Source organism: Mytilus californianus, unplaced genomic scaffold (genome assembly GCF_021869535.1).
Source record: "Mytilus californianus isolate M0D057914Y unplaced genomic scaffold, xbMytCali1.0.p SCAF_15, whole genome shotgun sequence".
In the NCBI taxonomy this organism is placed as follows: domain Eukaryota; kingdom Metazoa; phylum Mollusca; class Bivalvia; order Mytilida; family Mytilidae; genus Mytilus; species Mytilus californianus.
The window spans coordinates 6,824,181-6,949,895 of record NW_026262637.1 but is presented as its reverse complement, the minus strand read 5'-3'; the positions used below and the strand labels follow the sequence as shown (position 1 = coordinate 6,949,895).

The following is a 125,715-nucleotide window of genomic DNA, read 5'->3' as shown; positions in this document are numbered from 1 at the left end:
AAAAACTTACGATGCGACGTTGACAAAGTCTGCTGATATCTAGATTTTTCTTGAAACTGGCCCCAATATAATCGACACTTTAAACCGATTAGGGTTGGGGTACACAAATAATTTTACCCTGCTGTATGTTCACAAACTTGTCTCAAGTCAGTTCCTAATGATTTTTAATATTTTGAAAATCAATAGTGTTTGCGGTCGTTTTTTTAAAGCTTCTGTTCAATTTATTCGCAACTGAAAGGCCAAATGCTTGTTAGTAATTGTAGTAACTTGGTGTCCGTCGTCAATTGGTTTCCCCTTTTTATATGATCTTAGCCACTCCGCCATTTTATCCACACTTATCAGGATTGTTGTATGGAAAGTCCTCTCAAATTGATCTTCACTGGGTTACTATTGGACGAAAACATTTCCGCCAGTTGCTTTAAAACTTTAAATTTGCATTGTCCTCATCTTTCTTGACACTATGGGGATAGTTTCAAACAAGTTTGGCAGGGGTGATGTATGCCAAACTGAACATATTAATTGCGCTAATTTAATACTAGAATTGATGGTAGAAATTGATATTTATTATATTTATTGATTCAAATCTTGTTTCAACACGCAAGGATGAGAAAAATCACCCCTCACCTTAGCGAAAACAAAAAAAACGACCAAAAGACAAGCAAATGTTACAAAACACTATTCAAAAAACTAAAGACTTACCAACTAAAGCACAATCAAAATCTGGGTTTATGGCATGTTCTTTGAAGGGTATGCAGATCCTATTCTCCATGTGTTACCCAGTGTGTTTCAACACATTTTGAACAGTTTAACAGTCTTAAATCTGTCTAAAAAGTCTGGATACGTCTATGTTGAACTGTCTCAATGTATTATGTAGTAAATAATAGTATGATTTTCATTTCCGCTGACGATGAAGATTCCCCCATTTTAATATGAAATATGTCAAGACATTTTAGCGAAACCCAGTTGGTATGATTACTACCAAATATAGAATATATTTATGACTATTGTTTTTCATTATTGTTCTTTCTTTTCTGCTGGCTGTTAACCTATCTTGGACATTCGAATTATCCGTATATGTATGCAGCTAGATGTTAAGAAAAAAGAATTTTAATATTCATAAAAGATTAACCCTTTTGAAAGTAATATTCTAGACATATTTAAAACTAAAATAACAAAAAAACCGAACTCCAAGGAAAATTCAAATAGGAAAGTACCTTATCAAATGGCAAAATCAAAAGCTCAAACACATCAAACGAATGGAAAACAACTGTCATATTCCTGACTAGGTACAGGCATTTCCTTATGTAGAAAATGGTGGATTAAACCGGGTTTATAGCTAGCTAAACCTCTCACTTGTATGACAGTCGCATAAAATTCCATTATATTGACAACAGTGAGTGAACAAAACAAACAAACATAACAGGTAAAAATGTCAAAAATAGGGGTACAGCAGTCAGCATTGTGTCATAATCTTAATCATTATAAAAACAAACAAATATGTCAACAAAGAAAACCAAAATTGCATATAGTCAAAGCACATAAACAAAAATGAAAGATAAGAATACAAAAAATGACTACAGCGCAACAACACATTGGCGGGATGCATAAGTACCGAACCACGTTAAAAGGATATTTGCAAAAATGGACTAAACAGTTAAGGTTAATAATTTACAAAGACAAATAAAAGAACACTATAACACGTAATAAGATGATAAACAACGTCAGTACCTAGAATCTATACTTCAAGACCAGCATGTATTATTTGTGAAGTTGATACGGAATATTTATCAACACGGTATTGGTATCTTCCGATGAACTTTTTTGGAAAAAGGACGAGACGTTCTTTGACATACCCCTGGTTCATTAACTTTCTGCTCAGACACTGGTGACGTTTTATAAAGTCTGAGTAGCAGCTGCAAGCTCTTGAATACCGAATGTGTTGGGAAATGTATATCCCATATGTTGAAGTTGGTATATTGCTAAGGTGGGGGAAATTGATAATTTCAAAATTAAAATCGTCTCGTTTGTCATAGATTCTGGTACTGAGATGACCGCTTATGTCAAATACGAGGTATAAATCTAAAAACAAGGCGGAGGAAGCCGTGTCTGTTGTTTCTTTAATTTCTAGTTCTGGAGAATAGATTAATGGAACCCAATCAGAAAAGTTTGGATTGTTAATGGAAAGAACATCATCAATATATCTGAATGTGAAATTAAATGATCTGGCTTCTTTGATCTTCTTGTGTTTAGATGTGTCTGAAGAAACGCCGACTCATATGAAAATGAAAAGATGTAGGCAAGGAGAGGAACACAGTTCGTTCCCATAGGAATGGCGACATTTTGTTGAAAAAGTCTACCTCCAAATTCAACAAAAGAGGGACGAAAGATACCAGAGAGACAGTCAAACTCACAGATCGAAAACAAACTGACAACGCCATGACCAAAAATAAAAAGACAAACAGACAAATAATAGTGCAGATGACACAACATAGAAAACTAAAGACTAAGCAACACGAACCCCACCAAAAACTGGGGGTGATCTCAGGTGCTCTGGAAGGGTAAGCAGATCCTGCTCCACATGTGGCACCCGTCGTGTTGCTTATGTTATTACAAATCCGGTAATTAGTCTAATTCGGTAGGTAACATTCGTGAAAAGGGAAGGGTATTGTAGTTACGACATAAGGAACATATCCGATATCATCTGTGAAACGGTTATTCCATAACGGTCAACCAACTGGTGATGGCGTCCGTAACATTTACGAAGGGATGACTTCAACTTCGCCTATTGGAACTCTTGGTTTAATAGCTTCCATATGAGCAGCAATCCTCATTCAAGGAAATCATGATAGGAAATACAAGCCCGGGAATATCGTATCAATTGGGAGATATATACTCCGTATGCAGGCGCTGCTGGAATGTTGCTACATAGAAATGGAAAGTTCACAATTACGAAGCTGAAATCATCTCTTTTTTCGTAAAGTTTTGTTTTCAACCGACCCTCATTGTCAATTTCTAGATGTAAGTCAAGATATGAGGCAGACTTAACTGTATCTGTAGTATCCTTTATCTCTAGTTCGATGGGATAGATTCGTTCAACATAGTCACCAAATTTTGTATTATTTAGTGAGAGAACATCATCTATATAGCGGAAAGTAAAGTTAAAGGATATTGCTAACTTCTTATCGTTCTTCCTAAGAAGTTCCTGTATGAAGTCAGCCTCATAATAATAAAGAAACAAGTCGGCAAGAAGAGGGGCACAATTGGTTCCCATTGGAATTTCGACAGTCTGTTGTAAAACACGTCCTCCAAACGTAACATATATGCTGTCAATCAAGAAATCAAGCATCTTGATAATGTTAGTTTCAGAGAAAGTTTTGTTTGAATCAGAGTGATTCTTTACAAAGTAGGATTTATCCCTCCCCAAGACAAGATACTTCTATCTACGTTCGCCATTTTTTTTAATGAAACAAAGTAATACCAACTCTTTCAATTTGTCTTTTAGTTTGGAATGGGGAATACTTGTGTAAAGTGTAGAAAAGTCAAATGTTTTAATACTATTGCAAGATGAGAGAGTCTTAGATTGTATGCACTCTAAAAGATCTTTGGAATTTTTTAGTATCTACATCTGATTTACGCCACCTTCAGAATAGGCAGTTTCACAATAACTTTGGAGCCAGGCTTTGATTGCTGATAAAATAGACGTTAATAATTTAGAAAAAGTAAAATCACAAAAATACTAAACTCCGAGGAAAATTCAAAACGGAAAGTCCCTAATCAAATGGCAAAATCAAATGATAAAACACATCAAACGAATGGACAACAACTGTCATATTTCTGACTTGGTACAGGCATTTTTAAATGTAGGAAATGGTGTATTGAACCTGGTTTTATAGCGCTAAAGCTCTCACTTGTATGACAGTCGCGTCAAATTCCGTTATATTTACAACGATGCGTGAACAAAACAGACAAAAGAGGTTTCGTGGAGCACTTGGAAGACCCAGCAATATACCGTTGTTTGTAAAGACAATTATGTAGTTTAGGTAACCAATACAGTGATGGAAGATCCAGTTCTTCATCTTTGGTTTAAATTCCAAAGGAAAATAGAACAGACCTATGATTATCCAGGATTTCCTCTTTGGTAAGTGTCGTGAGGGTATATGTTGAGTTTCAAAATGAATTGTCAATACCTAATTCATTTATCAAGCAGTTTATGTAATCAACAAATGGTACCAATTTCTATGTTAACAATGAAAACGAATACATGGAGAAGAGCGCACATACATGTACAAAAATCGAGTCGTCTCATTATCTAAATTTTAAAAAGAAGTAGTAAAATCTTTTTACGGATCACATACCTTGTAAAAATATTGATCTTTAATTTTTTTAAACCTGTACTTACACAACTTTTAGACCTTATATTCACGAAAAGACAATATTGTCTATTGACTGTTCACTTGACAATGAGTAGATTATTCCAAAATCTAGATGTGCAAATAGGTATAATTTTGGGAAATTTTAAACTTGCTAAGGACTATATAGAACACTCCAAAAATGGGTGATTTTCAAGATCTTTAGATTTTGTATGTGCGTGATATTTTCCCTTTTTTTTTCAATATGCAGCAAAGATTAACATTTTTTAATTTGTAGTTCAACCAGCTTCTAATGAAATAATCTCGATAAATAATGAACATAAAACATCATGTATTTGCATGTATATATCTAATAACACTGTTTAATATTTTCTTTTTAAAATGTACGATTCTTGTTTAGAAATTACTTTCAATCAGTATTTCTACCGGCAATTTTTTATTTATGTTGACGATTTTTTTCGTAAGCAGAGTTACTTTTCTATTAGTTTCGCGTTATCGGGTTTCCCTCTGCATTTCTTTAATTTATAATAGAAAAAGGCAAAGCCCTTATTCTCTGCCGATTTATCGTTGAGGAGATTTTATACGTTCCCCGACCGGTTGATTCTTTAATTTATAATTAATGTGTGGTTTGTTTGATATCAGTTTGTCTTGGTCTTGATTCAATTATCATGTCAAATTTTCTTACTTTCATCTGAATTCGCTATTGAGACGACACGAAAAAAAGGGTCATCATGCCTGATGACGTCACATAAAAAGAACACATCGGCTCATTATAAAAGAGAGATATACTGTATAACAGCCTAGCGTTTGAAATTTGAAAATTTAACGTCCCGAGTGCAGAAATATCGAAAAACTCTCGACGAAGTGGTAAAATTATTATTTATCTGAAAAATATTTATATCCTTTGTCAAGAGTTGAAACCTTTTTTATCTAATTATCCAAAACAGATATTTGAAAATTTCATATATTTTTCTAAAACCAAACTATATCAAACATAACAAACTATCTACTTTTATTACTTTTCAATAGCAATCCAACATCAAATTCCTATTCATCAATGTAATGCCCAATATTTTATGATACACCTAATGTCTAGTTCTAAGGAATAGCTGTGTTGATCTTCCAGGCACATTCTGTGAAGGTTTTACCATATTGAAGCTCATATTGCTTCCCATATCTTTTTTCTGGTATTTCGACCTGTAATATTGAATCATAAATATGAATGAAAGTATAAAAACAAAATAAATCAATGTATTTTTTTCTCATATTGGAAGTTAAGATATCTGAAATATCTAAATGTGTGCTACTAATACCCAGTACCTATTTCTTAGATTTGAATATTTCCTGTAGTATTAAACACATTTTAAATATAAAAATAAGAAGATGTGGTATGATTGTCAATGACACAATTCTGCACAAGAGACCAAATGATAAAGAAATTAACAACTATAGGTCACCGAACGGCCTTCAACAATGAACAAAACCCATACGTAATCTGCTTTTAAGAAATAAATCCGACTTAGTATTTATTTCAATCTCAAAAATAATTTACTAAGCATAACATATTTTTCAAAATCGTACCGATCAAATTCGCATTACTTTTGTTACTCAACATCATAAATTTGTCTCATAAACAAAATGCTTGTTTACAAGACAATGCGTGCATTATTTTGTAAAGACAATTTATGATTTTAAGAGATATGCTGGGGAAACCGTTACCATATGCAGACATATCGATTATTGTTTTGTCATTGATCTGGCTGTTAGTGTCTTGTTTGAATTGTTTCACATTCTGTCATATCGGGCATTTTATATGTGGAGCAGGATCTGCTTACCCTTCCGGAGCACCTGAGATCACCACCAGTTTTTGGTGGTGTTAGTGTTGCTTAGTCTTTAGTTTTCTATGTTGTGTCATCTGTACTATTGTTTGTCTATTTGTCTTTTTATATTTGGCCATGGCATTGTCAGTTTGTTTTCGATCGATGAGTTTGACTGTCCCTCTGGTATCTTTCGTCCCTCTTTTATATCTGACAATGATTAAGGTGTGGGTTTTGCTCATTGTTGAAGGTCGATAAGTCGAACAGAAACGGACAGCACCATTGCAGAAAACGACTGGATGGTTGTTTCGACAATTTGAACATATCAATAGCATATGTGACACAATATTCAATATCGGTCAACCAATTCATGATGCACTCACTTATCACTTCCTTGAAATCACTATAACGAAATAAGGAATGAAAACGCAAGCTTCTATTTAACATCGTATCAAATGAGAGAGATATACACCATATACAGGCGACGCTGTACTATTAATGACAATGTCATAAGGAATTTTATGAGAAGAAGAGTGGTCGATATTTGTAAGTCGATATCTGTAAGTCGATATGGAGCCATTGTGATGCAGTTTTCTGGTCATCGTTAAATAACGTATTTTAACCTCTCGGTATTCTTCTTTGGTTTCTCATATTATCTATCTGATGATTATAATATTATAAATATCAAATACGTCTTATTCATGTATTCACCTTAATTTCTGTCGTAGGAGTAATGCTCCAATTATTCCTATTATTACCACAATCGATACAACAACAGAACTTGTTATAATTATCAGCTTTGAGGATTCAGAAGCTTCTGAAAATAGAATTTTAAACTACTGTTTCTTGGGAAAATATAAATGATCACGAATGTCCTTTTATTAACAACCATTGATTATTGATATTGGTGGTTATCGTGAACCAAGTAAATAGCCGATGAAATTAATGATAAAGAATGGTATTGCGGCGCTAAATTTGAGATCTTGACACCAATAGAGTGTTTTAAGAAAAGGTTTTTTTCTCTTTTCTGGTCTTTTCCTGGCTGGTAATTTATTTTTTCTTTCTTTTCTGACATGTTTGGAAGATTAAGTCTTCTTGCATAAGAACTAACCCATACATGTTGATTACTTTTTGGGGGCGTTAATACATTTGTGTGACGCACAGTTTATAATTCTATTGTGGTGTCCTGGTGTACTGTCGTAAATTCATGGAAGGTGTCCGTTGTTATTCTGTGGTTTACATGTTGTAATGTACTATTATATTATTTATTTATGTATTTCTCTGATCTGAGTGTTCTTGCGTTTATTTGTTGTATTCCTGTCACGTAATGTTGTCATTTTAGCGGTATTTTTAACATTGCCGTATAAGCAGGAGGTTTGACTAGCCATAAAACCAGGTTCAATCAACCAATTTTTTCTTAAAATGTCCTGTACCAAATCAGGAATATGGCAGTTATTATCAAGTAGTCCGTTTCTATGTATGTTGGCGTTTGTTTGTGTAGCAGTTCAGTGTTTCTGTTCCGTTTGTTTTCTCTTATAGTTGATGTGTTTCCGTCGGTTTTGGTTTGTGACCCGATATTGTTTTTGCTTAGTCGATTTATGACTATTGAACGGCGGTATACTACTGTTGCCTTTCTTTATCCATACCTGTTGAATCTTCCCTGGTATCAACTGGTGTAACAACTTAAAATATAAAATATGTAAGGTATATAATACAGATAAAATTCTCAGTGCATGCTTTAAATGAAAATCTGAATGGTTCTTTCTGAAAGGGAAAACAATTAGTAAGCAAATATGATTTAACACAATGAAATATTTACAAAATGTATATTTTGTCTTTATCATTTAACATAAAACATAGATTTACCTTTTACAGAAGATGTGAACCCTTGGAGAAAATATTGAAATCGGTGTTTGGTTCATATAATGTGATCATAGATGGTAAACAAAACTACGAATTTTCAACATTTTCACCGCGTAGTTATCAATTATTTACGCCAGATATACATTCAAGTAAACCAGCTAAGTGCATAGGACTAAAACCAACAATTTCACATTTACACAGTTTTATGATACAGTAGTATCATATTGAATGATAATGATAGAATCAGCAACTCCATGACTTAACATCGGTAAACTACTGTCGCCTTAATTTAATACAACCAGTCGTGCAATCGTAAAAAGCATCTCTCTATGAATGGTATTTCTTGTCTTTTTTTAAGTTCTCAATGCTCTACAGTTTAGTATTTGATTTGGCCTTCCAAATGTTTTGATTGATGATTCTTCAGTAGATGTACGAGCGACTGGCGTACCAAATTATATAACCTGGTATCTTTGATAAGTTTTTAACAAGCACAACATGGATGAGTAATAAAAAAGACAAGTGTTTAAAAATGTTCAAAAATTTCGGACTGATCATAGTGCACGAACTTCACGTAAACTATCTTTGACATTTTTGGGGAAGTTCATTTGGGTATATCATATTTCAAGGAAATGTGAAACCAGCCTATTGCCATCAGAGTATGTAAGAGCTCATAAAATTCGATCAAGGCAACCTTTAGAATCTTACACAATTCGAACAGGTACATGGACATATATGCTGTTATACCAAGTCGATATTGGTTGGCGTACACAAAAATCAAAGATTCGTGTATATCAAGCTATATTTCCTGGATGTATGCGATACAAAATTAACAAAGCCTGTTACAAAAAATGTCAATAAAATTTATGGTGACATTCTGTCAAAATGGAAATAAAAAAAATGTATTGTAAATATGAAGTTTTTTTCCGTCATTTCGGTTCGATATCTAAAAACAGTTATAAAATCCGACGTTATTTCTTACTAATATATGTAAGTTTATCAATACCTGTACAAAGGTCATCCTGTTGGGCGCCTATTATACGACAATAAATTTTAAGACAGTTTACAAATCGTTTCTTCGGAGGGCACTTGATATTTCTGGTAGTAACGACATATATACGAAAAATCATTCTACAAATTCTTTTCCAGTCAATTTATTCTGACGACTTGCTTCTGAAACTATCAAACTTACTTTTAGTATATTAATTTAAAATGCGGAAGTTCTTAAATTTTCAGACCATTCTATGTTTGGTCATGCATTGTAAATGTCATAAGTGTTACTTAAATCTTAAGATCATGCATGTTTTCTTATTCCAATGAAATCAAATGAAGATAATACACTGGTTACTTCTACCTTATGGTGCAATATATATGAACAGTTCTTCTTTTGCTCCTGTTCTTACATTTGCTCATTTGCTTTTTACGTATTTGTATGCTTCGTCAGTTTATTTTGTTACCGTATTTTCGCGGTCTTAGATCTTTAGATCACCAGTATAGTCGTCTGGTCTGTGATATAACCAATAGTGTCATATTTCCCGATTGTAACATTTGACTGAGTAGGAATTCGCATTGTGCATGCATACCCAGGAGACGCTTACCCTGTCAACGAACTCGTTCTTGATTCTTTTGGAGTTCATACGATTACCCCAGTGTTTGTTTGTTGCCTTGTTTTGTGTCTTTTAAATTGATCTACAAGACTTGAACATCGGTAAACTACTAACAAGTAATGTTGTAATGTATCGGAATATCTATTTATTTGGTATTTTTATATTTCTATTTGATTAGAAAAATCGCTGATAAAAGTTACTGCAAAATGCTTCAATTCTTATTCTGCCTGGTAAACAAACAACTTCGCTTGAAGTTTGAACTTTCACTTTATCAAACTGTACTTTTACACCAGAAAGTTCAAAAACCTTGCCAGTCTTGTTGATTTCCTGAGCAGATTTTTCCGGTTCCGCTATGGCCTTAACTAGATTTAGGAGGGCTGGACTAACTGTCAAAAATACATTTCCCCATGTTATATATCAAGGAAGTTTTAAAATATATACTTAGACGTACATTTTTAAAATTAGATAATATGATCGAATGTTATATTTTTTTACCAATAATGCATTGGTTTCATTATCATAACACTATGTATTTTTTAAGTAAAATCGCTGTTAGTGGACAATCTAAAGAAGAATACATTAAAAGATTTGCTTTATCTTTTCTTTGCATTCTGACTCATATATTGACCTTGTAAAGTCATTCCATTGTTATTGTATATTTCGTAAGCGAAAGAGGGATGAAATGTCTAAAATATTTGAAGTCAACATGATGACCTACGTGCAAATTTGAAGATATAAGATATAAAATACTAACGTTTCTTTGTAGAGGTATAGCTTTCCAAATTTAAGTTGTCTCCATGATCTAATGGTATTGTAAGAGTAATAACTGCATCAACTCTTGTACTGCGTTTTCGTTTTGAGTTGCACCCTTCAAAATATTCAATCATTGTTTGACATTATGCTCGTTTTATTTTGTAATTAATGCTGACTGGAAAAAAATGTTTTTTGGTTTTCTCGAGAAATATTTACCAAAAAGTAATGACTGTTTTTTCTAATAACTTTTTAAACACTTTTGATATTGGGGTAATTTGTTCACTTGTATATCCCCTCTGCTCTTGTTTCACGTTTCCATGTATGGCCGTTTCATTAATTTTTCCCAGTCAGAAGAACCATAGAAATTTGACGATATGACAGAATAGTGATTAATAAATGAAAAAGCGAAAAACCGGATTACATTTTTTTTAAATATTAAACTATTTTGTGTTGTCTGGCAAATTGGCACATATGATCATGAGACATTTTCTATATTTAATATTTCAATTTATGATTGACACAAAAGTATACGTTTCATGTTTTATATGATAAAGGTGGTGTTAATATCTTTTCAGCTGTATTCATGTTTAATATTTGTTTAACATTTCACAGTGGTATCATGCTTTAACTTTGTTTACACCTGTTAATTACTTTTGACCTTAATTATTTATCCCTTATAATTTTTATTAACTATGTATTTGCATTCAGGTATCTTAGATCAAATTTATTCGTTCATTGTGTGTTAATTTGCGTTTTTTGATTGAGTTAAGCCTTCCAATTGATATTTTATAGTATGTCTTTCTATGTTGTGATGTTATACTATTGTTTCAGAAAAGGGAGAAGGTTTGGTACCATTAAAACGTGTAATCCCGCTGCAAATGTTTGCACCTGTCCTAAGTCAGGAATCTGATGTACAGTAGTTGTCGTCTGTTTATGTAGTTCATACGTGTTTCTCGTTTCTCGTTTTTATATAGATTAGACCGCTGGTTTTCCCGTTTGAATGGTTTTACCTTGACCTATAATGGTTTACTTTTATAAATTGTTACTTGGATGGAGAGTTGTCTCATTGGCACTCATACCACATCTTCCTATATCTATTAAGTTTTAGGTGTGCTTTTTTCTATTGTCCCCTGTACTGTACTGATTGTAAAAATATTGAATAAATCATAGAAAAGCTATTACTTGAGCAAGATGGAGGATGTCCATTCCAAGTATAATTAGTTGTTTGACCACATTTGTATTGTTTCAGTGTTGTTTGGCCAGGGAAAAATGCAAGTCCTGGTCGACAAACAGCTGAACATGTAGTCGTATCACCAGTGGTATTACAATACATACGAACACCATAGGCGGAAGGTTTATCTGGACAGGCTGTAAAAAAATACATTATATTGATTTTGATAATGCAGTTCGAACATTGCTGAACATCAGAATAACAATTCTTTGAGACTTAATGCACAACACCACAAACGCAAATTGAAACAGCGATATTTAGAGTTTGATAATAACAACAGATAAAACGCTTTGTTTTGAAAGATATACAATATTTCCGGATACAAATAAAGGCAGAGTAATAAAGTCAAATGCAAGATTAACTAAACAATATATTAGTACAGATATCTTACATGGACAAGACATTGTATTGCAAACTTTCTTTTCTATGGATGTTCCAACACATATATGACCACCTGGCCCTGGAACTGGATTCGAACAGTACCTATATCTGTTCTGGTCTCCACCTCCACAAGACGTGGAACAGGGAAACCATTCACTCCAATCTGTCCAACTTCCATCAACTGTAATTACAAAAATCTTTTGCATGAATGATTTCGTTCTTTCAAACCCAAATTCCAATACACAACTTGTGTATTCTTCCAAATGTAACAAAAATAATTGTTTTAAATCTAAAGGACCTGATTTTAGCGTTTAAGCTGTTCTGGTCAGAACTTTTGTATTTTAAATGTGATGTGTAAATACAAATTTTGCGGTGTAAAGTAAGCCAACAAAAAAAATAAGATGAAAAATTTAAAGGTTTTACTTTACCTTATACAGGTATATTCAACAGGTATTGTTTTGTTCCTAGAGATCCTCTTACAATACGTTCGAAAACAGATTTATACTATATGTACGTATCTTTACCATATCCGTCAAAAAAACAAATCAGTAAGAGGAGGAGCACATATGAATGCCGGTTGTTTTTGTACAAAATATGTTGTCAATCAAAAAGCTAGAATCTTAATGATATCAGTTTCTGAGCATTTTTGGTATGAATCAGTTTTTTTTTACAGAGTATGATTTGTCACTTCCAAAAGTAAGTAAATGCGTTGGCCATTCTTTTTTATGAAACAAAGTGCGATTCTTTCTGTTTTAAACTTTTTTTCGTACTTCAGTATGCAAAATTTATAAAGCTGCTGTTGTATAACACGTTTTAGTCGTAGTGATTCAGTCAAAATAGTGTATTCATTCATTATCAATTTATGTTTCAGTTAATGAATGAAAATTCTGATATAATTTTCAAATAAATGGACAATGTGTTCATGGGACAAAGATGATGCCTCCGCTTGCATATACCGTTATAATGGGCATAACTCAACAACGGTAAAAGTTACTGACGCCACCTAAATTTGAACTTGATCTGTATTTTGTGTTAATAAGCATTGTGTATAAGTTTCATAACATTTGGTTGAGGAAAACTAAAGTTTAGTTCTAATTTTGGGACGTTCGTACGGGCGTACGGAATTCGTACGGACCGACAACGGTAACACTTAATGCCCCCTCCAGTGACGGCGGGGGCATAAAAATGTTTGAAACTGTAAAATTTATCAAAACAGCTTTTACAGTTAGTAAATGTCTTACTAACTAATCCAAAATGTTTGATCTTATATATATACAGACCTGGAGAAATCTCACAAAACGTTCCAATTATTCGTGCCGGAAAAACACAAGTGTAGTTTGAAGCACCATTCCTACATGTTGCACCATTTTCACATTCGTGTCCTCTACAGAAATCTGGTGGAGTTTGACATGTTCGTCCAGTACAACCACCAGAACATATACACTTATATCCGTTTATGTTGTTTTGGCATATATGACCATGACAAGGCTTGGCTGCACATTCATCAACAGCTAGAAATAAAATATATATATATAGTGTTTCATTAGGATGGTTATTACTAAGAATATTGAATATTTTTACCTTAAATAATAGCAAGTACGATATTTGTTCACCTATATTTACAAAATAACGGATACCACATCGCCGCATGCGGTACGCAAGGTTTCAGCTATGATATCAATCTAGGTCAAACTAAGGAGATTAAAAAGTGTAGTTTGCTCTTTGCTACTAACCATTTTTTAATTTCTAAATATAGACATGAAAGATACATTAAACTTTGAAATTCACGTTAAAATATTAACGTCATATATTGCACTTATTACATTTGTCTTTTTTCTTTTTTATTAATAATTTATCGTTTTTTTTTTCTTTTGGTATCTCCCGCGTATTTTAACATTGATTAATTGAATGGTATATGGTTCCTTAATATCCGGCGACACATATTACATGCATATTCAGGACGACTACTTGTGGAAATCTAAGTTGTGATAAATTGTGTCAAATCCTATTAAACTAAAATGTTAATGAAATATGAAAACATCCTGATTTATAAATTCTTCTACACAGATACACTAGGTAGAATTATAGCATTATTGCAGTTTTGTAATTTATTATCAGAGAAATATTTTTAAAACCTACCGTCGCAAATACGTGGAATAATCATCTGGAATGCCTTTGAATCTTTTTTCCATAAATCATTACTTGTTAGAAGACTATTTGACTCATTGGTGGAACAAGATTGTGATAACTGCTTTACTTCATTGAACGTTAAAACCTTTTCGATGACAGCTAAACTTGATACCAATATATCTACAAACAACAAAAATGGTGTATTGAGGGAATTTATACTCCCTCTCTGTCAATCTTATTAAGGTCGTGGGGGGAAAACGGTGTATTACGTAATTGCTAACAAATACTGTATGCCAAGACTTTATAAATTTCATGCGTTCTAAGCGATCACCTATACTGGTACGATATATACCATGTTTTTCAATGTTCATTACAAGACTACAGACACAGTGTAGATATGTTGGCTCTAGTGTAAATGCGGTACCCAGTGTATTGACCAGTCAGAACAGACGTTTGACTTGCACTGAAGATCAAATTAAAACATGTTATTTGGCACAAGTCTGACAAAAGTATAACTGGCTGTAAAGTAAACTGTACATTTTACTACGACACATTAACAAGCACGAAGAGTATGATGGTTCAACCAATAAAATGTGTGTTTAATAATATGTGTTTAATAATGATTTAAGGTTTTTGTGACATATACAATATTCCAGATTAACATTATCAAAAAAAGGTAAACTAGCGTCTCGAAGACCAGTTTATAAAAATGGGTTTTTGAAATAACTCTTCAAGGGGAGGGAGGGTTTAAATTCTAAAACATAATTCTGCTTGGAAATATACCTTTTGAAATTTTGGCGTGATCATTTTTGAACATATCTATTAAGTATGGCGTGTAACATAAAGTTACCGTCTCAACAAGTTTGTTCTATTTGTGTAACTTGTTTTCTGGATGCTTATCACTATTTGTGTAAAAAACTAATCACTCTATTTGTAAATGTAAAAATGGTCTTGGAGAAGATTTAGGGGAGAAGTTTGTATTTCCCTATCATATCAAGTATTCAACGTAAAACAGATGTCCTGTGTGTTCAAAGCGTTCTAGATTATCAATGTGTGTCCAAAAGGTAGAAATGATGCTTATCTAACATGTTTCAGTTAAAAAAAACTGTTACATTTCATGCAATAGTATGGATCTATGATAATGTTGTTGTACCTGTTACGCAGCTCTACTGTTACTAATTTTCCCTAATAAACTATGAAATTTTGCGCCATCGTAGTGTTTTTTTTTTTTAACGTTGACTGTGAGCAATCCCTTTCTCTTGGTCACTATTATGACAGTTGTACTACATTTATTAAAACTTTAAAGTTCCATTTATTTTAATTTATGTCAAACAACTAATACTAGTATACTACACACCTGCCCTGCTTTTGATATGAACTGATCGTTTAGTTATTTGTATTGATGATACATGTATGGTAAGTTTGTTACTTCCACCTTTATACAGAAGTATATTCCCAGCAGAGTCAATTACTACAGCAACGTGCACCCATTTCTCTTTTTCTATGCTAATACCAGTTGACACGGTTTGTCTAAAAATATTAAATATCTATAATGACCAATTAATGATTCCAGAGAAAAAGACATGAGTTTTCACCATGGGAGCAGTCAATTAAAACTGTTACCGAAATTAATAACAATCGAATTAAAGAATTTTCAACGTTTATCAGGCAAAACATACTAGGATTAAAACATTTGACGAGGTTCGCTGGTTGATCTCTATTAAACAGGGTAAACCTATACTTGGAAACTTTTTGTTGCTGCAATACATCAAATAATTTAACTGCCCTCTAATGGTAGTGATGTGGTTTATATCAAATTAATACATAATAAACTACCCACTAAACACATAACGTTCAATGAACGTTGTGGATTGGTTCCTGTAAGGTTATTTCGGCCCTTAACGTTACACGAACGTTGTGAGTACGTTAAATTGAAACGTTACAATTCAACGTAATAGGAACGTTTTATTAACGTTGTGTGGAAGTTTCATTTTGGTTATGTTACAAATAATACGTTGAAGAAACGTTGAATATTAGTTTTTTTTAACGTTACTTGACTAACAGTCTTAAAACGTTCGAACAATGTTCCTCATTATTTAGAAAATTTAATCTTCCCAGAAAAAAAAAATAAAGTAATAGTTAAAAATGGAATTTAGTAAGATTTTTGCCATCATTCATATTAATCAAACCTTTATTTGTTTAAAATATATAATGGAATATTAATTATGTAATAAAAATAAATAACTTTTATTCCTTAAACATAGCTAGATTGCCTGATTAAAAGTTTAAATTATTATAATCATTATTTACGATAACTTTTTTCATTCACCTTTAATTTGTGAAACATAATTAGCAATTATATACAGAATGATATTTGATACAGCCATTCTGTTAATCAAGCATATTCTGATAAGGTTGACCAGATGTTAGACAAATTTCAAAGATAGTTACTATGGTAATTAAGGTTATAGGAAATCTAAATGTAATGGGATGGTCACTTTTGAGGCTATTTCCTGTCGTGTATTTGTATGAAAGCAGTGATAACAAAGAAAACAAACGGAGGAAATCACATCATCGTTTAATATAATATAATATATAAATCCAAGTTGTAGTTATGATAATTTTTCGATAGAGTCGAAGTTAAAAAATTATAGTCTATTTCGAAGTTTAATAAGTTTCGTAAATTAAATAGTACAGTTCTCAAAATAAGTTTTGCAACAAGGATAAATTTAAATTTAAGTTGTAGTTATATTTCATTAAGGTCAAAGTTGAACGTCTATAGTCTATTTCAAATTTGTAATGTATATAGTCTATTTCACAAAGTAAGGATAGATTCATAATCCAAATTGTGTTTTAAAAGTAAGGCATAGGAAGATTTTTTATCAATTTCAACAATGATAAAAAGTCATCTAAGTTGAATAATTCTAAAAAAAAAAAAAAAAAAAAAAAGAAAAAAAAAAAAAAAAAAAAAAAAATAACAACATTAGCAAGGATAAAATTTAATCCAAGTTGATTAGTAAATTGAAACTCTTGATTCCATTTAGCAGTCAAAAGTAAGATGTATAATTTGAGAAATAGACAACCTAGTATGTCTACGGGATCAATGTCTTTAGGAAGGGGAAGAGGAAGGGGATCTAGAATAAACCCACCAAGTAGTTTAGCCATTCCCAACCATGCCATATCATCTGGGAATAAGGAGGCCCATTTTTCAGGGGAATCTAGAAACTCTCATGATTATTTTAATGCAAGGTTTAATATCCCTGAATTCAATAATGGGGAGACAATAAATAAGTATCCAAATATATTGCCTACTTCAATTCATGAAGGAGAAAGGGAGATAACTCATTTGACTGATGAGAATCATCGTACCATTGATCATACTATCAACTTACCTGCTATAAGTAAAGAAATTGAGATTAACACTAATCCGTGCCTTATTCCGACTCAAAGTAGAAGTGATAGCGCTTTAATTTCAAGATCGACTAATTCTGATAGTGATGAGCTCACACAATTAAGAAGACAATTAGATGCCTTAAAAAATGAAAATTTTGATTTAAAGAGAACAGCCCAACAAAACAGCCTTCAGATACCAAGTTCAAGTCAAACAAACCCTAATCAAAATCTGGTCAACACAATTACCCAGTCAACAGAGTATATAGAGCCGAATGTATATGCTGGTACCCATACCGATGTAAACCAAGGTATTGCAAGTAGCAAAATTTCACAGAATCCAGTTATAAACAATAACATGAACCGATATACTCAGAGTCAATTTTTGAGCAACACATATCCTAACAATACAGTTCAAAGAGGTGACTACTCACAAAATCCAATTCCAAATTCCAATTTTATGCAGAGTCAAGACCCAAACAGCAGTTTTCTACAATATCCAGTTCAAAATAGAGTATCAACCAATCACAGAGCCAAACTTGTTACCAATGCAGCATCCCAGTGGATCACAGTATATCAATACATTAGAAGTTCCAAGATTTAATGAAAATGGACGCAGAACAAGAGTGCCATTCTATAACGGGAAGGATCCATGGAATGCATATGTGATGCAATTTGAATTGATTGCAGAAATGAATAATTGGAGTCCATCAACCAAAGCCATATAACTGGTTACAGCCCTCAAAGATGAAGCAATGGTCTATGCCTCATTTCTTACACTAGAGACCATAAGAACATATTCAGTACTTTGTGCAGCCATGTCCAACAGATTCAGAGACCATGGATACCCTGAAACTTACAGACAAGAGCTCCATACTTTGAGAAAGAGCAATAGAGAGACAATACAAGAATATGCATCAAAGGTCGAGATGTTAGTCAGGAAGTCTTTCCCTACAATTGACACAGCAACCCACAGTACACTGAGCGTGGAGTATCGGTTAAGAGGCCTGCCAGATCAGAGTATAGCAATTGAACTGCTCACAAAAAGGATTACCAGCATTACAGAGTTAATTCACCAAGTTACTTTATATGAGACCTATAAGAGAGGATCAAGAGATAGAAACATCCACCAGCTTGGTACAGCAGATTGCAGTGACACTGATGATTGTGAATCTGAGGACATAGAGGTCAGAAAAGTAGGAGGGAAGAGATTTGTCACAGAGGAAAGATTGACTCAGTTTGTTATCAAAGTGATAGAAGAAAACATTATCATTGATCGGGTGACAGCAGCTACCATTACAGTTCCAGTGGTCATTAACAAGATTGTGGCTAATGCAGTTATTGACACTGGAGCAGAGGTGACGGTTCTTAGTGACAAGATGTATAAACAGATTCCTGAGGGTCAACGGCCAAAATCATGGAGAGCAACAAGGAATGTGGTGGTTGCTGAGGCTGGAAAGAACCTAACAACAACAGGAATTACAGAGGTAGACTTTGGTCTAGGAAGTGAAACCTTCGAATGGACTGTGTATGTAGCACCCATTGGTGACAATATGCTATAAGGTTGTGACCTAATAGATGATATGAACATCACAATTAATTCCAAGAGAGGCCTACAGTTAATGGTCAGTGGATTGAATGTGAGACTAAGAGACAGACTGATGGAGTAGCCAGAGTCGGAGAAAAGGAGACCAATTCTGGGCTTATCATTGACAAAGAAGCGGAAAGAAGTGAGTTCCTGTCAACCAGAGATTCAATGGTAGAGCCGGTAATGGCCAATGACAGAAAACCCATGGTAGCAAGTACGCAGGTCATTCATGTATACATAGGAAATATTACAAGTGCAAGTTATAAGGGTACACAGACGGACAAGGTCGATGTCCAGATGTTGCCTGAGCTCTTGCAACAAATTACAGAAGAAAATGTAAATGTTATAGAAGAAAATATAAATGTTACAGAAGAAAATGTAAATATTACAGAAGAAAACGTTAATGTTACAGAAGAAAACGTTAATGTTACAGAAGAAAATGTAAATGTTACAGGAGAAAATGTAAATGTTACAGAAGATAATATAAATGTTACAGAAGAAAACGTAAATGTTAAAGGAGAAAATGTAAATGTTACAGGAGAAAATGTAAATGTTACAGAAGAAAATGTAAATATTACAGAAGAAATGTAAATGTTACAGTAGAAAATGTAAATAGTACAGAAGGAATTGTGAATGTTCCAGCAACAGAAGAAAATCAAAATGTTCCAGTTACGGAAGAAATTGTTAATGTTTCAGTTAAAAAAGAGGATGGAAACATGATCTGTCAGGAGGAAAAAATAAGTCAACTGAAAGAAATTTTCCATAAAACAGATTTAGACCAAACTAAGAAAGAACTTGAGAATGAAAAACAGGTAACTCAAGACACACAAAAAGATTGGAGAAAAAGGAAGAAAAGAGCAGAAGAGGATACAGAAAGAGAAAAGAGCAGAAGAGGACACATAAAGAGAAAAGCACAGAAGAGGCCACAGAAAGAAAGACAAAAGAGACGAACCAATAATACAGTGAAGTTGTTGGACAAAGAAGACATTGAAAATTTTAAAAACATTTTATTATATTGAAAGAGACAAAACTGCAAATTTGTTGACATTATTTATATGTATGTTGTTTTATATATCATTGGTACACTTTTACTATTATACGTGTCAAGAATCGTGATATCAGGTTATTCGTGATCTAGTTAACATTGACGAAAACAAATTTTCTTAATTTTAATATTCTACTGAGACAGCAGGTGCTTGTTTAGATTTTGTTTGATTGTATCTAATGAATTCATATTTCGCAATTATTTAAATTTCGAGACGAAATTCGATTTTGGCGGAGGGCAGTGTTGTGAACGTTGATTAACGCGGCTTTATCTTTGTGTTAACGTATCGTCGTTCCCGGCAAAATTGACAGTTGCCGATTTAGTGTTACGAAATTCCGCCAACATGTGCCATTCGAATAACATCTTTGTTTTCTAGCTTGTTATTAATCCTACATTTCTTTAGTTACTTGTATTTATATGCTTTATATTGATAAATCGGTGTCGAGACGTATGAAATCGTGATTGCTTTCTTTATAATCCAATATCTACGTATGTATTGCCAATGATTTATATGATTAACCTTGACCGGTAGCGACCTATTTTCTTACACGCAAGGATAAGGCGTGCTAAGTATTATAAAAAGGGGATTTCGGACCGGCAAAAGGGAATTTAAACTGATCATTACAGAAACTTAATAGGTAAATACTTCACGCACGAAAATCACAGAAAACCTTTAAACATATTGTACTTTCATTCTTTGTAGTAATTTAAAGTTATAATAATAATTTCTATTTCTTGAAATAGTAGTTTAGTTGTTATTTTATTTAGAAAACCTGGCTAAGGTATTTCGAAAAGCTATTGAATATAATAAATATCTAGAGACTAAAGGTATTGTAAGAAAGATTGAGAACAATCTTTACAATCATGATCTAAAGGATTATTATTTTTGTGGACCAGAAACGCTTCATGATTGGGATTTTCAAACAAATGAAAACCCACTAGCCCGACTGCCATCTTGTACAGGTATAAGTTATATAACTTTTGTCATTAGTTTTTCGTGTGATAACTGTATAATTTTGCATTTTACTTTATAGATTGTTAGCTATGTAATGTAAATTAAAGGCAGACGATATAGTTTCAAGTTATATTGTACTTTTTTTTTAAATTTACTAGCAACTTTACTTTTATTAAATTGTTATTTCTACCAGTAAAATAGCCAAATTGGTAATATCAAATATAACAAGGATCGTGTTAGCGAAACATTAAATTATATGATCGCATTATTGTTTGACTTCTTAACTTGATTAAGCTTTCGTATTGAACGCTAGGATATGTTGAATTATTTGACCCTAATTTAGCATTAAATAATGTGTATTGTCATCTTTGAAATATTTTGATATGACTCCACTTTCATTCTGATTTTTTAACCAAATCATTAACATTATGTGTTAATATGCTTATTTTATAGAAACTAAAAAAGTTGTTTCTGAAAGTAAGTAGATATAAGAAGATATGGTATGAGTGTCAATGAGACTTTTCTCTATCCAAGTCACAATTTGTAAAAAGTAAACCATTATAGGTCAAAGTACGGCCTTCAAAACGGAGCCTTGGCTCACACCGAACAGCAAGCTATAAAGGGCCCCAAAATGACAAGTGTAAAACAATTCAAACAGGAAAAACAACGGTTTAATCTATATGAAAAACAAGAAACCAGAAACACTTATGAACCACATCAACAAACGACAATCACTGAACAACAGGTTCCTGACTTAGGACAGGTGCAAACATATACTAATTGTCGATTTTGTTTTGAGGGAAACTCACTTTCTAACTTTAAAAATAATGCAAAAATAACCAGCATTCGGAGGAAATACAAATAATTGTCTTGTTTCATTTCAAAATGACAAATGATTTCCATTGTAACTATTCCTCTCGGGAATTTTGCGGAATTGTTAAATTATATAATTTGAGGTCTTGCGGCTAAATTCCGTTTATATACCTCATCATTAACAAAACAAGTAACAACGGGACGTTAAACACAAAACAAGTAACAACGGGACGTTAAACACAAAACAAGTAACAACGGGACGTTAAACACAAAACAAGTAACAACGGGACGTTAAACACAAAACAAGTAACAACGGGACGTTAAACACAAAACAAGTAACAACGGGACGTTAAACACAAAACAAGTAACAACGGGACGTTAAACACAAAACAAGTAACAACGGGACGTTAAACACAAAACAAGTAACAACGGTACGTTTAACACTTATTATTTTAAAATGTACCTCACCTGACTTCCTTATAATTGACATGTATCATTAATTTCAAAAGAAAGTATCTGGCTAATCACCAGTTTTGTCCATTTCAGAAATTAATTACGCATCACAACTTATTATTGACTACACAGCTAGATACGCTGACCTTTTATGTGACCTTTCTGTAAAAGCTGAAGCTGCAGAAAACAAAATAAAAGAAGTTCTCCATGTAGCATCCGATAAAATAGACTGCATTGGCAATGGACTTTGTAAAATTGTTCGAATGGAGGTTATTAACTGTACAGATTACCGTCTTGGGAAGAAGGATACGTTGTCTGACAAAGCTGCATTTAATATCTCATTTTGGTGCGATTCTCATTCATGTAAGATACTAATTGCTATTAACATAAAACAAAATTGACATGTTTCATAGATATGTTTCATTTTTCCCCTATAAAAATACTTATTAATCGACCCTAAATGACGATATGTAAGCCTATGAAAGTATGGCCGACCAATTAATATTCTCATCATCTCTAAGGTATTTTTTTCACTGTTACTCTAAAGTAATGCTTGGGTTGGTTTATAATTCAAAAGACTTGTATTCAAACTTTTGGAAGAACCACACATGTAAAGTTGTGAAAACAAAGGGCATTTAGATATCCAGTATAGTAAAGAATGGATAAACCTTCATTTCTAGGAGACAGTTCAAAAATAAAATAATCAGACCTATAATTGTCTAAATTTGTATAGAAACATGTAGTAAGTGTTAGATTCTTGATATATTCTGTTGTTTAATCTGTATTTGATCTACGGAAAGGAGCCGAGTTCATAAAACTAGCAAAATGTTTTGAAATGACATTTGGTATAAAGTAAAATAACAAAAATACCGAACACCGAGGAAAATTCAAAAACGGAATGGCAAAATCAAAAGCTCAAACACATCAAACGAATGGATAACAACTGTCCTATTCCTGACAAGGTATAACAACTGTCATATTCCTGGATTGGTAAACCATTACATAAAAAAAACTAGCAGAACGTAATTGAAACTGCTCAATTCAGAAAAAAAACTTCACGCAAGAGCAGGTTATGCCCCCTTCACATACACGGATTTTCTTACGAGTTCTAACGGATCGCACAAACTCACGGATCCTTACGAAGTGGTCAGTTTAACGACTAATTTAAGAGTTGTTACGAGTTATAACGAGCTATTAACTGTTTATTACGGATTATTAGAGGTTTCTCAACATCTTACGAACGGACGAAACTCTACGAACGTATCGTTAAGGAGCAGTAATTTTGTTATAATAAAATCCACGATAGGTGTCTTCCGATATTGCAGTGTGTTTAAAGACAACAGTTAACAACTGCATAGTCTTTTTGCAACCTTGCATTTTATTTTTGTGGTTGAACATCGGTGTTCCAATTTATTTTCTGTTGTTGAATGTTACGTATTCTTACGTTGAGTTTCGTTTGTGTACATGTCGAATATATGCGTTCGATTTATCTCCCTTATCCATTAAAAAAGAACATTGGCAGTTTGTAATGTTGTGAAAAATAATCGGCGCGTCCGGTTTGCATTTCATTTGATTGGTTGTTGGATGTTTAACGTTCTGTGGCAAGTATTCCATGCTTTTCACGACGAGATTAGCGTTTGTAAAAGGAATTGAAAAGTGATTGAGATGGCACAAGTTTAGTATTTTTCATTTATTATATCCACACCTATATAAATATGGAACGAATAAAGAAGGATCAGTTTGGGTAAATTCTGCCTCTTGAATAAAGCACCCAACAAGAAAGTCTCAATGTGCGCTAGATCCAATTGGTCCGATTTGCTGTTAAATTATTTTTTGGGAATAAGTTACAGAAATATAGAGGTGCTCTTGATCAATCGTAAAGTTATAGAGTTTTGTGTATTCTTGTTGAAAGTATGAGTGCTACAGCACCAACAAACTGATAGTTACATAGTTTTTAAAAGGTACATTTTCTTTAAATTCCATTCCCAAAGTAAAAAGAAAAAATTAGAAAAATAAAAACCGAAGAAAACATATACATATAAAAAAGAAGATGTGGTATGATTGCCAATGAGACAACTCTCCACAAGAGACCAAATAACACAGAAATTAACAACTATAGGTCACCGTACGGACTTCAACAATGAGCAAAGTTCATACCGTATAGTCAGTTATAAAAGGCCCCGACATGACAATGTAAAACAATTCAAACGAGAAAACTAACGGCCTTATTTATGTATGCCATAAAAACTCCACGAAAAAAAAAAATAATTATATATATACTAAAATGTGTACGATTATAAAACAAACACAAAGAGAATAAGAACTGCCATGAAGACAAAACAAATAAAAAAAAACCTAAATACATTACAGAACATCTTTTTAAAGTGTTAACTGTTTTTTTTTCAAATATTTATTTCAATGTTTCCCTTTAGTTATCTTCTTGAGTTTATCAGTTTAGTTAGAATATGAATCAGTTATAATCAATTAAGTTCAAGAAGTGATCATTTGGATTTTAGAGTTGGGGCAATGAAGTTACCCCGAGGATGTTTTTTTATTGATCAATTAGATTTTCAACTGTTTTGATTAAACCGTAAATTGTATTTCATATATTATATATGATATCATATATCATCTTTTCGTAAATTTTACGGACGCAATCACGAGTTGGTTGACCGTTATGAAATAACCGTTTCACAGATGATATCGAATATGTTCCTTATGTCGTAAACACAACACCTTTCCCTTTTCACGAATGTGACCTACTACCGAATTGGACTATTTACCGGATTTGTAATAACATAAGCAACACGACGGGTACCACATGTGGAGCAGGATCTGCTTACCCTTCCGGAGCACCTGAGGTCACCCCCAGTTTTTGGTGGGGTTCGTGTTGCTTAGTCTTTAGTTTTCTATGTTGTGTGTTGTGTATTATTATTTGTCTGTGTGTCTCTTTATTTTTTAGCCATGGCGTTGTCGGTTTGTTTTCAATCTATGAGTTTGATTGTCCCTCTGGTATCTTTCGCCTCTCTTTTATATATATCAAGTCAATATAATTTGTCTACGACTCAAAATGGTCGTACAAAATCCAGAATGTATATATTTGTTTTTATGTAAAAGACATTTCAAAGGGAATAAGATCACAGCCGATAGTCCAAAATAATGGAATAAATGAATGCTCCCTCTTTTCTTGTTACGGCAAGTTACGTCAAGTTAGGTAAATTTTCGCTCGTTCGTAAGATGTTGAGAAATCTCTAATACGAGTTATAACAGTTAACGAATGTTTATGTGATGTTGCAAGAGAATTAGGAGCAGTTTACGACACTAACGGATTGTTACGAGTTATATTTCGAACAAATAATCCGTGGACAATTTGTGAAGATTTTTAACGTCAATTTGCCTCTGCTTTCACGGATACTTAATAATGTCTACGAGTTGGTACGAGTTATTTACGGATACCAGCGAGTTATTAACGGATGCTTTTGATTGACTACGAGTTAAACAAACTCGTAAGAAAACTTCGTGTATTTGAAAATAGCATAATGACGTGTTCTTTGTCAAACCCGATTACGAAAGTCATATATTATATTTTTGTAGTCGTAAAAATTATTCAAACCGTTTCCATGATTACTTTTTACATAATGATAAAATTTACACAAATACGGTATATTTATGTATTTATTATATTCATTTGAAAAACAATTTCAAAATGCATGCACAAATGTTTGACTAAAAGCAGCATTTGATTTGAAATTAAGACAACATTTATTTTTTGTAATTTTAGATAGTTCAGAAGAATGCTACACTATGCTATTAGATGCATTTAATTCCATGGTGAATCAGACTTGATAGTGAAGTTGACAATACTATCTATCCAATAGACCCACAATCTTTAAAAGTTGATAGCAAGGTTATTTGTGAAAGTGGAATGGTGTCTATTGATTTCAGAATTTTTTTATATTTATATTGTTTCAACAACATCCATCCTCTTAGGTAGATTACACTTACAATTGATTGCATCCCTTGTTCGTTTGTTAATTTATCCAAATATACAGTTTCGTCCAGACCCAATATACTTGATCAATTACATATATGTGTAAACGGCAAAACCGAAACCGAAAGCTTTTTCTTTAAATAATAAGTGAGATCCCGTATAAACAAACAATATTGTTTTCATATTGGAATATATCAGGATAGTTAAACTAGAAAAAATGCAGATTGAATAAAGTAAAAAAAATATTAGCTATTACAACACGATCAGAAGGCTCCACTAACGAATTCGCTCGTTGTTCACCATAGCGCCTTCAAGACCGCATCATCAACATAATATACGACACTTCAAAATTGCACGTATGGATTCATTAAAAAAATAAACATATACCTTCAAACTAAATAACAGGTATTGACATGAATATCATTTGTATGGTCATTTTAATAAATTTGCTGTTTGCAAAAGTTTGAATTATTCGAAATACTAAGGATTTTCTTATCCTAGACTTTTATTACCTTAGCCGTATTTGGCACAACTTTTTTGAGGAATTTTGGGTCCTCAATGCTTTTCAACTTTATACTTGTTTGGCCTTTTAACTATTTTGATCTGAGCGTCACTGATGAGTCTTATGTAGACGAAACGCGCGTCTGACGTATAAAATTATAAGCCTGGTATGCATTGATAATATGTAGCATTCTATGAATGAGAAATATGCTAGAAGTAAAACGTTTTGTTTAGAAAATTGGTTTTTAAATAAATGGATACAAAAGTGCATACACTTCTTTTAAATATAAAAGGGAAAACAAGCTTCTTAGATCAAAGTTGACTCCATTACACATCTTCAATAACTAATATTACTTTTTTTTTGTACTCTTTATTCGACTCCACTGACTTCCCAAATATTTTTGTACAAAACTACTAAATACTGCGCTTGTCTTTCATTTGGCAACTAGCAGTTCACCTGCAATGGCATTGACCGTGTAAAAGTTATATATATAGGAAATATTATTAACAAACAGTTCAAATAACAAACAAGCAATACCTATTACCCTATAATAACTTCTTTTTATAACAAAAAGAACCCGCCTAGCTTAGAGTATCTAAACATCAACTCTAACCGCAGAGGTTGTTCCGGTTTCTGAAAATTATGTCTCCAGTCGTCGAATTTCATTTTCTTACAGATATCCGAAAATGAACTCTAAAATACAATTGCTTGCACAAATCATTGAGATATTTATATTATTTTATTGGTTTTACATTTTTCTAACTCAATTGGAGTTATTTGTGTGTTTCAAGAATGCAATTGAAAAGCTGAAGTTATTCTGATAATTTCATTGAATACATAACAAATAATTGAACGCATTGTTATGTGGCACGGGATCTATATATGATGTAAACTTTTCATAAAAAAAGTTGTATGATAAAAACTTTCCTAAACAAAGAATTAAAACATGTCGATGATAGTTAAGAAAACCATAAATAAATGCAACAGTAGTGTACCGCTGTTAAATAGTCACAAATCGATTAAGGAAAACAAACCCGGGTTACAATCTAAATCCGAGGGAAATACATCAACTACAAGAGGAAAACAACGGAACAACAGAAACACTGAACTGCAACAAAAACAAACGCCAACATACATAGAAACGGACTATTTGATAACAACTGTCATATTCCTGACTTGGTACGGGACATGTTAAGGAAAACATGTTGGTTTGAACCTGGTTTTATTGCTATCCAAACCTCCAGCTTATATGGCAATGTTGAAAGCCATAGGATGTTCTTTTCTATATTATTCTTGGGCTTATCAGTTACTCGTGTCCTTAAATTACAATCAATTGTAGGTTCGACAATTGGAACATATTTAACCATTGATGTGTTTTGTTCAAATTTATTGCGATGCAATCCTCCTCTTAGCGTTCTTTATTCGACGAATGCAATTTTTTTTGTTAAAATATCATGAAGAAAACAACGGTTGCAATGTTGTCTTTAAGGAAATGCTTTTCGTATTTTTTAAATGCTTAGTGTTGCGCATTCTCTAATATTCTGTGGGTGTTTTTTTTTCCTTTCATTTCAATCTTTTGCTTGATTTCACAATTTCGTGTTCTACCCTTTATGTATTTTATCTTTTCATTGTGGTTTGAGTTGCTTTTCTTGATTTTTCTGGGAACAAATGCAACTTTTATTAAAACAGTTGGTATAAATGCTGTCCTATGACGAAAGTGTGGTGTAGTTATGTGATGTTTTAGACCTTGACAGGTTCATATAATTGGTGTGAAATGTCATTTTCCCTACCAAAAGTCTAGGTCAATTGATTGCATTTTTTAATCCGATCAAAAAACTGTGAGTACAAATATTTTATTGGTCTATACATATAACAAAATCTAAAATGCATTTATCAAAGACAAAGATACAAAATAGAATAACAAATGACGCGAATAAGAGAATTATTGGTTCTTCCAAGACTTTCAGCATGAGAAAAAAACACTTGTTTATCAAAGCAATTATCCTTCTTAAAATAAAGAGAATCAGTATCTTAGTAATGTTTTAATGTTCATATTTATGTTTAAGAAGAAGAATCTTGTCAAACAGTGTTATTTGCAAATATGATCTGTTACCACCATTTACCATATAAGTTAATTATTATATATATGCATATGCAGTTTACAATGATATAAATCTAAAATGTCACATCAATGTAAAAATAATTATAATAAATAAACCTGTAAAACATGTAACACAAAAGAACTATTGGATAATATTTTAATAGTTAGTAGAACGTAAATGAATGATCGATTTTAATTTTGTTATTAGTAAATTAAGGTTTAAAATACAATGTATAATCAATCAAGGGTTGTTGTTCCATATTGTCGCAGTTGATATCGTAAATGCACACTCATCATATCACCGTCCTGTTAAATTGCAATTTGCATAGCCACTCCTATTAAAATGATAGTGTTCAGCATTATCCAGGAGAAATTAAAACTGGACGCCTTTGACTGGAGTGCACCTATGGAAAAATATAATGTTTGTTTTAATCACCAAAGTATCAAACTTAATCTTTTTTTCTTTTATATGAAAAATGTCGTGCCAAGTCTTAGTTTGCAGTATTTTCTTGTAAGTATGTTTCTGTGTCTTCGTATTTTCTATAGCCGAAGTATTGTTATTTACATGTATAACAATTATTAGCCTTACTTGGTACAGGTATTTTCTTATGTAGAAAATTGTGGATTTAACCTGGTTTTCTAGTTAGCTAAACCTCTCACATGTAAAGACATTTCGTTTGTTGTGCATTTTATTTGTTCTGTTTATTGTTCCAATATTAATTCTAATCAATAAGCATTTTATATTTTAATATACCTGGATGCATCATACATTCAGGTGTCTGACCGTCCCATTCACCAATCATTTGACATGTCCTTGTCAGATTGCCTGACATGAGGATGGGTGACTCTTCTTTGCAGACGTAGGTTGCGATCTGTCCTAGACCTGTTTCGAACAATTGCAATGTCGTTGTGGAATGTTCTTCGGGTCTGCCGCAATCAATTATCTCTGTTATAATTATAAAAAAGACTACTGAAGTCAAAATAAAATATCTTTCCTTTTTTTAGTGGAGGATGAGTAAAATTCTGTCTATTGACGATTAAGATTCGTATCTGTTGATGTCATTTGATTACATAAATGCTTCAAACAGCTGTGCTTCGGTTCCTAATTCATACTTGGTATAATTGTCAAAATGCATTATGTAATAAAAAGTCATAAAAGAAAAAGAATTGTACATGCCATACTATCAAATTAGTTTAAGCTGTTGACATCGTTATGGTTAAAATATAATTAAAAATGCCAATATGTACCGCATGATGGAAGTGTTCCATTCCATTCTCCATTGATTTGACAAACCCTGTACATATCCCCGTCTTTATGTTTGTAATACTCATTACAAGTGTAACTAACGGTATCAGTTGGAGAAATACCAGTTAAGTTCATTGTAGCATTTCCGACATCTTCTGGTTCAGGACATTCAATTCCTAGAATTATATTAAAATCTTAGATTTATAACCGAATTTGTACTTACAATAGCAACACGCGGGTGTCACACGTAAACAGAATCTTTCCCTGCTGGACTACCACATTTTGTTTTGTTGGAGCTTGTTTTACTTGTTTTCCACGTTGTTTTATATTGATTATTTCTTTGTCTTTTCGTTGTTTTCAGTTTTTTGCCATGGCGTTGTTAGTTTGTCTTCTACTTATGAGTTTGAATGTCCCTTTAGTGTCTCCTGCCTCCCTTTTACGTTTATATGTGTTTAAAACTGTATACATCAACAATAAGTTTTCATGTTAGATTTAATCGTGATGCCTTTTACCCAACAATTACAAATAAACACACAAAGTTCATCAGATGTTCCATAATATGTACGGGCTACACACATAATTTTTCTGACGTACTTTAACAAGTGAGGGCTACACACGTAATTCAAAGCCTAGCTTGTCTAACCTTTTGAAATAGGAATCCCTTTTCTGTTATCAAAAACGCAAATGGACAACGCATATGCAGCTTGTATTGTTCTATGTATATGTATGTTATCTTCTTGTCATGTTTTGTCTCTTGTTCGTCGAATTTGTTTGATTGCCACCCCTGTATTTTGTCGATATCATTTGATTACCCCTCCCCTTTTCCTGGTAATTTTAAACAATAATATTCTATAGTGGTCAAACCAATCACGATGCTGTCCTTAACAATTTGAGCACATTTCATTACTTACGATATTCACAATCCCTTCCACTAAAGTATCCTACACATGTACACATATAGGTTCCAGGTCCATCCTCACAGGAGGCCCCATTCTGGCATGGATCAGAACCACAGTCATTATACTCTACAAATCAAAACAAGAAAAGTGTCTAGTTTAATATCTTTTTAAGTTGCCTCAAGAAGTATCGGCTAAGAGGATGACACGAGAGAAAACTTATATTTGAGGTTCTGATATAGATGTACTTAGCGTTTCATTCGTTTTAATTCAAGGGGAATGTGAGGACCTTTAAGCTAAAATAGGTTTGTGCAAATGATAATTGACTCATACTTTTTATAATTATTTTATAAAGAGTGTTACTTACAATGATTTGTTAAGTTATAATCGTGTCTGTAACAGTTGCGGACACCATCATAATTTGATTGACCTTATATAATATGTATGTCACTGACTATCGTGCCTTTTTCCTTTTGACATCACCAGATGAAACTTATTACGACATTGTTGCATGACGAGTAACAAAACGGGTTGCCAAAAGTAAAAATGAGACTACATCCACTTCCGGGGTACCATTTTTAAAAGTTTGTTTTTAATGACGATTGTTTGTTGGTCCTTCATCTTTTGAACCATGTTTTGATTAAAATCTTAATTTCTATCTTTTTTTAAGTATCACTTTCTTGAAATTTCTATTCACATCAAACATTCTATTGAAAGATTATTGTTAATCAATATCAATACCGTATCTGAACCTACGTCCATTCATGCAATTGATTAAAGTAACATGAATACTAAAGCAGAAATAATTAAGCCAACAATAATTTGACAAAATAAACCCTTGTAAACGAATCTACGACACACCTGAATTGGTCACAAGGCTATTAAACATTATCAAGCTGTAAACCAAATATGAAATCCTTCCCTTCAAACGAAGCCAAGAAAGCTTAGACGTATATTGAGTGTTGTAAAATTTCAACGATATTGGCATTATAAAGTAAGTAAGTAGCTTCATGGATGAGGTAAAATTTGCTTACACGCTACAACTTAATTTTTTTTCAAATTAACCAAAAACAAAACCATTTCTTTTCATAGAAGCAAAGAAAACTTTCGACTCATGGTTTTTTGGACAAATAGACGGGCAAATATGATTCGTTACTAACTCTGCTTTTGTTATTGGCGTGAAATTACCTGGTATAAAGCACACAGTGAAATCTGCTCTACATCCTTCATCTACCCAAACTCCAGTGGTGTTGTACCCAAATGAATAACCGTTTGTGCATTCACCGTCCGAAATAGGGGAGTACTGTTTTAAGAGCGTCATGCTGTACAATAAACTATTAGATGTCAAGCCTGTTACATCACATTCTTGTCGCGCATACTGCCAGCTATCACATCTCATAGTCAAGCATTGGCCATCTGTAAAATAAGAATAATAACACCTTTAACAAACCCAGATTGGAATTGTCTGCATGCCGAGTTGATGAGGAAGGAGGAAAGACAATGTTTCACCATCATCAGCACTATCACTGATAAATTGTAGCGCCTTTTTTTGTATAGGATACTGATCTACCTTTCAACTGATCTACTCAGTATTGCTCTGGATTGTTTAGCAAAAAGTGCAGACAGCATGGCACAATCACAATTCCTATCTATGATTTTACCACGATCAAGTCGAATGAAACTTAATTCAAAATTTGAAATCGTTTCTACAAAAATGTGCGTCATTATAACTTGTATTGAGTAAATCGCAAAAGGACACTATTTGTGTGGTTCATCCAAACAGACAGATATGTACAAAAGGGTAAATGTCAATGACACGGTTAACAAACACAGGAAATCTGATCATTTTTCTCTTATTTCTATCAATCCAAATTAAATTATCTTATTACAAGCCTAAACCTACCTTGACAGAGGTAAGAATTACAGTCCTGAACTTTTGTTAGGTCCCCATCACATTCATTGCCCCCATACAGTGGTGCTGGGTTTGTACATGATCTGCTTCCTGTTTGTGTCCCACTTCCACATGACACAGAACATTCACCCCAACTCCAATCAGTCCATCCACCATCAACTGTCAAATATAGTATCAGATTGCACTTTATAAAAAATAGGCTATTCACAAACCACGCTTGCTTTTTAGGAAATACTTAATATGCATAGCTATTTTGTTTGTTTACCTACTGGATCCCAGATATGATCTCAATGTTTAATCTCAAAAAGGCACAACGTAGGAATTTTACCATTATAAATACAGTTGAATAACGGTTAATTGAATTCTCAGAAAGCAAAGTAAAAAGGAGAGGTATTGGAGATTTTTAATAAAAAAAAAGCAGGAGCATGTACAGTAGTTCGGTAGTTGTCGTTTGTTCATGTCTGTCTTATTTGTATTTAGTAAATTATTTTGTTATAAATTCTCCTTATTGTTATATTAAACTTTTAAAAGTCTGAAGCATGTTGATGTTGATACAATTCCGTACAAACCTTTGTTTGGAACTTTGAAAAACATAGTAGTGCATAGGCACTTTCAATTCCAGGATAAGATTTTAATGAACTTTACAGTAATTGTAGCTCACTTTTAAGTGTAACAGAAGTTGAAAAAAGCATCGTTTATATTAACCGAATTGTAACATCCAGTACATTTTGTCAATGAAATTGTAAATCCGCGAATTATGCGTTGTCTAACTAGTATATTAAAAGCCCATATTAAAACATGTCTTTAATTTAATTTTATTTTGTTATCTCAAAAAACATACCTGACATTGGGGTACAGTTAGCGTCTGCTGGGTAAGCACATGTTGAAAGAGTAACAGACCAATGCAGTCCTGCAGCACAATTCAATTCAACAGCGGCTCCATGAACACAGCGATAATATATTGAACAGTCATATGGATCAGCAACAAAATCACCATCGTTCTTTGCAGTGCACATATCTGACAGAACAAATAATTCAAATTTCTAATGCAATAACATATAATGATCCTTGCAGAGCACATGTCTGACAGAACTAATAGTGCCGCGCTCGGTTGCAATAACATTTAATAGTAAACAATGTTTTATTTGATTTGCAAACAATACCGCTTTGAAATTAAAAGTAGATGTTTTGGTATGTATGTGAAGTTAGCAGCCGGTTTGTTATTCGATATTCGATATTCAATATCCAACCGGCTGCTAGCAGTCGGTTGGATATTCAAAATTTTGTTGAAAATCATAAAAAAATAAATACTTGATAACATTACAAGCACGATTTTCATAGTTAAGAGTACTGATAAGATACGTAGGAAATCGTTTAATGACCTCTTCAAGCTGTCGTAAATTCTCGTTGTCCATATATAAACCCTTTTCTAAGTTGCATATTTGTCTTTATGTAATAAAGATTTTTATCAATAAAACAACTTCAAATATGTAATTTTATATATGATATTTCTTAACACAAAAGGAAAAACGATAACTCTAGAAACATTTAGCAATATAAATAGAAATATTTATGGAAAGCCCAAAAAAGAAATATATAGTGAAAACCTACCTGAGACCGCTTAAATGAGAGTGAGACCCCCCTGGTCTTTCAATGTCCATAAAATTCAACTTAATCATAGACGGAGGGCTCAGATTGTCACTTTTCAGCTAAAAATTATCAAAATTTTAGGACAAAGGGCACAGGGCAATGGTGAGAGCCCCCTGATCTCTCACTCTTTCTAATATTATGCAGACATTTAGTTAATAGGTAGATACAAACGTGACTTAAAGGGATTTGGGTACACGTCCTGTCTTCCATGTTTACGGAGCGCCCAAAGTGCCAGTTGGATATTCAAAATATATAGTGAAAACCTACCTGAGACCGCTTAAATGAGGGTGAGACCCCCCTGGTCTTTCAATGTCCATAAAATTCAACTTAATCATAGACTCTGTATATGTAAAGGTTGTATTAGAAGGATTTCCCAGAATAATGTCATCTTCGATATCTACGGAGGGCTCAGATTGTCACTTTTCAGCTAAAAATTATCAAAATTTTAGGACAAAGGGCACAGGGCAATGGTGAGAGCCCCCTGATCTCTCAATCTTTCTAATATTATGCAGACATTTAGTTAATAGGTAGATACAAACGTGACTAAAAGGGATTTGGGTACACGTCAAAATGGACATTGAAAGACCAGGGGGGTCTCACCCTCATTTAAGCGGTCTCAGGTAGGTTTTCACTATATATTTTGAATATCCAACTGGCACTTTGGGCGCTCCGTAAACATGGAAGACAGGACGTGTACCGAAATCCCTTTTAGTCACGTTTGTATCTACCTATTAACTAAATGTCTGCATAATATTAGAAAGATTGAGAGATCAGGGGGCTCTCACCATTGCCCTGTGCCCTTTGTCCTAAAGTTTTGATAATTTTTAGCTGAAAAGTGACAATCTGAGCCCTCCGTAGATATCGAAGATGACATTATTCTGGGAAATCCTTCTAATACAACCTTTACATATACAGAGTCTATGATTAAGTTGAATTTTATGGACATTGAAAGACCAGGGGGGTCTCACCCTCATTTAAGCGGTCTCAGGTAGGTTTTCACTATATATTTTGAATATCCAACTGGCACTTTGGGCGCTCCGTAAACATGGAAGACAGGACGTGTACCCAAATCCCTTTTAGTCACGTTTGTATCTACCTATTAACTAAATGTCTGCATAATATTAGAAAGATTGAGAGATCAGGGGGCTCTTACCATTGCCCTGTGCCCTTTGTCCTAAAATTTTGATAATTTTTAGCTGAAAAGTGACAATCTGAGCCCTCCGTAGATATCGAAGATGACATTATTCTGGGAAATCCTTCTAATACAACCTTAACATATACAGAGTCTATGATTAAGTTGAATTTTATGGACATTGAAAGACCAGGGGGGTCTCACCCTCATTTAAGCGGTCTCAGGTAGGTTTTCACTATATATTTTGAATATCCAACTGGCACTTTGGGCGCTCCGTAAACATGGAAGACAGGACGTGTACCCAAATCCCTTTTAGTCACGTTTGTATCTACCTATTAACTAAATGTCTGCATAATATTAGAAAGATTGAGAGGTCAGGGGGCTCTCACCATTGCCCTGTGCCCTTTGTCCTAAAATTTTGATAATTTTTTGCTGAAAAGTGACAATCTGAGCCCTCCGTAGATATCGAAGATGACATTATTCTGGGAAATCCTTCTAATACAACTTTTACATATACAGAGTCTATGATTAAGTTGAATTTTATGGACATTGAAAGACCAGGGGGGTCTCACCCTCATTTAAGCGGTCTCAGGTAGGTTTTCACTATATATTTTGAATATCCAACTGGCACTTTGGGCGCTCCGTAAACATGGAAGACAGGACGTGTACCCAAATCCCTTTTAGTCACGTTTGTATCTACCTATTAACTAAATGTCTGCATAATATTAGAAAGATTGAGAGATCAGGGGGCTCTCACCATTGCCCTGTGCCCTTTGTCTTAAAATTTTGATAATTTTTAGCTGAAAAGTGACAATTTGAGCCCTCCGTAGATATCGAAGATGACATTATTCTGGGAAATCCTTCTAATACAACCTTAACATATACAGTGTCTATGATTAAGTTGAATTTTATGGACATTGAAAGACCAGGGGGGTCTCACCCTCATTTAAGCGGTCTCAGGTAGGTTTTCACTATATATTTTGAATATCCAACTGGCACTTTGGGCGCTCCGTAAACATAGAAGACAGGATGTGTACCCAAATCCCTTTTAGTCACGTTTGTATCTACCTATTAACTAAATGTCTGCATAATATTAGAAAGATTGAGAGATCAGGGGGCTCTCACCATTGCCCTGTGCTCTTTGTCCTAAAATTTCGATAATTTTTAGCTGAAAAGTGACAATCTGAGCCCTCCGTAGATATCGAAGATGACATTATTCTGGGAAATCCTTCTAATACAACCTTAACATATACAGAGTCTATGATTAAGTTGAATTTTATGGACATTGAAAGACCAGGGGGGTCTTACCCTCATTTAAGCGGTCTCAGGTAGGTTTTCACTATATATTTTGAATATCCAACTGGCACTTTGGGCCCCCCGTAGACATAGAAGACAAAAAGTGTACCCAAATTCATTTTAGTCACGTTTGTATCTACCTATTAACTAACTGTCTGCTTATTATTAGGCAGATTTAGAGATCAGGGAGTTCTCACCATTGCCCTGTGGCCTTTGTCCTGAAATTTTGACAATTTTTAACTGAAAATTGACAATCTAAGCCCTCCGTAGATATCGAAGATGACATTTTCTGAGAAATCTTTTTGATACAATCTTTATTTATACAGAGTCTATGAATTCGTCGAATTTTATGGACTTTGAAAGAACAGGGGGGTCTCACCGTCATTTAAGCTATCTAAGGTAGATTTTCGCTATATATTTTGAATATCCAACCGGCACTTCGGGCCCTCCGTAAATATAGAAGACAAAAAGTGTTCCCCAATTCCTTTTAGTCACGTTTGTATATCTACCTATTAACTAACTGTCTGCTTAATATTAGGCAGATTGAGAGATCAGAGGGCTCTCATCATTGCCCTGTGCCCTTTGTCCTAAAATTTTGACAATTTTTAGCTGAAAAGTGACAATCTAAGCCTTCCGTAGATATCGAAGATGACTGATGACATTATTCTGGGAAATCCTTTTGATACAATCTTTATCTATACAGAGTCAATGAATTCGTCGAATTTTATGGACATTGAAAGAACAGGGGGGTCTCACCGTCATTTAAGCGGTCTAAGGTAGATTTTCGCTATATATTTTGAATATCCAACTGGCACTTTGGGCCCTCTGTAAACATAGAAGACAAAAAGTGTATCCAAATTCATTTTAGTCACGTTTGTATCTACCTATTAACTAACTGTCTGCTTAATATTAGGCAGATTGAGAGATCAGGGGGCTCTCACCATTGCCCTGTGCCCTTTGTCCTAAAATTTTGACAATTTTTAGCTGAAAAGTGTCAATCTAAGCCCTCCGTAGATATCGAAGATGACATTATTCTGAAAAATCTTTTTGATACAATCTTTATCTATACAGAGTCAATAAATTCGTCGAATTTTATGGACATTGAAAGAACAGGAGGGTCTCACCGTCATTTAAGCGGTCTCAGGTAGGTTTTCGCTATATATTTTGAATATCCAACTGGCACTTTGGGCCCTCCGTAAACATAGAAGACAGGAAGTGTACCCTAATTTCTTTTAGTCACGTTTGTATTTATCTATTAACTAACTGTCTGCTTAATATTAGGCAGATTGAGAGATCAGGGAGCTCTCACCATTGCCCTGTGCCCTTTGTCCTGAAATTTTGACAATTTTTAACTGAAAATTGACAATCTAAGCCCTCCGTAGATATCGAAGATGACATTTTCTGAGAAATCCTTTTGATACAATCTTTATTTAAACAGAGTCTATGAATTCGTCGAATTTTATGGACATTGAAAGAACAGGGGGGTCTCACCGTCATTTAAGCTGTCTAAGGTAGATTTTCGCTATATATTTTGAATATCCAACTAGCACTTCGGGCCCTCCGTAAATATTGAAGACAAGAAGTGTACCCAAATTCCTTTTAGTCACGTTTGTATCTACCTATTAACTAACTGTCTGCTTAATATTAGGCAGATTGAGAGATCAGGGGGCTCTCACTATTGCCCTGTGCCCTTTGTCCTAAAATTTTGCCAATTTTTAGCTGAAAAGTGACAATCTAAGACTTCCGTAGATATCGAAGATGACTGATGACATTATTCTGGGAAATCATTTTGATACAATCTTTATTTATACAGAGTCTATGAATTTTACGGACATTGAAAGAACAGGGGGGGGGGGGGGGTCTCACCGTCATTTAAGCGGTCTCAGGTAGGTTTTCAATATGTATTTCTTTTTTTGGGGCTTTCCATATATATATCTATTTATATTTCTAAATATTTTTCTAGAGTGATCGATTTTTGTTTTTGTTTTAAGAAATATTAGATATATAATTACAGTTTTGATGTCGTTTTATTTATAAAAATCTATATTACATAAAGACAAATATGCAAATTACATAAGCATTGATAAGGGTTTATATTTGAGGACAACGAGATTTTAAGACAACTTGAAGGGGTCATAACACGATTTCCTACGTATCTTTTCACTCCTTTTAATGTTATCAAATATTATATTTTTTATGATTTTCCACTAAATTTGAATATCGAACCGACTGCTAGCAGCCGGTTGGATATTGAATATCGAATATCGAATAACGAACCGGCTGCTAACTTCACATACATTGTTTTGATCTTTAATCAATGAAAATACGAATATAATTTCGAGGTCATTTTTTTCAAATTAAGGAATGAATCTCTCTAATGTATATGTCTGATTCCTTGTCCGGGTTCGGCTTTATTATCTATTTATTTTTCGGTTTTAACAGCTCTTAACCGTTTGTATAAGGTTTTTGATTTTCAAAACATTTGGCCTCGAGCATCTCTGAATAGACCTTTTATGTTGAAATGCGTAATTGGTGCATTAACACTGGTACCGTTAATGTGATAGTGTTTCGACTACAAAATTCTTCCTATCGGGTATATCCACAATTTAGCACATTTCATGGATGGTTCGTGCATTAAAAATTAAATTCTTTCAAAAGCTATGAAAATATCAATTGAATTGTTAAAACAAATATTTATAAGCAACTCTTTTATAAAACCGAGAATATACACCGAACTGATCTTCATTACATAGACTATTACTGTGAACTGACCAGATGTATATCCAGATCTTGCATCATCGCTTTGTTCATTTACAGTACAACCAGCGTTGTCTGGGTTGTTGCATACTTTATTTGTCTGATCCCAGTGTAAACCATGATCACAGAACATTGGAGATGTAATACCATTGTGGCAGACATAATACGCATCACACGTCAGTTGGTTGGAATAGAAGCCGTCAACTTTACCACTGCAGAAGTCTACATGTAAAGAACAAAGAAAATCGTCTACTACAAATGAGACTAGATTATCCAATAACATACAATTTGGGAATCACGTGCAAAATGTAAGGAATCTTATTCTCTATTATATAAAAAATTATAATATTTGTTTTATAAACTAGACTGATCGGTGGCGCTCGAGTTAAAGCAGTTGTAATACCATTAATTACAGATTTAAAGGTAAAGAGTACAACAAGAATTCGCCGTTGGTCAATGTTTATTTCTGCTAACTTATAATAATAGGTTGCTGTTTCATCGACGCTTCTTCAATATACATCAAATGAATACTGTAAATTAAGAAATTATAGCGAGCATTCATTATTGCAAATTCGACATGACCAACCAAAATCAAAGATTAATAATTAATTCAGGAAGAGCAGTATATATCCGACATGCATCAGGTATCAAACTGCCAGTTCTTTTTGTTGCGATAGCCATCTTGTCGCATTATCTACATTCATAAAACCTCGCAATAATTTCTTAATTTACAGAAAAATTTGAAAGCCACTCGGTGATTGAGGAGATATATGACCAGATCTAGAGGGAACCATGTCCAAATCCAAAAAACGTTAAGTCAGCCAAAATGAGTTTCAACCTTAGTTCTTTTAATACATTTTACTCAATTAATATAGGTCTGTCAACCAAATCACTAAAACCTAGCTGATGATACCCTCGTTGACTAGATGTTGATTGACAATTGGTTCTAATAATAAATGCAAATTGATTAAAATTTCACTATTAATTTGGTGCTATCAGTGTTTTTCTAGATATATTTTCAAAAGTTTTAAAGAATGTAACAATTTGAAAAATCCCGTGAAGTTCGCGAACTATTTTTGATGAAAAGACTTCAAACAGCTTATCCTCTCGGTCTCAATGACAAAATATTGGGACACGGGAACATACCTAAAACTTCTATCGATTTCATGAATATTGTCGATAAACGGCTAAGAAATAATAGTATTCCTATGGGCGCTTATTGCGCCCCTTTAAGAGAAGATTTATTCCTATATTACTATGAATCACAGTTTATTGCCATAATCAATAAAGACACGTCATTGTTACATTTGGTTGTCACATTCAACAATACCTACCGTTATCTTGATGATATTTTTTCGTTAAATAATCCAGAGTTCTCTAAATATATTCATCATGAATTCCCAAACACAAATATTTGTATAACAATAAGGGATCTTAAATGTATCAAATATTTTCTCGTGATATATTGAAAATTTAAAACTATTTTTGTCGGTTGCCTGTGGTCAAGTAGTTCATATCTGTGATCCCTAACCTGTCAACACTATTATTGGGAGTATGAACCCGTCTCGCGATAGCTGTGTTCGAATCAGATCTTAGGGTAAACAATATTTTATAGTGAAAATAATAACATAAACATTACAATATGACAGTTTCATTAGGATTGGAAAACAAGTGAATTTCCACTTTTACAAATTCTTCTCCTATAATCAGATCTTAATTGACTTATGTTGACAGGTTTCCTGCGAAAAGGTCGTTGGTTTTTTTCCGGGTATACGACCCTTTTCTACAAGTAAAAACGCCATGATTATATTCTAGGGCGAATTGTTTTTTTTTCTTAGAAGATTTTATATGTTCTATGAAATCAAAGTCGTCATAACCATTTTAATGAAGACATTTCTCACGGACTAATACCTCCTTTCAACTTTATGATTTCGAAATGTAATTTTTAACACAAAGAAAATCATGCTTTCCTTATCCAACACACATTGAAATAATTGAGAAAGAGTACACGACAATTAAATTACCTGAGTTGATAAAAGGAGAATCTGAAATAGAAAAATTTTTATTTGACAGTTGTTCAAAATGTTAACATACCAAAACTTGTTTTAAAATATATCATTCGATAATGAAGTGTGGGGCAGTTAATTCTGACCATTAAGTATTAGTTCATGTGTATCATTTGTATGCCAATCAGAATCAAATGGACATTTTTTAGAGAAAAATTTACAACATAAGGCAAAAGCTTTCCTATATTAAAACAAATCTTTTTCTTCGGTACTTTATTGTTGATATATCACAAAATAATATGTAATAATTTACATATGATAAGTTTATCTGATTATAATGTATTTGTTGAGCGTTAACTGTTTTCAGTTAAAACAATTAACTTGTGTAATAACAATTTATTTCATTTTGCAAAAGGTTAAATATGTAATAAGAGCATTGCCATACCTGTACATTCTACTTTATTAGAGCAGGTTTGAGTCTTGCTTTGTTCTCCTTGACAGTTTTTACCACCGCCAATTGGTTCTGGGCTTGAACAATCTCTTGTTGAAATCTGTATACCACTACCACATGTTGTCGAACATTCCGAAAAATCACCCCATATAGTCCATCCACCATCATCTAAATCAAACATAAAATCAAACCTTTGCATACTTGATTCACCTATCTTAAGGGTTACTAAATTTTATTTGATTTGAAGCGCACTTTATTATATAGACTATTTGATTGGTTTTCTCCGGGTAGCACGTTTGACGAGTATATGCTGTTGATGGGTTCAAACAAAAGACATGAAAAGTGTTGCTGCTGCTTCTCCGCATGGCATGCGGCATTCAGGATAAAGATAAAAGACTGGTCGACTCGAAGTCGCAATAATGTGTACGGGTAGCATATCTTTACGTTGACTTTTACCTTGTGAACTAGCATGAAAAAATTGGGACTCAGCGTGTCTGTATAGTAAAAACAAGGTTCATAATTATATCACATCAACATGTTCATGTTCTGTTATACTGATAATGTTTACAACTGTTTTTGTCCTGCATTGTTTTCGGATAGCAGCCTGATTATGCCATGTTATTTTCATTTCAAAAGTGTACTTACGGTTTTGACAGTTATCTCCATAAAAGTCACCAGCACATGAACAATGGTATCCATTTACTCTGTCTTCACAGCTACCATCGTTCTCACATGGTGAAGTTGCACATTCGTCAATATCTACAAACATCAATTTTTTTTTCAAATATTTATTGGGTAGACCTTTGGAAATTTTTAAGATGCAATATCGAAATGTAATATAGAACGTTAACGTTGTGGTTATTTTTTTATCATTGAAACATAGTCCATTTCATTGTATCAGGTAAAGGTGTAAAATCTAAATGAAGTGGTACCTGTTTTGCAGGTATCGTCCGTATATCCTGGGGCACATTCACAACTGTACCCATTAACTTCATCATTACATGTACCTCCATTATTGCAAGGATCGGATTCACACTCGTTAATATCTGCAATAATATGAACAAAAAACAATGATTAATGTACATTCTTATATTCTTATTATTATTGTTTTTTTTTTCTTTCGTCAAATATTAAACAACTGTCGTAATTTACATTAAGATTTCATCTTGGTATGTCTTGTTAACGATGCAGCTCAGACCACAACACACCTAGAAATCGATTGAGGGATGACTTAGAACATGATCTTAAGAAAAGACGAATTAGTTTACTTTTAAAAATTATCGTTTGCCTTTTGTTGGTTTTGTCTTAATATTTCTGGTTATTATTTTATTATCATATATCCTTTCAAAATTTATGTTGCTTTCTTCCATCCAATTTCTGTTTTTCTTTAAATTTGAGAATATACAAACGGATATGTGATGTTTTAACATGTATTAAAGGCATAACTATTAATGGCTTATACACATCATTAAATTATGTCTTATGGTGTATTACCGGATTGATCATTTATTTCAAGCAACACGATCCATGTCAATGGTGAAAAATCAGAAACAAGATTCCAAAAATGTATAACTCACTTGCAGAAAATTTCATTTTACCACAATGTTTACTACTGTACGTGCGCGTGGTACATGCTGAGCATTGCTAAAATTTGTAGAAAGTAAACTATTGATTGTCATCTGGTCTTTTGCATTTTACAAGGACCATTTTGTGACCTTTTTCACATAATGTGTATTGACATCTATATGTTTCTTAATCATTTTTTTTTTTGTTTGCTTATTGTCAGTTTGCACTCTCTAGTTATATCCATTCCCAAAAGGTAAAGCATTCTTGTCGTTAATAAATATGTATTTGCTGAGGTATTTTGTAAAATGTGAAATTGATTTTAGAAATAAGGATTACAAAAATTTAGACTATCTTGAATAAAATTTAGATGTTCTTAATGCAGCTCCGCCTATGCATTATGACGATATTATCATATATATATATATTCTCACTTATTTCACAGTCACTCCCGTCATATCCGGGAACACATGAGCAACTATATTCATTAACTCCATCTGTACAGCTCCCTCCATTTTTACAGGGAATGGGTGCACACTCGTCAATGTCTGAAAGTTGATTGAAAAACGTTCATTTACAAGTGGCGAAATAAAAGGTTTAAGTTTGCGGTGAGTAACAAACTACCGTACTTTTTCAATTTGTATGTTCAATAATTGTCATCTGAATGTCTTCCAGTATTACAATTTTTATGTCCAAAGTGATAAAATAATTAACACATGTATATTCACATAACAAGTCATTAACAGAACATATAAACGATATAAAAATATATATAAAAAGACATCTAGAGGTCAAAATAGGGTCATCCGACAACTGAATGTTAATTGTGGTTTATTTAATCATAATTAACATGTAAAAAAATATCAATTTTGTCTTATTTTGGTATTCTATCTGAAACCCAAAAGTTGTAACATTTTATAATTTTCAAAAGTATTCTAACGTTTTCATGGTCAAACTATTATCACATAAAAAGATTTTGCAAAAATGACATGTGTTATCTATCAGTTTACATTTACTGTCATTTTGACACAGACATTAGCAAAAAAAAATCCAAAATCTGGAAACGATCAAATCACTTATTTTAACAATATAAGGAAAAGATGAGCACTGAAAAAAAAAACAAATTCACCTTTCCTACTTTTCACACGTAATGTAAGTTTCGAAATCGAAATAAACCACAATGACTTACCTATTTCACAGTGAACTCCATTATAACCTGGAGCACATGTGCAGGTGTATCCATTCACTTTATCAGTACAGCTACCCTCATTATCACAGGGTCCGGACCCACATTCATCAATATCTGTAAACAACAAGATACTGTGTGTTTACAGACCATTGAATATAGTTAAGGTGTTCCAATTGGTACCCTTCAAAAACTTATACGTAGTCAGACAATCAAGTTCCTTATGTGTACATATTCAAAATGACATCAAATTTCCATAGCAAGTAAAAGATATTTTCTGACTGACATTCCGACAGAGGAAGCCTCACGTTAAATTTGTACGCTTCCGCCATATCAAGTACACATTATTGCTAGCAGCAATATTGAGTCTTTTGTCATAGAAACTCACTATTACTCAATTTGTTATGTAACACAAATATTTTCAAATATTACTTCATTTTGTTTTAAATGGGGGTGAAGAACCCTGTTGGAATCTAAAATGTTCCCGTTTTGTCTTACTTGTTTGACAGTTATTGTCTGTGTATCCATCAGCACATGTGCAGGTGTATGCGTTTATTCCATCAGTACATGTACCTCCATTCTGACATGGCTTTGACGCAAATTCGTCTATATCAGAATGTTATTGAAAAAGAAATGTTACTTGTTTCATATGCAATGCTTTGCATCAAGAGGTTCTGTCCTGTCTGTACATCTGCAATCAATGAATCAACTTATTTCATATTTTTGAACCTTAACCGAATTTCTGTGAACTAAAGGCAAATCTGTGATGTACTCAGACCATATAGAAGAATATCACATTTCATTACAAATGATAAAATAAGATGACACTAATAGAAAACTTTCTTCTTACTTATTTCACAATGAACTCCGTCATATCCGAGAACACATAAACATGTGTATCCATTCACATTATCTGTACAGCTACCTCCGTGCTCACATGGTCCAGATGCACATTCATTGATATCTGTTAAATTATACAAAACAAAAGATGTTTAATGGGAAGATGCAATCAACAAAATATCTCATCATAGATATCAGGATTGAAATTGTGTACGCAGACGCACGTTTTGACTATAAAAGACTCATCAGTGACGCTCGAATCCAAAAAGTTAAAAAGGCCAAATAAAGTACAAAGTTGTAGAGCATTTAGGACCCAAAAATCCTAAACGTTTTGCCAAATACAGCTAAAGTAATCTATTCCTTGGATAGAAAATCCTAAGTATTTGGCCAACAAATCCTTTTTGAACCTTACATTGTTTGTTACCATTTTTTAACTTCCTTAAGTTAAACTTTCTGAATTAAATATAAAAATAAGTACTGAATTAGATTTTGAAAATCAGTATTTCAACATTTCATTTTTCACTTGAGCTGTTAAATCTCGATGAATGAAAAAGACTTACTTATTTCACAATGAACTCCGTCATATCCAGGAACACATGCACATGTGTATCCATTCACATTATCTGTACAGCTACCTCCGTGCTCACATGGTCCTGATGCACATTCATTGATATCTGTTAAATTATACAAAACAAAAGATGTTTAATGGGAAGATGCAATCAACAAAAAAGCTCATCATAGATACTAGGATTGAAATTGTGTACGCCAGACGCACGTTTCGACTACAAAAGACTCATCAGTGACGCTCGAATCAAAAAAATTAAAAAGGCCAAATAAATTACAAAGTTGTAAAGCATTTAGGACCCACAAATCCTAAACGTTTTGCCAAGTACAGCTAAAGTAATCTATTCCTGGGATAGAAAATCCTTAGTATTTGGTCACCAAATCCTTTTTGAATCTTTAATTGTCTGTAACCATTCTTTAACTTCTCGAAATTATTCTTTCTGAATCAAATATAGAAATAAAGACTGAATTAGATTTTGAAAATCAGTCTTTCAACATTTCATTTTTCACTTGAGCTGATAATTCCCGCTGAATGAAAAAGACTTACTTATTTCACAGTGAACTCCATTATACCCTGGAGCACATGTGCAGGTGTATCCATTCACTTTATCAGTACAGCTACCCTCATTATCACAGGGTCCGGACGCACATTCATCAATATCTGTAAAGAACAAGATGATGTGTCTTTACAGAGCATTGCATATAGTAAAGGTGTTCCAATTGGTACCCTTCAAAAACTTATACGTAGTCAGACAATCAAGTTCCTTATGTGTACATATTCAAAATGACATCAAATTTTCATAGCAAGTAAAACATATTTTCTGACTGACATTTCGACAGAGGAAGCCTCACTTTGAGCTTGTACGCTTCCACCATATAAAGTACACATTATTATCAGCAGCAATAATGAGTCTTTTGTCATGGAAACTCACTATTACTCAATTTGTTATGTAACACAAATATTTTCAAATATTGCTTCATTTTGTTTTAAATGGGGGTGAAGAACCCTGTTGGAATCTGAAATGTTCCCGTTTTGTCTTACTTGTTTGACAGTTATTGTCTGTGTATCCATCAGCACATGTGCAGGTGTATGCGTTTATTCCATCAGTACATGTACCTCCATTCTGACATGGCTTTGACGCAAATTCGTCTATATCAGAATGTTATTGAAAAAGAAATGTTAGTTGTTTAATATGCAACGCATCAAGAGGTTCTGTCTTGTACATCTGCAATCAATGAATCAACTTATTTCATATTTTTGAACCTTAACCGAATTTCTATGAACTAAAGGCAAATCTGTGATGTACTCAGACCATATAGAAGAATATCACATTTCATTACAAATGATAAAATAAGATGACACTAATAGAAAACTTTCTTCTTACTTATTTCACAATGAACTCCGTCATATCCGGGAACACATGAACATGTGTATCCATTCACATTATCTGTACAGCTACCTCCGTTTTCACATGGTCCAGATGCACATTCATTGATATCTGTTAAATTATACAAAACAAAAGATGTTTAATGGGAAGATGCAATCAACAAAAAAGCTCATCATCGATGCCAGGATTGAAATTGTGTACGCAGACGCACGTTTTGACTATAAAAGACTCATCAGTGACGCTCGAATCCAAAAAGTTAAAAAGGCCAAATAAAGTACAAAGTTGTAGAGCATTTAGGACCCAAAAATCCTAAACGTTTTGCCAAATACAGCTAAAGTAATCTATTCCTTGGATAGAAAATCCTAAGTATTTGGCCAACAAATCCTTTTTGAACCTTACATTGTTTGTTACCATTTTTTAACTTCCTTAAGTTAAACTTTCTGAATTAAATATAAAAATAAGGACTGAATTAGATTTTGAAAATCAGTATTTCAACATTTCATTTTTCACTTGAGCTGTTAAATCTCGATGAATGAAAAAGACTTACTTATTTCACAATGAACTCCGTCATATCCAGGAACACATGCACATGTGTATCCATTCACATTATCTGTACAGCTACCTCCGTGCTCACATGGTCCTGATGCACATTCATTGATATCTGTTAAATTATACAAAACAAAAGATGTTTAATGGGAAGATGCAATCAACAAAAAAGCTCATCATAGATACTAGGATTGAAATTGTGTACGCCAGACGCACGTTTCGACTACAAAAGACTCATCAGTGACGCTCGAATCAAAAAAATTAAAAAGGCCAAATAAATTACAAAGTTGTAAAGCATTTAGGACCCACAAATCCTAAACGTTTTGCCAAGTACAGCTAAAGTAATCTATTCCTGGGATAGAAAATCCTTAGTATTTGGTCACCAAATCCTTTTTGAATCTTTAATTGTCTGTAACCATTCTTTAACTTCTCGAAATTATTCTTTCTGAATCAAATATAGAAATAAAGACTGAATTAGATTTTGAAAATCAGTCTTTCAACATTTCATTTTTCACTTGAGCTGATAATTCCCGCTGAATGAAAAAGACTTACTTATTTCACAGTGAACTCCATTATACCCTGGAGCACATGTGCAGGTGTATCCATTCACTTTATCAGTACAGCTACCCTCATTATCACAGGGTCCGGACGCACATTCATCAATATCTGTAAAGAACAAGATGATGTGTCTTTACAGAGCATTGCATATAGTAAAGGTGTTCCAATTGGTACCCTTCAAAAACTTATACGTAGTCAGACAATCAAGTTCCTTATGTGTACATATTCAAAATGACATCAAATTTTCATAGCAAGTAAAACATATTTTCTGACTGACATTTCGACAGAGGAAGCCTCACTTTGAGCTTGTACGCTTCCACCATATAAAGTACACATTATTATCAGCAGCAATAATGAGTCTTTTGTCATGGAAACTCACTATTACTCAATTTGTTATGTAACACAAATATTTTCAAATATTGCTTCATTTTGTTTTAAATGGGGGTGAAGAACCCTGTTGGAATCTGAAATGTTCCCGTTTTGTCTTACTTGTTTGACAGTTATTGTCTGTGTATCCATCAGCACATGTGCAGGTGTATGCGTTTATTCCATCAGTACATGTACCTCCATTCTGACATGGCTTTGACGCAAATTCGTCTATATCAGAATGTTATTGAAAAAGAAATGTTAGTTGTTTAATATGCAACGCATCAAGAGGTTCTGTCTTGTACATCTGCAATCAATGAATCAACTTATTTCATATTTTTGAACCTTAACCGAATTTCTATGAACTAAAGGCAAATCTGTGATGTACTCAGACCATATAGAAGAATATCACATTTCATTACAAATGATAAAATAAGATGACACTAATAGAAAACTTTCTTCTTACTTATTTCACAATGAACTCCCACATATCCGGGAACACATGAACATGTGTATCCATTCACATTATCTGTACAGCTACCTCCGTTTTCACATGGTCCTGATGCACATTCATTGATATCTGTTAAATTATACAAAACAAAAGATGTTTAATGGGAAGATGCAATCAACAAAAAAGCTCATCATCGATGCCAGGATTGAAATTGTGTACGCAGACGCACGTTTTGACTATAAAAGACTCATCAGTGACGCTCGAATCCAAAAAGTTAAAAAGGCCAAATAAAGTACAAAGTTGTAGAGCATTTAGGACCCAAAAATCCTAAACGTTTTGCCAAATACAGCTAAAGTAATCTATTTCTTGGATAGAAAATCCTAAGTATTTGGCCAACAAATCCTTTTTGAACCTTACATTGTTTGTTACCATTTTTTAACTTCCTTAAGTTAAACTTTCTGAATTAAATATAAAAATAAGTACTGAATTAGATTTTGAAAATCAGTATTTCAACATTTCATTTTTCACTTGAGCTGTTAAATCTCGATGAATGAAAAAGACTTACTTATTTCACAATGAACTCCGTCATATCCAGGAACACATGCACATGTGTATCCATTCACATTATCTGTACAGCTACCTCCGTGCTCACATGGTCCTGATGCACATTCATTGATATCTGTTAAATTATACAAAACAAAAGATGTTTAATGGGAAGATGCAATCAACAAAAAAGCTCATCATAGATACTAGGATTGAAATTGTGTACGCCAGACGCACGTTTCGACTACAAAAGACTCATCAGTGACGCTCGAATCAAAAAAATTAAAAAGGCCAAATAAAGTACAAAGTTGTAAAGCATTTAGGACCCACAAATCCTAAACGTTTTGCCAAGTACAGCTAAAGTAATCTATTCCTGGGATAGAAAATCCTTAGTATTTGGTCACCAAATCCTTTTTGAATCTTTAATTGTCTGTAACCATTCTTTAACTTCTCTAAATTAATCTTTCTGAATGAAATATAGAAATAAAGACTGAATTAGATTTTGAAAATCAGTCTTTCAACATTTCATTTTTCACTTGAGCTGATAATTCCCGCTGAATGAAAAAGACTTACTTATTTCACAGTGAACTCCATTATACCCTGGAGCACATGTGCAGGTGTATCCATTCACTTTATCAGTACAGCTACCCTCATTATCACAGGGTCCGGACGCACATTCATCAATATCTGTAAAGAACAAGATGATGTGTCTTTACAGAGCATTGCATATAGTAAAGGTGTTCCAATTGGTACCCTTCAAAAACTTATACGTAGTCAGACAATCAAGTTCCTTATGTGTACATATTCAAAATGACATCAAATTTTCATAGCAAGTAAAACATATTTTCTGACTGACATTTCGACAGAGGAAGCCTCACTTTGAGCTTCTACGCTTCCACCATATAAAGTACACATTATTATCAGCAGCAATAATGAGTCTTTTGTCATGGAAACTCACTATTACTCAATTTGTTATGTAACACAAATATTTTCAAATATTGCTTCATTTTGTTTTAAATGGGGGTGAAGAACCCTGTTGGAATCTGAAATGTTCCCGTTTTGTCTTACTTGTTTGACAGTTATTGTCTGTGTATCCATCAGCACATGTGCAGGTGTATGCGTTTATTCCATCAGTACATGTACCTCCATTCTGACATGGCTTTGACGCAAATTCGTCTATATCAGAATGTTATTGAAAAAGAAATGTTAGTTGTTTAATATGCAACTCATCAAGAGGTTCTGTCTTGTACATCTGCAATCAATGAATGAACTTATTTCATATTTTTGAACCTTAACCGAATTTCTATGAACTAAAGGCAAATCTGTGATGTACTCAGACCATATAGAAGAATATCACATTTCATTACAAATGATAAAATAAGATGACACTAATAGAAAACTTTCTTCTTACTTATTTCACAATGAACTCCGTCATATCCGGGAACACATGAACATGTGTATCCATTCACATTATCTGTACAGCTACCTCCGTTTTCACATGGTCCAGATGCACATTCATTGATATCTGTTAAATTATACAAAACAAAAGATGTTTAATGGGAAGATGCAATCAACAAAAAAGCTCATCATCGATGCCAGGATTGAAATTGTGTACGCAGACGCACGTTTTGACTATAAAAGACTCATCAGTGACGCTCGAATCCAAAAAGTTAAAAAGGCCAAATAAAGTACAAAGTTGTAGAGCATTTAGGACCCAAAAATCCTAAACGTTTTGCCAAATACAGCTAAAGTAATCTATTTCTTGGATAGAAAATCCTAAGTATTTGGCCAACAAATCCTTTTTGAACCTTACATTGTTTGTTACCATTTTTTAACTTCCTTAAGTTAAACTTTCTGAATTAAATATAAAAATAAGGACTGAATTAGATTTTGAAAATCAGTATTTCAACATTTCATTTTTCACTTGAGCTGTTAAATCTCGATGAATGAAAAAGACTTACTTATTTCACAATGAACTCCGTCATATCCAGGAACACATGCACATGTGTATCCATTCACATTATCTGTACAGCTACCTCCGTGCTCACATGGTCCTGATGCACATTCATTGATATCTGTTAAATTATACAAAACAAAAGATGTTTAATGGGAAGATGCAATCAACAAAAAAGCTCATCATAGATACTAGGATTGAAATTGTGTACGCCAGACGCACGTTTCGACTACAAAAGACTCATCAGTGACGCTCGAATCAAAAAAATTAAAAAGGCCAAATAAAGTACAAAGTTGTAAAGCATTTAGGACCCACAAATCCTAAACGTTTTGCCAAGTACAGCTAAAGTAATCTATTCCTGGGATAGAAAATCCTTAGTATTTGGTCACCAAATCCTTTTTGAATCTTTAATTGTCTGTAACCATTCTTTAACTTCTCTAAATTAATCTTTCTGAATGAAATATAGAAATAAAGACTGAATTAGATTTTGAAAATCAGTCTTTCAACATTTCATTTTTCACTTGAGCTGATAATTCCCGCTGAATGAAAAAGACTTACTTATTTCACAGTGAACTCCATTATACCCTGGAGCACATGTGCAGGTGTATCCATTCACTTTATCAGTACAGCTACCCTCATTATCACAGGGTCCGGACGCACATTCATCAATATCTGTAAAGAACAAGATGATGTGTCTTTACAGAGCATTGCATATAGTAAAGGTGTTCCAATTGGTACCCTTCAAAAACTTATACGTAGTCAGACAATCAAGTTCCTTATGTGTACATATTCAAAATGACATCAAATTTTCATAGCAAGTAAAACATATTTTCTGACTGACATTTCGACAGAGGAAGCCTCACTTTGAGCTTGTACGCTTCCACCATATAAAGTACACATTATTATCAGCAGCAATAATGAGTCTTTTGTCATGGAAACTCACTATTACTCAATTTGTTATGTAACACAAATATTTTCAAATATTGCTTCATTTTGTTTTAAATGGGGGTGAAGAACCCTGTTGGAATCTGAAATGTTCCCGTTTTGTCTTACTTGTTTGACAGTTATTGTCTGTGTATCCATCAGCACATGTGCAGGTGTATGCGTTTATTCCATCAGTACATGTACCTCCATTCTGACATGGCTTTGGAGCACATTCGTCTATATCTGAATGTTATTGAAAAAGAAATGTTAGTTGTTTTATATGCAATGCATCAAGAGGTTCTGTCTTGTACATCTGCAATTAATGAATCAACTTATTTCATATTTTTGAACCTTAACCGAATTTCTATGAACTAAAGGCAAATCTGTGATGTACTCAGACCATATAGAAGAATATCACATTTCATTACAAATGATAAAATAAGATGACACTAATAGAAAACTTTCTTCTTACTTATTTCACAATGAACTCCGTCATATCCGGGAACACATGAACATGTGTATCCATTCACATTATCTGTACAGCTACCTCCGTTTTCACATGGTCCAGATGCACATTCATTGATATCTGTTAAATTATACAAAACAAAAGATGTTTAATGGGAAGATGCAATCAACAAAAAAGCTCATCATCGATGCCAGGATTGAAATTGTGTACGCAGACGCACGTTTTGACTATAAAAGACTCATCAGTGACGCTCGAATCCAAAAAGTTAAAAAGGCCAAATAAAGTACAAAGTTGTAGAGCATTTAGGACCCAAAAATCCTAAACGTTTTGCCAAATACAGCTAAAGTAATCTATTCCTTGGATAGAAAATCCTAAGTATTTGGCCAACAAATCCTTTTTGAACCTTACATTGTTTGTTACCATTTTTTAACTTCCTTAAGTTAAACTTTCTGAATTAAATATAAAAATAAGGACTGAATTAGATTTTGAAAATCAGTATTTCAACATTTCATTTTTCACTTGAGCTGTTAAATCTCGATGAATGAAAAAGACTTACTTATTTCACAATGAACTCCGTCATATCCAGGAACACATGCACATGTGTATCCATTCACATTATCTGTACAGCTACCTCCGTGCTCACATGGTCCTGATGCACATTCATTGATATCTGTTAAATTATACAAAACAAAAGATGTTTAATGGGAAGATGCAATCAACAAAAAAGCTCATCATAGATACTAGGATTGAAATTGTGTACGCCAGACGCACGTTTCGACTACAAAAGACTCATCAGTGACGCTCGAATCAAAAAAATTAAAAAGGCCAAATAAATTACAAAGTTGTAAAGCATTTAGGACCCACAAATCCTAAACGTTTTGCCAAGTACAGCTAAAGTAATCTATTCCTGGGATAGAAAATCCTTAGTATTTGGTCACCAAATCCTTTTTGAATCTTTAATTGTCTGTAACCATTCTTTAACTTCTCGAAATTATTCTTTCTGAATCAAATATAGAAATAAAGACTGAATTAGATTTTGAAAATCAGTCTTTCAACATTTCATTTTTCACTTGAGCTGATAATTCCCGCTGAATGAAAAAGACTTACTTATTTCACAGTGAACTCCATTATACCCTGGAGCACATGTGCAGGTGTATCCATTCACTTTATCAGTACAGCTACCCTCATTATCACAGGGTCCGGACGCACATTCATCAATATCTGTAAAGAACAAGATGATGTGTCTTTACAGAGCATTGCATATAGTAAAGGTGTTCCAATTGGTACCCTTCAAAAACTTATACGTAGTCAGACAATCAAGTTCCTTATGTGTACATATTCAAAATGACATCAAATTTTCATAGCAAGTAAAACATATTTTCTGACTGACATTTCGACAGAGGAAGCCTCACTTTGAGCTTGTACGCTTCCACCATATAAAGTACACATTATTATCAGCAGCAATAATGAGTCTTTTGTCATGGAAACTCACTATTACTCAATTTGTTATGTAACACAAATATTTTCAAATATTGCTTCATTTTGTTTTAAATGGGGGTGAAGAACCCTGTTGGAATCTGAAATGTTCCCGTTTTGTCTTACTTGTTTGACAGTTATTGTCTGTGTATCCATCAGCACATGTGCAGGTGTATGCGTTTATTCCATCAGTACATGTACCTCCATTCTGACATGGCTTTGGAGCACATTCGTCTATATCTGAATGTTATTGAAAAAGAAATGTTAGTTGTTTTATATGCAATGCATCAAGAGGTTCTGTCTTGTACATCTGCAATTAATGAATCAACTTATTTCATATTTTTGAACCTTAACCGAATTTCTATGAACTAAAGGCAAATCTGTGATGTACTCAGACCATATAGAAGAATATCACATTTCATTACAAATGATAAAATAAGATGACACTAATAGAAAACTTTCTTCTTACTTATTTCACAATGAACTCCGTCATATCCGGGAACACATGAACATGTGTATCCATTCACATTATCTGTACAGCTACCTCCGTTTTCACATGGTCCAGATGCACATTCATTGATATCTGTTAAATTATACAAAACAAAAGATGTTTAATGGGAAGATGCAATCAACAAAAAAGCTCATCATCGATGCCAGGATTGAAATTGTGTACGCAGACGCACGTTTTGACTATAAAAGACTCATCAGTGACGCTCGAATCCAAAAAGTTAAAAAGGCCAAATAAAGTACAAAGTTGTAGAGCATTTAGGACCCAAAAATCCTAAACGTTTTGCCAAATACAGCTAAAGTAATCTATTCCTTGGATAGAAAATCCTAAGTATTTGGCCAACAAATCCTTTTTGAACCTTACATTGTTTGTTACCATTTTTTAACTTCCTTAAGTTAAACTTTCTGAATTAAATATAAAAATAAGGACTGAATTAGATTTTGAAAATCAGTATTTCAACATTTCATTTTTCACTTGAGCTGTTAAATCTCGATGAATGAAAAAGACTTACTTATTTCACAATGAACTCCGTCATATCCAGGAACACATGCACATGTGTATCCATTCACATTATCTGTACAGCTACCTCCGTGCTCACATGGTCCTGATGCACATTCATTGATATCTGTTAAATTATACAAAACAAAAGATGTTTAATGGGAAGATGCAATCAACAAAAAAGCTCATCATAGATACTAGGATTGAAATTGTGTACGCCAGACGCACGTTTCGACTACAAAAGACTCATCAGTGACGCTCGAATCAAAAAAATTAAAAAGGCCAAATAAATTACAAAGTTGTAAAGCATTTAGGACCCACAAATCCTAAACGTTTTGCCAAGTACAGCTAAAGTAATCTATTCCTGGGATAGAAAATCCTTAGTATTTGGTCACCAAATCCTTTTTGAATCTTTAATTGTCTGTAACCATTCTTTAACTTCTCGAAATTATTCTTTCTAAATCAAATATAGAAATAAAGACTGAATTAGATTTTGAAAATCAGTCTTTCAACATTTCATTTTTCACTTGAGCTGATAATTCCCGCTGAATGAAAAAGACTTACTTATTTCACAGTGAACTCCATTATACCCTGGAGCACATGTGCAGGTGTATCCATTCACTTTATCAGTACAGCTACCCTCATTATCACAGGGTCCGGACGCACATTCATCAATATCTGTAAAGAACAAGATGATGTGTCTTTACAGAGCATTGCATATAGTAAAGGTGTTCCAATTGGTACCCTTCAAAAACTTATACGTAGTCAGACAATCAAGTTCCTTATGTGTACATATTCAAAATGACATCAAATTTTCATAGCAAGTAAAACATATTTTCTGACTGACATTTCGACAGAGGAAGCCTCACTTTGAGCTTGTACGCTTCCACCATATAAAGTACACATTATTATCAGCAGCAATAATGAGTCTTTTGTCATGGAAACTCACTATTACTCAATTTGTTATGTAACACAAATATTTTCAAATATTGCTTCATTTTGTTTTAAATGGGGATGAAGAACCCTGTTGGAATCTGAAATGTTCCCGTTTTGTCTTACTTGTTTGACAGTTATTGTCTGTGTATCCATCAGCACATGTGCAGGTGTATGCGTTTATTCCATCAGTACATGTACCTCCATTCTGACATGGCTTTGGAGCACATTCGTCTATATCTGAATGTTATTGAAAAAGAAATGTTAGTTGTTTAATATGCAACGCATCAAGAGGTTCTGTCTTGTACATCTGCAATCAATGAATCAACTTATTTCATATTTTTGAACCTTAACCGAATTTCTATGAACTAAAGGCAAATCTGTGATGTACTCAGACCATATAGAAGAATATCACATTTCATTACAAATGATAAAATAAGATGACACTAATAGAAAACTTTCTTCTTACTTATTTCACAATGAACTCCGTCATATCCGGGAACACATGAACATGTGTATCCATTCACATTATCTGTACAGCTACCTCCGTTTTCACATGGTCCAGATGCACATTCATTGATATCTGTTAAATTATACAAAACAAAAGATGTTTAATGGGAAGATGCAATCAACAAAAAAGCTCATCATCGATGCCAGGATTGAAATTGTGTACGCAGACGCACGTTTTGACTATAAAAGACTCATCAGTGACGCTCGAATCCAAAAAGTTAAAAAGGCCAAATAAAGTACAAAGTTGTAGAGCATTTAGGACCCAAAAATCCTAAACGTTTTGCCAAATACAGCTAAAGTAATCTATTCCTTGGATAGAAAATCCTAAGTATTTGGCCAACAAATCCTTTTTGAACCTTACATTGTTTGTTACCATTTTTTAACTTCCTTAAGTTAAACTTTCTGAATTAAATATAAAAATAAGGACTGAATTAGATTTTGAAAATCAGTATTTCAACATTTCATTTTTCACTTGAGCTGTTAAATCTCGATGAATGAAAAAGACTTACTTATTTCACAATGAACTCCGTCATATCCAGGAACACATGCACATGTGTATCCATTCACATTATCTGTACAGCTACCTCCGTGCTCACATGGTCCTGATGCACATTCATTGATATCTGTTAAATTATACAAAACAAAAGATGTTTAATGGGAAGATGCAATCAACAAAAAAGCTCATCATAGATACTAGGATTGAAATTGTGTACGCCAGACGCACGTTTCGACTACAAAAGACTCATCAGTGACGCTCGAATCAAAAAAATTAAAAAGGCCAAATAAAGTACAAAGTTGTAAAGCATTTAGGACCCACAAATCCTAAACGTTTTGCCAAGTACAGCTAAAGTAATCTATTCCTGGGATAGAAAATCCTTAGTATTTGGTCACCAAATCCTTTTTGAATCTTTAATTGTCTGTAACCATTCTTTAACTTCTCTAAATTAATCTTTCTGAATCAAATATAGAAATAAAGACTGAATTAGATTTTGAAAATCAGTCTTTCAACATTTCATTTTTCACTTGAGCTGATAATTCCCGCTGAATGAAAAAGACTTACTTATTTCACAGTGAACTCCATTATACCCTGGAGCACATGTGCAGGTGTATCCATTCACTTTATCAGTACAGCTACCCTCATTATCACAGGGTCCGGACGCACATTCATCAATATCTGTAAAGAACAAGATGATGTGTCTTTACAGAGCATTGCATATAGTAAAGGTGTTCCAATTGGTACCCTTCAAAAACTTATACGTAGTCAGACAATCAAGTTCCTTATGTGTACATATTCAAAATGACATCAAATTTTCATAGCAAGTAAAACATATTTTCTGACTGACATTTCGACAGAGGAAGCCTCACTTTGAGCTTGTACGCTTCCACCATATAAAGTACACATTATTATCAGCAGCAATAATGAGTCTTTTGTCATGGAAACTCACTATTACTCAATTTGTTATGTGACACAAATATTTTCAAATATTGCTTCATTTTGTTTTAAATGGGGGTGAAGAACCCTGTTGGAATCTGAAATGTTCCCGTTTTGTCTTACTTGTTTGACAGTTATTGTCTGTGTATCCATCAGCACATGTGCAGGTGTATGCGTTTATTCCATCAGTACATGTACCTCCATTCTGACATGGCTTTGGAGCACATTCGTCTATATCTGAATGTTATTGAAAAAGAAATGTTAGTTGTTTTATATGCAATGCATCAAGAGGTTCTGTCTTGTACATCTGCAATTAATGAATCAACTTATTTCATATTTTTGAACCTTAACCGAATTTCTATGAACTAAAGGCAAATCTGTGATGTACTCAGACCATATAGAAGAATATCACATTTCATTACAAATGATAAAATAAGATGACACTAATAGAAAACTTTCTTCTTACTTATTTCACAATGAACTCCGTCATATCCGGGAACACATGAACATGTGTATCCATTCACATTATCTGTACAGCTACCTCCGTTTTCACATGGTCCAGATGCACATTCATTGATATCTGTTAAATTATACAAAACAAAAGATGTTTAATGGGAAGATGCAATCAACAAAAAAGCTCATCATCGATGCCAGGATTGAAATTGTGTACGCAGACGCACGTTTTGACTATAAAAGACTCATCAGTGACGCTCGAATCCAAAAAGTTAAAAAGGCCAAATAAAGTACAAAGTTGTAGAGCATTTAGGACCCAAAATTCCTAAACGTTTTGCCAAATACAGCTAAAGTAATCTATTCCTTGGATAGAAAATCCTAAGTATTTGGCCAACAAATCCTTTTTGAACCTTATATTGTTTGTTACCATTTTTTAACTTCCTTAAGTTAAACTTTCTGAATTAAATATAAAAATAAGGACTGAATTAGATTTTGAAAATCAGTATTTCAACATTTCATTTTTCACTTGAGCTGTTAAATCTCGATGAATGAAAAAGACTTACTTATTTCACAATGAACTCCGTCATATCCAGGAACACATGCACATGTGTATCCATTCACATTATCTGTACAGCTACCTCCGTGCTCACATGGTCCTGATGCACATTCATTGATATCTGTAAAATTATACAAAACAAAAGATGTTTAATGGGAAGATGCAATCAACAAAAAAGCTCATCATAGATACTAGGATTGAAATTGTGTACGCCAGACGCACGTTTCGACTACAAAAGACTCATCAGTGACGCTCGAATCAAAAAAATTAAAAAGGCCAAATAAAGTACAAAGTTGTAAAGCATTTAGGACCCACAAATACTAAACGTTTTGCCAAGTACAGCTAAAGTAATCTATTCCTGGGATAGAAAATCCTTAGTATTTGGTCACCAAATCCTTTTTGAATCTTTAATTGTCTGTAACCATTCTTTAACTTCTCTAAATTAATCTTTCTGAATCAAATATAGAAATAAAGACTGAATTAGATTTTGAAAATCAGTCTTTCAACATTTCATTTTTCACTTGAGCTGATAATTCCCGCTGAATGAAAAAGACTTACTTATTTCACAGTGAACTCCATTATACCCTGGAGCACATGTGCAGGTGTATCCATTCACTTTATCAGTACAGCTACCCTCATTATCACAGGGTCCGGACGCACATTCATCAATATCTGTAAAGAACAAGATGATGTGTCTTTACAGAGCATTGCATATAGTAAAGGTGTTCCAATTGGTACCCTTCAAAAACTTATACGTAGTCAGACAATCAAGTTCCTTATGTGTACATATTCAAAATGACATCAAATTTTCATAGCAAGTAAAACATATTTTCTGACTGACATTTCGACAGAGGAAGCCTCACTTTGAGCTTGTACGCTTCCACCATATAAAGTACACATTATTATCAGCAGCAATAATGAGTCTTTTGTCATGGAAACTCACTATTACTCAATTTGTTATGTAACACAAATATTTTCAAATATTGCTTCATTTTGTTTTAAATGGGGGTGAAGAACCCTGTTGGAATCTGAAATGTTCCCGTTTTGTCTTACTTGTTTGACAGTTATTGTCTGTGTATCCATCAGCACATGTGCAGGTGTATGCGTTTATTCCATCAGTACATGTACCTCCATTCTGACATGGCTTTGGAGCACATTCGTCTATATCTGAATGTTATTGAAAAAGAAATGTTAGTTGTTTTATATGCAATGCATCAAGAGGTTCTGTCTTGTACATCTGCAATTAATGAATCAACTTATTTCATATTTTTGAACCTTAACCGAATTTCTATGAACTAAAGGCAAATCTGTGATGTACTCAGACCATATAGAAGAATATCACATTTCATTACAAATGATAAAATAAGATGACACTAATAGAAAACTTTCTTCTTACTTATTTCACAATGAACTCCGTCATATCCGGAAACACATGAACATGTGTATCCATTCACATTATCTGTACAGCTACCTCCGTTTTCACATGGTCCAGATGCACATTCATTGATATCTGTTAAATTATACAAAACAAAAGATGTTTAATGGGAAGATGCAATCAACAAAAAAGCTCATCATCGATGCCAGGATTGAAATTGTGTACGCAGACGCACGTTTTGACTATAAAAGACTCATCAGTGACGCTCGAATCCAAAAAGTTAAAAAGGCCAAATAAAGTACAAAGTTGTAGAGCATTTAGGACCCAAAAATCCTAAACGTTTTGCCAAATACAGCTAAAGTAATCTATTCCTTGGATAGAAAATCCTAAGTATTTGGCCAACAAATCCTTTTTGAACCTTACATTGTTTGTTACCATTTTTTAACTTCCTTAAGTTAAACTTTCTGAATTAAATATAAAAATAAGGACTGAATTAGATTTTGAAAATCAGTATTTCAACATTTCATTTTTCACTTGAGCTGTTAAATCTCGATGAATGAAAAAGACTTACTTATTTCACAATGAACTCCGTCATATCCAGGAACACATGCACATGTGTATCCATTCACATTATCTGTACAGCTACCTCCGTGCTCACATGGTCCTGATGCACATTCATTGATATCTGTTAAATTATACAAAACAAAAGATGTTTAATGGGAAGATGCAATCAACAAAAAAGCTCATCATAGATACTAGGATTGAAATTGTGTACGCCAGACGCACGTTTCGACTACAAAAGACTCATCAGTGACGCTCGAATCAAAAAAATTAAAAAGGCCAAATAAAGTACAAAATTGTAAAGCATTTAGGACCCACAAATCCTAAACGTTTTGCCAAGTACAGCTAAAGTAATATATTCCTGGGATAGAAAATCCTTAGTATTTGGTCACCAAATCCTTTTTGAATCTGTAATTGTCTGTAACTATTCTTTAACTTCTCGAAATTAATCTTTCTGAATGAAATATAGAAATAAAGACTGAATTAGATTTTGAAAATCAGTCTTTCAACATTTCATTTTTCACTTGAGCTGATAATTCCCGCTGAATGAAAAAGACTTACTTATTTCACAGTAAACTCCATTATACCCTGGAGCACATGTGCAGGTGTATCCATTCACTTTATCAGTACAGCTACCCTCATTATCACAGGGTCCGGACGCACATTCATCAATATCTGTAAAGAACAAGATGATGTGTCTTTACAGAGCATTGCATATAGTAAAGGTGTTCCAATTGGTACCCTTCAAAAACTTATACGTAGTCAGACAATCAAGTTCCTTATGTGTACATATTCAAAATGACATCAAATTTTCATAGCAAGTAAAACGTATTTTCTGACTGGCATTTCGACAGAGGAAGCCTCACTTTGAGCTTGTACGCTTCCACCATATAAAGTACACATTATTATCAGCAGCAATAATGAGTCTTTTGTCATGGAAACTCACTATTACTCAATTTGTTATGTAACACAAATATTTTCAAATATTGATTCATTTTGTTTTAAATGGGGGTGAAGAACCCTGTTGGAATCTGAAATGTTCCCGTTTTGTCTTACTTGTTTGACAGTTATTGTCTGTGTATCCATCAGCACATGTGCAGGTGTATGCGTTTATTCCATCAGTACATGTACCTCCATTCTGACATGGCTTTGGAGCACATTCGTCTATATCTGAATGTTATTGAAAAAGAAATGTTAGTTGTTTAATATGCAACGCATCAAGAGGTTCTGTCTTGTACATCTGCAATCAATGAATCAACTTATTTCATATTTTTGAACCTTAACCGAATTTCTATGAACTAAAGGCAAATCTGTGATGTACTCAGACCATATAGAAGAATATCACATTTCATTACAAATGATAAAATAAGATGACACTAATAGAAAACTTTCTTCTTACTTATTTCACAATGAACTCCGTCATATCCGGGAACACATGAACATGTGTATCCATTCACATTATCTGTACAGCTACCTCCGTTTTCACATGGTCCAGATGCACATTCATTGATATCTGTTAAATTATACAAAACAAAAGATGTTTAATGGGAAGATGCAATCAACAAAAAAGCTCATCATCGATGCCAGGATTGAAATTGTGTACGCAGACGCACGTTTTGACTATAAAAGACTCATCAGTGACGCTCGAATCCAAAAAGTTAAAAAGGCCAAATACAATACAAAGTTGTAGAGCATTTAGGACCCAAAAATCCTAAACGTTTTGCCAAATACAGCTAAAGTAATCTATTCCTTGGATAGAAAATCCTAAGTATTTGGCCAACAAATCCTTTTTGAACCTTATATTGTTTGTTACCATTTTTTAACTTCCTTAAGTTAAACTTTTTGAATTAAATATAAAAATAAGGACTGAATTAGATTTTGAAAATCAGTCTTTCAACATTTCATTTTTCACTTGAGCTGATAAATCTCGATGAATGAAAAAGACTTACTTATTTCACAATGAACTCCGTCATATCCAGGAACACATCCACATGTGTATCCATTCACATTATCTGTACAGCTACCTCCGTGCTCACATGGTCCTGATGCACATTCATTGATATCTGTTAAATTATACAAAACAAAAGATGTTTAATGGGAAGATGCAATCAACAAAAAAGCTCATCATAGATACTAGGATTGAAATTGTGTACGCCAGACGCACGTTTCGACTACAAAAGACTCATCAGTGACGCTCGAATCAAAAAAATTAAAAAGGCCAAATAAAGTACAAAGTTCTAGAGCATTTAGGACCCAAAAATCCTAAACGTTTTGCCAAGTACAGCTAAAGTAATCTATTCCTGGGATAGAAAATCCTTAGTATTTGGTCACCAAATCCTTTTTGAATCTTTAATTGTCTGTAACCATTCTTTAACTTCTCTAAGTTAAACTTTCTGAATGAAATATAGAAATAAAGACTGAATTAGATTTTGAAAATCAGTCTTTCAACATTTCATTTTTCACTTGAGCTGATAATTCCCGCTGAATGAAAAAGACTTACTTATTTCACAGTGAACTCCATTATACCCTGGAGCACATGTGCAGGTGTATCCATTCACTTTATCAGTACAGCTACCCTCATTATCACAGGGCGCGGACGCACATTCATCAATATCTGTAAAGAACAAGATGATGTGTCTTTACAGAGCATTGCATATAGTAAAGGTGTTCCAATTGGTACCCTTCAAAAACTTATACGTAGTCAGACAATCAAGTTCCTTATGTGTACATATTCAAAATAACATCAAAATTTCATAGCAAGTAAAACATATTTTATGACTGACATTTCGACAGAGGAAGCCTCACGTTGAGCTTGTACGATTCCACTATATAAAGTACACATTATTATCAGCAGCAATAATGAGTCTTTTGTCATGGAAACTCACTATTACTCAATTTGTTATGTAACTCAAATATTTTCAAATATTGCTTAATTTTGTTTTAAATAGGGGTGAAGAACCCTGTTGGAATCTGAAATGTTCCCGTTTTGTCTTACTTGTTTGACAGTTATTGTCTGTGTATCCATCAGCACATGTGCAGGTGTATGCGTTTATTCCATCAGTACATGTACCTCCATTCTGACATGGCTTTGGAGCACATTCGTCTATATCTGAATGTTATTGAAAAAGAAATGTTAGTTGTTTTATATGCAATGCATCAAGAGGTTCTGTCTTGTACATCTGCAATCAATGAATCAACTTATTTCATATTTTTGAACCTTAACTGAATTTCTATGAACTAAATGCAAATCTGTGATGTACTCAAACCATATAGAAGAATATCACATTTCATTACAAATGATAAAATAAGATGACACTAATAGAAAAATTTCTCCTTACTTATTTCACAATGAACTCCGTCATATCCGGGAACACATGAACATGTGTATCCATTCACATTATCTGTACAGCTACCTCCGTTTTCACATGGTCCAGATGCACATTCATTGATATCTGTAAAATTATACAAAACAAAAGATGTTTAATGGGAAGAGCAATCAACAAAAAAGCTCATCATCGATGCCAGGATTGAAATTGTGTACGCAGACGCACGTTGCGACTACAAAAGACTCATCAGTGACGCTCGAATCAAAAAAGTTAAAAAGGCCAAATACAGTACAAAGTTGTAGAGCATTCAGGACCCCAAAATTCTAAACGTTTTGCCAAATACAGCTAAAGTAATCTATTCCTTGGATAGAAAATCCTAAGTATTTGGCCAACAAATCCTTTTTGAACCTTACATTGTTTGTTACCATTTTTTAACTTCCTTAAGTTAAACTTTCCGAATTAAATATAAAAATAAGGACTGAATTAGATTTTGAAAATCAGTCTTTCAACATTTCATTTTTCACTTGAGCTGATAAATCTCGATGAATGAAAAAGACTTACTTATTTCACAATGAACTCCGTCATATCCAGGAACACATGCACATGTGTATTCATTCACATTATCTGTACAGCTACCTCCGTGCTCACATGGTCCTGATGCACATTCATTGATATCTGTTAAATTATACAAAACAAAAGATGTTTAATTGGAAGATGCAATCAACAAAAAAGCTCATCATAGATACTAGGATTGAAATTGTGTACGCCAGACGCACGTTTCGACTACAAAAGACTCATCAGTGACGCTCGAATCAAAAAAATTAAAAAGGCCAAATAAAGTACAAAGTTGTAGAGCATTTAGGACCCACAAATCCTAAACGTTTTGCCAAATACAGCTAAAGTAATCTATTCCTGGGATACAAAAATCCTTAGTATTTGGTCACCAAATCCTTTTTGAATCTTTAATTGTCTGTAACCATTCTTTAACTTCCCCTAAGTTAAACTTTCTGAATGAAATATAGAAATATAGACTGAATTAGATTTTAAAATCAGTCTTTCAACATTTCATTTTTCACTTGAGCTGATAATTCCCGCTGAATGAAAAAGACTTACTTATTTCACAGTGAACTCCATTATACCCTGGAGCACATGTGCAGGTGTATCCATTCACTTTATCAGTACAGCTACCCTCATTATCACAGGGTCCGGACGCACATTCATCAATATCTGTAAAGAACAAGATGATGTGTCTTTACAGAGCATTGCATATAGTAAAGGTGTTCCAATTGGTACCCTTCAAAAACTTATACATAGTCAGACAATCAAGTTCCTTATGTGTACATATTCAAAATAACATCAAAATTTCATAGCAAGTAAAACATATTTTATGACTGACATTTCGACAGAGGAAGCCTCACGTTGAGCTTGTACGATTCCACTATATAAAGTACACATTATTATCAGCAGCAATAATGAGTCTTTTGTCATGGAAACTCACTATTACTCAATTTGTTATGCAACACAAATATTTTCAAACATTGCTTCATTTTGTTTTAAATGGGGGTGAAGAACCCTGTTGCAATCTGAAATGTTCCCGTTTTGTCTTACTTGTTTGACAGTTATTGTCTGTGTATCCATCAGCACATGTGCAGGTGTATGCGTTTATTCCATCAGTACATGTACCTCCATTCTGACATGGCTTTGGAGCACATTCGTCTATATCTGAATGTTATTGAAAAAGAAATGTTAGTTGTTTTATATGCAATGCATCAAGAGGTTCTGTCTTGTACATCTGCAATCAATGAATCAACTTATTTCATATTTTTGAACCTTAACCGAATTTCTATGAACTAAAGGCAAATCTGTGATGTACTCAAACCATACAGAAGAATATCACATTTCATTACAAATGATAAAATAAGATGACACTAATAGAAAACTTTCTCCTTACTTATTTCACAATGAACTCCGTCATATCCGGGAACACATGAACATGTGTATCCATTCACATTATCTGTACAGCTACCTCCGTTTTCACATGGTCCAGATGCACATTCATTGATATCTGTTAAATTATACAAAACAAAAGATGTTTAATGGGAAGATGCAATCAACAAAAAAGCTCATCATCGATGCCAGGATTGAAATTGTGTACGCAGACGCACGTTGCGACTACAAAAGACTCATCAATGACGCTCGAATCAAAAAAGTTAAAAAGGCCAAATACAGTACAAAGTTGTAGAGCATTTAGGACCCCAAAATTCTAAACGTTTTGCCAAATACAGCTAAAGTAATCTATTCCTTGGATAGAAAATCCTAAGTATTTGGCCAACAAATCCTTTTTTAACCTTACATTGTTTGTTACCATTTTTTAACTTCCTTAAGTTAAACTTTCCGAATTAAATATAAAAATAAGGACTGAATTAGATTTTGAAAATCAGTATTTCAACATTTCATTTTTCACTTGAGCTGATAAATCTCGATGAATGAAAAAGACTTACTTATTTCACAATGAACTCCGTCATATCCAGGAACACATGCACATGTGTATCCATTCACATTATCTGTACAGCTACCTCCGTGCTCACATGGTCCTGATGCACATTCATTGATATCTGTTAAATTATACAAAACAAAAGATGTTTAATTGGAAGATGCAATCAACAAAAAAGCTCATCATAGATACTAGGATTGAAATTGTGTACGCCAGACGCACGTTTCGACTACAAAAGACTCATCAGTGACGCTCGAATCAAAAAAATTAAAAAGGCCAAATAAAGTACAAAGTTGTAGAGCATTTAGGACCCACAAATCCTAAACGTTTTGCCAAATACAGCTAAAGTAATCTATTCCTGGGATACAAAAATCCTTAGTATTTGGTCACCAAATCCTTTTTGAATCTTTAATTGTCTGTAACCATTCTTTAACTTCTCTAAGTTAATCTTTCTGAATGAAATATAGAAATATAGACTGAATTAGATTTTAAAATCAGTCTTTCAACATTTCATTTTTCACTTGAGCTGATAATTCCCGCTGAATGAAAAAGACTTACTTATTTCACAGTGAACTCCATTATACCCTGGAGCACATGTGCAGGTGTATCCATTCACTTTATCAGTACAGCTACCCTCATTATCACAGGGTGCGGACGCACATTCATCAATATCTGTAAAGAACAAGATGATGTGTCTTTACAGAGCATTGCATATAGTAAAGGTGTTCCAATTGGTACCCTTCAAAAACTTATACGTAGTCAGACAATCAAGTTCCTTATGTGTACATATTCAAAATGACATCAAAATTTCATAGCAAGTAAAACATATTTTCTGACTGGCATTTCGACAGAGGAAGCCTCACTTTGAGCTTGTACGCTTCCACAATATAAAGTACACATTATTATCAGCAGCAATAATGAGTCTTTTGTCATGGAAACTCACTATTACTCAATTTGTTATGTAACACAAATATTTTCAAATATTGCTTCATTTTGTTTTAAATGGGGGTGAAGAACCCTGTTGGAATCTGAAATGTTCCCGTTTTGTCTTACTTGTTTGACAGTTATTGTCTGTGTATCCATCAGCACATGTGCAGGTGTATGCGTTTATTCCATCAGTACATGCACCTCCATTCTGACATGGCTTTGGAGCACATTCGTCTATATCTGAATGTTATTGAAAAAGAAATGTTAGTTGTTTTATATGCAATGCATCAAGAGGTTCTGTCTTGTACATCTGCAATCAATGAATCAACTTATTTCATATTTTTGAACCTTAACCGAATTTCTATGAACTAAAGGCAAATCTGTGATGTACTCAGACCATATAGAAGAATATCACATTTCATTACAAATGATAAAATAAGATGACACTAATTGAAAACTTTCTTCTTACTTATCTCACAATGAACTCCGTCATATCCGGGAACACATGAACATGTGTATCCATTCACATTATCTGTACAGCTACCTCCGTTTTCACATGGTCCAGATGCACATTCATTGATATCTGTTAAATTATACAAAACAAAAGATGTTTAATGGGAAGATGCAATCAACAAAAAAGCTCATCATAGATACTAGGATTGAAATTGTGTACGCCAGACGCACGTTTCGACTACAAAAGACTCATCAGTGACGCTCGAATCAAAAAAATTAAAAAAGGCCAAATAAAGTACAAAGTTGTAGAGCATTTAGGACCCAAAAATCCTAAACGTTTTGCCAAGTACAGCTAAAGTAATCTATTCCTGGGATAGAAAATCCTAAGTATTTGGTCACTAAATCCTTTTTGAATCTTTAATTGTCTGTAACCATTCTTTAACCTCCCCTAAGTTAAACTTTCTGAATGAAATATAGAAATATAGACTGAATTAGATTTTGAAAATCAGTCTTTCAACATTTCATTTTTCACTTGAGCTGATATTTCCCGCTGAATGAAAAAGACTTACTTATTTCGCAGTGAACTCCATTATACCCTGGAGCACATGTGCAGGTGTATCCATTCACTTTATCAGTACAGCTACCCTCATTATCACAGGGTGCGGACGCACATTCATCAATATCTGTAAAGAACAAGATGATGTGTCTTTACAGAGCATTGCATATAGTAAAGGTGTTCCAATTGGTACCCTTCAAAAACTTATACGTAGTCAGACAATCAAGTTCCTTATGTGTACATTATCAAAATGACATCAAAATTCCAAAGCAACTAAAACATATTTTCTGACTTACATTTCGACAGAGGAAGCCTCACGTTGAGCTTGTACGCTTCCACCATATAAAATACACATTATTATCAGCAGCAATAATGAGTATTTTGTCATAGAAACTCACTATTACTCAATCTGTTATGTTACACAAATATTTTCAAATATTGCTTCATTTTGTTTTAAATGGGGATGAAGAACCCGGTTGGAATCTAAAATGTTCCCGTTTTGTCTTACTTGTTTGACAGTTTATGTCTGTGTATCCATCAGGACATGTGCAGGTGTATGCGTTTATTCCATCAGTACATGTACCTCCATTCTATATCTGAATGTTATGGAAAAAGAAATGTTAGTTGTTTCATATGCAATGCTTTGCATCAAGAGGTTCTGTCCTGTACATCTGCAATCAATGAATCAACTTATTTCATATTTTTGAACCCTTACCGAATTTCTATGAACTAAAGGCAAATCTGTGATGTACTCAAACCATATAGAAGAATATCACATTTCATTACAAATAATAAAATAAGATGACGCTAATAGAAAACTTTCTTCTTACTTATTTCACAATGAACTCCGTCATATCCGGGAAGACATGCACATGTGTATCCATTCACATTATCTGTACAACTACCTCCGTGTTCACATGGTCCAGATGCACATTCATTGATATCTGTTAAATTATACAAAACAAAAGATGTATAATCGGAAGATGCAATCAACAAAAAAGCTCATCATAGATACTAGGATTGAAATTGTGTACGCCAGACGCACGTTTCTGCTACAAATAAAGGCAACTGTAGTATACCGCTGTTCGAAACTCATAAATCGATAGAGATAAAAACAAATCCGGGTTACAAACTAAAACTGAGGGAAACGCATCAAATATAAGAGGAGAACAACGACTCAACAAAAACACAACATTAAAATGTAACACACACAGAAACGATCTATAATATAACAATGGCCATTTTCCTGACTTAGTACAGACAATTTTAAGAAAAAAATGGTGGGTTGAACCTGGTTTTGTGGCATGCCAAACCTCCAGCTTTAATGGCAACGTCAAACACAACACCAAAACGACAACATCACATGACAGGACCACAATACAAATAAATGGGAGAACATATAGGACAAAGAAACACACGAATAATAGCTAACAAAAGGTACTAGGCTTAAAATTCAATACGCCAGACGTGCGTCTTGTCCACACAAGACCATCCAGTGACGCTCAGATGAAAAAAGCTTGAAAGCCAAAACAAGTACAAAGCCAAAGAGCACCGAGGACCAAAACTTCCAAAATAATGCGCCTAACACGGCCAGGGTTTTCTGCCTGCGACAAGAACATCCTTATTATTTAGAATAATTTATAATTTTGCAAACAGTAAATTTTATAAAATGACTATATTGTAGCGATTTTAGTTTGACAGTTTAATTTGTTATTATTCAAAATGTCTTTCTTTTAATAAATTTGAGTTAAATTACATTTCAATAGGGCACCGCCCGCTATTTTATTTATCTGAACGGTGGCTATACTTATTTAAATTCACCGCCCGGTATCTTTAGAACCGCCCGGTACCCCATCTTTGGAACCGTCGGGGTACCGCCTGTAATTATGTATATAAGGGGAAGCGAGAGAGATCAGAAAAAAGAAGAGATAGATAGCTAGTTAGAAGAGTTGAGAGGATAGTTAGAGAACGAGAGGACAGTGATATTGTGTTAGTGAAATCAGGATTATTGTTAAGCTGTTTTATTATGTTAAACTGATATTATACATGTAACAGATTACATTGTGATTTGAATTGAGACTTTGTGTTGTGATTTGTTTTCTTTGTGCCATTTGAACATGGATTTTACGTAATTTACGCTACCTCAAAATAACACATCGACAAACAAGAATCCATAAAAAAAACGACAACGCTACAAATGGTGGCAGCGGTGGGATCGCCATACACAAAGTTTTATATATTCGTAATGAGGATAATTGTTGGAATATCAGTGAGATTTAAACTATTTGGATACATGTTAGAATTTTCAGTACAAGTTGTGTTTTATAATTAGTGGAGATGGATCGAAATAGAACTGACTATAATATTTATCCAATGGATTTTACGAACGTTGGAGAAGAGCAGACTGTTTCTGGAGAACAAAACTTTAGGAACAGAAGTCCGTATTCACCAGGATTATTTTCACCATCTCAAGAATTCCAAGGGGTACCCGATTCCATTCCAAGGACACCGGGAGATTCCAGAACCGCACACCGGACGGTCCCTGGAACCCCATTGCCGACGGTGCCGACAACTAACATGTGGGGTGGTTTCGGCAGTAGCAATAATTGGAAGGATGAATCTTTTATTTCGAGCACACCGATGTCTGATATGAACCAGAGACAACAAAATGCTAATACAGCCGGAACTGATCATAAATGGAAGAAATTCGTTCTTAGATGGATTTGGTTTATCTTAAGTTTGATACTTGTGATCGGATGGTTTTCTGTAACATTTCCTTTTCATGACATTGTTTGTTGGCTGAAGCAAAATGTTATACTATTTGTAGTTACTATACTGATAACATTTCTAGTTTCAGTAATTGTGAAGTTATTCATAGATGAAACCTCAAGACGTTTAAAACACTTTGACAACCAAAATGAAGACAGAAGAAGGCCAACCGATACCGTATGTCAGAAATTAAACTTCGACCAGAACATTCCACATATTAGAGACAATGCAAAGACTGTACCGGTGAACTCATCATCACCTTTGCAAGTTAACCGATCCGAAGTTCAGGTGAAGAGAACATTTAGTGGCAGTAACGATGATGTGCTAGCAGACTTTTTACGATACTTTGAAAACATTGCGACACTAAATGCGTGGAATGAAGAAAGAAAAAGGTTAGTGTTCTTTACTACCTTACGAGGACAGGCAGAAACATACGTACACGGATTGTCTTCAGATATCCAAATGAGATAGGAGAGTTTAATAAATAAGATGGAGTTACGGTTTGGACATTCAAACATGAAAGAAAGCTACCTTGCAGAGGCAAAACTAAGAAGAAGGAAACCTGGTGAATCGTTTAGAGATTTGGGTCAATCTATTGAAGATTTGTACAGGCGCGCATACCCATCTCATCCAGAACTTGTCCAGGAAAATAGTATCAGATCGTTTCTTGACGCTTGCGGCGAGTCAGAGGAGTTCCGCATGTTCATACGGCGAACTAAGCCTAGGACACTTCAGGAAGCTGTCTCAAGTGCCATGCAAGAAGAATGTATACGAATTAATGAAGGAAATGTGAATAAGGTTAACAGGCGAAATAATGTATATACAGTGGAAAAAGAAAGTGATGTTCATGAACCGATTTCAAAGAAGAACAATTATTCAGAAAGTCCTATGAACAACCGAAGATATCAAAACAAAAGATATAGACAGTGTACGAATTGTGGAAAAAGAGGACACACAAGAGAGTACTGTTGGTGTAAGACACATGCAACCAATCAGAACATGCCAAATCAGACGGTACCAGATGAATACACCGCCCAGAATAGTGGTGGTACCGTCCAGCAGTTAAACAACAACCGGTCGGAGCAATAGGCCCTGCTCCGACCGACGGTACCTGGTGGCCTAGCAGAAGTTTAAAGGAGTGTACCTTGGGTAAACGGAGGACGACACGTTCCACTCAAACTGAGGGGAGTGATATGGAGCTTGACTTGGATCACATAATAGACCAAGATTTAACTTCGGAGTATCACATAACACCTAAGCAGTTGAGTGATGGTGCGTTTGTTTATCTGCGAGAGGAACACATAGATAATGAATTATTGTCAGATGATATTGGACAAAATAACGTAGCTGTGTTAACGAAAATATCTGGAAAAGTCGGTATGATGGTAGATGGTCAAATAGAAGGATCAGTAATTACTTGGAAGATCGATACCGGTGCAAGATGTACTTTCATAACAGAAAAATGCTACAGAAATATTTTGCCTGATAGTAAACATATGCTAAGACCAGTGGATACCAGGTTCGTCACAGCTAGTGGTGGTGATTTGAAAGTGTTAGGATCTGCTGTTATAACTTTATTATGCATGTTGCAGTGAACCTATAAAATTGACTTGAGTTGAGCTATATTGATCGTGTTTAGGATTATGTAACTGTACAGTGGTTAACCTAGTTTTGTTTACTACATTGAAATAGGAATTTCAATTGCTAGTTGGGGGGATTGTAGCGATTTTAGTTTGACAGTTTAATTTGTTATTATTCAAAATGTCTTTCTTTTAATAAATTTGAGTTAAATTACATTTCAATAGGGCACCGCCCGCTATTTTATTTATCTGAACGGTGGCTATACTTATTTAAATTCACCGCCCGGTATCTTTAGAACCGCCCGGTACCCCATCTTTGGAACCGTCGGGGTACCGCCTGTAATTATGTATATAAGGGGAAGCGAGAGAGATCAGAAAAAAGAAGAGATAGATAGCTAGTTAGAAGAGTTGAGAGGATAGTTAGAGAACGAGAGGACAGTGATATTGTTATAGTGAAATCAGGATTATTGTTAAGCTGTTTTATTATGTTAAACTGATATTATACATGTAACAGATTACATTGTGATTTGAATTGAGACTTTGTGTTGTGGTTTGTTTTCTTTGTGCCATTTGAACATGGATTTTACGTAATTTACGCTACCTCAAAATAACACATCGACAAACAAGAATCCATAAAAAAAACGACAACGCTACAATATAATAGATATACATGATAAAACCGAAGTGGGGACTACCTACAGAATAAAAACGGATACATTACATAAACCACTTAATCCAACATATAAAAATACACAGCCGAGTTAGCCAAAGCATCAACGCACAAAGTGACGTCACATTTGAAATTCTGAAAAAACACACAAAGTGACGTCACATTTGAATTTGTAAATATATTTCCCAAAAATAAGATAGGATTAGGATCGATTCAAGATTAGATTTGTAATACTGACATTACATTTATTAATAACAATGAAAATTACAATACTTATTAATATTAAATTGTGGTAGTAATAAGATAATTAATTGTATTATCTAGCTATGTCGGTGTTTCTTCTGAATCAAACTGTAAACCAAATATATCGTATAAATTTCGTTGAACCAAACTAAAATCTAATAAATAAAGGGGGTTATTAATAATCTTTACCATAACACACGAATATAACAGAAAAGACGTCAAGACATTTGACAAAATCCGACGAGAATAACAAATATAACATCAAAATTAAATACTAGAATTTGGAATAGAAAGGTACCGTGACACGTCTTATAGCAATGCGGTTTCACACTCAGCAAAACAGTCACAATCGGGAATAAGTCACGTTCGGTAATTAAGATATCAGACGACGTAATGACAAACCACAATCTAACACGTGGTAAAAATGTCATTAGTTAGTTTGGACAAAGACACATCGTATGGACTATCCAATTCGTGATGGTGTCCGTAAAATTTACGGAGTGTCATTTTTAATCTGTCCTCCTCATAACTTTGTTAGAGCAGTTTCTGTGTAAGGAGCACACTCCTGTATATGAAGTCCGTATAGTGTAAACAAGCACGAGAATAACGTATTAATTGAGATATTTAAACACCATACGAAGGGGCAGAGGGTATGTTACTGCTAAGAAATGGGAAATTGATAATTGGGAAGTTGAAATCGTCCCGTTTATCATAGATTTTCGTGTGAAGTCGTCCATCTGTGTCAATATTGAGGAAAAGATCAAGGTATGAAGCAGTCCTTCTAGTATCAGTAGTATCCTTATTCTCAAGTTCACTGGGATATATGAGATGTAAGTATTGGCTGTAATATGGGTTATTCAATGATAGAACATCATCAATATATCGGAAAGTAAAATTAAAGAATTTCGCAAGGTGCTTTTTCTTTTTGTCTTTTAGAAGGTTCTGAATGAATTCTGCTTCATACGAGTACAAAAACAAATCGGCCAGTACGGGTGCACAATTAGTTCCCATTGGAATACCGACTGTCTGTTGAAATATAAATCCTCCAAACTCAACAAATACATTGTCGATCAAAAAGTCCAGCATTTTGATAATATCATCTTCAGTATTATTTCTGGTAGATTCAGTGTGGTTTTTCACAAAATATGAATTATTGTAACCCAAAACAAGAAATTTGTATCTACGATTCCCATTTTTATAGAAAAAGCTCTGTTTAATGAGATGGTGAAGTCGATCTTTCAACTGAGCATTGGGAATAGTGGTGTAAAGCATAGAAAAATCAAAAGTCTTTATGTTGCTGCAAAATTGCAAAGATTGTGATCGAAGATTACGCAGTAGATCTTTCGAATTTTTGAGAATCCACATCTGGTTAACACCACTGGTAGAATATATCTCATCACAATATTTTTGAAGCCCATCTTTAACTGTAGAAAGAATAGTAGTCAGTACTTAAGAAAGATGTTTAGTCGAACATTTTGATGACCCAGCTATGTATCGTTCTTTAGATGGAGTTTTGTGTAGTTTTGGTATTCAGTATAATGATGGTAAATTTTCTTCGTTTTCTTTGATGTTGATACAAAAAGAATGAAGGACAGATTTGTGATTTTGTAAAGTTTCGTCCTTGGTAAATGATGTTAAAGAATATGTAGGGTTACCAGTAGTTCTATTTATTCCAAGCTCAGTTGTGAGACATTGCAAATAATGGTTTTTACATATGAAGACAATATTATTGGAGGCTTTATCTGTGACGCTCAAATCAAAAAAGTTAAAAAGGCCAAATAAAGTACAAAGTTGTAGAGCATTTAGGACCCAAAAATCCTAAACATTTTGCCAAATACAGCTAAAGTAATTTATTCCTGGGATAGAAAATCCTTTTTGAACCTTACATTGTTTGTCACCATTTTTTAACTTCCTTCAGTTAAACTTTCTGAATTAAATATAAAAATAAGGACTGAATTAGATTTTGAAAATCAGTCTTTCAACATTTCATTTTTCACTTGAGCTGATAAATCTCGATGAATGACAAAGACTTACTTATTTCACAATGAACTCCGTCATATCCAGGAACACATGCACATGTGTATCCATTCACATTATCTGTGCAGCTACCTCCGTGTTCACATGGTCCAGATGCACATTCATTGATATCTGTTAAATTATACAAAACAAAAGATGTTTAATGGGAAGATGCAATCAACAAAAAAGCTCATCGAAGATACTATGATTGAAATTGTGTACGCCAGACGCACGTTTCGGCTACAAAAGACTCATCAGTGACGCTCGAATCTAAAAAGTTAAAAAGGCCAAATAAAGTACAAAGTTGTAGAGCATTTAGGACCCAAAAATCCTAAACGTTTTGCCAAATACAGCTAAAGCAATCTATTCCTTGGATAGAAAATCCTTAGTATTAAGTCACCAAATCCTTTTTGAACCTTACATTGTCTGTAACCATTCTTTAACTTCTCTAAGTTAAACTTTCTGAATTAAATACAGATATAAAGACTGAAATAGATTTTGAAAATCAGTCTTTCAACATTTCATTTTTCACTTGAGCTGATAATTCCCGCTGAATGAAAAAGACTTACTTATTTCACAGTGAACTCCATTATAACCTGGAGCACATGTGCAGGTGTATCCATTCACCTTATCAGTACAGCTACCCTCATTATCACAGGGTCCGGACGCACATTCATCAATATCTGTAAACAACAAGATACTGTGTGTTTACAGACCATTGAATATAGTTAAGGTGTTCCAATTGGTACCCTTCAAAAACTTATACGTAGTCAGACAATCAAGTTCCTTATGTGTACATATTCAAAATGACATCAAATTTCCATAGCAAGTAAAAGCTATTTTCTGACTGACATTTCGACAGAGGAAGTCTCATGTTGAGTTTGTACGCTTCCGCCATATAAAGTACCCATTATTATCAGCAGCAATATTGAGTCTTTTGTCATAGAAACTCACTATTTCTCAATTTGTTATGGAAAACAAATATTTTCAAATATTACTTCATTTTGTTTTAAATACGGGTGATGAACCCTGTTGGAATGTAAAATGTTCCCGTTTTGTCTTACTTGTTTGACAGTTTATGTCTGTGTATCCATCAGCACATGTGCAGGTGTATGCGTTTACTCCATCAGTACATGTACCTCCATTTTGACATGGCTTTGGAGCACATTCGTCTATATCTGAATGTTATTGAAAAAGAAATTTTAGTTGTTTCATATGCAATGCTTTGCATCAAGAGGTTCTGCCCTGTACATCTGCAATCAATGAATCAACATATTTCATATTTTTAACCTTAATCGAACTTCTATTAACTAAAAGCAAATCTGTGATGTACTCAGACCATATAGAAGAATATCACAATTCATTACTAATAATAAAATAAGACGACACTAATAGAAAACTTTCTTCTTACTTCTTTCACAATGAACTCCGTCATATCCAGGAACACATGAACATGTGTATCCATTCACATTATCTGTACAGCTACCTCCGTGTTCACATGGTCCAGATGCACATTCATTGATATCTGTTAAATTATACAAAACAAAAGACGTATAATCGGAAGATGAAATCAACAAAAAAGCTCATCATAGATACTAGCATAAAACTTGTGTACGCCAGACGCGCGTTTCGGCTACAAAAGACTGATCAGTGACGCTCGAATTAAAAAAGTTGAAGAGAATTGAGGACCCAAAATTCTAAACGTTTCTGCCAAATACAGCTAAAGTAATCTATTCCTGGGATAGAAAATCCTTAGTATTTGGTCACCAAATCCTTTTGAACCTCACATTGTTTGTTACCATCTTTAACTTCAATAAGTTAAACTTACTGAATGAATTATAAAAATAAGGACTGAATTAAATTTTGAAAATGAGTCTTTCAACATTTAATTTTTGACTTGATCTGATAAATCCCGCTGAATGACAAAGACTTACTTATTTCACAATGAACTCCGTCAAATCCGGGAACACATGAACATGTGTATCCATTCACATTATCTGTACAGCTACCTCCGTGTTCACATGGTCCAGATGCACATTCATTGATATCAGTTAAATTATACAAAACAAAAGATGTTAAATAGGAAGATGCAATCAACAAAAAAGCTCGAATCAAAAAAGTTAACAAGGCCAAATAAAATACAAAGTTGAAGAGCATTGAGAACCCAAAAATCCTAAATGTTTTGCAAAATACAGCTATAGCAATATATTCCTGGGATAGAAAATCCTTTTGAACCTAACATTGTCAGTTACCATTCTTAAACTTCCTTAAGTGAAACTTTCTGAATGAAATTTAAAAATAAAGACTGAAATTTCATTTTTGACTTAGCTGATAAATCCTGCTGAATAACAAAGATTTACTTATTTCACAGTGAACTCCATTATACCCTGGAGCACATGTGCACGTGTATCCATTCACTTTATCAGTACAGCTACCCTCATTATCACAAGGTCCGGACGCACATTCATTGATATCTGTAAACAACAATATGATGTGTGTTTACAAGATAATATTTGTTTTCAGACCGTTGAAAATTGTGTGTTACAATTGGTACCCTTCAAAAATATTCAATTAATGTATACCTAGTCAGACAATCATGTTCCTTATCAGTTCATTTTTCAAATGACATCAAATGTATATTTTTTTACAGACAGACATCTTGACACGGAAAGCTTCATCTTGTGTTTGCACGCTTCGTTCATATAAAATACACATAATTATTTGCAGCAAAATTGAGTCTTTTGTTATAGAAACTCTATATGACTCAATTTGCCATGTAAACATTTTCAAATACCATCTAAACCGAACATTTTCAAGTATTCCTTCATTTTGTTTTAAATGAGGATGAAGAAACCTTTAGGAACCTTAAATGTTCCCGTTTTGGCCTACTTTTTTGATACTTATTGTCTTTGAATCAGGCAGAAAATATGCAGGTGTATGCGTTTACTCTATCAGTACATGTACTTTCATGTTGGCATGGAGATGAGACACATTCATCAATATCAGCAAATACATAGATCAAATAATGTAATTACTTCTTTTTGCATGAGGTTAATATTTAATCAGATAAAGCCTCGATTCAAGATTCATAGATTCAATATCTTATATTTCCAATAACTGCTATTGTCGATGCAAATATGGGTTCAAACTATCTCTTGACTCCTTCATCTGCCACAAGTACAACAATTTTGATTCTGGAACGGTCATTTTGATCTGAACAGCTCTTGTAAAAAAGACTGAACAATAAATCATTAAGTCATTATCTTTTAGTCCATTTTCGGAATTTAACACAGCAGTCAAATAAGCACTGTTCTGATTGAAGTCAATTGAGTCATGTTATTGTTCGTCTACTCAAATGAACAGAGGTCGTTATTTTTTATAAGTCTTTTTATTTTTGGCCATGGCGTTGTCAGTTTGTTTTCGATCTATGAGTTTGACTGTCCCTCTTGTATCTTTCGTCCCTCTTTTCTCAATTAAATTGTTTCATCTTGTTCATGTCGGGGCCTTTGATAGCCGCGTATAAGGTTTGGGTTTTTCTCATTGTTGTACGGTTGGTTATAATTGCTTACATCTACTCCATTTGAATTTTGGTGGATGGTTGTCTCATTTGCAATCATACAACATCTCTTTATTTTTATATGAAGTGGGTTTTTTTCGTTTAATATATAATTCAATCCAAAAACGAGAAAATGAATATTAAGAAGTTAACCAAAACCTATAGGAAGAAAACCGACAACACTATGACTGAATAGTGACAATAAGACAAATATCAGTCCACCAATATTTAATCCATGAATAGGGAATCAAACTTCAAAATCTCATGTTGACTTTAATGACACGTTACTGTTTAAAAGCGAATACTTATGAAATGTGTAAATGAAACAAATAATAAAATTATTAATAGGGGCTTGAATTTATTTGAATTTTATCAAATATTTTACCACGCGCGATGGTAAAGGGTAAAAGATTATCATAAAAGGCCAACCCGTTGTTTAATCAATAGAAATGCAACCCCCTCTGAATTATGTCTATTCTAATAGTATAATGTAGGTGATTATTTCCGATCGAAGCGCTCTAGGTCAAGGGAAATATTTACTGTTCCCGTAATTGAATACATTTGTCATATTAACGTTAAGGCGTAGAAAAATGCTTAAACGATTTACAGTTGTAGATAGTAAGGATGAATTTTTAAAATTATGATGATGTTATTATTGTGTGTGTTTCGTTCGGAAAAGATGGAAATGATTTTTGTTATATTCTGTTATCACATTTAAAAATGATGCTGAGCCATCTTCCAAATTCGTACCGATTATCAGGTTGTCTGCATATTGATATCGTAAAATATCAGCAGCGAGTCACAACATGAAGCTTTTTGTCGAGTGAGCGCAGCAAACGAGATCAAAAAGGCTTCATAATGTGTCGAGCAGCTGATATTTTACAATATAAATATGCAGACAACAAGATAATCGATTTATCGGGTTGTATTTGCGTATTTTGCATGATAGAAACGAGTATTTCCTTTGTTTCACCAGAAAACAGGAAGATGACGTGATAAGTCCGGAACAATCTTATCAACGTCGGTTCATATAATATGATGTCAGTGATATGTCCGGGTCAAAGTTATTAAGGCCGGGTCAACGTCTTTGAAATCACAAAGCCGTGATATGCAATTTTATTAAGAGATGAGCAGAGTGATACAGATAGTGGGACGACCGATAAATGCCTTTATACGGTTCATTTCCAATGTCATAATATTCATGCTATCACGTCACAGTAGGCATCGATACAGTGTTTAATGACGTCATATTTAGACCTATATCGTTTTCGAGGGTATAATTACTTTTTAATAAAAATTTATAGATGAGATAATGGGCTTTAACCAAATTCGTTTCAATGTTTGTTTATGTTTTCGTGTTAATTTATTACTGCATACGATGTGGGAGTGAACAGCCCTAACAAGTCATGATGTTGTCGATCACACGCCAAACAATATATTCTTATTTTACCATGGGGTTTACTCAAAGCGTTTAAAGAAAGTCATATATATACAAGAACTGTATTTATATACTTTCGTATGGTGTGAGTGCGTATTCTCGTCACATTGTAGCAACTAATTTACACTGTAATATGAATATGTACATAAAAAGTTATAACTTGTTGTTCTCCTCTTCTCTTGTTTCAGTAAGATTCTTCTCTATTTTGTCCACCAGTCCATTTTTCGAGGCTGTCTTTTCATCGTCTTTGTTCTAATAACAGCTGTAGAGTTATTATATCTTATATTTTATCAGTATGACTTGAACGATTTTTAAAAATATGAGATTTGTTTAAATCTATTTAAATTTGCAGTAAAAGCATATTATCCGTTAATAATGGAAATCTACAAGATTTAATGAAAGTCCTATACATTGCTTTGATTACTACTGAAATGTATTAGGTTAAATATATCATACATTGAAAACTGTTTTCCCTTTTTTGTCTGATTTCATGTAAATAATCTTCATTTTATTACTCTAACTAATTTTGAGGGAGTGAATACTTACCGAAAATGACTATTTATATTCTTTTTTCTTGTTGGTGCATGGTACGATATTTATCAAAATATCCTACCTCGGGCTACAACTTTGTTAAAATTTCTTACTTTCAGCAACAACCTGCTTCAGTAAAAGAGAGAGAAAACTAGTAGCGAAGACATTTTATCAAAATTTAATCATTAACGACTAAGTTTTAGCCAAAAGCCTAAATCAACAAAATGTGTTTTAAATGCATTTCGATGTAGTTTTCAGCAGTCTATTTGGGAATGAGTCTTACGGTATATATTTTTTAAACATAAGTTTTAACATTGATGTTTCATTAAATCAACAAAACGTTGATATATAAATACATATGTATACTTAATTGAAAGAGTGTTTTTCTTCATTCAATCATTTATCATTATTTTTTATTCATTCATTAATTTTTAAAATTTATACTTCAAATGAGTCATGCTCATTTTATTTACTTTTTTCCAATAATCTTGAAATAATCGTTTTCTTCCATTTCATTATTGTTTATAAAAACAAAATACAAACACAAAGGTGTAAAACTACTATACTCTTATAGTTTATGTATCGAATGTACTGGAAAAGTTCAACATATTCATACTTAGTATTTAATACATTCCTCTTTATCAACTTGTTTAAATTTTAAAAAATTAGTACATACGTGTCAAGAGGATTATCTTTCGATCTAGAACATATGTTTACCGAACAATAGTAGCATATTTAAAAACATTGTTGAATAATTAACAGCAATGTTAATTGCAGCTTATTTGATTCATAATAACAAATGAAAAGCCAAAGTTGCATTGGCATTTTATTGTAATTTGTTTAGGTATTCAAAAGGGTAAGCAGGTATGATTTAACGTAAAATCTTAAAGATCTTAAAGAAGATTAGATCTTTCATATTTATTAAATTTTAACACGCACAATTTATAAGTAATTTTGCATATGCTACTTAACCATTGTTTTTTTTACTCATCAAAAAAAAAGAATTAGTTGAACAATTATACAGGAAATTACACAATTGAGAAAATCGATGAGCGTATTATCAAATTACACTAACAAAATATACTTATCTTAAAAATTGCACCGATTATTTGTTCATTTGTTTTGTTATTGTTATTGTTTTTGTTCGTGTTTTTTTTTTTTCCTTTTTGTGTTCATTTGGTTTTTTTGTTTTTTTTTGGTCTGTAACATTTTATTATCTTTTATGATAGTATGAGGCTGAATTGTATGAAATGCATTTTCTAAATTGAAAACATGTATTTTTTTATCTTTATTTTTAACATTCAATCATTTCCATATATAGCATTTTATACGAAGCACGATCTTTCTATACATATGTATTTATTTTTCACGATATTCTTTAAATTATAACTTTTCTCCTGTTTTGTTGATGTTTTTAAAATGTTTTTCTTACACGAGTTGTAAAATCTTCTTTTGACTTTTTTTCTTAGATCAAATCTATGACTCGAAAGTACATGATCTTATCAATATGGTTGTGGTAAAATACATTGCATTAACTTTTTTAAAGACTAGTTTATTAAATAAAGTGATTACAGATGTGTCAAGAAGATTATTTTTTGACTTTTTTTTTAAATTCAAAATTGTCCACATTAAAATAATGATGACAATGTCCAACTTACTGATAATTACGACTAATTTAACTTATGGCATACAAATAATTAATGTTGACTTTGTTTTTTCTTTAAAAAAATAAGACAAAAGTTAATCTTCTTGACATATCTGTACTCAACTTTTTTTTATAATTAGTTGTTAATATTTGCTAAGGCATTCTATTGCAATTTGCAGTGTATTTAAAAAAAAAGGTAAACAGGCATAATTGAACGAGAAATTGTAAGAGAAGACAAAATCTTACATACTTATTAAATCTAACACGCAAAATATATATAAGTTCTTGTGTACATGTAACTTATCTATTATATTTATCAATAAAAAAATATTTCATAACTCTCGCGGTAAACCAAAATGTATGAAAAGGTCTCACTCAAAGTTGCTATACATTCTAATTGGAGAAACGTTAGGGTGGTGGTATCTGATAATTATAACTTTGTCATTTTCACAAATGTCAAGACAAATGAATTAACACATCGAAGATTCGTGAAAACCACCGTTGACTACATGTTTCTTAATTACCATAGTTAGGAGATAATTAAAAAAAAATACATCAACCATATTTTAGAATTGGGAGTTAATGCTATTGAATATTTGCGATTTATAAGGTCATCACTGGAAAATAGATCCAGCCATCTTTTAGTAAGGGTTCCAGGTATTGAAAATCTGAGAAATTTTTTTCCTGTGTCGTATGCTTTTAGGTAAAATGAAGCTATCTGGATGCTACCAAAGTGCTTATCAGTAAAACTCGAAAATATCGAATATATTCAAATGTTTTTTTAATTGGCATTATTTTTTTTTATATTTCCTTGTTTTATCAATCTGATTAAAATATATCGTGTGTCCATGCTTTGCCCCGTTCTGTTGTGACAATCATTACACCAGCCATTGATATTTCAAGCAGCAAATATTTGAAGATGTGTTTTTTTTAAGAATAAACCAGAAGATCCCGAAAGGTCTTTAAAACAGAAAGTAGAACGGAGCGTTGTCAGATCCTTGCAAGCGAAGTGTGGATACATGATCTGTATTTCAATCAGATTGAATTTTTATATGAAAATTTGTTTTTTCTAACAGTGTCATTGTTTTTTTTCTGTAAAAAAAGCATTAAAACAAAAAGAGCGTAAACAAAACAGTTTAATCCACTAAGGTATGCATTGCTAGAAGGAAATAAAAATATTTTTGTTTGAAAATATGAGTAATGGCTTGTACCAAGTCAGGAATATGACAGTTGTTGTCCATTCGTTTGATGTGTTTTTTATCATTTGATTTTGCCATTTGATTAGGGACTTTCCGTTTTGAATTTTCCTCGAAGTTCAGGATTTTTGTGATTTTACTTTTCGCTGTGGATCATAATCTTATTTTTCGAAACTCCTCCGTTGATACATTAAAAATCTTAATATTATCAGGCAAGGTTTGCCATAGATGAATTTAGCTACTTCTTAGGCACATTTGATCTCTGAGCTTTTCAAGTATTTTTGTTTTATACATCCTTGTTTTTCAAATGTTTGGATTTGAGCGTTCTTAATGAAGGAATATCCAGAAAAGCGCCTCGGATGCATAAAATTAATCAAAGATGTTTTCTTTTAAAAACAGCACTACGCTTGATATTGGTACAATGACACTTTTAAGGCTAAAGTGTCAAGTTCGACATGTAAATGTAAGTTTTTTCAAGATGTGATAAGGAGGATGTTGATGATTAGATTTTAAAGTTTACAGTACGTACCTCCTTATATTCCAAACGTTCCTGGTGACTTGCGCCGCCATGAAGTTTTCAAATAAAAAATATAATTCCGAACGACGAAATAAAAAACCGTTCACGTAGCAGGATCTGCTATAAAATATGTCACGTATAATTTACGCATGCCTTCACTTTCTTTAAAAACATACAAACTATCGTGATACATTGTCATCTACCTGAAAATAGAATTGACACAAAGGGAAAAAGGCGGAGAACTTGATTGTCTGATTTTAATATTATTATTAGTTCCGCTTGCTATTACAGTCCATTGTAAATTTTTAAGATATATTTTGCATGTCAATATATATATATATATAATACCTTGTTCACAATGAAGGCCAGAGTATCCGGGAATACATTCACAACTGTAAGCATTCACCTCATCTATACACTTTCCGCCGTGTCGACAATCCACAGAGACACAATCATCTATATCTAAAATGATAATCAGATCGGTTTCTCAGTCTGTTTTATATGTAATTCTTACTAGATGATTTTTCTTGCTTTAATGAATACATCCAGCTTCATATCAGTAATACATTTTCTTTCTTTTAGCATTTAACATTTCGATTAAGATCTCTTCAGTCCGATATGACATCATTTTATTAAAGCATATTAATTTTAATGACAAGCTTTTTAAAGAGTACAAAATGGATATCGCTTGATATCAACTCGGGTTATTTAATTTAATAAGATAATAAACAAGCCTAAAACGAAACTTCTGGTGAAATATTTCCGATTTCGCAGGCTTCATTTCATTATATTCCGCCTACGGTATAGAAGAAAGTGCTTCTGGAATCCAGACTCCTGTTACATACTACGTATACGTTTTCAAGCTTTTTCTGAGCTTCAGAATGGAATCCAGTTTGACCCAAAAGTTTTTGGTATATCATCGTAAAAATCACAAATCTCCATTGTCAAGGGTCCGTTGTTCAATCGTTGACCTAACGAATAGACGATGGAAATGTCGAATTTCACACAAACATATTGCAAAAAAGGCCTTCTAAATTCAAGTATCTTTCGTGTTAATTTTTCATCTGACACTACGTTCAGGATGACAGGAGAAATATCTCGTCGTGTGGAAAATAGATAACAGGCTACAACCATAAGAGAAAGAAACAAACCGAATGAAATGCATAATTTCGTGTTTTGCATTTAGAATATAGATATCTTTAGATATTATGCAGATTAAAACATGAGTTATCCTTTTAAAGAGACTGGCAAACCATGCAACATATACATTCGATTTTTGTTATTCATTTTACGTCAAACCTTCTAGTTAATACAATTAGTGTTAATGGTAAAATGGGTTAAATGATACAGTTTTATAGTAAGTTTGCCTTCAAGAAAATTATTTAATTCAACTCTCTTTAAGATAAAGTTGTTTTTTGCTTTTTTGTGCATCTTTTGACTCACAATCATTTTATATATTTGACTTTCAAAACTTTCGCTCTCTTTCGCACCGAAGAAAGTTATTTAAGACAATCTAAACTTACTTGTTTCACAATTAGTGCCTTCGAATCCTATTAAACAGGAGCATTGGTAACCATAGTGAATATTCGCACAAGTTGCTCCATTTTGACAGGGACCAGTCCCGCAATAATCTGCAATCAGAGATCATTGTTGAAAACGGCCAAGATCATTCAAATGTATTATACACATCATTATTAATGTGCAAATGAATATTAATCGTCAAGGTTTTTTGAAACTTTAAAACAACGTTAAAACGGAAAAAATCAAAATGACCCTACATAATTTCAATCTCAGAGTAAATTGCTTGATTGAGGAAAATAAAATTTTATGATACTACAACATATTCCTATTAAAATATACTATTGGTATCCTTAATAAAGGCATTTATAATACATACTTGGACAGGCTAGAGTATTACATACTCCACTATCGCTGGTTATACCATCACAACCGTTTCCTCCGTGAGCAGGAGCAGGATTGTCACATGCTCTGGTCCGGGTGTTGGTACCGCCTCCGCAAGTCACTGGACAAGCGCTAAACTTTGACCATTCACTCCATACTCCATTCACTGTCAAAACATGATTTTATCAATTAAGTTAACGAAGCAATTAGAAACTGAAAGTAAAGGTTATTGATTGATAGTCATGCCCTGCTCCCTCCATTTCTATGGATTTGATTATTCCGTTAAAAGATTCATTAAAATTTAGTCCTTGATATTTAGGATTGCGAATACAAGATGCTTATCAATAAAGATATCTACAAATCTACATGTCACTGTTCGATCTTTAACAATTGATATAGACCCATTTTACATTTCTTTCGCTTATATATGTGAATTAAACAAAGGCTGCAAAAAGCTATTTATATGTTGTGCATTAATAATATCAGATTATTACATGTCATTTTTCATATCAGATGAATTATCAGCCCTCGGTCATTATCAGCCCTCGAGCCGGCATTTTTCATATCAGATGTATTATCAGCGCAAGGTTCAATATCAGCCCAAGAGCCGAAGGCTCGAGGGCTGATAATACATCTGATATGAAAAATGACATGTTATAATTTTTTTACCATACGCTTCAACAACGGAGAAAAATAACAGTTTAATATATTGATCCTTTAGGTGGTTCTCAAGTAGAAGTTCAAAAAGTGAAAAGTTTACGGACGACGGACGCCAAATGTAATACATCCGATATGAAATCTTTCTATCATATGCCTCAACAGTGGAGAAAAATAACAGTATAATATATTTTTATATTGACGATAAAAAAAATCATCAAAACATAATGAACACTGTTTGGAAAATTCAACATTTGTAAAGTAACTTGCTAAATTATGCTTGAAACTTTGAAAAATGCATTTATTGTATCATTTTCCTAACATTTGTTTTGCGATATTTTTTTCATATAAGACCGCTAAGCACCTTTCGGAAAATATGGAATTCACGTAAACTTAATGCTATTATCATACTGTAAAAATTATAAGTTATTCACTCTAAGTATGTGATAATGCATAATATAGTAACTTATAGGCATATTTATATAATATGTAATTAAATTTATCATAGTTTAGAAGAAGAATTAAATCATAATTTACACAAAATGAAATTCTTTTTACTTTGGGAACATATGTAATTATCAATTTGTTTGAAAGTGGACAAAATGAATATAACCTATTGTTTGTTATTATGTGACACAATGCATCATACCTGGACATGCCTGAGTGTTACAGGCACTACTTGTCACAGTACTACCCAAACAAGACGCCCCGCCATTAGCTGGTGATGGATTATTACAGTATCTGTAGCTATATTTATAGCCAGTTCCACAATCTTTAGAACAAGATCCATAACTTCCCCATGACGACCAACCTCCATTAACTACATAATAGAAATGTTTAAAGGTTTTTTATTCGATTGATATAATTATTTTTTTTTAACTTTGCATGATTATTTCAAATTTTCACATTTGACCATGTCTAAGGGTAGAAAGTTGCATACATCGAAGTTTCCACACTTGATATTGTGCAATGTCTTTTCATTGATCATTGGATTTTAACATGAGTAACATCTGCCACTAAAGTAGCAGTAAATACTGGATCTAGCGTGGTGCCCTTGGTTTGTATTTTGGTTCAGTTTTAAGCATCTGTTTGGTGCTATGGACCTGTGTATTTTCGTCGTAATATTTCACCTTTTTTAGCAATGGAGTTGTCTGACCTTTTCAAATTATATATCCTAAATGTCCCCTCGGTATCGATATATGTTTATTATATGTCATTGTAAGACTTTAGTTTGCAAAATTGAAGTACAAACATATCTATGATATTCGGATAACCAATAATATTTTCCGTGTCATTGACTGCTATAGCATATATAAGATAGGCATGCATCTAATACTATATCAATATCATTTATGGACGAGTGATACTTGATGTAAATTTGTATGATGCAACACGTAAACAGGTAAAAAAAATCTAAACACGAAAAAAAAATAAAAAATAATAAATAAGACTCTCCCTCTAAAATAGCTCTTAAACTTTTTAATTAAAGATATGTCAAAATGATTATGTGTTTCATTATGATTAATTATAGCAGTATAAATTTGGTTTTTACCACAAACTATCTAACATAAATATTCTGTTTAATCAACCTGGTATCTCCACTACTTACTTGGACATCCCTGTGTATTGCAGGAGGCGTAATACGAACTGCTACCCGAGCAGTAATTTCCACCATTTTTGCGACTAGGATTGTTACACGATCGTGTATGATACCTGGTTCCACTTCCACAAGATTTTGTACAAGAAGACCAACTTCCCCAAGAAGACCATCCTCCATGAACTAAAAGTAGTGTTACACTAATGAAAACTGTGCGTAGAGATTTAATTCATTTATTAGCTTATCAATTTATTCATTAACTTATATAACATTAAATCAGGTAAAACTCATTTAAATACTTCATCCTTTTAACTTTGTAACATTTGTTTTAAAATACTACTTTAATGACATTTTAACACCAGATAAAAGAGTGAGATGAAGTGCATGTTTACTTCTTAATACATCCAACCACAAAATTATTCATATTTCCATATGCCTTACCGATACATCCAACAGTTAGATAATTTATATGTCCGTAGTTAGAATTGGTATTTGTACATCCTGAAGAACAGGAATACGATCTGCATTTGTATTTTTTCATGATTTCTCTCTAAAAATAACAACAACGTTTTGATTATTAATTGTATAAAGTTTTCCATAATAATTGTTGAACGTTAAATTTATGACAGTGAAATTAAAACAACGCCTTTTCGTGTTCGTTTGTCTGTTGTATTTCCTGGTTCTATGAATGTAATACCATGCAATTGTGTGCAAGGTAATTTTAGTTGCAGTGAAAAGATTAATAATGAAAATGTACAGTTCATTGCATCTTTCTTGCCCGTGTCAGTAGTGTCCGTATTGTCTTTTGTGATGTTTTTTTTTTATTTCAATGAACTTGGCCTGTGTTGGACGGACAAATTAGTGGTTCATCGATTTCCATGCTCCAAATATTAAAATATCTACTAACCTCTTTCATAGATACACAGATTTGATTTGGAAGTTTGCTGTTGCTGTGAAATTTTTATATAAATTATATTACATCTTAACTCATCATTACCATTCTTTGTATAACTTTATTATTCTTATTAGAGTAAACTAAATGTGTTACTTTAATGGAAAACGAATGCCCTAAAATCATTTGTATTAGGACTAACTTATTACAGTTTTGATTAGTATTCTTTAGATATTCCAATTTAAAGTCGTATCGTGAGATTAGATATATTTTAACGATTTGCTTTCTCGAAAAACCAGACCAAAGAATACAAAGATTGTTAAGCTTCTTGAAGAAGTTCAAATCTAATAAAAGTAATCAGTAACACTTTTATTTATCATATTTATTTAAATATACTAACGCCTCCCTCTCTAGATGACGAATTCTCCTCACATTCTTCCCAAGAACAGCCCTCTCTACATTCTTCATTAGCTGACGTCCACCAGTCCCTCTTGCGACGAACTAAAAATTTTGTGGCTGCCTTTTTACTTAAGGAAATATCTTGGTTTAGAAATATATCTGTAAAATTGGAGTGTTTTAGTGTTCAACAATAAAAATAAATATTAAGAAATAATATATGTTGGACTTATATTTCACAATTGTTACGTCAGCCATAATCGTTTGTAATTTGATCATGGATTCATTATTCTTAATTTATTTTAATAAGATTTTTTCACGGATAACAATCTGCATTGATAGTGAATGAAAGAAGATGCAGTGATCAATACGAAAGCAACCCAACAAAATATATTAATAAAAAAATATACTTCGGTCTTTATCGTCAAATTATACCATAACTGGAATTTTGAGTCATAAAATGTTGACACTTTTTATCGATCTGTAATGATGATACATTTCGATAAGCTTACCTTTTGCAATAATTTGCACCAAAAGTGAAAATCCTAGAAGATAAGTAAGACACTCCATCAAAATTTAGTCTGGTTACATCTAAAATATTATAAATATAATTTATTTATTTTATAAAATAAACGTCCCATATCTTATACAGTCAAATTGCATATGCAGATTGAATATCTTTCAGTTTAACTACTACATTATACTTGAGGAAAAATAAAAGATATACCGATTATCAAACTATATCCATCACCGATAAGACGATATTTTTTTTAATATTTAATAATGAACAGCTGTCATTTAAATTGTTCATGGAACAATTAGCATGCTTTCCCGTTAAAACATCAACATATGCAAAAAATAATGCGTATGCTTCGAACGATCAGAATGAAATCCTATTTCCTCTAGTGCTGAATTCAGGAAGCAGATCGATACTGGTGATAATAATCGCTTATTTCATAACTTCTAAAAAAAATGCAGTAAAAATGTTCATGTTTGCATTATATCAACGCGAATTGCTTTGATTTTGTCTGACACTTCCAGTTAATTCACATCATGAACGTTTTCATGTTTTGATGTTTCATGGCTGTATTGATATTTTCATAGTCAAATATGAGCTTCAAAGATAACATCGGCAAATGAAAACTTGCATTTCTTTCACTTTTGATGCCGTTAAGAGCGTCTTTCTTACAATGAAACACATGACTCGCACACTATTAACGGTTAGTACCCTTTCCGATTGCTTACATTGTCAACTATAATTCTCTTAATTTATCAAAAATTATCATGATATTGAAACATACTTAAAAATAATTGTCCTCTTCACCAATGTTCAAAAGATAAAATATGCATATGGAAAATGTTAATTAAATTTTGAAGAAGTCTGTAAAAACGAACTACTTACAACAACGAAATTAAGTGAAATGATCGAAAGTTTTCTGAAAATGGTGTTTTCGTTTGTTTTTATGTGTATTGTTCGAAATAATTCGTGAATAGTAAAAAAATAAACAAAGACCTTTTGTCAGACTGACCTTATTCTAATGCAATAAATATAACTCAAAATAGAGGCAATGTAACTTATTTTGTTTATTTAATTGCATTTGTTTGTACAATTAGGCGGTTTTACAATTTGTTGTTGTTTGTTCCTTTTTCTAATAAGAAATGGTAATTTCTTTTTTTTTTAAATAATACATTACCCTTTCTGTAACTTGAAGACCCATTATCAATCAAATATCTCAGAAGGTACAAAAGGGCTTAATGATGGGAAGATTATAAATATGTGTTCTATTATTTATTAATTTTTAGCACGCAAGATTTACAAGTACTTGTGTACGTTTAAATAAAGTTCGTACTATTTTATATATAAAAAAAATGGATATCTATTTGAGCAATAGACATGATAGAATGAAAAATGTTAGATTCTGGAAGATCATTCAAAGTAAAGTATACGTCGGAAGAGGCAACACTAGATTAAGGGGAAGTAACAGGCAATATTCCAAAAACATTGGATAGTCATTTTAAATCTTTACATTACTATCAGGATACAGGTTCTAGAATATTTCAGTTACCTACAAGATATCAACCTCATATATCGATGTTGTTGAATTGGCGTTTGTTTAATTAGAAAGTCCATAATATTTAAACTGAAATCATCTCTTTTGATGTAAAATATTGTTCTTTGCCTGGTTTCCTTGATGAGTTCCAAGTTGACCTTTACTGTGCGAAACAAACCTAACGCGAGAACAGTTTGAAGTAATCAATGTTACAACGTAAACGGATGAGTAGAATACGATCAATATAGATATAACTATTAAAAAAAGTATAACAAAAATACCAAACTCCATGGTATATTCAAAAAGGGGAAGTCCATCAAAATTGACAAAATCAAATTTAATCAATCAACGGAACGAGTGGAACACAATTGTCATATTCCTGACTTAGTAGAGGAATTTTTCGAAGTAATGGTTGGTTCAACCTGGTTTATAGCTAGCTTAAGCTCCCACTTGTATGACAGTTGTTTATAATTCCGTTATATTGACAAATTTGGGGGAGCAACCTAAACAGACACAATAGGTTTATGTGACAATAATTGGGATCCAGCAGCCAAAATATTTGAATCATTTACGGTAAAAAGACATTACACCAAATAGTGAGTAACAGGAATGGTCTACATTCTGAATTGTAACTCATAGTTTCATTCAATATCTTAACATTCAATAGTTCTTTTAACTCCCTTCTCGATAATACAGATGTGTAAGGAAATTTTATTCTAATTATTAAAAACAAATGCGTTACATACAATGTATTTATATAATGACATGTTTCGGTTTTGTTGTTAAATCACTGATCCATATTGAAACAATAACAAACAACGAATGATATAATGATTAATAATCAAAACTTCAATATTGTATCTCATTAGTAGTTATTCTTATGGACTTTTTTAAGGGGGGGGAGAATTTATGCATAATTTACATACTTGATGTTTCAACAGAAAAAAGTATGAGAATTTCTCCATACAATTTTATTTATTGATGATACTGTGACAGTTTTATGAATTTATTAAATGATAAGTACATACCGATTTCTACAGACACGATACAGGTATACAGGTACTAAAGCCGTAATAGACTAGCGGATATATTCTAGAACTGGTTGATGAACATTGAAAACCTGTTTTCTTTGAAACTTCCGATTCAGCATTTCATGTTCGTTCAAAGCGACTCGGCACGAGCAGTGTATATAACGCGTATAATAAGAACAATTTGTGTATAAAATACATATAATCAGTATAAATATAAGTATATGTGTTGTGATTGCCAATGAGACAAACATACATCAGACAACATCGTACGAAGGTGTAAACAACTACAGATCACCTCAAGGCAATAATTAATGAGCAAACCCAAATCGTACAGTTATCTATGAAAGGCAATGGCATGACAAGAAGTGAAATAAACTGAATAACAAGCTCCTGAATAGGGACATGTACATAATGTGATGGGGTTAAACATGTTTGTGAGCGATTAAGTCTCCGCCTAAGATGAAACAGTTGTGTTACAGCACAACATCAGAACATACTGAAAAAGTCAGTTGGAAGGAGTTTGAATCATCAGGTCGGTATAAAGCATAACAAACTTCAACTAATAAGAATAATCCTTATTTTCACATACATAGAACTATATGTGTATACACTTCAAATACTCAGGACAATTTGTGTACACACTTTATAACATCAGGACGATTTGTGCGTACACCACTTCAACTAGTGACGATTTATGTAAAGATACCTATACCCTTATAGATATGTGTATATATGCTCAAAACTATAAGTGTTTACAATAACTATACTCATACTTAGGACGATAAGAATATATGATATGTATACTTAGAATTATTAATTTATCCAATACCTATACTCAGGACGATTTGTGTATAAAACACTTATAGACTAAACGATATATGTATACAATGCCTTTAATCTGGACGATGTTTGTATATAAAATCGATACTCAGGACGATGTTGATATACAAAACCGTTACTCAGGAAGATTTGTACATATAATGCCTATATCCAGGCCGTAATGGTTTACTTTTACAATCAGTGACTTGGATGGAGAGTTGTCTCATTGGCACTCATACTACATCATCTAATATCGATTTGTTAATACAATGCCTATACCCAGAACGATTTATTTATACGATATTTATATTCATGTCGATTTTGGTATACAATGCCTATGTACACAAGGGATTCTGCTGGTGGTCGCTATTTTTGCATTTTGAGGTAAAAACAATTGTGGCGATTAGCATCTTTATTGGAGAAAGACTTTGGAGAGCAAATACAACGGTTTGATTTCGTCATTCTTGTCTATTCTTTTTAGGTTTCTGAGAATTTTTCCCTAATCAGACCAGACAATACTCGAACTCGTTCACGCAATACGATTTTGACAGAAAATCAATAATCAGCTGATTGCATTAGTTATATATCGACAACAAATGGACTAATTCATAACGGTGTTAATTGTATTGTTTAATTAAATTGTGTGGTAAAACGGTGCACATGTCAACTAAATGGTTGTTTTTACAACCTTGATAAAATAATTGTTTTGAAGTGGGTACTCAACAATCGCTTTATCAGCGCACCTTTTTTAACCATGGTTTTATGTCTCAACTTTTACTTCTTTTATTTTGGCTATTTAGAGTTAGATGTAAAAGGAAATATCTTAAGGAACAAACATGAAACTGTACACGTGTAATCAAGCTTGATGTATTTTGTCCTTATATCAAAAATAAACAAATTACAAAAAAACTTGAAAGTGGCGAAAAAAATATTATTTTTGCAAAGGCGGTGGCGATAATGAAAATAGACTCAGGGGTATCCCAGGTGTATCCTATTTATACTCAAGACAATTTGTGTATTCAATGCATAAACACAGGACAATTTGTGTATGCAAATCCTATTTTCAAAAACCTTGTGTGTATAAAAAACTTATAGTCAGGATGATTTGTGTATCAAATGCTGAAACTCAGAACGATTTGTGTATACTATACATATTCTTATGACGATTTGTGTATACAATAGCTACACTAAAACCGATTTTTGTAAACAATGCATATACTCGTGATGATTAATGTATATAATGTCTATACTCAGGACGGTTAATGTATAAAATACCTACTCTCGAGCTTATTAAGTGTATACAATTACTTTACTCAGGATTACTTTTGTATACAATGCCTACTATACAATTGATGATTTGTGTACACAAGGCATATACTCAGGACTTTAAGGTTTACGATATCTATACAAAGGACGATTGCGTATACAAGTTCTATACTCAGGAATATGCGTGTATACAATATATATACTCAGGACTATTTGTGTATACAATTTCGAAACTCAGGACTTTGTATATACAATATCTATATTTAGGACTATTTGTGTATACAATATTTATACTCAGGACTATTTTAGTTAAACATGCCTATACACAGGACAATAAGTGTATGCAATGCCTATAAACTGGGTTTGAGTATACAATATTTATACTCAGAACGATATATGAATACATTACCTATTACTCACAGTATATTAGTTTGAAAATATAACGAGTGAAAAAATGAAGGATAAAATAAAACACAAACGAGAACTTGATTGTCTGACTAGATATAATATAAATATTTAGATTGTAAATGTCTTATTGGGAATCTTAACAATTTAATTTAAATTACCAAAGACATATTTAAAAATTGCTAAAATATATTGTTTCATTCAGCAAATCAAATAAAAGATAACAAAGCTTAATACAACTTGTTCACAATGAACACCAGCGTAGCCTGGAACACATACACAACTGTAAGCATTAACTTCATCTACACACTTTCCACCTTGATGACAGTACACAGACACACAATCATCAATATTTTAAATAAAAGTGGATCGTACTTTCTTGTATAACTGACTTAATATTATCTCAAAGGTTATATAAATATATCTTTTTAATATATATGTGCTAACATTCTGTAAATCGCAAATACTTTTTTTTTTTTAATCCACAAGTATTTTCTTGACCAATGATTCATTGGACGATTAAAAACTCATATCCATTTATATTATAGTTCTACAGAATTCATCACAATCAGATAAATAAAGGCAACAGTAGTATACCGCTGTTCGAAACTCATAAATCGATAGAGATAAAAACAAATCCGGGTTACAAACTAAAACTGAGGGAAACGCATCAAATTTAAGAGGAGAACAACGACACAACAAAAACACAACATTAAAATGTAACACACACAGAAACGAACTATAATATAACAATGGCCATTTTCCTGACTTGGTACAGGACATTTTAAGAAAAAAATGGTGGGTTGAACCTGGTTTTGTGGCATGCCAAACCTCCCGCTTTTATGGCAACGTCAAACACAACACCAAAACGACAACATCACATGACAGGGCCACAATACAAATAAATGGGAGAACATATAGGACAAAGAAACACACGAATATGGATATATATATATATATATATATATATGATAAAACATTCACCTATGTCACAGTTGATGCCTTGGAATCCTTCAGCACAAGTGCACTTGTAACCGTAGTGAATATTTGCACATGATGCCCCGTTCTGACAAGGTGTATATTTGCAATAATCTGAAATATAACACTGTATGAAAAGACAAAGGGGTCAATATTCAAATATTGCAATTCTTAAATTGTAAGTATGTACCTCAGTAGATTTTAAATTCCAACTTTCCAATTTTTAATTTGGATCTCTGCAACTATGTAATTTTAAATCCTATTTTTGATGTTCTATACTTGCAAAATGATAATTTGGGATATGTACATTTGTATTCTGCATTTCTGCTTATAGAATTGAATTTATTTGATATTAATTATGAAACTATGTGATTATAAAATATCAACAATATATGCTTTCCTCTAGAAAATTAATTTAAAAATATACCAGGACAGTCTTGAGTATTGCAAACTCCATTTTCACTGCTGTAACCCACACAATCGTTTCCCCCGTGAGCAGGAATTGGATTGTCACATGTTCTTGTCCGGGTGTTCGTATCACCTCCGCAAGTCACTGGACATGCGCTGTACTTAGACCATTCACTCCAGTCTCCGTTAACTATCAATATCGAAAGCTGATATAAATCCTTATCTATTTAATTTTACATTTTAAATGTAAATGTATGCTTTAGGTTTTAACTTTCGGAAGAAAATATGGATAAGGTCAAAGCTTAATGCTAAAAATTTTCTCATTTGTTCTTTTGATTTAAGTATTATGGGCTGAAATTGCAAAAACTTCATTCAACAGCTTTTAGAACTGTTCTGTGATCATTATTGCAATAGAAACTAAACTAAACAAAACAATGAAACATGTTTATAAAACTAACCAGGACATTCTCCGCTCCAGCATATAGCATACTCTGTGTCCAATCCTTTACATGATGCACCGCCATTGGCAGGGGTGGGATTATTACATGTTCTATATCTGGAATGTGCTCCACTGCCACAGGTGACTGGACATGACCCATAACTGGACCATTCACTCCATTGACCGTCAACTGATATAAAATGAAGTTAGGTAGTACAGTGAGTATACGAAAACCTGTATCTTATGATATTTTTTTACTATAACAACTTAAAGCAAGTGCACTAGTGCTTTACTGGAAATTACATTTATTATTAATCATTATAAATTGATATATTCATAAAAAAAATTACCTGGACAAGGAGAAGAATTACATATCTGATACTGCTTTGAGGTACCAGAACAACTAGATCCTCCACAGGATGGTTGTGGTTTGTTACAATATCTAGATCTGTACTGGTTATTGTTAGTACCACCACAGGTAACTGGACAGTTATTCCATGGGTCATATGAGCTCCAAGAACCATGTACTGAAAAAAGTATGATATTACTCCAATAAACATTTGATGTGTTTCTGGAATAACTTCCATACGGTACGCTACGGACCAATATTTGGAATGTAGAAACTGTTTAAGAACATTAAACCTATAAGGCCATAAACAGAACAGTCAATGTCACCTTTAAATTGGCATCATTACATAATTTGGTCACTTGAAATTTACCAAAAAGTAATTATTAAAAACATGTTAATACCGAAGCACTCACAACTTAGTAGATGGTACCATCGGGGACTGAAAGTCAATCAGTAGAGGCACCGTTCCAGTGGTAGAAAAAAACGAAAGACAGTATGTATATGCCCACAACACGAGTTTTTGGTATTACGCTCGAGACCAAAAGGTTCTACAGTCAATTAAAGAAATGTTTGGGAAAAGATAAAAATCAAGTCCCAAAACTTCAACCGAGGGAGTTGCAATCGTAGTTGACCACATAATTTTACCAAGTGCAAATTTTGAGACAGAAAAATGCTAAGCATGCCAATACTTAAAAACTGAATCTGGCTTTGTGCTATCCTCAGAGAGGGATTTCATTCCAGCAGAGGTAACAGTGGTAGTACAAATCATGTATCAAATAAGTGTGCATAATATGTGCTTTTGGATCATTAGGTTGTCAAATTTGCCAGAGGAAGTTTCAACATTTGAAAAGCATTATAACAGATCTATGAATTATGAATATATCTTTTTACTATGAGAATTTTTAATTCTACGTAGTTTTTAAGAAAATTTGAAGCTCCTAGTCTTTTGCTTAATGTTTTCATCTTAAATAAATTTTTAATCATCTACACTGTCTGTCAATGCAGGCTATCAACAAACAAACAAGAAAAGAGCTTCATCACTTTCGGCATTTATCAAGAACTTCAAAGAATAAAAAAAATCATGTCAATTATGTTTGAAAGATAAAATAAATCCTATAACATCAAGATTACAATCTTAATCAACAAAAAGATTCAAGGACATTTGTTATGGTTTACCTGCACAACATTGCGTATTACAAGATGATGAACTGTGTTCTGTGCTCGTCCCGCCACACCAACCCCAATTCCACCAACTGGTGCAGCATTCCCTACTCCTTGTCCTTGTACCTTTGTTACATGATCTCGTGCAGGAACTCCAACCTGTCCAACCTGATTGCTCATCGCATCCTTCAACTAGAACTAGGTAAATATAATGAAACCTTTAGCAATGAACCGTAATCGATGATCTAATAATTATTCTTGCGTGCATTCATTTGAGTATAATTACATTACATAGATATAAGAAGATGTGGTATGAGTGCCAATGAGACAACTCCAAGTTACAATTGGTAAAAGTAAACAATTATAGGTCAAAGTACGGCCTTCAACACGGATCCTTGGCTCACACCGAACAGCAAGCTATAAAGGGCCCCAAAAATGACTAGTGTAAAACCATTCAAACAGGAAAACCAACGGTCTAATCTATATAAAAAACGAGAAACGAGAAACACTTATGAACCACATCAACAAACGACAACCACTGAACAACAGGTTCCTGACTTAGGACAGGTACAAACAAATGCAGCGGGTTTAAACGTTTTAACAGGCGCCAACCTTCACCCTAACCTGAAACAATATTGTAACATCACAACATAGAAAGACACACTATAAAATATCAATTGAAATGGCTTAATCAATCAAAAGACATATCAACAGTAACAAGTAAACATCCACTGAACGAATAAATGTGATCTATGACACAATGTAAATACAAAATTAATAAAAAAAAAAAGTGGGGTGAGATGTAAAACAATATCAGAAAGACAACCATAACTTTGGACAAAATGCCGCCAAATAAAATAACGTACACAGGTAAATACAAATAATTTTGTGGTAAGGTATACATGGAGTACGGAAATATATTTTACAAAATAAATAATTTTGTTGTTCATAGTACGAGAACAGAACATGCATGTTTCACGAGAATCCGTTTCTTTGATTGATAACAATCGTGCGTCATTCAATAATTCATCTTAATATCAAAATGAAATGTTACATTCGTGATGACATGTGCTTCCACAAAAAAGTGCACAGGTAAATAAAAGTAAAACTCGATAACTTTTTTTTCATGGTCTTATTAGCATAAAAGTGTAATTATAAGAAATGCAAAAAACTTTCATTAGCATATAAGTAGATTAATTCAAAGATCTTCTTTTCATATAATTTATGTAATATTATAAAAAAAATTGCATAGGTTATTATATGGGTTTGACTTTTTTCATTGATTATTTCTTTAGTTATGTAATTTGGACACTTTCAATTATTGTATATGTAAATGAATATGTTCAATGAAATATTACTGTACAAATTTTACATTCGAACAATAGGCCACAAGTTTGCATCTTAACTGTGAGTGGATGACGCATTCCGATGGCAGCGAGAGAGTTCAGTAGAACATATGATATCAGTTATTAAAAGTGTATTAGTCTGAGAAAAAAAAAATGTTCAATGTATATTCATTTAGATTCAGTTCAATTAAAACAAAATCCATATTAATAGTTTGATATATAACAAAAACTCGAAGCTGTGCAAAATAACTATAGAAGACATAAAAATCTCCCATTAATATGTTAATGTTTTACATAGAACATTCTTCGTTTCAATCTTATCTGTTTTCATAAAATAATTCATTCTTAACTTATCGATAAAATATTTCTCTTCTTCAAATTCGATTTTAATATTTGAAATAAAAAGACAACTATTGACTTATAAAATAAAAACAGTAACAATTTCCCCAGAATTGTCAAAAATCTTTTTTCTCAGTCGTCTATTATCTTCACTTGCGAATATATTTGCTAAATGTGAACGTCGAAATTTATTTCTTTTTAAACTTTGCACTTATCTTAACACTTGATCGACTGGATATTAAAAAGTAATAGTTGTTTCATGAAAAAACAATCCCCTAAATTCACATCTTGGACTCAGTTTTTCGAAACTTGAATATGATTCGCATAATATGTAATGATTCTGTGTATATATCAAAGAATATCTGTACATCAAAATAGAACAGTATTTGTTTTTCTCGGCTGTGTTTGAGTTTTATACATGTATCAAAGCAAAATCTAGTAATAAGAAGGTGTAATAGATATACTTTTAAGAGCATATCGATAAATTGTTATCTCAGTTCTTATACAAATTATTTATACTCACCTTTAACGGTTAAGAAGACAAGTAAAATGCTGCAGCGAAATAAATTTGTCGTCATTTTGAAAACGTTAGGTTGCGTTAAAGTTAAAATCTCGCTTAAGACATCTTATAAAATCACACGCACAAATATATCTATTGTTAATTATCAGGTGACCGAAAAAAAAAGAATAGTTTTGCTGTTGTTTAGTTGTTTAATAAGGACATAAAGAGTTACAGGAATAGCCCACCGAAGTACATTTTCTAATTACCCAAAGAGGGTTAATTAAAGCTGTTTAGATCGTATCTGTAGGACTAATATTGAAAAACACTTTGTATTCCTTGTATTACTACATTGTCTGTTTACAATATTCCTATTCTAGAATTTCAGAATTTGACAAGTTCTGAATAAATGGCAGTTGTATACGGGAACTTTCGTCAAGTGATCATGCTATCTCAAATTTCAAATGACCTTAAATTTTCAGTTGTATTTTTTTTTTCAGAAAAAATGAACTGTTTTATCATTTGATCTTGATCGTTTTGTAGATTTTCATTAATTTAAGCGACTTTTACATTATGTTTGTAATTTTATTATCTTTCTGTTTAGTCTCCCTGCTACATTATTAAATGTTGTTTCGCAAGCAGAAAGTGCGATTATATAAATCGGCAATATTGTTATGAAGTTCATTTGAATAGCTTATTCGTATATTATTTCCTGTAAAGTTAACTAGAATAGAGAATAGAAACTGGGAATGTGTCAAAGAGACAACAACCCGACCAAAGAGCAGAAAACAGCCCAAAGCTACCAATGAGTCTTCAACGCAGCGAGAAAATCCCGCACCCGGAGTCGGGCTTACATACAACTTGATGTGCCGCTTCGTTATCTAAAATATGTGTCTTGGTTTTGTATAGCTCAATGATTTTAGCAGGAAATTTGCGACAGTGCATGGTGGCGTTGAGGCAAAATACGGCAATATATGCATTGTTCCTTTGCTTTGGTCTCGTATAAACATATAAAAGGTTGGCATTTGCAAATTCACGACCCAAAGGTGAAAGTCGTTTTATCGAGGTGCAACGTGAAGCACTCGAGATAAAAAGAACGTTACATTTGTAAATTCTTGCTTTTCAGAAAATACAACATGTGCCAAAACATGTCTTCAAATTCTAAAGAGCAATACATTTTGAGCGTACACATTTATATATCTAAATTGAAAACAGTCTTCATTTGTGACGCATTCTTTGCCTATAAATTAAAATAAGTATACATTGGTTTTGATGATGCATTACATTTGCGCGGTTACAATTACATTTGCGAGTAAAAATTATTAGGTTTGCGCGTAGCATTTGGTTCCATTTGCACGCATTTATTTTACAGGAAAAAAACAGGTAAATATAGATGAATACAGGTAGGTTATACTTATTTATTTATTTAACTATTTTCAAGTATTCCTTCCTTTAATCTAAGTCACATAACAAATTTTAACTTTTCTCTGATTTACTTGCAAACAGTCATCGGTTAAAATAATCAAAAATAAAATTTACCGGAATCAAATGTTTAGATAAATCGGTGAAAAATAGACAAAAAATATAATACATACCTAAATTAAAAAGTTGAAGATAATTATAATCTATAACTGCTTCTCTGTGAAAGTTGCTGTCAATTAAAAAACGTAAAGGAAATGTCAATTTGTTTGTATTTTTTAAAGTTATCAATTACCGGTCAATAATTACATCATAGTAAACGGATACAGACCGGAGTAGGTACTGTTTGAACATTAACAAAATCATTTATTTATTTTTTTAACATATATTTATATAACAATGAAAAACACAAGTTGATGAGTTTTTCTAATGTCTAAATGTCTTTTTATAATTAAAACAATTACTAGTATATAACTTTATGATGACACCTGCCATATTAAGTGCGGTACCGATTATTTCATTTATAGACATTCTTATTTAAAAGCCTGTTGCCATTTGCATCTATATATAATAACGTTGAAAATAGCATATATAATAGTATTGAACTCTACCACATAGCATGAATGTTCTGGTTGGTATGATTGCCAGAATCGGCTATTTCGCGTTTTCGCTTTTTTTAAATTCACTTAATTTTTTATCAGCGGTTTTGAGGAATATTTTCTGCCTTCCAGAGTGTGTGTTGAAAGTTAAACCAAGATCGAATGATAAATCATATTCAAAAAAACTGAATGATATCTGATAATTAAAACGTAAACAGTAATATAGATAATAATTTAAATGAGTCGATTAGGTCGGTAATTCAAAAACATCCTCTTTGGATCAGAAAAACTCAAATATAACCTGACGCACAAAATACTTTTTTAATTAATGTATTAGCCTTTCTGTTACTTGAAGACCCATTACCAATCAAATAACACGGTGAAAAGAGTGTAAAAATGAGGTCTCTTAATTATCAATTTTTAACACGCAAGAGTTACAAGGACTTGTGCACGTTCAACTCAGATTTCCACTATTATGTAAAAATAATTTGGATATTTGTTTGAGCAAGTAAAAGCAAGATTTTGGAAAATCATCAAAATAAAGTATACATGTACGTCGGAAGAGACAACGCTAGATAAAAGGGAAGCAACAGGCAATATTCGAAAAACATCGGACAGTCATCCCAAATCTTTATTCTACTATCAATACACAAGTTCTAGAATATCTTAGTTACCTGCAAGATATAAATCTCCTACGCTGATGATGTTGAATTGCTGCTTCTTTAAATTAGATAGTCCATAATATTTGAATTAAAATCATCCATTTTGTTGTAAAATTTGTTCTTTGCCTGCTTTCCTTGTTAATTTCCAAGTTGACTGTTATTGCGTGTAACGTAAGAACAGTTTGAACTCTTCAATATTACAACGTCAACGGATAGGTAAAATACAATCAACATATTTGAATTATTCACGGTAAAAAGACATTACACAAAATTGTGAGTTACAGGGACGGTCTACATTCTCAATTGTAACTCATAGTTTCGTGCAATTTCTTAACATTCAATAGTTCTGTAATTCCCTTATAGATTAAACATGTTATAAAAGATACCAGATGTGATCTTTTATATTAAAAACAAATGTTTGACATATTTATAAATTATCAATTTGTATGATTTCATGTACCATTTTTTCTGGAAAATTATATGCATTTGGGACTGTTTCTTTTGGGCAATGAACAAGTGAAATGACGGCACAAACAAGCTTAAGACCCGTCTGAAGTGTCTGTGAAACATGAATCATTATTGTCCAGATGGGAACAGAAGAAAAAGAAGGTGAATTACACATTAATAACGAACGCATTTACCGTTTGACTTACTAAATAATGGTATCAAATGAGTTCAAGGTTCAAGTAGGAATGAAAACAAGATAATTTTGTATGTTGATATATAAAAATAATTCATGAAACCTATTCAAAATATTGTAAGAAACCATCCTGGGTATAAAACAAAATTCCGTTTCGTTGCAATTTCACTGAACCATATTTTGAAATTTGACATTTAAAAAAGGTTAGGGGAAATTAATAGATAAACAAATATTTCCTAACGGAGCTTTCTTAAAGTATTTGTTTTGTTGTATTTTTTTCAAAAAGGAAAAATGATTCATTTACAATTTACGTAGTAGATGTTTTACAAAAAAAAAGTAAGAAAATCTACCCAATATGTTTAAATTCATTGATGAGATGATACTGTAACATTTTTATTGCCTTTATTACATGATAAATACATACCCATTAAGACAGAGAAGATACAGGTCACAAAGCTGTAATTGATTAGCAGGTGTTTTAAGAACTCGTCAATGGACATTAAAAACTGTTTTCTTTTCAACTTCCGACTCAACCTTTTATGTCCGTTCGAATCGATTCGGCACGAATAATGTACACTATGTCTATACTCAGAACAATTTGTGTATACAGTATATATACTCGTGATAAAAGTATAAGAGGTGTGGTATCATTGTAATTGATACAACTATCCGCCAGTCACGAACAAGGATGTGCACAACTATAGGTCATCAATAAGCAAAACCAATTTCGTACAGTAGTATATAAGTGGCACCAGCATGACCATATGTGAAACAATTCAAAAAAGAAAACTCACCGCACGGTTTATGCTAAAAACCAGAAACAAATATGACAGACAACCAACGACGACCACTGAATAACAGGTTACTGACTTGGGACAGGCACATAAAGGATATGGTGGGGTTAAACATTTTTGTGAGCTATGAACCAACACCCTAACCTGGGACACTAGTGTAACAGCACAATATAAGAACAAACTGTAAAAGCTGTCGGAAAGGGATTGATTTGTCTGGCAGGCATTAATCATAAAACACTTTAAAAAACCGAAAAAAAACAGTTTACCGATCTGAGAGTAATCGCAATTTCTGAAAACCAATTTTAATTAATAAATACATTTGTGTTTTCACAAACTCAGAACTATTTGTGTATACAATGCCTATACTCAGAACGATTTTTGTACAAAGTATATATACTCAGGACAATTCATATATACAATAGTTATCCACAAGAAGATATGTATACACGAACCCTATGTTCAGAACGATATTTGTATACAATACCTTTACTCATTGTGTACAATGCCTATATTAAGAACTATTTCTGTATCCAATACCTATTCACAGGACGATCCTTGTATGCAATAAATATTATTCTTACTGATATATGCATACGATGCCAATACTCAGAACGATTTATGAATTGATTACCGATACTCAGGACGATGTAGATATGCAAAATCTATGCTAAGAACGATTTGTTTTTTATAGTTCCTATAATTAGACTAATTTGTGTATGCAGTCCCTTATACTTAGAACGATTTGTGTACACAATATTAATAATCATGAAGATTTGTGTAGACAGTGTCTATCCTGAAAACGAATCGTGTACACAATTTATACTTAGGAATTGTTTATACTATGCAAATACTCTGGACGATGTGTCTATGCAATACCTATACTTGGAACGATTTATGCATATAATGCCTATACTCAAAACAATGTTTGTATAGAAGACCTACCATAAAGATGAATGTGTATCCAGTTCTGATATTCAGAACGATTTATGTAAACAATGTCTATATTCAGGACCATCAATGGATACAATCCCTATACACAGGACGATTAGTGTATACAATATATATACCAATAACCATTGGTGCATGCAATACATATACTCACATCTATTTGTGTATATAATACATATACTCTAAACGATTACTGTTTACAATACCTATACTCAAAACGATGTGTATAAACAATACCTATCGTAAGGACGATTTGTGTATATAATGTCATACTCATGACGATTTGTGATTCCGATATCTATATTCAAATAAATTGCGGTCGACAATACCTATTCTCTGAACGATGATTGCATATGACACCTATACTTAGAACTATTAATGTATACAATACCTTTACTCATAACGATAAGTGTATATAATGCAAATACTGAAAGTTATGTGTATACAATACCTAAAATTAGAATTATTTGTGTCTACATTACTTATACTCAGTATGATTTATGTATACAATACCTATATACTCAAGACGATTTTTGTTCGATACCTATTCTCAGAACTATTGTGTAAAGAATACTTATACTCAGGGCGATTTCTATTAAAAATCTTTTTGCAGTACGATGTTTGTAAACAATAACTAAATTTTTAAAACTCAGGACGATTAGTGTATGCAATACCTTTTCACAGAACAATATGTGTATGTAAAACCTATACAACAAACGATCTGCGTATACAATACTTATTATCAGATCGATTTGTGTAGACAATGCCTTGTCTTAAGGACGATTTGTGCAAACATTACAAAAACACTTAAACTATTCATGTATAAAATGCCTATACACAAAAGGATTGATGAAGTCAATACCTATACTCAAAACGATTAGTGTAGACAACACCTATAAACAAAATTGATAATGTTGATAATCCCTATATTTGGAATTGTTTATGTTTACGATACCAATAGACAGGACGATTTATGTACAAAATATTACTACTCAGGACAATGTATACAATACCTATAAACAAGAATATATGTGTATGCGAACCCTATGCTCAGAACGATATGTGTATTCAATACCTATACTCGGAACGATTGTGTACACAATCCTACATTCAGGACCATATGTCTTTTTATCTTACCTTCTATAGATTTATGGGGATATGATTGGTTAATCGACTACACGTGGTGACCATATATATTTCATATAGGGTGTCCTAAAAAATACCTGGTTAGTTACTATATACGGTTAGCAACCATATGGGGTTAGTAAGGGGTTACTTCCCTTTTAAAACAAAAATGACATCTGAAAGGTTTAAACAGACGAAGAAACTGGTAATAAACGATTGAAATACATTCATAAAACAAATTTTAAGCTAACACGTTGTTATTGTTGGCATTTGTTTTTTGTATAGACAAGTGGAAGTAGGTTCTTACACATGTTAAAATCAAGTATTGAAGTCTTTTTAATCACTTTGATAGGCCGCTACTCTTAATACCACATGGGAAGATAGTCGGTAAGATAAATTCGTTACACGGTGTGCTAGTGTCCTAATACGATATATATGGGGTCAGTAAATTCCATATGGGGATTCGAGCTTCGCCCTCACCTCATATGGAATTTACTGACCCCATATATATCGTATTAGGTCACTAACACACCATGTAACTAATAAAATATGTATTGTAAGAACGACTTTTTATACAATGCCTGTCCTGAGGACGATTTGTGCAAACATAACATATACACTATTCATGTATCCAATACCTATGAAGATAATACCTTTAATCAGAACGATTTGTGTATACAATACCTATAATCAGAATTCATAATGTCTACAATCCCCATATTCAGGACGATTTATATATACAATACATATACTCAAAACAATTTGTGAATACATATATATTCTCAAGTTGATTTCGTGTATACAATAACTATACTCAGTACGATTCTTGTAGACGATACTTATACACAAGATGATTTCTGTTAAGTATTCGTAATCGCCGGACAATCTGTGTGTACAATAACTACATTGTTAACAATTTGTGTAGACAATACCTAAACTCAGGACAATATGTGTATAAAAAACCTATGATCTTAACGATATATTTATACAATACCTATACTCAGAACAAATTAAGTCTATAACACAGATACGATGTGTATATACAAGTTAGTGTATAGAATGCTATACTTAGAACGATTCGTGTATACAATATGTACATTCAGGACGATTTGTGTACACTATTTATATTCAAGCCGATTAGTGTATGCAATGCCTATACTCAGAACGGTTAGTGTATACAATAAATATACTCAAAACTATTTGTGTACGCTTTTAAATCTCAGGACAGTTTGAGTATTCAATGCATATACTTAGTGCGATTTGTAGATGCAATACCTTTACGGAGAACGATTTATGGAAGCACTATTTATACGCAGTACGATTTGTGTGTACAAAACCAATAATGAATCCAACGAAAATATTCAGACCGATTCAGGTATTCAATACATATAGATATAAGAAGATGTGGTATGACTGCCAATGAGACAACTCTCCATCCAAGTCAAAATTTATAAAAGTAAACCATTATAGGTCACAGTACGGTCTTCAACACGGAGCCTTGGCTCACATCGAACAGTAAGCTATAAAGGGCCCCAAAAAATAACTAGTGTAAAACCATTCAAACGGGAAAACCAACGGTCTAATCTATATAAAAAACGAGAAACGAGAAAAACTTATGAACCACATCAACAAACGACAACTACTGAACATCAGATTCCTGACTTAGGACAGGTGCAAACAAATGCAGCGGGTTTAAACGTTTTAATGGTACCAAACCTTCACCCTTTTTCTGAAACAATAGTGTAACATCATAACATAGAAAGACACACTATAAAATATCAACTGAAATAGCTTAACTCAATCAAAGGACATATTAACACCATTGAATATACACTGAACAAATAAATTTGACCTATGACACAATGTAAATACAATATAAATAAACTAAGGGAAGAATAATAAAAGTAACATGTTATATCAGTAAGAAATGTTAAACAATAAAAGAAAAACAATATGCTCGAACAAAAATACCATCCATTTGCAATACCTTTAAACACAGGTAAATGAAAATAATTTTGTTGTTAGGTATACGTGTACAGTACCAATAGAGAAAGGAAATATTATTACAAAATAAATAATTTTGAATACAAAATAAATAAACTAAGGGAAGAATAATAAAAGTAACATGTTATATCGGTAAGAAATGTTAAACAATTAAAGAAAAACAATATGCTCGAACAAAAATACCATCCATTTGCAATAACTTTAAACACAGGTAAATGAAAATAATTTTGTTGTTAGGTATACGTGTACAGTACCAATAGAGAAAGGAAATATTTTTACAAAATAAATAATTTTGATGTTCATAGTACGAAGCGAAAATTTATAGTTATACCAAACACTTATCAAAGCTGGTATATAGACCAGATATAACCCTAAATAACATTAAATAACAAAAAAGCAATACAATTAGTATCAACAGGTCAAATAAACAAGAAAGTACGATTTGAGAGTACTCGCAGTTACTGACAGCTAGTTAAAAGCCAAAACAATTAATAATAAAAAATCATGCATCAGAGACATATACTTGTATATACATGACAATTACTAAACTGAATGTGTAAACAATGCCTATACTCGGGACTATTTGTGTATACAAAACCTATAATGAAGACGATATGTGTATCTAATGCTGATACTCAGAACGATTTGTGTATTTAATACATAATCTCATGAAAATTTGTGTATACAATATCGAATATTGTGTAAACAATTCCTTTGCTCAGGAAAATGAGTATAAATAATGTCTATACACAGAACGGTTTGTGAATACAATACCTTGATCGATTACAATGTGCGTATACAATACCTATACCTAGAATTAATTGTGTATATTATATGTAAATTGAAGACAAGTTGTGTATACAATGTCATACACATGACGGTTTATTCATACAATGCTATACTCATAACGATTAGTGTACACCACACCTATACTCGGAAGGAATTGTGTATACATTGCCTATTCTATTATTATTTATGTTTTCAATACCAATACACAGGACGATTCATGAATACAAAACCTTTTCTCAGAAAGATTAGTGTATACAAGTCCTATTCTCGGGACGATTTTGTGTATACAAGTCCTATTCTCGGGACGATTTTGTGTATACAATAACATTACTGAGGACGATATGTGTAAACAATGCCTACTATGCGCATAACATTATGTGTATTCAACGCTTATACTTAGAACAATAAGAGAAAAATACTCATACACAGAACAATTTGCGTATACAATAACTATATTCAGGACTATTCGTGTATACAATATCTTGTCCCAGGATTATTTTATTTAACCATGTCTTTACTCATGACACTGATTTTATACAGTACCTTCAGACGGTCAGATTTGAGTATATGCATACTCAGAACGATATGTGTGTACAATTACTATACGCAGACCGATTTTTATATAAAGACCTATACTCAGAAAGATTCAGTCACGTACACATTAAGTACTTGTATAGACTAATAAGTTTCTGTGATAATGTAACGAAGGAACCAATGATTTAGAAATTAAACAAAAACACAAACGAACTTGATTGTCTGATAGGATATCATATAAATATATAGATTATAAATGTCTTATTGAGTATCTTAATACTTCATTGATTTACCACATATAAATATATAAATTTATAAATTTCTTATTGAGGTTCTTAACACTTCATTGATATATATAGATGATAAATATCTTATTGAGGATCTTTAAAACACTTCATCGATTTACCAAAGACATATTTGATAATGGCTAAAATATATTGTTTCATTCAAAGATAATTTAGCCTAATATGAATACCTTGTTCACAATGTACACCAGCGTAGCCTGGAACACAAACACAACTGTAAGCATTCACTTCATCTTTACACTTTCCGCCGTGAAGACAGTCCACAGAGACACAATCATCAATATCTAAAATAAAAGTGGATTGTACTTCCTTGTATAACTGACTTCAAAGTATTTCAAGGGGTTGTTCATCTTAAGATGGCACTCTATTACATTTCTGCGAACGCATGACTTTATTCAATCCATAAAAATATTCCTGTCCCCCCTTGCCCCCTGCCCCCCCCCCCACCCCCCCCCCCCCCTAGCCACATAATATCAAAAAGTCGTCCCTTTATGATGAAACTTAGAAATCATAAAATATCATTATTACCGGTTAATTGAATTTTGGGGGGATAGTAAGCTTAAGAGACGGCCTATATTTATATTATAATTCTGCAGAACTTTGTATAATCAGATTAATAAATTCACCTATTTCACAGTTGTTGCCTTGGAACCCTTCAACACAAGTGCATTTGTAGCCGTAGTGAATATTTGCACATGACGCCCCGTTTTCACAAGGTTTCGATTCGCAATAATCTGAAATATAACAGTATATGAAAAGCCAAACGAATCAAGATTTCAACATTTTAATTCTTAAATTGAAAGCATGTAACCCCGTGAACTTTGCAGTTCTTAATTTGTAACAGTGCAATGCGGTAATTAAACGTCCGAGAATTGCAACTCTTACTTTTCAACTCCGCAACTTTGTAATTTTAAATTCTATTTTTTATGTTTCAAACTTGCTACATGGTATATTTGTGATATGTACATTTGTAAAAGATGAAAAGAAAGAAGTTGTAAATAACAAAGCTCAATAAATCTATTAGTTTTAGCCTTTTAGAATGATACCCAAAAAGGGATGATCAAACTTATATACATAATGGTATTGAGGATTCAAATATTTCAAAGAAGGATACATACAAAAACAGCCAATGTTTATAAGATAAGCCAATTATGAACATAATGCACCGAGAAGTTTTCACCTGACCTTATCCCACACCCACTTCTTTCCAGTTGCTGGTCTTTTTCGTCTTGATCATATTTTAGTTTTCATTGTAGATTTTATTGACTATGTAAAATAAGGAGATGTGGTATAATTGCCAATGAGACAGGTATCTATCAAAGTTCTAATGGCGTGGATTTAAGCAAGTATAGGCCATTAACCCATACCGTATAGTCATTCCGTTCAAACGAAAAACCCAACAGTCTGATTTATGATAAAAAAAATACAGTAAAACAAATATAATATGACGGACAGCAACCAAACGAAACCACTGAATTACAGGTTCCTGACTTGGTACAGGCACATTTAGAATATGGTCAGGTTTAACATGTTCAATGGTGTAACAGCATAACATTAGAACAAACTGTGCGCATCAGCTGTATTTTTTTCAAACTGATGTTTGACTTTCTTCGACTTCGATAGTTTGTATTGCTCCTTATCTTGGATGTCGGGTGCACCTTCCCCGTGCGGGATTCGAACTTTCAACCTAAGTGTTGACAGGCTAGTTGTACAGTAGTTCGACTACTTAGACCACGCGGCCATCGAGGCCCCCTTTTAGCTTTTTGGGATGTATTAATCGTCTAAAATATCCTAGTCACTGAAGTGGGAAGATTATACCCATATTTTAATGCTCTTCAAGTTCATTTGAATTTCGACTTCGAGCTGTTTTGATTCGATTTGCCACTTATAAGTCTTACGTAGGCGAAACGCGCGTCTGTCGTACATAATTATAAGTGTGGTATCTTCGACGAGTTTTGACAATCACTGCATCGTTGTCACTGTTAGTCGTTTCATACACAGAGGGTGTTTTCAGCCCAGGAGTCAGCAATCCTGTTCTGCCATAAAATATCATTAATGCAGTCTTTTTCTGTAACTGTACTTTGATCAATGTTATAAAAAAAACAGGGTTTATAAGCAAACCAAAGATTGTCTTTGGCAGATTATGCACTTCTGTTTTGAATATTTGATGTTCGATGCTCTTTAACTTCTTCATTAAGTTGACATTCTTACTGTTTTTGGTCGAAGGTTAGTTATCAGTCGTTTGTCGTACTTAGTTATAAGTGTGTTTGCCTATGGTATTACCTCATTGAATTACAAAACTATGTGATAGAAAATTCATTTAAATACATACCTGGACAGTCTACAGTATTACATACTGCACTTTCACTGCTGTCACCCACGCAATCGGTACCTCCGTAAGCAGGAGTTGGATTGTCACATGCTCTTGTCCGGGTGTTCGTACTGCCTCCGCAAGTCACTGGACATGCGCTAAACTTAGACCATTCACTCCATCCTCCGTTAACTATCAATATTGAAAGCTGTTATATAACCCTAAACTATTTATTTTTACATTTTAAAATGTTTATAAATAATTAAACTTTGTACTGTTCTGAAGGAAATTTGCATAAGCAAAGCTTAATGCGGATATGTTCTGTATTTGTACTTCTAGTTTTATGATCTCTTTTGCTTTGAATAAGTAGTTAAATAAAACATATTCAAAATGCATATTTGTTTTAACAATGAAATTCGTAAAACAAATGTAGACTTATATAACTTATAAGTTAACTAATTAATTTGTTTTCTTTATTGATTTATTTGTAGGGTTATAAATTGAGAAATAAGTTTTTTTTTCAGAACTTTTTGTACTCAACTGGGTTTGATACCGTGCCCTAATATTACTTTAAGGTATTTTTTTTGATACAATATCAGTGAAAACTAACTCTTAAAAGCGAATGTTTTTGTAAAATATCTCCAAACTAATTTAATAAAATTAAAACCAGGAGGTTTATGCTATAGAAAAATATTAAAACAGTATAGAACTGCATTTCAGGAAACAGTACTTACAGATAATCAAATATACTTCATAGCACTAACTAAAAACATATTCTAGAAAATATTACCTGGACAAGGAGAAGAATTACATATCTTATACTGCTTTGAAGAGCCAGAACAGGCCGATCCTCCACAAGATGGTTGTGGTTGGTTACAGTCCCGGGATCTATACTGGTTATTAGTAATACCACCACAGGTAACTGGACAGTCATTCCATGGGCCATATGAGCTCCACGAACCATGTACTGAAAATTGTGAATATAATTCTTTATTAATTTTCAAACGTTTGTTTTGTATATAGTTTAGAAAAAAACAATTCAAAGGATTCATTTGTTTTTTATTTTTTTTTTATCTTGGCTCCGTAGATCTGCAGTGTACTTAGTCTTTTAAAAATTCTAACTATCAAAAACCTTTCATATTTCTGCAAAATATGGATATCAAGTATAACAATTAGACCATTTTCGAGTTCGTTGCATTTCCGTCAAAAACTTTGGTTTTTAGTGAACATAATTAGTGTGTTTAGGGGCATGGTCACTTTCTTCCCTTTTCATAGGAAACGTAACGCTGAAGTACATATTCCGAAATTTGCACTATTGTATGGCAAGCCGTTGTGGAATTTATTCCCTATTTATTAATATTAAAAAATCATTTATTAATATTAAAAAATGATTTTTTAATATTACAAAATCATTTTTTAATATTAATAAATCGAATTTTTAATATTAAAAAATACTGTCATTTTTTAATATTAATAAATGAATATTTAATATTAAAAAATCATTTATTAATATTAAAAAATCATTTTTTAATATTAAATATTCAGTCTGATTTTTTAATATTAATAAATGAATTTTTAATATTAAATAATAGGCCACAGACCACAATTAATTCCTCTATTAGTTCTTTATAACGTTTTGTCTCATTAAAAAAATTGCACCTTGCATTTTTGTCAAATCTTTTGTGTGTGTAATGTATAGTACTAGTCCAAAAATATATCCAAAATTCAGAAAGATTGAACCAATGACTCTTAAAAATTTAGCCACTACACAGCCATACCCCTATCGACAAGTCAAGAGATGTTCCGAAAACTGTAAATATTACCTTTTTGCACTTGGCCTAATCACTCTTTCCATATCAAAATCAGTTTAAATACAACATCCAAAAATTTATTTTACCTCTCTTCTTTCACTTCCACCCCATAAAAACTAAGAAATCAATGAGAAAGGCAAAGAAAAAAAATTAAGAAAAAATACACTTTAATTAAAGGGAACTATATTCGTGAACAACGAAAAGTGGGGTCATTAATTGTGGTCTTGGGCCTATTAGACCCTTTTTTTTCAATATAATACCCCAAAAAATGGCACGCATTAAGCTTATTCTATATCGAACTAGCATACCATATATCAAATCAATCCGACAAGTTTTATGGCAGTTCTGATAGTTTTAATAACACTACCCTCATGTTGATAATTCTAGTTGTTTTCTGGCATGAAACTTTCAAAACATGTAACTACTAGGAAAAGTAAAAGTTTAATAACTTTCTTGTTAAACATGATATCTTAAAAAAGTAAAATGTCTATAGTAGCTAAATGGTTAAATTTCTAGAATCTGAAAGAAAATTTATCAAAAATTATGTTTTTTAAATCGAAATTATTTTTTTTCTAAAATTCTTGTAAATTTAGTGAATATACCAACACTGAACATAAATAAAATTCCATTAAAAATATTTAAAAAGAAAATTAACTTTCAAAACTTATCTTAAAAAATTGCTTATCTTATCTGTAATAAGTAAAATATAACATAAACACTTATCAGACAAATTTCACAGGTATTTGGCCTGTTTACCTGAGGTACCAATATTCATGTGTAACATCAGGTCAGATTACATGTAATGAAAATTTCAAACTAGTGTAATTTCTTTATTCCTTGAAATATTACTCTGAAATAAACTTTTTAGTGAAGTTTTCTGTTATGTTTATTTTTATAGATAAATAGATTTTAATTTTATAACAGATTTCTGTAAGAAAAATAGTTATTAAAAAATATATTGCATTTTGATAAAAAAAATTATAAAAAAATTAATAAAAAAAATAAATATGCTTCTTTGTTAAATTAATCTCTCAATAAATGATAAAGTAACATTTTTCAATAGATTTGGATGAAACAATCTTAATCTGGACCCCTAATAATAGATTAATTGGCTTAGTTGGATACTGCTAAGAAAACTCTGTTAATTCAGAGTTGCCTCTGAAGGTGGTCTCTTGAAATCTACACCACAGACTGCATCAAAGGAAAAAATGTACATCAAAGCAGATATCATACAATGCTTGATTATAAATATAAGGATGTCCAAAGTTTATGCTATCAGTCCAAGTTGGGATATTAAGGATCCAGTTAAATTTTCAAAATGTTCACTAAAGGCTATACCAAGAACAGGTCAAAGAAAGACAACTCTCCAAGAAATCCTGGATGGTTCCAAGCTGGAAAACCCAGTGGTAGAAGCCGAAGCCAGACATCAATACCGATCCCTCAATCAGGTAGTGCACGTACTTCCCATGTGCGGCAAACTTTTCAATCTTCTGACTGCAAAATAGAGACGACTGGTAACATCTGTACTCTTCGCTCGCAAGCTGACCTGAAAAGAGAAGAAAATAAAGCATTACATTTTGGTATGAGGTGGATAGACAGTCAACTGACACTCAGCTTGTACAACACTACTTATGATAAACACCAAGTGGACTCACCATCCTGTCCTAAATTTAATGTTGACTATCATGAACAGAAAAAGTGGGGAACTTGCTGGCAGTATACCCTGAAATGCATAACCTGTGGTTTTATTGGAGACAGAATAAAGATGTACAAAGAAATAGCTAATGACAAACCAGGACCCAACCCAGGACAACCAAATGTAGCCCTTGCATCTGCTTTGCAGGACTGCCCAATTGGAAATACAACAGTGCAGCAACTCCTTGCAGGAATGGACACACCACCACCATGTCGAAGCAGTATGCAACGCACATCCAGTAGAGTAGCAGCTGAAATGGTCAAACTGAACAAAACAGACATGGCACAGAAACTGGAACTAGTAAAAGAAGACAACAGAAAGCGAGGTGTCCCAGAAGATGAAATTAACATAATTGTGGATGCTCGATACAACAGCAACACAATTGTTAGTAAAAAGAAACCCGGTCAGAATGCCACTCAAGCATTTGCCCTTGCAATAGAAACAATGACAGATAAAAAGTATATAGTAGCTGCAGTTGCGCAGAATAAGATGTGTTGGAAAGGGGCTTGGCTTAGAGGAAAAGGCTTTCCAATAGAATGTCCTGGCCATGAAGAATGTACAGCAAATTTATACAGAGCTGCTGCCCTGTCAGAGTACGAGCTGGGAAAAGAGATAGGAAATCAGCTAGGACTCCAGAAATGTCTTGTACGGTATGTGACCACAGATGGAGATGGACGTTCAGCTAGAGGTATTGAAGACGCCCTTACAGCTCTCGAACCAATGTGGAAAGTGGAAAGACTGGCAGATCATGTACATTTGGGACAGTCTCAATTCAGGGCCTCTTTGCGAGCTCAATACAGTGCCGGAATGTTCCATGGAAAAACAAAAGAGGAAAATAAACAACTGAGGACGGTGTTTAGCAAAGATCTAAAGTGCAGATGCTCCATGATATTAAAGAAACTGATGGAGAAATATGACAAAAACATTGATGAAATAAGCAAAGACTTACCAAAAGTGCTCGAGGCAACTCTTCGCTGCTATGATAGTGACTGCACCCTGTGTCCGGAATATTCCATTATCTGCAAAGGTGATGCTGCACTTAACTGGTGGAGTCGTTCATCGTACTTGTCCACATACCAGATCACTGCCCTGCAAATGGATAAAACAGATAAATTTTTACTTCAAGAAATCCTGAAAATGAAATTAACTTCAGCAGCTATTGAAAGTATGAAACTTTATGACAATACAAACAAAAATGAAGGAGTACATAGAGCACTGAGTCTTAATTTGCCCAAGAATGTAATTTACTCCAAAAATATGGAAGGACGACTTGCTTCAGGAGTACATAGAAATAACAACATGCCGGGAACCTCGACACAACTGAAATGTACAAATCTAGGGGTAGACCTTTCAGAACGAAGTAAACTTCACCTGAAGAAAATGGACACTGACTTTCAATACAACCAAGATTACATACTAAGACAAGCAGTTCAAGAAAGGAGATTAAAGCAGAATGCAGAAAAGCTTGCAGAGCACAAGACATGGAGAGAAATGAACAAAAAGCATGACTATTACTGCAAAGGTCAACTAGATCCACAGCCTGCCTTACAGTTCCAGGACCATGACAGCTACTGCAAACCAAAGCTTCCAAGACCTGCTGCAGACTGAGATACCAGAGCCACCAGCAAACAAAACCATAAAAGGTCCTTTTCAGGACCACCCAAATATCAAAAAAAAGAATCTAAAGTTGTTGTACATTAGCTTCCAATTTTTTTTCCATTTTTTTCTCCCATTCTGATAAAAATATAAAATGTTGGCCTGCCCAAAAAAAAAAAAATAAGTAAAATGAAAATAAAAAAGTACCCGATAATTATTTTACCCAAATTATTGTTGTCCATTTTTAACTCCACTCTGCAGGAAGGAAGGGGATCTGGGTGGCCTAAGCAGGAACCGGTTGAAATCATGACTGCCGGCTGTTGTTGAAACCATGAGGTTCCAACGACAGATGTTCGGCAGTAATGCATTTCGAATTGTGGCTCAGGTGCGAAACATCATCAGTTTTATCAATAAAAATATTCTGATGATGCACCATGTAGGCAAGCCTGTGCACATGCATTTGTCTCCACCCCCTGGCATCTGGAAATTTACAATTAATAACTCCATATTTGCCATTAGGTGTACATAAACCTGTCCAAATTTGACACTGCCCATTATAGCCAGGTGCAGAGCTATCTCTTAATTTTTGACTATATTTTAGATAAAATGCATCCATTTTGAAGATGTGATGTTTTGTAAAACAATAGAGTAGTAATATATTCTAAAATATAAAAAGGGTCCAACATTATTGACAGAAAGGGCTGAAACTGGGGTCAAAGGGCTTTCAGTGCATCAAAATGGCCAAAAATGCCTAAAATTGCATATTATAACCGGTTTAAAGATTAATATTGAATAAAATTACAATAAACCAATAATATTTATCATTTCAAGTGACTTTCTGCCAAAAAAGTTGGTCCTTTCTTTATTTTCAAGAATTTGGGTATCAGCCTCTTAGGCCACAGACCACAATTAATTCCTCTATTAGTTCTTTATAACGTTTTGTCTCATTAAAAAAATTGCACCTTGCATTTTTGTCAAATCTTTTGTGTGTGTAATGTATAGTACTAGTCCAAAAATATATCCAAAATTCAGAAAGATTGAACCAATGACTCTTACAAATTTAGCCACTACACAGCCATACCCCTATCAACAAGTCAAGAGATGTTCCGAAAACTGTAAATATTACCTTTTTGCACTTGGCCTAATCACTCTTTCCATATCAAAATCAGTTTAAATACAACATCCAAAAATTTATTTTACCTCTCTTCTTTCACTTCCACCCCATAAAAACTAAGAAATCAATGAGAAAGGCAAAGAAAAAAAATTAAGAAAAAATACACTTTAATTAAATGGAACTATATTCGTGAACAACGAAAAGTGGGGTCATTAATTGTGGTCTTGGGCCAATACGCTGATTTTTTAATATTAAAAAATCAACATCAATGTTACCTTAGCGTTTAATATAAGGCAAACCAATCATTTATCTGTCAAACGCTTTAATGATGATTATTGGCCAAGTCGGTCCGGAGAAATTTTGGACCGACTATGTTAAGTCAACTCGGACCATCTTATATCGACCCAGACAAGTAATTAAGGAAAGTTCGAACTATTTAATGATTATAAACCATTAAATATTGAATTTTGAATTAAATTTTCTTTTAAAATCGTGCATTAAATTTGCCAAAATAATTTCAAATTATAATTTGATCCATGTGAATGGACTCAATCCTACGGAAGCGTATTAGGAACAAAACAAATTAGCATTGACCAATATTTGGCAAACATATAGACTAAGCAACTCTTTCGTATGGCAAGCCGTTGTGGAATTTATTCAGTGTACCACTCTGAATGTAAATTTTTTACTCTTCTGGTGATAGCCACGTGGTTAAATATTCTGCATTGCCCCTATCAGAGCTTTGAAAAGATCTATTCATATCAATATTTAAGTTCATGAAAAAAATCAAAACATAGTGTCACATTCATGTTTACCACTGACTATATTCTCGATCGATTTATTTACTTGGGCCAACATAAGCGATTTGTAGGTATTTTTTTGTTAGTCAAATAGGACACGGAATTTCAACCCTTCCATTTTTTACATTTCAAATATCTGTAATACGATTTCCGTAACCTGGAGTCTGGACTAAGCAAACATACAAACTATTAGTCCCATGCATACAGTTACCTTGTTTCTTCTGTCAAAAATTTGAAACGTGTTTAGATTAAACTAGTAGTACAGTGACACGATATTTCTTTATAGCAATATAAAGAATAAGGAGGTGTTATGTGGTAATATATGATTGCCAATAAGACAACTATTCCACCAAAGTTCAAATGAATTGGGTGTAAGCAATTATAGAGAACTGTTCGTCCATCAACAATAAGAAAAATATAGGGACATAGTAAAAAGTAAAATGGGCACATTTGTTTCGAAGTCGAACTTTTGACATGTCAAATCTAAAAATGTCGACTTTAACTCAAATTTTTGACTTTTCAAATCTCGAAATTTTGACTGTAATCTGAAATTTTGACTTTTGAAATCTTGAAATATCGACTTTTTTAAAAAGTATTACAACTTTAATATAAGTATTCAAACACAGCTATTACAATTTTAGAAGGAGATGACATGGACGCAAATAAATAAATAAAGCGTCATCCAAACATTTTGTCAATTTATATTCAGAAATAGTTTTGTTCTCTTTGATAATGATATGGATTAACATTTAAGATTGAAGAGTTTAATTCGGAAGGAGCATGCGTGTTGACAGAAAAAAAAATGTTATTTTCCCATATTCCATGTTTTAGTGTCCACGACTCTGTCATAGGGTCGTCACATCTAAGGACATTTTGCATCCTATGTTTTATGATTGGGTTAAAAGTCCTGTTCGGTATCCCAAAAGCAGGTCAACGACTTTGCCTTGTTGAAACAATGGTAAATCAAGTGGCAAAATATGCCATGCATATTCAGGACGACTCATGAGCTCCTCAGTTTTCTAGTTTTAGAACATATAAACATATAAATACTGAGAAGTTGAAATTTCCAGATTCTAAAACTTGAAATTTTGAGTTTATTTTGAGTTTAAAGTCTAAATTTTGACTTTATAAAGCTGAAATTTCGACTTTTCAAAAAGTCAAAACTTTCAACTTTCTAAAAGCCGAAATTTCAAAATTTCTAATAGCTAAAATTTCCAATTAAAGTCAAAATTTCGAGATTTGAAAAGTTGAAAATTCGACGTTTCAATACGATTTGATTTGTCAAAATTTCGAATTTGAAACAAAAGTTCAATGCCAATTTTAATTCTATAGTTTGTTCCAAATATGATTCCGTAGTATCCAAATTTCATCAAGTTTATCATAAAACTTATTTCATACCCAGAAAAAAAACCTTGTGAAGTGCATGCTGATTATAGTGTGTGATACACAGCGTTATCTAGTTTGTTCTTATGTTGTGCCGTTATACCACTGTCAAAGGTTAATGGGTTAATGGGTTCTCACATACATAATTAATGTTTTACTCCGGTACATTGTCTAAGTCATGAGCCGTAGTTCAGTGGTTGTCGTTGGTTCCTGTCTGTCATGATATTTTATTTCGTACAAGCCGTTAGTTTTCTAAGAAACGTTGTTTCATTTTTCATGGCGGGGTCTATTATAACCACCTATACCAGTGTATATAAAGTCTAGGTACTTGTTAAATGTCAAACAAAAAAACTCTTATAGTCAACTGAGGTACTTGTGAAATGTTCTCAATTAAAAGAAGGTATTCGATAATTGTCCAATATTTGTAGCAGGTCCTTGATGAATGTCCTATAGTTATAGCAGGTACTTGTTGAATGTCCTTTAGCTATAGCAGGTACTTGTTGAATATCCTATCGGTATACTAGGTTCTTACTGAATGTCCTACAGATATAGTAGGTACTTGTTGAATGTCCTATAGTTATATCAGGTATTTGTTGAATGTCCTATAGTTATAGCAGGTACTTATTGAATATCCTATTGGTAAGTAGGTTTTAGTTGAATATCCTATAAATATAGCAGGTACTTGTTGAATGTCCTATAGATATAACAAATACTTGTTGAATGTTATATAGCTATAATAGGTAAGTGTTGAATATTCTATTGGTATAGTATGTTCTAGTGGAATATCATATAGATACAGCAGGAACTGGTTGAATGTCTTATAGTTATAGCAGGTACTTGTTGAATGTCCTATAGTTTAAGCAGGTACTTTTTGAATGTCCTATTGGTAAAATATGTTCTTGTTGAATGTCCTACAGTAAAAATAGTAGGAACTTCTTGATTGTCCTATAGTTATATCAGGTATTTGTTGAATGTCCTATAGTTATAGCAGGTATTTGTTGAATATCCTATTGGTATAGTAGGTTCTTGTTGAATGTCCTACAGATAAAGCAGGTACTTGTTGAATGTTCTATAGCTATAATAGGTAATTGATGAATATCCTATTGGTATAGAAGATTCTTGTTGAATGTCCTATAGTTATAACAGGTACTCGTTGAATGTCCTATTGCTATAGCAGGTACTTTTTGAATATCCTATAGCTTTAGCAGGTACCTGTTGAATATCCTATTGGTAAAGTAGGTAGGTACTCATTGAATGTCCTATATATATATCAGGTACGTGTTGAATTTCCTTTTGTTACAGTAGGAACTTGTTGAATATCATAGTTCTAGCCGGTAGTTGATGAATGTCCAATATAATTACTAGGTAGTTGATGAATGTTCTTTACGTATAGCAGGTACCTGTTGATTATAGTATAGCTATAGCAGGTACTTGTTGAATTTCCTATAGATATAGCAGGTACTCGATGAATTTCCTATATCTATAGCAGGTACATTTTGAATATCCTATCGGTATAGTAGGTTCTTGTTGAATGTCCTAGACATATAACAGTTACGTCTTGAATTTGCTTTTTTATAGTATGAACTTGTTGAATGTCATTTAGTTATAACAAGAACTTGTTGAATGTCCTATATTTAAATCAAGTACTTGTCGAAAATCCTATTGGTGTAGTAGGTTCTTGTTGAATGGCCTATAGATTTAGGAGTTACGTGTTGAATATCCTATAGCAGGTACTTGTTGAATGTCTTATAGTCATAGCAGGTACTTTTTGAATGTTCTATAGTAATAGCAGGTACTTGTTGAATGTCCTATAGTTATAGCAGTTACTTGTTGAATGTTCTAAAGTTATAGCAGGTACTCGATGAATTTCCTTTGTGTATAGCAGGTACTTTTTGAATATCCTATCGGTATAGTAGGCTCTTTTTGAATGTCCTAGACATATAGCATTTACGTGTTGAATTTGCTTTTTATAGTATGAACTTGTTTAATGTCATTTAGTTATAAAAGGTACTTGTTGAATGTCCTATATTTATAGCAAGTTCTTGTTGAAAATCATATTGGTATAGTAGGTTCTTGTTGAATGGCCTATAGATTTAGGAGTTACGTGTTGAATATCTTATAGATATAGCAGTTACTTGTTTAATGTCTTGTCTTATAGTCATAGCAGGTACTTGTTGAATGTCCTATAGTTATAGCAGGTACTTGTTGAATGTCCTATAGTTAAAGCAGGTACTTGTTGAATGTCTTATAGCTATAGCAGGTACTTGTTGAATATCCTATCGGTATACTAGGTTCTTATTGAATGTCCTATATATATAGCAGGTACGTGTTGAATTTCCTTTTTTACAGTAGGAACTTGTTGAATATCATAGTTATAGCCGGTAGTTGATGAATATCCAATATAATTACTAGGTAGTTGATGAATGTTCTTTACGTATAGCAGGTACCTGTTGATAATACTATACCTGTAGCAGGTACTTGTTGAATTTCCTATATCTATAGCAGGTACTTTTTGAATATCGGTATAGTAGGCTCTTGTTGAATGTCCTAAACATATAGCAGTTACGTGTTGAATTTGCTTTTTTTATAGTATGAACTTGTTGAATGTCCTATAGTTATAGCAGGTACTTGTTGAATGTCCTAAAGTTATAGCAGGTACTCGATGAATTTCCTATATCTATAGCAGGTACATTTTGAATATCCTATCGGTTAAGTAGGCTCTTGTTGAATGTCTTAGACACATAGCAGT

General features: G+C 32.9%; 2 protein-coding genes and 1 long non-coding RNA gene across 21 annotated transcripts; all 3 read right to left on the bottom strand.

Moving 5' to 3' along the window:
• Window positions 1-28,723: 28,723 nt before the first annotated feature.
• Window positions 28,724-91,979, bottom strand: LOC127725285 (neurogenic locus Notch protein-like). 19 transcript variants are annotated; one of them, XM_052232189.1, is made up of 54 exons: window positions 91,858-91,979; window positions 91,350-91,507; window positions 90,499-90,607; window positions 90,070-90,240; window positions 89,110-89,280; window positions 87,799-87,969; window positions 87,425-87,532; window positions 86,250-86,363; window positions 77,588-77,701; window positions 77,037-77,150; window positions 69,201-69,314; window positions 68,858-68,971; window positions 68,363-68,476; window positions 67,812-67,925; window positions 67,262-67,375; window positions 66,424-66,537; window positions 65,872-65,985; window positions 65,323-65,436; window positions 63,384-63,497; window positions 60,607-60,720; window positions 60,056-60,169; window positions 59,506-59,619; window positions 58,668-58,781; window positions 58,117-58,230; window positions 57,567-57,680; window positions 56,729-56,842; window positions 56,178-56,291; window positions 55,628-55,741; window positions 54,790-54,903; window positions 54,239-54,352; window positions 53,689-53,802; window positions 52,851-52,964; window positions 52,300-52,413; window positions 51,750-51,863; window positions 48,973-49,086; window positions 48,422-48,535; window positions 47,872-47,985; window positions 47,034-47,147; window positions 46,483-46,596; window positions 45,933-46,046; window positions 45,086-45,199; window positions 44,331-44,444; window positions 43,266-43,379; window positions 42,979-43,092; window positions 42,328-42,501; window positions 41,901-41,921; window positions 39,892-40,098; window positions 33,883-34,059; window positions 33,033-33,200; window positions 32,318-32,545; window positions 31,145-31,258; window positions 30,236-30,409; window positions 29,742-29,933; window positions 28,724-29,391 (listed from the first exon to the last, which is right to left on the bottom strand). In XM_052232189.1, the coding sequence occupies exons 1-54, from the start codon at window positions 91,913-91,915 to the stop codon at window positions 29,297-29,299; spliced, it is 6,714 nt and encodes a 2,237-aa protein (XP_052088149.1). In that variant the 5' UTR covers window positions 91,916-91,979; the 3' UTR covers window positions 28,724-29,296. The 19 variants fall into 19 exon arrangements, with proteins under 19 accessions (XP_052088149.1, XP_052088150.1, XP_052088151.1 ...); XM_052232190.1 differs by lacking the exons at window positions 45,086-45,199; window positions 45,933-46,046; window positions 46,483-46,596; XM_052232191.1 differs by lacking the exons at window positions 65,323-65,436; window positions 65,872-65,985; window positions 66,424-66,537; window positions 67,262-67,375; window positions 67,812-67,925 and adding an exon at window positions 63,934-64,047.
• Window positions 91,980-98,756: 6,777 nt separating this feature from the next.
• On the bottom strand, window positions 98,757-115,512 carry LOC127725950 (semaphorin-5A-like). Its single transcript, XM_052233255.1, has 6 exons — window positions 115,461-115,512; window positions 114,588-114,758; window positions 112,882-112,989; window positions 112,426-112,539; window positions 99,093-99,269; window positions 98,757-98,932 (listed from the first exon to the last, which is right to left on the bottom strand). Exons 1-6 carry the CDS (start codon window positions 115,510-115,512, stop codon window positions 98,757-98,759), a joined length of 798 nt encoding a protein of 265 aa, XP_052089215.1.
• Window positions 115,513-117,126: 1,614 nt separating this feature from the next.
• Window positions 117,127-120,753, bottom strand: LOC127725295 (uncharacterized). Its single transcript, XR_007992904.1, has 3 exons — window positions 120,726-120,753; window positions 119,023-119,162; window positions 117,127-117,923 (listed from the first exon to the last, which is right to left on the bottom strand). It is a non-coding gene; the product is annotated as an uncharacterized LOC127725295 (long non-coding RNA).
• Window positions 120,754-125,715: the final 4,962 nt, after the last annotated feature.

Bases quoted from the DNA above. Each gene is read 5' to 3' on its own strand.
- LOC127725285 (XM_052232189.1), bottom strand. From the start codon at position 91,915: ATGGAGTGTCTTACTTATCTTCTAGGATTTTCACTTTTGGTGCAAATT. The intron at 49,087-51,749 runs GTAAGAAGAAAG...TGTTCTTTACAG, and splicing joins CGGAGTTCATTGTGAAATAA to ATATTGATGAATGTGCGTCC. The intron at 48,536-48,972 runs GTAAGTCTTTTT...ATAATTTAACAG, and splicing joins TGGAGTTCACTGTGAAATAA to ATATCAATGAATGTGCATCA.
- LOC127725950 (XM_052233255.1), bottom strand. From the start codon at position 115,512: ATGGCCCATGGAATGACTGTCCAGTTACCTGTGGTGGTATTACTAATA. The intron at 112,990-114,587 runs GTATGTATTTAA...GTTATATTTCAG, and splicing joins TAATACTGTAGACTGTCCAG to ATTATTGCGAATCGAAACCT. The intron at 98,933-99,092 runs GTAATTTTTTTT...ATTTTATATCAG, and splicing joins TAATTCTTCTCCTTGTCCAG to TTGACGGTCAATGGAGTGAA.